Here is a 144,179-nt window from a genome sequence, read left to right on the forward strand (position 1 = left end):
CCAAGTGGGTGCTTGGGCTGGGGACCATTCACCAGTGCAATGAGGGACTAGATAACTTGGTCGGTTTTGATGTCTGAATTCCAGTTTTCAGGAATAATTACTGGCAGACAAGACCAGCCCTTTTTCATCAATATTCAGGTTGTGGATCTTTGTTTTAAATGTGATCTTCAATGTTTTGTATGGGTACTCCGCTGGAAAACTGATTTTGATTCTGAAGGTTCCCTTATCATATGGAGGGTTATCAGGAACAGTAAACCCTTCCAAGTCAATAAATTAGCTTCATCAAAAACAAAAACAAAAAAAAACAACTCAGGGTAGCCAATATGGCTCAGTGGTTGTGCACTAGCTTCCCATTACAAGGTCCCAGGCTCATTTTTCCACTCCAGTACCATTAAAAAAAAAAAAAAAAAAGCCCCCAGGAACCAAATATGTCTCCTGCCCCAGTCAAGATGGCACAGGAAAAGCTTCAGGTCAATTTGCAAATATTGGGAAAGGTGTTTTCTTGCCCCCCTTCTCCTTCATCTTCTTATTCTGTTAGTTTCTGGCATTCAAGGAAAGCTCTATCACCCACTAGCTGAATACAAGCTTAAAGAACAAAGGTCTCAGAGTCTAAATTCCTGCAATGACATATTAAAATATCAAAATGTTCAGATTTCAACAAAAGATTATAAAACATACAAAGAAACAGGAAGCAATGGCCCAGGCAAAGGAAATTAAAGCAGCAGAGGCCACTAATAAGGAGGCCCAGACCTGGGATATTTCAGCCAGACTTTAAAAATAAATGGTCATCGGTATGCTCAAAGAGCTAAAGGAAATCAAGGAAACAATAGATGAATACAAAAAGAATATTAGTAGAAAGATGGAAATTATTAAAGAGACAAAACATGGCTGAAGACCACAGTCACAGAAATTAAAATTTCCCTTGAGAGGTTCAACAGCAGGTTCAAGCTAAGAGAAGAAAGAATCAAAGAATTGAAAGGTATGACCAGTGAAATCATTCAGTCTGTGAAGCAGAAAAAAAAAAAAATGAAGAAAAGTGAATAGAGCCTGAGGAACGTGTGGGACACCAACAAGCACACCAACACATGCACTATAGGATTCCTAGAAGAAGGAAGGGAGAAAGAGGAAGAACATATTTTCAAAGAAATAATGGCTGAAAACATCCCAAATGTAAGATATAAATGTACACATCCAAGAGGCTCAATGAATTCCAAACAGGAAAAACCCAAATAGACCCACACCACTCCATGTTATAATCAAACTGCCAAATAAAGATAAAGAGAGAATTCTGAAAGCCACAAGAGAGAAGCAATGTGTCACATACAAGGGAGCCTCAATAAGATTAAATGCTGATTTCTCATTGGAAACTATGGAGGTAAGAAGGCAGTGGGGTGACATATTTAAAGTGCTGAAAGCAAAAAAAATTGCCATCTAGGAATTCTGTATCTGGCTAAACTCTCTTTCGAAAATCAGGAAGGGGAAATGGAGCAGTTGGGCTCCATTTACCATATAGGAGGTCCAGGATTCGATGCCCAGGGTCTCCTGGTAAAGACAAGCTGGCCCATGCACCAAGCTGGCCCACGTGGGAATGCTGTCCCACACAGAAATGCCAGCCAACGTGGAGAGCTGGCACAGCATGATAATGCAACAAGAGACACAGAGGAGAGACAATAAGAAGACGTAGCAGAACAGGGAGCTGAGGTGGTGCAAGAAAACGATCGCCTCTCTCCCACTCCAGAAGGTCCCAGGATTGGTTCCCAGAGCCACCAAATGAGAATACAAGCAGACACAGAAAGAATGCACAGTGAATGGACACAAAGAGCAGACAATGTGGGGGTGGGGAGGGAAATAAATTTTTTTCTAAAATGAGGGAGAGGGGAGCTGATGTGGTTGAGCACCAGCTTCCCGCATATGAGCCCCCAGGTTCAATCCCCAATACCTCCTAAAAAAAAAAATGAGGGAGAGATCAAGACATTACTAGATAAACAAAAGCTAAGGGAGTTCCATCACCACTAGACCATCCCAACAGGAGAGGCTAAAGAGAGTTGGCAGGTTGAAAGGAAAGGACAATAGACAATAGATCGAAGCTGCATGAAGAAATAAAGATCTCAGGTGAGGTAGGAACCCAGGTAAATATAAATGCCAGTACTGTTGTGTTTTTGGTTTGTAGCTGCAGTTTTTACTTCCCAGAGGATCTAAAAGAAAAATGCATAGGGGTAGGAAATTGATGTGGCTCAACCAGTCCAGTTAGGCACCCCATCTACCACATGGGAGGTCCCAGGTTCAGGTCCCAGTGCCTCCTAAAGAAGACAAGCAGACACGTGCACCCGCCACGAGAGCTAGATACCACACCCCGCTGCAAGGAGAGCTAGACACCTGCACCCTGCCGCGGGGAGGCTCACCCATCTGCAACGAGCAGACGCTAAAGGAGCAGATGCCACAGGCCAGCAGACCCTGCAGCTTGCAGGGAGTGGATGTGGCTCTGGCCATTGGGCCTTCACCTCCTATATGGGAGGCCCCAGTTCAGTTCCCAGTGCCTCCTGGAGAAGACAAACAATGAGCAATCAGACGAGAGAACCATCTGGGGGAGTGGGGGTAAATGAAAATAAATAAATAAAAAGTTAAAAAATATAAAATAAAAAAAAGTAATGTGGGGAATGGATGTAGCTCAGTGGTTGAGTGCCTGCTTCCAATGTAAGAGGTACCAGGTTCAATCCTTTGTACCACCTTTTTAAAAAATGAGGAAGTAGTGGTTTCATATTCATAATGTATAAACATGTAATTTTGACAAGAACTACAAAAAGGTGTGTTGGGGGAAGGGGTATAAGAATATAGTGTGTGTATACTATTGAAGTTAATTTGGTACTAAACCAAGATTCTTATAGATTTAGGATGTTAAATTTAAGCCCATAGTAACTACAAAGTAAATATCAGAGAATATGCAAGTTCAGAGGGACAGAAATTAAAGCCAGATACATGTGGGGGTGGGGTGGCAGAGGGCAAGGGGATTGAGCGCTAAGGCATACTAGCTGCAGGGTTTCTCTTTGGGAAGATGGGAACGGAGGATGGTGAGGGTACTGCAGTATCGTGAATGTGATGAATCCCACTGAATGGTATGCTTGGGAGTGGATGAGGTGGAAAAGTTTATGCTATATATATGTTCCCACATTTAAAAAGGAAGGAAGAAAGAGCAACTAAAAAAACAATGATAATTAAATGCATAATCTTAGATGGGATCTAACAAGAGAGGAGAAAAGGCTGAAAGGGACATTATTGGAACATATGAAACGATCAGAATATAGGCTATAAGCTTTGTATTCAAGTTAAATTTCTTGAACTTGATACTGCACATAAGGAAATGTGCATGGCAGTAATAAGTGTTCAAGGAACATGAGGTAGGGAAGCAGACTTGGCCCAGTGGTTAGGGTGTCCGTCTATCACACGGGAGGTCCGCGGTGCAAACCCTGGGCCTCCTTGACCCGTGTGGAGCTGGCCCATGCGCAGTGCTGATGCGCGCAAGGAGTGCCGTGCCACGCAAGGGTGTCCCCTGCGTAGGGGACGCAACAAAAAGAAACACAGATTCCCGTGCTGCTTACAACAACAGAAGTGGACAAAGAACACGCAGCAAATAGACACAGAGAACAGACAACCGGGGGGGGGGGGCGGGGGAGAAGGGGAGAGAAATAAATAAATAGGAACATGAAGTATAAAACCCACACTCAAGTTCTCAGAAAATAGACTGATAGATGATAAATGGATAATGAGAGGGAGAGGGAGGAAAAGAAAGGGCAAATGTGGCAAAATGTTAAATTTGATGGATCTGGGTATCTGGGAGGGGGTAGGGGTAGGTAGTTTTTGAAACTGTCCTCTAAGTTTGAGAGTATTTCAAAGTAAAAAAGCTAAAAAAAAAAAAAAGGGCCCTCAGGTTGCAAACTCAGGCTACACCACAAGGTGCTCCACCCACCTCAGCCTCCCCCCCCCCCAGCCGCTTTGTTCACTGTCTCCACTTGTTGTTGCTGGTGTCTGGAAAGCTCTTTCCTTCCCCGGAACCTGCCTCATCCTATTGTTCTGCTGTTGCCGCTGCCTAACAAACCGCCTCTAATCTTAGTGTGAAGTAACTACCATTTCATTATGCTCATGGGCTGGGATCACCCACGGGAGCACCTCTACGTGGTCTCTCCAGGTGCCTTGGGCTTCTTCCCAGCATCATGATCTTGCGGTTGCTAGACTCCTTACATGTACTTCAAGTGACCTAGCCTTGGAAATCCCGCAGCATCACTTCTGCTGCAGTCTACTGGTTACAAGTGGATCACCAAGGCCAGCCCAGATCCAAGGAGGAAGAAATTTATGGGAGGAATGTCAAAGAATACGTAGCCATGTTCTAAAACCACTGCTACTGAGGCTTCAGCTCACAGTTTAAACATCACCTCCTTCAGGGGGTGACCTGACCACGTCCCGCTCTCTTCTGCGGTAAGTGCCTTCTGCGTTCCCCCAGCTCCACTGCCATCTCTTCAAAGTGCTTCCTTCCCATCCTCTTTCTCCTCCTCAGACCTACAAGCTCAGTGAGGACAGGACCATGTCTATCTTTAATTGTACGCCCAGTGCCTTGCACAGGGCCTGGCAAAGGTGACCCTCAGTAAATGTTTGTTGAATGGGTGAGTGGGTGGGTGATTGAATGAGCTCGGGCCTGGAGTCCAGCACAGAGGCCAGTCCTTCCTCATGAAGCTGACATACTAATTAGAGAGACAGATAAAACAAAAACTGATCACGATAAATGCCAGGTGATAGATGCTATGAAGAAAAACAGCAAGTAAGGGGATAGCATAATGCGGGGTGATATTTTGTGCAGCATGGTCAGGGAAGACCCTCTTCAGGTAGTGACAACTCAAAGAAGCTGAAACTTGAAGGAAGCTGAGTGAGCCATGAGGCTGTCTGTGGGAAGAGCATGTGCAAGGGGCCTGAGGTGGAGTGTGCTTGGCATTTCTGGGGAACAGCCAGGAGGCCAGTGTGGCTAACGCACGACGAAAGGAGGGGTAAGAAATGAGTCCCAAAGTGGACCACAGGCCAGTTCACATTGGGCTTCACATGCCACATTAAGGACTTTGGGTTTTACTGATGGGAAATCTTGGGTTTTAAAAAAAATTGTGGTAACATATACACAATATAACATTTCCCATTTTCACTGCTCCATGGGGGTTGTGAGGAGGGCCATCATGTGACTTAGAGTTTAAGCAGGTAACTCTGGGCGCTATGTGGAAACTAAGAGCCAGGCAAAGGAGAAAGCAAGGAGCCCTCTAAGGAGACTGGTACAGGACACCAGCCAAGAGATGATGGAGGCCAGGACCAGAATAGTGGCTGTGGAAGAGAAGTGGTAGGACGCAGGGCATGTTTTGAAGGTAGAAGGACTGGGATATGAGATATGAAGTTATAAGGGAAAGAAGAGTGAAGGATGACTGCAAAGTTTTTAGCCTTTTCCTGACACGAAATATGGAGATGGGTGGGGGAGCAGGCTTGGGAAGAGTTGTAGAAACAATAGTTCATTTTTAGACATGTCAAGTTTGAAGTGCTGATTAGACATTCCAGTGGAGATGTCAAGAAGGCAGCTAGTTGTGCGGGTCTGGCAATGTTGGGGATGAAAATAGACTCGAGAATCCTCATCTCTGAGAAGCATACACCCTGTGTACATGCCGTGTAATCCCTTCCCCTAGACTGTGAGACCAGTGAACATAACGGATGTCACTCTCCAAACATTATATGGCAAAGGTGAAGGGATTTTACAGAAGTAATTAAGGTCCTCAATCAGTTAATTTTTCATTAATTAAAAGGAAGACTACCCCAGGTGGGCCCGTTCTAAGTAAGTATACCCTTTAAAAAGAGTACTTATTACTTCTGAGAAGGAAAATTAGCAGCGGCAGAGAGCTTTTCTTGCTGGCCTTGACAAAATATGTTGCCAGTGAGAGCGTAAGAAACTCCAAGTAGCCTCCAGAGTTGAGTGGCACCAGCTGACAGCCAGCAAGAAAATGGCCCCACAATTGCAAGGAACTGAATTCTGCCAGCAGCCATGTGGTCTGGAAGAAAACCCTGAGCTCCAGAAAGGAATACAGCTCTGCCAACACCTTAATTGCAGCTTTGTGAGATTCTGAGCAGAGGAAAGAGCTAAGTCAGGTCTGGACTCCTGACCAATAGAAATTGTGAAATAAGTTTGTGGCAATTTGCTATACAGCAATAATTATTACATCAGTGCATATGTCTTTAAAGCCTCAGAACCAGTAGGTTCAAATAGTACAGGCAAGGAGTCAATGACTGAAGGATAGGAGGGAAGTTGGAATTTAGGCCGTTTCTTCCAAAGGCACACTCCTCCACCCCCTCCTGCAAATGCACAGAAACTGAGCTTCCTACACCCTTTAGCCACTAGGTGTCCCCAGAGTCCCCATAAGCAGGCTTCTCCCCACCTTTCAAAGGTCAGAATCTGAAATTGAAGGAACCAAAGTAACAATAGAGATGTTCTCCCTTGTAGACCTACTTCCATATGGGGGAACTGAGGTCTGTAAAGAGGAGTCTTGCCCGAGGTCCCACAATGCTCCATCACTATATCCCTCCCATGCATTTTACCCTCCCGCTGCCCTGCCTCCCAATCTGAAGTAGTTTCTTTCCACACAAGTGCAGGTTAATAACCTCCCCCCTCTCTCCCAAGGATGCATTGAGTGGGACCTCCCAACTTTGACCATGGGAGGAACTGAGCGAGAATGGCAGCAATGGAGGTCTCTAGAATGCCTTGTGGGGGCTGACACTGGAGGTTGCTCATTGACACCCAAAGGCTTAAACAGATTTGGGAAGGGTGGGGCCCAGGGTTGGGACTGGTAGTGGTGGTTGCAAAGCGAAGACGCCTCCCAAAGTGAAGGATAACTGCAGTTGCTGGGCCAACGACCCAATTTCCTTTGTCCAGCCCCTTGCATCCTTCATTGCTGAGATTTCTCCAGAAACAGACGCCGAGACTGAGTTTGGGGTGCAAGATGTTTATTAGAGCTGAACACCTGTAAAAAGAAAAGGGAGAGAGCAGGATTGGGCACAGGAAGGAATCAACCTGCATGCCTGGCGAAGCCTTGGCCACCCTCCTGGGAGCCCTGGTGTGAGTACTGCCTGGCAGTGTCTGGCCCGTGAGGGACTGAAACGGCCAGGCCTTCATACCTCACCTCACCCCAGGTGCAGGCTGCCCGGGGAAGGGCATGACTCGGCGGGGGCTCCTGCTGTGGAGGCAGTATCCACCATCCTCCTTCCCACAGCTGGGCAAGTCACGTTTTGAAGGGGTTTCTGGGAGGCACATAGTCCCCATCTCCCACATCTTCTCAACTCTACCCCTTAGATTTTCTGCATTATTGCTTCCAACCAGCAGCTGAGAGGAAGTGGTCATGGTAATTTCTGTAACCCTTTCTGTAGGTTCCCAGCCCCCCAAATCTGTTAGAACCCTCTTAAAAAGCTGCTGTGAGAAGTGCAGTACCCAAATATCCTCTGAATAAGGTCTGTACACCTAGCCTTGGCTCTTGCTGGAGAAACAGGACCTTTGCCCAAGTTTAGGAATTTACTGGATCTGCTAGAACTGGGGGAGAGTGTCATGAGACAAAGGAAAAAGGCTTGATTCCGTTTCCAAAACACACTGTGAAGGATCTCAAGGATGGGAAACAGCAGGCCCTGTTGCTCTTCTCTAGTCATTCGGGTGCAGGGACCAAACCCTGCCAGTCAGCTATCGTCCTAACCTTGCAGGTGCTTGCAAGAAGAGGAAGCACCCGGAAGCAGCACTGCACCAGGAGACAGAACCAAGAATCGGGGCCCTGACCTTGGCTATTCACAAGCCCACCTGCAAGCTGCTTCATCATCCTGACCCTCAGTTTCCTCCTCTGGACAATGGAGCAATAAAATTTATTTCATCCTGTAAAGTAGGTACTACTCTCACCCCCACTTTACCCATTTGGAAAGAAGCATGAGGGCATTAACTTACTCAAGGTCGCACGAGTACTCAGTGGTGAAGCTTGGCTTTGATGCCAGGCAGTGTGGCCCTGCCCTGCTTCTTAATCCTTGCGAAGGACAGGGTCAAACTAACCACCCTGGACCAGTCCTGCCTGCACACCTGTTTTCATTTGAACCAGAGGATTTAAAACATTTTTGAGTCAGCATTCATTTTTAAATTGAGATGATTCATAGAAACATCCAGATTTCCATATTCTCCTGAAAAATGTGACCATCTGAGCTTCCTGAGTTGCATTCTCACCCCAAGGCCACAACTAGTAGGAAGTGAGCAGCACCCCTCCACCCCATCCTTGAAATGGGTCCTAAAGCCAGTGTCCACCCAGACTTGTGCGCTCATTTGTTCTTTGCCTGGTTCCTGCAGGGTTGAGTTTGCCGTGCTTCATGAGACTAGGGAGTCCTGAAATAGTGGGGAGTCATAGGCCTAAAGGGCCAGGTGCCTTGCCCTGGGGCACCAGCTCTTCCGGCATGGGGATGACATGCAACTAAAGTCTTATGAACTTGAACTGGGCAAACTGTTCACCGAAGTTGAGGCAAAGCACAGACATGCAGAACCACAGGGCAAGGTCGGGGCAAATACACTTTATTCAGTCCTGGCATCAGACTGGCCAAAGTCCTGCTGTGGGTGCCAGTGCCCCAAGGAGAGGGACCCCTCCCCTCAGCTACGAGACTATTCTCCATGACCACAGACAGTGACACCTCTTCACTCACATGACGTTTTGTTTTTTTTTTCATTGTCTTTTTTTGTTTGTTTTTTTCTTAAAAAAAGAGAGAGAGAGAAAGAGAGAGAAAGAGCGCGCGAGAAAGGCCCAGAGCCGGAGCACCAAGCTTTAAGGAGGCAGCTGGTGGCTTTGTCAGCGACGGGAACGCGTGGGGCAGAGACCTGCAGAGACCCTCGACGGGGGTCCCGGAGGAGTCTGGGACCGTTTGTTCCTGAGATTTGTGTGTGTGAATGAGAGTGTGTGTCACCCGGGAGGATGGACACACGGCCGGTGAGATACAGGTAGTGAGGGCAAAGGGAGTGTGGGAGGCCGGAGGGGCGGGGACACGGACGGAGAGGGGTAACAGCACCAGGGACACGATTTCCTCCTGTCCTTCCACGGCGACGCTCTGAATCCACGGGCTCAGTTTCACTGGGCCCAGCCAATGACCTCTCTCAGGCCAGCTCTGTTGAAAGCAGGGCCACCCCATCTGCTATCATGTCTCGGTCCCCTAGTACCAACGTGCCTCAGTTTCTCCCAATGAAGGCTGTGGCTTAGTTACAGAGGGTGGACTTGAATGATGGGGGCTGGGGGGAGACTTTGGCAGGGGCCCTGGCTGGAAGGGTGCCCTGAGACGATGGATAGGGCGTTTCCCATCCCGGGGGTGGGGTGGGTAGAAGGCGCAAAAGGGACCCTGTCCCTAGAATGGTCCGTTCTTGGGTTCTGTGTTTTCTTGAGGAGCCCCTTTTTCCCTTGATGGAGTTCCGAGGAAAAACCCTACCCCCAACTCCCAGGTAGGGGGAGGAAACGTTTCTAGGGAATCAAGGTTGGCCGTGAGGGGGCAGTCACGCAGTCAGGGCAATGCGCGTGGGTGGGTGTGGGCGACCCCGTAAAAGAAAAGGGGCTCTGCCACTGGGGAGAGCTTCAGGCCCACAAGTCTCTTTCTCCCGTTCCCGAGTGCTCCTCCCATTAAGGCAGTGACGCCTGGTCGGGTGGAGAGGAAGCCGAGCGCTCCCGGATCAAAGGATTTCTCGGGATCGCTCTCCACCCGCCCCCCCTTTTTCCACTAGCAGCAGGCGGAGGCGAGCGGCTCAGCTGGGACCAGCCCCCTCCTCCCCAGAAACATTAAGCATGCGCGAGAAGGGGGGGCGGGACCCCGCGCGCCAAGACTACAAGAGCGCGCCCCTCCTCCCCGCGAGGGAGGGGCTGGGCACCGGAGGCGCGCAGGGCCGCCCAGCCCGAGCGCCCCCTAACCGAGAGCGAGTGGGCACGGCAGGGGCGGGGGCTGGGGAGCACGGGGGCTGGGGCGTGCCCTCCGGCCACGAGGAGGGGCGTGTGCAAAGTGGGGGAGGGGTGCAGGTTGGCAGGCGAGGAAGGGAGGAGTATCGGAGGGGGGCTGGCTGCTGGTGGCTGCGCGGGAGGGGGCAAGATGGGAGGGGCTCGGCGGTCAGAGAAGGGGTGGGGGTTGGGCTGCCTTGGGGTGTGTCTGCGGGGGTGGGGCATGTCTGGATCTGAGGGGGGAAGGGCACATCTAGGAGGGGGGAGGCTGCGCGGGAGATAGGGTGCCAGCCTCGGCCTCCGAGGGGCCCCAATACCTGATTCCTGTATGTAAACAGCTGGTTTGGGGGCGTGCGCGCCCCGCTGACGGTGGGCTCAGTAGGTGAAAACCAGGTCGGCGATGCTAGACGGGCGCCAGTCCCCGGCGATCATCTCGGTAACCTCGGGGGTGCAGTAGTCCGGGAACTCGAAGTGCGACGTACCCGAGGCGGGCGGCAGGTCTGGGTCGCGGTCCAGGGCGCTGCAGTCCAGGCCGGCGGGGCCAGGGGGCAGCCTGGACAGAAAGCCCAGCGGCTCCTCCCCCGATGCCACCGTCTCCTCTTCGCCTTCCTCGGTCGCCGCCGCCTCCTCCTCTTCCTCCGGCTCCTCGTCCTCCGACGGTGTTGGGGAGGCAGCAGTGGCTGCCGCCCCCTCGCCCGACGGTCCCTGGGCGCGCTCCGCGGGTCCCCGGGCGGCCCGCCCCGCCGGGACCATCCTCCACAGCTCCCGCCCGGGGGTCTCGACCAGGCGCACCTCCAGCAGCTCCTCCTCGTCGTCCTCGTCGTCGTCCTCGGGCGCCGCCGCGCCGCCCCCCAAAGGCCCTCCCGCAGCTCGGCGGCCCCCGCGGCCCGGCAGCTGCGGGCCGGGCTTGAGCCTGCTGCCGCCACCGCCGCCGGGGGGGCGGGGCCGCGCCTTGGCGGGCGCCCCCTTGCTCTTTTTGCGCGGCCGGTACTTGTAGTCCGGGTAATCCGCCATGTGCTTGAGGCGCAGCCGCTCCGCCTCCCGCACGAACGGGATCTTCTCCGAGTCCTGCAGCAGCTGCCAGCGGCGGCCCAGGCGCTTGGAGATCTCCGCGTTGTGCATGTCGGGCCACTGGTCCATGATCTTCCGCCGTTCGTGCTGCGACCACACCATGAACGCGTTCATCGGCCTCTTGATGTGCCCGCTCGGGGTCTTGCACCAGCCGGGCTCGCGCGCCCCCTCCTCAGCCGTCCCGGGCCCCGGGGGCGGCGGCCCGCCGTCCCGCTTGGCCCTCGCGCCCCGCTGCTGCACCATCGCGCCTGGGCCCGGGGCCGCTAGACGCCGCCGGGGGCCGTCCGCATCCTCCGCGGCTGGGGGTGGGGGAGGAGGCAGCGGCGACGGAGGGGCGGCCCCGCCCCGCGGCTCGGCCCGGCCCCCGCGAGCTGGGGAGCGAGGAGCTGGGCGCTCGGGCCCAACGGACGGCGGGGGGAGAAGGTCAGCGGCGCGGGCTCAGGCGGGCTCGGCGCGCCCCCGCCGCCTCCGGCAAGTTGCGCCCGGCCGCACCCCACACATTGTTCGGCGGGGGCGGGGGAGCCGCGCGCCCCGGACTCCCGCGGCCTCTCCTTGCGGCCGCCCGCACCGCCGCCGCCTTCCAGTGTCTTTCTCCCCGCGCGGCCCCGCCGGCGCGCGCGCCACCTCCCCCCCCTCGCCGTCCGCGGGCCGCTGCGGCGCGCACGGGGCCGCCCCGTGTAAACACCGAGGTGCCCGCTTGGGCTGCGGCCGGCCACGCCCCGCTCGCGAGCGGCGCGTCACCCGTTGCTGGGCAGATAACCTGGAATTTGCATCTCCCAATCGCAGGCCGCTGGGGCGGGGCGGGGCTTAGACTGCGGGGCTGGGCGGTCCGGCGGCTGGGATTGGGGGAGACGCGGGAGGTCGGCTTTTTTCCTTAGGTTGGGGGCTCAGCGCGACAGCGGAATGGGCTTTGCGTCTGGCTCGCAACGCTGTTCCCGCTCCGCGTTCTTTGAAATTTGAGCTTATTCAGTAACACCTGCCGGCCCATTGGACCTCTGCCCCCTCCCTTTTCAGGGGCATCTTTTCTCACCGTCCCAGAGCAGAATTGAAAGAAGGTAGAGGAGCGGTGTCTACGCGCTCCCTAGGGGACGGACTCATTTTGTTCTAGATGTAGTCTCCGCCAAGTACAGCACAGTGTCCGCCACACATGGGCTCAACAAATGCTTATGGACTCAAATGAATTCCTTTAGTTTAAGGCGCCTCAAGAACCCTCAAAAAAGAAGGGGCTGTGACGCCCACTTGCCAGATACTCAACACCCAGCATGCGGTCTAGAATTTGAATCCTTGGTTCGAGGTCTGACCCCCTCTTCCCCTCTTCGGCGAACGAAGAGGTGGGAGGCACCTCGCCCTCCGACAGCCAGCCGAGGATCCCGAGCAAGATGGCCTTCCAGATTTCACTGTCCTCGGGCCGTGTCCGCTGTTAGCCGATGCGTGGGCGTCCGGTTCCCAGGCCCCACCCCGCGCGGCCGCAAGTCTGGAGGCCGGCGGGAGCGCCTGGCCCCTCCCCCGGCCAGGAGAAGCGTGCGCGGGCACGGGGCGGAGCCAGCCCGAGGGGCGTGGCCAGGGTGCAGGCACGAGGCGCGTGGCGGGGAGGGGCGCGCGCATCCCGCTCTCCACGTGTGAGCCCGCTAGGCCCCGCGGGGCTTAAGCCGCCCCCGGGGGAGGTCACCTTCACGGCCATGCGGGCCCGAGCGTTGGGCGGGGGATCAGAAGCTAGGAGGGGTCGGGGCTGGGATCGCGAAGGTCGCTTTCCACTGGAGTGCGTCGGGCACGGTCGTGGGTAGGAGGTGCGCGCTTCTGGCCGCCGAGCTCACCCGCTCCCGGCGGGCGGGGAGCCTAGCAGGAGAGTGTAGGACGAGCCGAAGGGCCGTTGTGCGGCTCCGGGATCTCGCTGGGCGGGATGCTGCTCCAAGTGCCTGGGACCGTCATTGGAGCATCCTGACGGGAGGGGGCTACTTTTAAAGGCACAGGGCGCTCGGAGGCAGGAGAAGGCCCTCTCCAAATGGCCCCACCGCCGATTTATTAAGTACTGAGACTGGAGATCTCCCGGTTCGAGCCTTTCTAGTTGCAGCCAGAAAGACCGAAGAGCTTAGTGGTTCAATGTCGGATGGAGTCAGACTTCCTCTTGTTCATATCCCGGTGGCTCCTTTTGTTTAGCCTTAAAATGTGGATAATATAGTAGTCTTTCCCTTGTATGGTTGTTTCACATATTAAACTGGATAATGGATGTGAACACATCGCTGACATCTAGTAAATGCTCAATTCAGTACTATTTATCTGGGACTAGATATCCCAGTAGGTACCTAGGTCGATGGATTTTACATTTCAAAAAATAGTGAAATAATGATCATGGGAAAAACACAAGATTTCTTGAATTTTTCTGACACTTTTACACTTTTTCCATTCGATATTCAAGTGATGGATAGTTAGTTGTCTTTTCAGTACTTAGGGTGTCTTAAAAGATCTTTCTCTGATCTGAGCTGCATTGTTGTTATTATTACTATATTATCATCATATGAATTCCAAACTATTTGAATATTCCCTAACTTACTCCCAGATTGTCTGATTTGGACTTTGTCACTCTTCTCAGGAAGAATACTTGTCCATTATCCCACCACTCTTCCCTCCTTTCCTTCATCCATCCATCCATCCATCAATCCATCATTCAACAAACAATACTGTTTCCAGACCATGTTGTAGACACTGGGGAGCTAGAGATGAATAAATGCAGAGTCTGGGGCCTGGGAAAAAACCCTGTCTTTTGGGGGAATGAGACTTTGCTGCCTTCCCCAAAGCAGGCCACATTGAAGAGAGGCAACAGGGAATGGGAACTCAGCTGAGGGAGATAATGTCTTCACTTTGTTTTTTTCTTTCTCAACAGATTATTCAGTGTGTGAGCCATTCTAAGACAACTCCATAGGAGAGAGCACATTTAATTCAATAAATATTTATGGAGCACCTACTGTAAGCCATCTAGTAAGTTTGAAAATGGCGTTGTGGGGTTACAGCAATGACTAAGTGTCCATTTTCTCAAGGAGTAATTGGGAGCAACTGAAAAAAAACACAACAACTAAGCAAATACGAATTTCTGATAGTTGGGGGTGCTATGAAGAAAACAAAACAGGATAATGGAGAATGAATGGCTAGAACAGAGTGGATGATAGGAGTGAGGGTTGAGTTTAGCTTCATGATGATGAAAAGGAGCCATTCATGCAAAAATCTGGGGGAACAACATTTCAGGTAGAGGAAATAGGAAGTGCAGGGGCTGGGAGATGATAAAGAGATGGAGGTGGAGTCTTGAAGATTTGTGGGGTGTGGAAAAGCTCCAAGTCCAGTGACTTATGGAGTGTACATGAGAAACTGGATGTGTTTATGTTGAGCTGAAACTAGAGGGCAAAACAGTGAGTGGGTTTTAGAAGCTTGGGCTGTGGGCAGCCAGGGAAGGTAGCTGAGCTAGAAGACAACATAAGAGTTGTGCTTTAGGAAGATAAAAGAGTTTCCATGTGTTGTGGATGGACCAGAAGAGGGAAATTTGGAGGCAGGAAGATCATCTAAAAGGTTTGTGGTTTTAAAACATGTCCTCAAATTCTTTGATACTCCTCCTTTCAAAAGGAGGAGCCCAGCCCCCCCCCCCCCCACTCCCGTAATTGTGCGCTCTATTTAGTGACTTGCTTCTAACTAAGAGAATGTGGCACAAGAGCTGGTATGAGGGATCTGGGATTAGGACATAAAGGCATTGTGGTTTCTTCCATGCTGTCTATTTTATACCTTTCACTCCAGAGCAGCCAGCTGCCATGACCTGAGGACAACATTATCCCTTTTCTCTTTCCATGTAGTACATGGATTCTTCTCCAGATCTGGCTAGTATATATTATATGGATATACTGTAATTTATTGAATCAATCCCTTCTTGAAGGACACTTAGATTTTTTCATCTTATTTACTGTTAGATTTTTTTCATCTTATTTGCTGTTATAAACAATAGTACAGTGAATATCTTTGTATATACATTTTTGCACACTTGTCCCTTATTTCCTTAGGATAAATTCTCATCAAGAGATTCAGCAGTTGGGAAGCGGATTTGGCCCAACGGATAGTGCGTTTGCCTACCACATGGGAGGTCCAAGGTTCAAACCCCTGGCCTCCTGACCCATCTGATGAGCTGGTCCACGCACATGCTGATGAGAGCAAGGAGTGCCGTGAGCCCCACATGCTAGGAGTGCGCCCCGTAAGGAGAGCTGCCCCGTGCGAAAAAAAGTGCAGTCTGCCCATGAATGGTGCCGCACACACCGAGAGCTGATGCAGCAAGATGACACAACAGAAAGAGACACAGATTCCGGGTGCCACTGACAAGAATACACATGGACACAGAAGAACACACAGCGAATGGACACAGAGAGCAGACAACTGGGGGAGGGGGGAGGGAAGAGAGAAAAAAAACTTGTTAAAAAAGAAAAGAGATTCAGCAGTCTAAGGATATGCATATTTAAACTGTTCATCTATGTGATTCAAACGTAATCCTCTGAAAGTTTACAGACTTCCACTCTCTGTAGGGTATACACTTTAACTACCTTCACCAACCCTGGCCAATATCACCCTTTAATTAATTTATTTGTTTGTTTATTTAATTCCCCACCCTATCCCCACCCCACCCCCGCCCCATTGTCTGCTCTGTGTCCATTTGCTGTGCATTTCTCTGTGTCTGCTTGTCTTCTCTTTAGGTCGTACCGGGAACAGATCCTGGGACCTTCTGAAGTGGGAAAGAGGTGCTCAATCTCTTGTACCAGCTCAGCTCCCTGGTCTCCTGTTCTGTTGTGTCTCTTACTGTCTCTCCTCTGGGTCTCTTTTTGTTGTGCCATCTTGCTGCACCAGTTCTCTGCTCAGGCCAGCACATCTGCACAGGCCAACATTCTGCTTGGGCCACCCTTCCTTTCACCAGGAGGCTCTGTGAATCAAACCCTGGGCTTCCTATGTGGTAGATGGAGCCTAATCACTTGAGCCATATCTGCTTCCCAATATTCTTTTAAATGTTTGCCAGTCAGATAGGTGCAATGTAATGCACTTTGTTGTTTTCATTTGCACTTCTTTGATGAATAAAGGGACAAATATCTTTTTTGTTGGCATTTTATTTTTTTATTTTAAAGAAAGATAATCACACTATATACAATTTGTTGTATCAGGATGCATCCTGAATCAGGAAAAGGATATTAGTGAGGGAAGTGGGTGTGGCTCAGTGTTTGAGCGCCTGCTTCCTGTGTATCAGGCCCTGTGTTCAATCCCTGGTACCTCTTTTTAAAAAAAGGACATTAGTGAAAAAACTTATGAAATCAAAATAAAGACTGTAGTTTAGTTAATAGTATTGTGCAAGTGTTATTTTCTTAGTTTTGGTAGATGTACCATGGTTACATCAGATATTATCATTAGGGGAAGCTGGGCCAAGGATTATGGGAATTCTCTGTACTATCCTATTTTTCTTGTTTTTTAGGAGGTGCTGGGGATTGAACCCAGGACCTCATACATGGGAAGCAGGAACTCAACCACATCCGCATTCCAATGAGAGTTGTTTTTTTTTGTTTTTAGAAGGTATTGGGGAATGAACCTGGGACCTTGACTCTGTACTATCTTTACAACTCTTCTGTAAATCAAAATAATTTCAAATTTTTAAAGTAAAAAATTATATAATAATACATATAAGTATGATTACATATAAATTATGAAACATAGTGATACCGTGAAACCTGTGACACACCACCCAATTTAAGAAGCAGAACATTATCAATGTCTTTGAATTCTCCCGTATGCTTCTCCTGTATTCCCCTTCCTTAGCTCCCCAACAGATATAACCATTTGTAAAGTTTGCATATCTCATTCCTTTCCCTTTTCTCCATGGAGGTTGTTTCCAAAGACAGCCACAATACTCTTTCCCATTGTGATGCCCTTTTGCAATGTGACTTTGCCACTTCTCTCATCAAAAGATGGAGTCTCTTTCCCCTCCTCTAGACCTGGGCTGGTCCTGTTGTGATGGGTAAGTTCATGTGCTGACTTGTCTAGGTTATAGTGTCCAACTGTTTGGCCTGATTGTTACTGCTGTGAGAGTATTCTCTGGATTTATTTTTTATTTTTTTGAGGTATTGGGGCCAGGTATTGAACTCAGAACCTAGTATATGGGAAGCCGGTGCTCAACCACTGAGTAACATCAGCTCCCCGATTTGGTTTTTCCATTTGTTTGTTTGTTGTTTGTTTTGTGTGTTTTTTTTTTTGTTGGTTTGTTTCTTAGGAGGCATCAGGGATTGAACCTGGGACCTCCCATGTGGGAAGCAGCACTCAACTTGAGCCACATCTGTTCCCCTATTCTGTGGATTTAAATCATTTGTCAGGTGATTACATCTCCGGCCAATTATATGTACAATCAATAAAAGAGATTTCAAGTTGAAAGCCTTAAAGGAAGGACTGCTGATTTCAGCAATCAGAAAGAAGAATTTCCATCTCTACCTCAACCAGCCAGTTTCTCCTGGGGAATTCATCAAAACTTGTTTTGGCCTTCCCTATAGAATTTTTTTTTTTTTTTAAAGATTTATTTATTTATTTAATTTCCCCCCCCCCTCCCCTGGTTGTCTGTTCTCTGTGTCTATTTGCTGCGTCTTGTTTCTTTGTCCACTTCTGTTGTCGTCAGCGGCACGGGAAGTGTGGGCGGCGCCATTCCTCGGCAGGCTGCTCTTTCATTTCACGCTGGGCTGCTTTTCCTCAGGGGCGCACTCCTTGTGCGTGGGGCTCCCCCACGCGGGGGCATCAGCACTGCACATGGCCAGTTCCACACGGGTCAAGGAGGCCCGGGGTTTGAACCGCAGACCTCCCATATGGTAGACGGACACCCTAACCACTGGGCCAAAGTCCGTTTTCCCCCCTATAGAATTTTAATTGGCCAGTCACTATGATGGTGTAATCAGTCCTATAATAAATCTCTTAATATTTGCATGCATATGTATATGTTATAGCCTATCAGATGTTTTTCTGGAGAAACCTTGCTTTGCCTAATAGAATATGATGGACGAGATGTTGGGTGACTTCAAGCTAAACCTTGAAGGGCTTTTGCAACTTCCATTCTTGCCCACATGCAAGCCAGCTGCCACATGTGAAGCCCAGGCTAGCCTGCTAAATGACGAGAGACCAGATGGAAGGAGGAAGGCTGCATGGAGGAGAGCTGAGCCCACAACCTGCACCAAGGCCCTAGACATGTGAATGGGCCATCTTGGATTTCCCAGCCCTCGTCAGGTCACCCCAGCTAACATCATGTGAAACCAAGACTAGTCATCCCTGCTGAACTCGGCCCCCATTGGTGTCCCACAAGATCATGAACAATAAAACCATTATTGCTTCAAGCCACTAAGCGTTGGGGTAATTCATTCCTCAGCAATCCCTAAAAGTCTGTATGTACCCCTAAATAATGGATTGTTTGGTGTTGCTTACTTTTACATTGATAAAAATGGATCGTACTGTATGTTGCTTTCTGCTACTTGCTTCTTTCACTCTACTAAAAGATTATGAGAGTCATTTATTTGCTGCTTATGCTTACAGCTTGCTAATTTTCACTATGTTTAAAATTCCATTATATGAGTCTACCACAGTGTCTTTATCCATGTACAGCAGCTGGAGTGATGTTTTAAAAATGGAAAATGAGATCACATCACTTCCTTGTTTAAAATCCATCATGTTTAGATTAAAATACAGACTCTTAAGCATGGTCCCAAAAGGCCCTGTGAGATCTGGCCCCTGCCCACCGCTCCAAACGCACCTCCTTCCACTCTCCCTACGCAGTGTACTAGCCACACCAGCCACCTGGATGTTCCTCAAGCTCATCAAGCTTTGACCAATGTGGGGACTTTGTAGGCTCTGTCTCTTCTGCCTGGAAATCTCTCTACCCTGTTCTCCACAATGGCTGACCCCATTCCTCCTTCCAGCCTCCGCTCACATGGTCTCCCCAAAGTGGCCTGCTCTGACCACTCTCTTGGCCGTAATCCACCTCACAGGCACAGAATTGCTTATCGGGGACACATTCTCATCGTTGTTTGCAATGGACTCCTTTATGTTTTTATGCAGTTATTTATATGTAATTTAATAAAAACCAGTGAATTCAGCATCCCAACACAAGAACTGGAACACTAATTATAACTTAACTTCCCCTAGGAACTCCTTTCCCATTCCATCCCCTGCGTCCCTCACCCGAGGTAATGCCTACCATGAGTCTTGTGTTTATCCTCCCTTACATTTTAAAAAACATAACTGCTTTATTGAGGTATGAATCACCACACTCTTCACGCATTTAAAGTGCACGATTTAATGGCTTTTAGTATATTCACAGCATAGGGCAATCATCACCACCAGCAAATTTAGAATATTTTCATCATCCCCAAAAGAAGCATTAGCAGTCTCTCCCCAGCTCTACCTCTCCTGTACCCCCTAACCCCAGACAACCACTAATCTACCTCTGTCTCTAAGGATTTGCCTGTTCTAGATATTTCATATAGAGGAAATTCATACACTGTGTGACCTTTTTTGTCTAACCTCTTTGACTTCATATCTTGTTTTCTAGTTTCATTTGTGTAGCAGCATGTGTTAGTATTTCATTACTTTTTATTGCCGAATAATATTCTATTATATGGATATGCCACATTTTAATCTTCTTTGATTAGTTGATAGACATTGGGGTTGTTTCCACTCTGGGGCTATTATAAGTAATGCTGCCATGGATATTTGTGTACAAGTTGTTGTGTGGACATAGGTTTTCATTTCTCTTGGGTATTATATATCTAGGCTTGGAATTACTGGGTAATATGGTAGCTCTGTTCAGCCCTTTGAGGAAATGCCAAGCTGTTTTCCAAAGCAGCTGTACCACTAGCAGTGTTTGGAGGTCCCGATTTCTCCTTTGCTTTTAAAATAGTTTTTCTTCAAAATATACTGTGCTTTTAGCTTTATCAAAAGGGTAATGTGCTATGTACGATATCCTGGTACTTACTCTTTTTGGGAAAAAAAAAAAGATTTACTTGGGAAGTGGCTGTGGCTCGATCAGTTGGGCTCCCGTCTATGATATGGGAGGCCCTGGGTTCACGTCCCAGGGCCTCCTTGTGAAGGCAGGCCGGCCCGGACGCTGTGGAGAGCCACCCGGCCCACAAGTGCTGCAGAGATCCGACTCAGCAAGGTAACACAACAAAAAGGGAGACAAGCAAAAACAGAGAAGAGCGTGCAGTGAATGGATACAGAGAGCAGACAGCAAGCAAGCCACAGGGGAGGTGGAAATAAACAAAAATAAATACAGACACAGAAGAACACACAGCGAATGGACACAGAGAGCAGACAGCAAGCAAAAAAAAGCCAAAAGGGGGGGGGGGATAAAAAAAATTTACTTATTTCCCTTTCTCCTCCCCTCCTCCCCTCCCCTCCCCTCCCTTCCCTTCCTCTCCCCTTCCCTCCTGTTTTTGCTGTTTGTGTCCATTCACTGCGTGATCTTCTGTATCTGTTTCTCTTTTTGTCTTCTCATTTTTTCTCCTCTAGGATTCACCGGGATTTGATCCTAGGGACCTCTAATGTGAAGAGAGATTCCCTGTCAGCTGTGCCACCTCAGTTCCTAGTTTCTGCTGTGCTTTGCCTTGACTTTCCCTTTTGTCTTTCTTTTGTTGTATCATCATCTTGCTGCGTGACTCACTTGCACAGGCACTAGCTTGCTGCATGGGCACTCGGCTTGCCACGCATGCACTCACATGGACACTCGGCTCACCACACGGGCACTGGCTCACTGCACAGGCATGCTTTCTCTTCTTATTTTATCACCAGGAGGCCCCAGAGATTGAACCCGGGTCCTCCCATATGGCAGGCGGAAGCCCTATCACTTGAGCCACATCCGCTTCCCACAAAGATATTATTAACACTCAGACCAACAAAAGATTTCTTTGGGAAATAGCAGGTTTCGTTATATGGTTTGGAGTTGCAGGTACATGGTGATAATAAAAAGCAGACTGACTTTCAGTCAGTTTTATTATTGTTTTTAAATTATCCACAGATACCATGCTGCCTCATTTTGGGAACCCTGCTTCTCCCACGGCACCACCCTTGGTACTCCACTACAGAGCACTCAGCTACTCCTGTAAGAAACCTGCGTTTGTGTAGATTGGAAGCTCTGTGGGGACAGAAGACCCATCCATACAAAAGTACTGTATTCTAGTTGATAGTTTCCTGCAGGGTTATGGGTTCATAATTCTGACACTTAAGCTGGAATTGGATAATTAAGTAAATAGATGGCCAATCATGGGAACCAGGTTTCTCAATGTTGGAGCAAGAATTTACAGATAAGCAAGTGCAGGAGGCTAGAATGATCATGTGGTAATGGATTAGAATTAGAAATATCAGTATAAACTCATGTTTAGCCTAATATAGATAAAATGGCTACATATAGAAATATTTATAGATATGGGTATATACACATTAGTAGACACACATTTATTTCTTTGTTCTCTCAGCTGTGAGGGCCTTAAAGAAATAACATCCCAGAAGCAACATGTACACCTAGGCACCAGATCTTGGTTTCTAACACCATTCTCCAATAAAAGGAATCAGGGCTCCTTGAAGTAATGCCTGATTCTAGAAGTGGGGCAGGAAATATAAGGTTGAGCACGGAGCATCTTTTAGTGTTAGAAAGTGAGGATGTGCCCAATAGCAACAACCAAACACACCACCATAATTGGGACATGTCAAGGGATAGGAGCCAACTGAAAGAGCTCCCAGAGATCCAAGCTGGAAGAATTTGAGCAACAAAATAAAGGAGTATTGCATTATATATAACTCAACATATAAAATCAATACCTATGGGTCCATACTTATATACATAAATGATTGAATGAATAAATAATTATATGTAGACAAGATATGTCTCCCATGCAGAACACCAAATAATTTATGTGGACAGTCTGCTCTCTAGGTGAATCATAACTCCCCACTCTTTAGGTGTGAGCTAGGGATAGTGACTTGCTTCCAAAGAGTACAGTATGAAAAGGGGGAAAAGTGCAGAGTGCCTTTACAGTGCAGAGACCTGACAAACACTACCTCACTCAGAAGATCAAGGTCAGCAAAAACAGTGATAAATCATGTTAAAGTCCAAGAGACTCACAGCCGAGAGGAGTCCAAGGAGGCAAGACAACTAAATGTAATGTACCCTGGATGGCATCCTGGAACAGAAAAAGGACGTTAGGTGAAAACTAAGGACATTTGAAGAGAATGCACTTCAGTTAATAAAATATATCAGTATTGGTTCATTAATTACAACAAATGTACCATGCTAATGTAGGATGTTATAATAGGGGTATATGGGAACTCTCTGTATTATCTTTGCATTTTTTTTCTGTAAATCTAAAACTCATCTAAACGATAAAATTTACTCAAAAAAGTCCTTAAGAGTGTCAAAGCCATTATTACATGCAACCTGACTCGAAAATGGAATTTCTTCCATTGATTAGAGAAATGCTCATTTATTATACAATTTTAACATGTTCTGAATCCAGGAATTAAATTGATCAATAAAAGTGTGCTACCAGTCAGTTAAGTGATTGTCTCATAAACTCAGCATTAAAAGCTCAGGGTCTTTAGTTTTAGTTTGTGTTTCAAACAAGATGACTATTCCCTGATCGTTATACTTTAAATGAAAATACCTATAATGAAATAAATCCTCACAGAGCAGTGGCTTTTAAATATCAACCCCACTGCCTAAATTTTCATTGCCGAAAATTATTTTAGTAAAGCGTATTGTTGCGTAATTGAAGCATTTTTGTTCTCCTTAAATAAAATACCAGCCAAAGATTATTCAGGCTGGAACTGGCAGAGGCATTACTGCTAGTTGCTTTTAATTTGGATAAGTCCTTAAAGAAAAAAAAAAAATTGAGTCTTGTTGCTACACTGAAGCTAAAGGGAGAGCCCAGGGTCGAAGCTTATTGGTGGTGTCCCTAAGCCCTAAGCCAAGAGACCTGCCCATTGGTGGGCTGCCCTGCAGCTGGGGGCGGGGCCCCTGGGACGGCGCTGGGAGCCGATTGGCTGCGTCGCTGGAGGCTGGCGTACTGGACCGCCTAGGCCTGTGCTGGCCCGTTTCTACGGCAACGGAGTCTTGAAAGAACCACTCAGATTTTGGTGCTCGCCCCCAACTCCCCCTTCCGGAGGGGGCAGGGCGGCCGGGATTTGAGGGCTGGCGCGGAGGCGTGGGGGCTGGGAATTAAGGGGACAGGGTCCTCCTCGGATCAAGCCAACTGCTATGCAACGTTTGAATTGGGCTCGAGGGACGGGAGCTAAAGTGTTCGCTTGAAAAAACAAAGCAGCCAAACAGGCGTGAGGAAGTTGGAGAGAGAAGACACACAATTCCGTTCTCCCCAGCTCTCGGCTGGTAACACTTTGCATGTGAACACGAAGCCTGGCACCAGAAGGAAGTCAGTGGGAGAAAGAAAGGAAGGGAGGAGGGAAGGGAAGGGGAGAGAGGGGGAGGATCGAAGATGAGAGGCAGCGTGGCGGGAGGCCACGTGTCGGCTCTCTTGACCGAATTAGTCCACGGACAGGTCCCTCGAGCTGACCGGCTGTGACAGCCTTGGTTGTGGGGACTTGGAAGAGAAAGGAGCCACCCACCGGTGCCGTGGAAGGAGGGAGGTGGCGGCAAACTGCCCCTGACTCAGTCCTGGCCTTGGAGAAACTTGACTTTGCAGTATGCCTCCCTGGCTTCAAATTCCCGCTGACTCTGCCTCTTACCAGCTGCGCGTGCTTCAGCTTTCCAGATCCTAGTGGCTTTGTGTTTGAGGAATAATAAACAGTACACACTTCATTGAGTTGGTGTCATAACTGAGTTGAGATAATGCATCTGAAGTCCTTAATACAATGCCTGAAACATAGTACACCCAGCAGTCAACAGTAGCCATTATCATAATTGAAGAGGAGGTAGAATTTGTTTAAGTGGAGAGAATGATGAGGTCATTCCAGGAGGGAGAAATGCTGTGAAATCTTACAAAAGAGACCAGTTTGTATGTCACATAGAAAATCATGGGAGATGATAGCCAGAAGGCATATAATAAGGAGGAAAAATAATGAAAAGAACTGCAGTTGATTGAGGGTCTGGCCCTGGTGCCAAGCCCTTTAGGTGGATTATCCTATTTCATTTTCTCACCAGCCCCAATAAATCAGACCTATTTTCCAAGCAAGGAAATTGAGGCCCAGAGAGGTTTTCCATCTTGTCTGAGGTCACAAAACTAGGAAATGACAAGCCAAACAGGGATATTTGTGGGGCCCAGGGCAAGAGCACAAATTGATATCCATAGACTACGTCTCTACATAGTTAGAAATCATACATTAATTTAAGAAAGTGCTATACAAAATATGTTCTATTCTCTTCCTTGACAAATATATCTTCAGAACAACCTGGGAGGCCAGAGTTCAAATTTAGAATTCTAAGAGTCTTGAAGTTCTGTTCCAGAGTGTGCCAGTCCGAGGAGAGCTGCTCTCTAGATCTTGTACCCAACCCTGGCCCAGCTACTTCCTTTCCCATCAGTGAAGGACCTGGCATCGATGAGTGAACATGCAGCCCCACATCCAAGCTCTGTACCATTTGCTCTTAAGTGGCTGGTGCCAGGGATGAGGCCTACTCAGGTTTTTTTTTTTCCTTTTGAGATTTATTTGGAAAGCGGATGTGGTTCAAGTCCTTGGACACCGGCCTACCATATGGGAGGTCCCAGGTTCTGTTCCCAGTGCTTCTAAAGAAGATGAGCAAGACAGCAGAGCTGATGCGAGAGGCTGGTTTAGCAAGCTAATGCAACAAGATGATGATGCAAGCAGGGAGTGGAGATGGCTTAAGTGGTTGGGTACTTCCTTTCCAATGGGAGGGCCCTGGTTCAGTTCCCTCTGCCACCAAAAAAAAAAAAAAAAGACAAGCACGCACACAGACAACGAGGTGGGGGGGCGCAGAAATGATGAACATACACACAAAAAACAAAAACAGAAAATGAGGTGGGGGGAGAAATAAAGCTTTAAAAAAGACTTATTTACTTTTATTTATCCTGCCCTCTCCCCAGATGGTTCTCTCATTTTTCAGCTCATTATTTTTGCCTCCCTTCTCCAGGTGGCACTAGGACGGAACCCAGGACCGCCCACATGGGAGTGCCCAATGGCCTGAGCCACATCTGCTCCCTGTGGGCTGCAACATCTGCTGACTTGTGGGATCTGCTTGTTTTAGGTGTCTGCTCGTTGAGGCAGGTGCAGCAACTGGCTCTTTACAATGGGTGCAGGTGTGTGCTCATCTTCTTTAGGAGGCACTGGAACCCGAACCTGGGACCTCTTATGTGGTAGGCAGGTGCCCAACTGGTTAAGCCACATCTGCTTCCCTACATGGGCTTTTTAAGCGAGTTTGGCAACATTTGGAAAGGAATTCTGGGGTCTTAGAGCATGATCTGGAAGGAATGGGCACAGATTCTGGGTGTACTCTTGTGCCTGAAGAATACTTGCTTTATGGGAAAAGGCAGTGGGGCTCAGGACAGGAGCCCCTTGTTTCAGGAGTAAGGCAATGGTGAAGCGAGGCTTTGAACTCAGGCATTCTGTTTATTGATTTCATGCTCTCAGAGAAATAGGAGAGGATGAGCTGGTAAACCAATAGCCTGACCTCCCAGCAGAAGGAAACTCATATGGAAGGTGGGAAGATTAAGTGAGTGAATTAACCTTTTAAAGATGGATGAATAAGCCATTCTTCAACATGAGTATCATTAAGGAAGGAAAAGTAGACACCTGTCCTGATCCATCACACAGTCAAATAATATCTACATCGGATTTTTAACAAGGGGTCTATGAGCTGAATTGAAATTCGAAATAACATTATTCTTGTGCGGATGTGTTGGTGTGGGTGTGATATATTTATTAAATAACACACAGTATAGTGTGGACTTAGTAAGGGGTCCATGGTTGTCACCTGACTGGCAAAGGGGTCCCTGGAACAAAAAGTTTACGAACCCTAATCTAAATCATTCATGTAATAAATATTTATAGGGCTTTTACTGTGGGCCTGTCACAATGCTAAACACTGGAGCTAAAATCATGAGTGAAAGAAACATGGTCCCTGCCCTCAGCTCAGAGCCCACAGACAGAGGCAGATATTCATCAAAACACGGCACAAAGAAATGTATATCACACCTGCAGTAACTGCTGGAAGGAGGGACCAGGGAGCTAGAGCAGAATGTTAAGATCAGATGGTCTAGGAGGTTGCAAAAGCTCCGTTTAGGAAGAGGCATTAGAGCTGAGCACCTGGGAAGGTAAGGGTTAAGCAAGGGTGGGAGGAAGAGTAAGAATTCCTGGAAGGGCAGGCTGGAGCTGATTGGGAAGTTGGGAAGCCTGGGTGGGGGAATGAGGCCAGACGGGAGGCCCAGAGGAGGCTGGTCTGGTCTGAGAGGTCTGGTTGCCCCAGGGAGGATGCAAAGCCTTTGATCTTTCAGCAGGGGAGTAAAATGATCAATTTTTTTTTTTTTTTTTTTTTTGTGATGATCCTCCTGGACTGAAGGAGACCAAGGGCTGAAGCCGGGAGACTAGTGAGTTGGCAGCTGTAGACTTTCTTAGACTTTCCATTAAAGTTCCTATTTTTAAAGATAAGGAGAATGAACTCCTGTCCCCGCAAAGTCTGCAGGAATTTCTTTGAAGTCTTATGTTGTGTTTTACATTTATTTTTGCCGTTAAAAGATTTTTTTTGTTGTTAACAAGGTCATATATGTATTCATTTTTTAAAAAAGTAACATGCCATATTTTGCTTTTTTTCCACGTTACAATGTGTCTTAGAAATTGTTCCCTATCAGTACATAAAGAATTGTTCTTTCCAAATTTTTATTTATTCCCTCCCCCCCACCCCTGCCTTTTGTTGCACTCTCTGCTCTCTGTGTCTGTTCAGTTGTGTGCTTCTTTTTAGGAGGCACCGGGGACCTAACTTGAGAGCTCCCAGGTGGGAGAGAGGTACCCAATGGCTTGAGCCACCTCTGCTCCCTGTTCTTTTTAATAGCTGCATAATATTCCACTGTTTGCATGTGCCATAATCTATTTAACCATTATATTTTTTAACCTATTTATGGACAATTCGGTTGTCTCCAGTCCTTGGTACTTTAAGCAATGCTGCAGCAAACATCCTCGTACAAATATACTTGTGCACACATTCAAATTTAGCTATGGATTCATTTCTGTAAATGATATTGCTGTGTTAAAGATTATGTGAATTTTAAATTTTGATTGACAGTACCAAACAACTTTCCAAAGTTGATTACCTATCATTTCTCAAAGCCAGTTTTACTTGACCTCTTGCAGTTCTTAATGCCATTGTTAACCCTTCCTGCCTGCAGGCATCTTTCCTTGGTTTGTAGTATGCCACACCGTGTTGTACTCCTTCTTCCCTTCTGGATATTTCTTTTTAGTTTGTCACCATATCCTTTTCCAACAGGATAAACCCTCACAGACAGAGTTGCTTAAGTTATGATCTTTAATTGCTATCATACTCTTCCCCTTGACTGTCTCTCATGATCCTTTAGGAGATTGTGAGATCAATTTAGTGTGTCATACAAACATTTATAAGTGAATAAAGCAGTAGAACAGAAAATATCAGGGTTATCACACAGGGTAAATATTGTTTGGGGAAACCTCTTTCAGATCTATATATAAATACACCCACACATCTGTACGATGACTGAGATGTAAAATGTCTAGCTTACTGTGAATTGTGGTTAAAGAGTTTGAAAGTCACTGTTATTCAATGACACCTGTTTATTTTCTCAAACCAAGATCTCTCCTCAGAATTTAAGACCTATGTATATATATATAACTACCTATCTCATGTCTCCTCTTAGACATTTTCTATGGAGATCTCAAACCCAACATGTCCAAAATCAAACTCAAGACATTCACCACAAACTTGGGTTTCCTTCTCTGTTCCACATGTCAGGAAATGGTTCACAATCTATCCAACTGCAGAAGCCAGAAACCTGGGAGTCATCCTTGGTACTGACCCTTTCCCCTAGCCCATGTCAAATACAACTCCAAGTCTTGTGGACTTAAACTCCCAAATATCTCTTTATGCTGCCTGCTTCTCTGTCAAACTCCCAAATATCTCTTTATGCTGCCTACATCTCTCTCCATCTCCACCATCCAGAATCAAGTTACCCTCATCTCTCATCTAAGCAAAATAGACTCCCTCTTTCTACTTGGGGTCCTCTCCAACCATTCTCCATAAGATCTCAAATGATCTTTAAATATATCCCCCTGATCACGTCATTCCCTTGCTTAAAAATCCTTCAAAGGCTCCTTATCGTCCTTAGATCCAAATTCTTAGGCCTGCCCCCAAATCTCCAACCTCATCTTGTAGCATCATCTCCCTCCCTGTCTCTGCATTGTGGACACACTGGCCTTGATGGCAGACAGCATCCATTCCCACTCTACCTTCCTATGCTACAAAGCTTAAGTATTTCCTGACTCTTCGAGCTAGGACATTCATAGTTAGATGGACTTGGCAGAAGTAAGGCAGAAATTAGTCGAACAATTTTGGCTGTTTTCGCTTCTACAAAAGGTTGTGGAGATGCTGTACACTAGCATCTCCTGTCCTTGTACACCCTGGAGACAGGGATAGGACTCAACATTTCACTGCCGTGGCATGGGCAGTGGCTTTCTGATCCCAGCATCCTATCCTGTCCTTCGGTAGCAGCTTTAGCAGTGTGTCCTCAAACTCAATCCCCTGTCCCATCTTTCTGTGATAGAAATAGTAGCACTCCTGGTAGGTCATCACTTTCTTTAATACTTAGAATCGTTCTGTTTCCTAACCCTGACTGATAGACTGGACTTCTAGAATTGGCCATGCCTCCTCCCCCTGTAGGGTTAGTGTACTTACTATCTTTTTTCCCTAGGCTTAATACCCTTGCCACTCTTCAACTCCCATCCCCATCTCTCAGTTAACTCCTGATATATCCTTTTATCTCAGTTCAAATATCACTTTCCCTGGGAAGTTATCTCTGACCCCTAAAACCAGATCAGCTTTCTTTATTAAACATTAATGACACCCTGTGAGTTTCTTTCAGGGCATTATCACGGTTTGTAATTATATATTTGTGTGACTCTAGGATTTGAGCCTCAGGTGATTAGATGATTTTGCACACTGTTGCATTCCAGTGCCTAGAAAGGCCTCATAGAGTTGGATGAATGAAATGGATGGAATGGAGGAGGCCAGACTGGAGGCTTTTAGGAGAAAATCAAGCCTCTTTAATAAGGTTGACAAGATCAGTGTCACCGCCTCTGGGCTTTTGCCCTCAACCACATCTTCTAGTGATCCTCCATTCAGCCTGAACTAGCTGTGTGCTCTCTGGCTCCAGGTCTCCGCTGCCTCTCTATCTCCCTCTTCCTCTTCTCCTGACTCTCACTCATCTTGCAGGTCACAGGAGAGACTATCTTTTCTAGGAAACCTCTACTTCAGAAGATTGTATTTTCTTCGGATTTTTTTTTTTCAGAACAAGTATCTTAAAATACTTTATTTTTAAAATTGCCTGCTTGTTACTTATCTATCTCCCATTGCCAGTACTGTCTTGCTCAGCGGTGTACACCAGAGCCTGGCACAGGGCCTAGCTCGTAATGGCCCTCACTATTTGTTGAAAGTTGAATGTATGAAAATCTGCCTATCTGCTGACCCATCTGGGGGTCTCTGCGCTCTCCTTGAGCCCAGAACAGTGAGGAATTGTAGCTAGGGGTTTGTTCAGCGGGGGGAGGGGGCCCAAGGCTCAGTCCCTGGACAGGCCGCCCTCTGCCCTCCGGGGGATCCAGTGGGGGCTGGGCAGGGAAACAAGAGAGGGGGCGGGAGGAGGGCCAGGAGGAGGTTCTTTCCAGGGAGGCTCCTTGGCACTGGGTAGGCTTTGAGGAAGGGGGTGGGGAGTATGCTGAATGCAGGCTTTCTCCCAGACCTCTAGCTTCTAACCACAAGTGAGGGAGGGAAACCGTGGGTCGGGGAGGGGGAGAGAGGAGGGCCTAAGTATCTGGTCGTTTTGGGAGACAGGGAGAGGGGCTGAGCTAGATCTGAAAGGCAGGGTTCCCATGAGGCTATCAGATTCCAACTCCAACAGATTAGCTCTGGATATACCTTCACAATACTGGGTCAGAGAATCAATACATTGAAGAACTTTTCTTAGGATCAGATCATCTTAACATCTCAGAGCTAGAAAGTCCTTTAGAAGGTGCTTGACAAGACTTGCATGCTACTTTATTGGAATTGTAGTTGGTGCTGGGTTTAAGATATATGTAGGGGATTTGAATCTCTGGACTGATAATATGACACCCAGGCCCAGAGCCTCAACAGACTTCAGCTCCTACACTTTGACTTATTGGACTAACTCCACTCAGCTAACATGGAGTTGAAGAAGGTCAACCACCACAACATGGAGCCTAGAGTGTCTACAACTAGAAGCAGGAAGAGTGCATCCAGTACCCATGTGGAATCTAAGCCCTCACTTGACATAGGTGTGCAATGGTCACAACCAATCCAATGTCCACAGAGAAAATGTGGAATGGGTGTGGGAACGGTAGCCATGGGGGCTGCTGGGTGTGGGGAACGGGAGGAAGAGATGAGATGTGGAGGCGTTTTCGGGATGTGGAGTTGTCCTGGATGGTGCTTCACGGACAATTACGGGACATTGTAGATCCCCCCAGGGCCCACTGGATGGAACGTGAGAGAGTCTGGGCTATGATGTGGACCATTGACTATGGGGTGCAGTGATGCTCAGAGATGAACTTACCAGGTGCAATGGATGTATCACGATGATGGGAGAGAGTGTTGCTGTGGGGGGAGTGGGGGGCGGGGGCGGTGGGGTTGAATGGGACCTCATATATATATATTTTTATTGTAATTAAAAATAATAATAATAAATAAATATTAAAAAAGAAAAATAAAAAAAAAAAAAAAAAAAAAAAAAAAAAAAAAAAAAAAAAAAGAAGGTGCTTGAAGTCTGCAGAGCATTGGACCTGGAGTCCAGAGACTTTGAACTACTTCCGCCACCAGGCCCAATCTTCTAAGCTAGCCTGGAGAAGGGGGTGAGCTCTCTAGTCTCTGGGAAGCTTTCTGGATTCCGCCCTTTCTACCTCCCTTAAAGCTTTAAGAGATGGCATTTTTGTGTGTGTAAGGGACCAGGACCGGGGTTTGAACCCTGAACCTCACATGTGAGAGAACGGTGCTCAACCACTGAGCCCCACTGGCTTCCCTAAGCCGGTTACCTTGTGTGTGTTGTTCTGCCTCCAGGAGGCCCATGTGGGAAGCAGGCACTCAACCACTTGAGCCACATCTGCCCCAAGAGATGGCATTTTCAAAACTCCATTAATACTTTGCACCCCATCCATGGCACTTACAGTAACTAAGAGTTGAGGCTGGCATCTTACTCCCTTTCTCATTGGTTTGTAATCTCCGAGGGTAATGTCATATTCATCTTAACATCATTTAGAACTCTGGTCTTAAATCTGGCTGCCCATCAGTATTGCTTGGCGATGCTCACTAAAAATATTTTCACTCACTCCAGTGATTCTGATTCCAGGGAGGTGAGTTAGGACTTAACTTTAAGTGTCTTAGGTGATTTGGATGCGTGGGATTCAAGTCCAGGGGGCTTGGCACAACACAATGGGTGCTGGGTGCTGGCCTAGCAGGGGTAAGAAATATATTTGCACGATAAACAAATGTTGTGTAGGAAAGTATAGACTGAACTAGGGTCTGTATGACTGTGCATTTCTGGGCAGGTTATGCTGGTCCTGCAAAGGCTTGCAGGAAAGGGAGGAATGTTCATTTAACACTTGGAAAGGAAATAGCACAGCAGTGTTAGCAATACAAAAGATAAATATTTATTCAGAACAAAACTTTTTAACAATCGATTTTTACATTCTAAGCCACAAGGAAATAGCAAAACATAAAGCAAAGCAAAGACAAAACCGTAAGAAAAGCAGTGTACTGTCTTTTCTACATTAACTTGATAACATTTAGTTGACCCATGCCCTCTGGCTTGCCTAACTTGGCCTATTTCGCAGCTACATTTTAGAGTTAACACCTCACTTACAATTCCAACTTTCTCCTGAGACAGGAGATTGCAGATGAGCTCCAGCTAGCTGGTACTCTGGGGTTTCTAGCTACAGAGGCTAAGGTGCAAATGTAAACCTTTGGTGGGTTTCCTTACTCAGGAGGAACCCTTTCTCACTGGGGGCAATGAAGGTGAAGGCAAAGGTCCCCAGAGGACCTGATGCACTTTAATCCAGATGTGGTACCCAGGGAGCAATGAATGCACCCTGAAGTATGTTCCTTGGTCCTTTCTCTATCTCCCAAGTATTCAGGAGCCCCGGCTAAATCTCTTTCTGCTCCCCTCACCCAGACGATTTCTGGGCATTCCTCTGTGTTCCACCAATCCGGAGAGATCAGACTTTCTGGGCCCTCAGGTAGTGAGGAAATGTTGTGAAGTGTGAGAGGTAGTGGAATGAGCACCAGGCTTGGGGTCAGGGAACTTTACTCTAGGCTCAGCTCTGTCATCAGTCAGCAATATGATTTTGACCCAGTCACTGGACCTCTCTCGGCCAGTTCCATCTGATGGAAAACCAGGGAATTGGTCTAAACCAACTCTCAAGTCCTTTCCAGCATGAAACTTCTAGATCCCATGATTATGAAAAATGGCTTCTGAGCCACTGAAAGAGAGCTCATTAAGTCCATACATTTTTATGCCACAAGAGAGGCCCCTTGGCCACCATTCAGAGCTTATTGACTCAGATTACATACACTTCTAACAACACTGGTTTCACAAATTCTCAGACCTCACAGATTAAAAGCAGCAAATTAAAAGGGAAGGGGAAGAGCTGCAAAAGGTAGACACCCTGACAGGATCCACAACTGACAGTTTTCAATTCAACAAACACTGATGGAGTGCCTACCATGTGCTGGGCCCCGGACTTAAGTGTTGGGGCATAAAGATGAGCAAGGCAGCCCAAAGGGTAAAAATCCAGGGAGAAGACAAGGTTTGGGGTGGGGTAAAAAGTAAAAAAAAATTAAAAAACAAAATAAAACCCAATACAAAAACGAAAACAGTAAAAAAAGGGAGGGGTGACATCTGCACATTACAGTCCTTGGTAAGTCTTTACTGATGACAGAGTCACCAATTCGGAAAGGCTGAAATGGAGTAATCGCGGCTTAAGAAGGCAGTGAGAGATGTCTCTTGTAAGTTTTAAAAAGATGTCCTTCAAAAATGATAAAAAACGGTGTAAAAAAAAGTTTTGGCACTTAGAGGGGTAAGCTGGCTGTGCGTTCACGCCGGCAGGCAGGCGGATGGGTGTTCAGTGCCCGGCCACGCCGGTGAGCTGAGCTGCCACGGAATTGTGAACTGCTTTGGGACACTGGGCAAAGGCGTGTCCTCGCTTGCCACAGAGGTTGCACACGATGCCCTTCCGGCAGTAAGGGCTCAGGTGCCCCTCTTCCCCGCACCTGAAGCACCTGTCCTGCGTGCAGCTCCCGCTCATGTGGGTCCTGGAACCACATTTAAAGCACGTCTTGGGCTGCCCCTTGTACCAGCTGTAGCCCCTCTCGGCCCCCAGGAAGAAGGCCCCCGGCAGATGTCTGACCCCGCCCTCCCCCTGGCGCAGCTCGATCTCGCACTTGTACTCCCCGGTCCAGATCCCAAACCTGTCGGTCACTTTCACGGGCACGGCCAGCACGTCGCAGTGGCGCTTGAGCCAGGTCACGATGTCCTCCACGTCCACCGTCTCGTTCCGGAAAAGGATGAAGAGAGTCTTCAAACTGGACTTGCTCCGCCCCAGCACCACAAAGTTCTCCCAGCAGTCCTCCTGCTCGCGCTTCTCCTCGTAGGTGCGTAGGAACAGGGCCAACTTTTCTGCCGAGCGGAAGCTCACGTCGAATTCGCGGCTCCCCGGGATCTGGATGACCGCGTAAATGTCGTTCGGGTCCATGCCGATGGAGCGCAGGATGAGCGCGCCCACCACGAAGTCCCGGGTCGGGCAGGCGCCCTCGTCACCTTGGAAGCAGATGCGCACAAGGAAGCGACCCTTGCCCGGGCCCGCCGCAGGCCCCGGTGCTGCTTCCTGTTCATCCTGGTGGGGCCGCTCGGCCCCGTCCTCGGCCACGCTGGGCCTGGTAGGGGCCGCCATGGCCGCGGTCTCCGCCTTCTTCCTCCTGCCCACCTCAGCTGCGCCCTTCTTCCTGCGAGGGTCCGCTGCCTCGCCGGCGGCGTCTCTCCGACGGCCCTTCGGGTCCCCGCGACCGGCCGGGGGAAAGTCGCCGAGTCCCGGCGCCGCCAGGCCAGCCGAGGCGCCAAGCGCGCCGCTCGCAGCGCTGCTGCTTTCCTCCTCCCGCCGCGGCGGCCGCTGCTCGCGGAATTCGCCCTTCTTCTCGGCCAGGTTCTTCACCACCTGGGCCCAGCCCATCTTCTCGCGGCCGCCCTCGGGTTCCTCGCTCCGGGCCGCTGGCCGGGCCGCGGGCAGGAGCTGCGGTCGCCCCCGCTTCTTCTCCTCCTCCACGCCGCCGCCGGTGGCCATTTTACCTCCTTCCCAGCATCCTCCACTCGCTCCCGCCGCTTAAGAGCGCCCATCTCGCGCGCGCCCGCCCGGGGCTGTGGGTTTTTTTTTTTTCCAGTTCGCGCTTCTCTCCCCCGCCCCCCACCCTCAAAGGTATTTACATGTGGCGCATTTTGGACCGAGGCGGCCGGGAGCCCCCTGGTAACCGCTGAGCTACAGTTCCGCCCGCGCGCGCTCCAACCCCACCTCTTCTGTGCGGAAGCGGGCAGGGGAGCTTGGAGGCTCGTCCCTTTCCCCCGCGCGGGTTTGGCAGCCTTGGGCCGCGCTCTCCAGGATTTGTTATTTCGCAAGCGATCCTCGATGGTTTCATTCGAGCAGCATTACTAACGGTCCACGGCCGAAGGCGGGACAGAGTCGAAGAAAATCTCGCCCATTTTGTTTCCTTTGTACCTCTTGTTAAAACCTCTCTCCCCGTATAGCATAACAGAAAGCATTATTTGCTCCAGCGTTGGATTATGAACATTTTCAAACAAAAAAAAGTTGAAAGATTTTACAGGGAACGTTTTAGCATTAACTTTTAATTTTTTTTCCATTTTAACTTTATATTGTCAAAATTTTCCATATCTTATCGCACATCTATTCATCCTATTATTTTTCATCAGTCTTTTATTTTTTTTGAATTATAGAGGAGGGGATTGAACCTGGGACCTTGCTGAGTTGGCTCTCTCGCCTGTTTGCTTGTTGTTTTTTTTTTTTTGTTGTTGTTGCTAAGAGTCACTGGAACCGAACCAGGGACCTTCCATGTGGGAAGCAGGTGCCCAACTACTTGAGCCACATCTGCTCCCACTTATTTTTTAATCTTTCAAGTATGCCATAGTGCATTTTTATACTGCATTATTTTTATTAAAAGAAATCTCCGTCATACTAATGATGACAATTACATTGAGTCCTTTTTAAGAACTTTGTTATGTGCTGAGCACATTGCAAGCTTTATCACATGGAATCTTCCAAAAACGATGTTGTAAATTATACCCATTTTACAGCTAGAGAGGGGCTTGGAAACTAGGGTTACATTTCTTGCCCAAGGCACAGTTAATAGGCAGCTCTGTGGCCTCATGTGTAGGTGGCTTATCTTTCTTCATCTTCCTTCTGAAATTGTGGGTTAAGAACTATGCATTAGACTCTCCAGGAAACCTCGTTAAGGCGATTCCCAGGTTAAACTCAGTGCTACACAGCCTCTCTATTCTTCCCCTGTCTTTAATTTATACTTTAGAGGTATTAATAAATGTTGGATGGTTGAGAGATGGATTTAACATCACCTCTTTGTGCTTTTTTTCTTTACCCATTATCTTTGGGCATTTCAGGGTCCTTCTGTTACCTTTCCATCTTCTGTGAAAAAAAAACAAAACGATTCCAAAGTCAGGAGGATCCAAATTTATATCTACCTGCTTGAAATCTCAGCCCTTTCACACTGGGCTATAGCCTCAGCTTACTTACCCTTATCAAAAAAACATTAATATCTATTCTTATAGGATGTGTCAAAGAGCTTCATCCAGAGAGGTTCCCAGGAAAGCTTATCCTTCCTTTTTGTGACTGAGAAAAATGTCGAAATCTAGGCATCATCAAGGTGATGCCTTCTTCCTCAAGACTGGTTCATTGTAGTGTTTGTGGATTTCAATGTTGTAAATTCTCCATATAAATTTTAGGTTCAGCCTACAAAGTTTTCAGAAGCCACTATTTTGGATTTTAATTGGAATTATATTGCATTTATAGAGTATGTTATAATACAGAGTCTCCCCACCTTTATGAATACTTGATTTTTCCTTTATTTAGGTCTTATTTTCTTAATTTAAATAACGTTTTATAGTTTTCTTTATAAAGGTCTTGCATAAGTTTTTGGATTTATTGCAAGGTACCATATGGCTTGATTGCAATTATAAATGGTCTCTTTAGAAATTACATATTCTTATTTTTTTATTGGTATTTAGAGAGTAGGAATACAACTGAATTTTGTGTACTGACTTCATATCTGGCAACCATGCTGAAATGTTAAAAAAATTCCATTGGTTTTTGGAATCTCCTTAATTTTCTGTTGACAATCATACTGTCTGTGAATAAAGAAAGTTTGTATCTTTCTTTTCAGCTCTTACACTTGTTCTTGTTCTACTACACTACCCAGGACCTGTCATACAGCTAACATATATTCAGCGTGTTTGTTTTGTTTCTGATTTTAAAGAGATCTCTTTGTATTTTGAAGTGAAGGTTTGATTTGTAGATTGGGCTCTGACTCCATGTCAAATTTTTACTAGCCTTCTCTTGTAAGATTTAGTTGAAAAGATATAGCCATCTTTTCAAACAACTCCATTTTCTCAGGTCACATTTTACAGATCTATGTTTTCTACATTCTCTTTTGATCCTTTTTAGTTGAGTTTTGTTGATTATCACTACTGGTAATGTTCACTGCAAATCGGATAAAAGGCTGAACATTTATAGTTATTTGTTAGCTATTTTATGAGAAAAATGTGAGCCATTCTCTCAGCATTGTTCTGGTGTCCATGGTTGATCTATTGCAGAGATCACTGAACCAGATACTATAAGGGCCCAGCAGGCATCCCATGAGCAAAGCAGTTCACCTGTGCACCGAGATTGTCTGGAGAGGCCCGCCTTTACTCATTTATGTCGAATTTTCTCCATGGACGAATTACAGGTCCAGGGTTGCCAGATGTTTGCTTTTCCAAGCAAGACTAGAAATCAAGTGTTTGGCTGCCTGAAACAAGGCCTGAGCTCTGTGGCTCAAACATGTCAGGGTCTAGTGTCTCTCTTGTGAGGCCTCTTTTATCTTTCTAGTCCTCTGTCCGTAGTGTCCTGCCTTCCAATTGTGTTCCTCTTTAACATTTTTATGCCCCTGCCCTTGAATGTACTTTGCTCCTACACAACAAGCATCTGAGGCTTTTCTTTGGAAGACTGCCCATAAGTTAATGGATCCACTTTTCAGAACAGCTGGGGAATTGACCTTCCCCTAAAGTCGTCTTTGACCTGTAGCTGATGGGAACAGGCTATGAGAACTTGGCTCCCTGGTTTGGGTGAGAACAACTTTGAAGTATAACTACACTCCAGGGAGCCCCTGCAGGATCAGGCTGAAGCCACCTTTCATGGGACTTTGCCTGAGATCACAGCCTTGCTTGGCTATCTCCCTTTCCTGGTCTTGCTTCCTTACCTTGCCAGGCTCCCTGGGGAGCACATCCTTAAATCAGTTGCCTATGAATCTGCATCTCAGGATCTGCTTCTGTGGAACCCGATCTAAGACATGCACCTAGGACTCTTAAGTTTGGGAAGAGCAGGGATTGTGTGTTCCTGGTTTCGTCATCATAGCCCTAATGCCTAACACAGAGCCTAGCAGGTGTTAAAAAGATAGGTGTTGAACTTATGGTTTAGTAGAGAAATGGGGGGATACTATTTCATTCCTTCTTAGCAGCGAACACTATCTATTATTATCTTGCTTATTTATTTGCTTTTATAGTATTGTTTATCTCCACCACTAGACTGATATCCACGTAGGTAGGGACCCTTTGGAAACCTTCAGTACCTCCCTCTCTTTCACCATTGATCCCTAGCATAAACACTCACTGATGTTTAATATTTTTTAGTGAATAATCTATTGTTACAACTGGGCATTTTATAGCTGTGTGAAGTTTGTAGATTTGTTTCTCCTGTCACTCTTTTAATGGTTTTGAAAGAAAATGTATTAGTTGGAGTAGGCTAGATGATTTTATAGTAATAAATTATACCATAAAGTTTCAAAGGTGGGAAGCAAATGTGCCTGAAACAGTTGGGCTCCCACCTACCACAGGGAGGTCCCAAGTTCAGTTCTCAATGCTTCATAAAGAAGACAAGCAAGATGCGAGCTGATGTGACAGACTGGTGCGGCAGGCTGGAGTGGCAAGCTGATGCAATGAGATGCCACAGTGAAGAGACACAACAAGGAAACACAATAAGAGATGCTCAAATGATTGGGCGCCTCCCTCTGAGATGGGAGATCTCAGGTTCAGTTCCTGGTGCCTCCTAAAAAGAAGAGGAGCAGACAATGAATAGACACAGAGAGCAGAAATTGAGTGCAAACAATGGGGAGGTGGAGTGGGGGATAAATAAATAAATCTTAAAAAAAATGTCAAAGGCTTAACACAACAGATTTACTTGCCTTATGTGTCAATGGTCCCTCACTGACCCAGGCTGATGGAGATTCAGACATCTTTTGTCTGTACCACTTGGAACAGAGGCCTGTGTGGTCCCATGGCAGGGGAAGAGAGAGCCGTAAGCACTGCCTCTTAAGTGCTTCTTCCTGGAGGCGACATATGTAACTTCCACTCACAGCCTTTTAGCCAGAATGAGTCACATGGTCCCACCTAACTGCAAGATTGGAGCATAAATGTCTGTCATCTAATTGCATTCAACCTTGTACTTATACCACTTAGACATCTTGTAAATATGAAATATTTATAAACAATATAATGAAACCTTCAAAATATATCTGTTATAAATAAAGTATTACATATTCATTTAAAATTTAAACAATACATGAGGATATAAAGTAAAAAGTGAATTCCCTAGTCTTTTCTACTTCTTACCAATCTCATTCTTCAAAGATAGCCATTTGTATAATTTTTTACATATCCCTGTAGATATTTTTCTGGAACTGTATTAGTTATCTATTGCTGTGTAACAAATTATTACAAACCTAAAATAGTAAGAATTATTATCTCACAATTTGTAGGATAGGAATTTGGGTGTGGTTTAGCTGGTTGCCTCAGGCTCAGATTCTCTTAAAGCTGCAGGCAAGCCCTTTGCACTGGGCTGGGGGGGTGCTTGACTGGGGCAGGGAGGGATGTACTTCCAAGCTCACTATTGGTTGTTGGCAGGATCCAGTTCCTCATAGGCTGTTGGCTGAAGTCTCCCTCTTTCCCTGACATTTGGGTCTCTACAACGCGCCTCACAATGTGGCAGTTGGCTTTCTTCAGAAAAAGTAGAAAGGGTTAGAGAGCAAGCACCGAGATGGAAACCACAGTCACTTTATAACTTTATCCCAGAAGTGACACCCCATTTCTTCTGCTGAATTTTGTTAGAAGGAAACCACTAGGTGCAGCGCATACTGGAGGGGATTATACTCTGAGTACTGGGAGGTGGGGGTCATTGGGGCCCTTGCAGAGGCTGCCCACCATACTATCCATAATGGATTTGATCATTATTCAGTCAGGACTGACTCAGTTTGGCATCTCAGTCCTGGTTCTTACTGACTTTTGGGATTTGCATTATTTTTTTAAACAAATCAATTTTATTGGTACATATTAACGCATACAATTAATTCGAAGTGTACAATCAGTGGTATTTGGTATAATTACATAATTGTGCATTCATCACTTAAATCATTATTACAGCATTTTCATCATTTTAATAATAAAAATAAAAAACAGGCAGGAAAATTCTACATCTTTCAATCTATGCTTCCGCTGCTGTACATAACTATTTCTGACTATTTTTGCACATTTACTTATTAAGCAGTTTTATTGAGATATATTCACATATGGTGTAATCTATCCAAAGTGTGTAATCAATGGACATTAGTATAATCACAATGTTGTGCATTCATCACCACGAAAAAATTTAGGATTTTATTACTCCAAAAAGAAAACCTCACACCACTTAGCAGTCCTTTTTCCCCATTTTTTTTTTTTTTTTAATTTTTAGGGGGTTTAGGAGGTACCAGGGATGGAACTGGGGACCTCCTACATGGGAAGCAGGCACTCAACCACTTGAGCTATATCTGCTCCCCAACCATAAATTGTTTTTAAATGTAAGTCAGGAATCCATGTGGAGAGGGGATAACTTCAGGTGGACTTTGAAAGAAGATGCAGGTTTTGTAAAGAAAGAGGGAGAAAATGTATGGTGTTAGAAATTATTGCTCCTATTCACAGAGGAGGAAACTAGGCTCAGAGAGGTAAAGTGACCTGCCCAAGATCACACAACTAGTAGTGGCTGAGTGATAGTTGGAATTTGAGCCCACATAAACGCAGTTCCAAAGCTCATAAGCGTAGCCACGTAAGCACTTCTGCCTCGTGTCTGTAAACCAAGTAGAGAAAAACGCGGTGAGAGTTACATTTTACCTTACGGGATTAGTCCCTCTAGGCACTCTGTAGTCCGCGTCGCGTTTCCTTGGAGACCGAGACCAGCGCGAAAGCGTCAAATCCTGTGAAGCTCGAGTGGCCTAGGTTACCCCGCGATCCACGCTGAGACGAGGAGATTGGAGAAACCGAATAGGCATCTCATACGGACCCTACGGATTCAGAATTCTTCCATTTTCCTCAATGGCGCGCGTCTTTCCAAAGTGGGTAAAAAGGAGCCTCGCGGGACACTGGAATGCGCATGCGTAGTCCCCGCCCGTGGTTAACCTTGCCCTCACCAGGTTCTAGCCTGGATTTCCTCCCGCGGCTGCTGGCCCCGCCCTCCCTTCGCCCACACTTCCCCGCCTTCATCCGGCTCTGGTCCCTGGTAAACTGAGGTTCGGGTTCGAGTCCCCACCTCTCCTGTCTCAAGTTTGCTGCTTGCTGTCCCTTGGGCTGGGTCAGATGCTGAAGTTCTTTCCCGCCTCTGATTCCATCCAGACCCGACCACCCAGGGATTCGCTCCACAGTCCACAAGTACTTGACTCTGGTGAGTTTGGGAGTGCTGGGACTGGGGTAGGGAGCTCTCTGACCCTGTTCTCCTGCTCTCGGCTCCCACCGCGGTGACTGGCCAGGGTGACACATTTGCTCTGGGGCGCGCGGTAAGCCTCTGAACCTGTTTTCTCATTACGTTATCCACCACTTCCTCCCACCACATTATCAGAATGCAGGGTATATTATGCTGCTTTCTTATTCATCTCTGATTGCTCCTCTGGTTTCCTGAGGGTGGGTATTGGGTTTTATCCACGTCTTCTGGTTCTCACAGTTCATAGCACCTCACAGCGTGGATGTGCTTAGTAGATTCTAGCTGGTTAATAAGAAAGTGATAGCTAACATTTATGGAGCACTTAACACACGCTTTGCAAATATCACCACTCAGAATCCTTACACCAAGCCATGGAGGTAGGTTTTATTATTAGATCCTTATAAATGAGGAAATTGAAGCTCCGAGAGGTAAAGTCAGTTGCTCATAGTCACGGATATCTGTAAGGGGTTGGAGCAGTGATTTGAACCATCTCTTGTGTTGTCTGGTAGGATTATGTCCCATGGCAGCGGTCCCCGCCGAAAAGCAAGCCTTCTCCTTTGCCTCCAGTCCAACAAGCCAGCAAGAAAGGAAAATTAAAGGGCTTGATCAATGTCCAGCCAGGTAGGCAGATGCACTTGGGGCTGGTGTGGGGGTTGGGGGTAGGACGGAGTAGCTACACTATTTGTAACAGGGTAGGCTAATTCCTGTAAGAAACAACCCTTACATTTCAAGATTTAATACAGAAGTTTATTTCTCATTTATGTCAAAGGTCATTTGTGGATCTGTGGGGAGTGGAAGATTTATTTTGCTCCACATGGTCATTCAGGAATTCAGGCTCTTTTGATCTTGTGGCTCTGACATTTTGTAAGGCCTTGAAGTCTTCTGAATGGAGAATAGCTAAAAGAATAAAATAAATAAATAAAATAAAATATTTATAACACCAGTACTTAGGATTTTGGAATTTGATTAATTAAATTCCCTAAAACCTTTTAAGCTACATTAAAAAAATCTAATATATCCAATTTTAATTTTCAAATAATTCATTTGTCTGATTAACAGGAACCATAGGGTATTTAAATAATTCTTGTAAATCTAATAAATAAACTAAATATGGGTAATCTTTTGTTCTTTTAAAAGTTCTGGTAGTATATTCATAATAAGAGTGTCTTAAACCTTTCAATTTAAAACATCTAAATCAAAATCTCATTTACATATTTTGTTAGAATCACAAGCTTAATCTACTAATCACTTTATTAGAGAAGTAGTAGGTTTATAGAAGAAACATACAGAAAATACCAGCCTCCCATATACTGTTTCCTGTACAGTTTTCCCTATTATTAACACTTTGTATTACTGTGGTACCTTTATTACAATAGGTGAAAGACTATTATAATTGTACTATTATCTGTAGTTCACTGTTTACATTAAAGTTCACTGTGTTCTGTAGTACTATTGCTCTTTTTTAAAAAAATAGTATCCTATAGTGTATACAACCAAAGATTTCCCCCTTCTAACCACATTCAAATATATAATTCAGTGGTGTTAATTACATAAACAATGTTGTGCTACCATCACCACCATCCTTTTCCATTACCCCAAACAGAAATTTTGTACAAATTAAGCATTAACCCCCATTCCCTACTTCCACCTGGCCTCTGGTAACTTATATTCTAGTTTCTGACTCTATGATAATTTGCTTATTCTGATTATTTCCTATCAATGGAGATCATACAATATTTGTCCTCTTGTGCCTGGTTTATTTCACTCAACATGATGTCTTTAAGATTCATCCTTATTGTCATTTATGTCAGAATTTCATTCCCTTTTTGGCTGAATAATAGTCCATTGTGTGTATATACCACATTTTGTTTATCCATTCATTTGTTGATGGACACTTGGGTTGCTTCCATCTTTACCAAAAGATATTGATACCCAAAGAATTGAAAATTGCAGGACCTGGAGAACTTGATGGGTGTGAGTTTCCTTCTCTGTTGCATTGTCCTACTGTTTTGAGGCTATGAGTGGGTGGGGTGGTAGCCTGGTCCCCCAATGATGTTTCATTCCCAGGGATCTGACCCCAGGCTTGCTCATACCCTCACGGTCTCCCTGCCCTTTCCTTTCTGTCCCCAGTATTGTGCTCTGTATTAGTCAGCCAGAGGGATGCAGATGCAAAGAACCAGAAAAATGTTGGGGTTTATAAAGCATATTTATTTAGGGTAGAAGCTTACAGTCACAAGGCCCTAAAGATCCAGCTTCAGTTACTTAAGAGGTACTTCCTCACCCAAAGTCTGCTGCCACTTGTTGATGCAAGATGGTGGGTGATATCTGTGACTGTTCAGTCTTCCTCTTTCCTCTTAAGGCTCCGTGGTCCCAGCTTCTTCCAATCTCAGCAGTAGGCTGAAATAAGGCCCCTCTTTTCCCAGGGCTTATTTCTTTCCGGGTTCAGCTGTTCTAGTCTCTTCACAAGGTAAGCTGTAGACAGTCAGGCTCATCTCTCTTCCCTGGGCCCCAGGATCTTGTCTAATGAACTGTCTCTCTTCCTCTGTTCTTTGTGTATCTACTTCCAGGTGAGAGTCTGTTTTATCAGTCCACCAAGGGGGTGGGGACTCAACGGTGAATCACACTCTAAAGACATGGTTAAATCAAAGCCCTAATCTTAATCAGACATCTCAACTGAATCTAATACAATCAAAGGGTTATCATGCCCAGAGGAACAGACCAGTTTACAAACATAATATGTCTTTCTTTTTGGAATTCATAAATAATATCAATCTGCCACATGCTTCAAGTCCATTTTATCATTGGCAGGACAGGTGAGGAGTCAGCGAGAACTGCGCAGGAAGGAGAAGTTGGACCCTGGGAAGATGCAGACCGCCATCCGGCTAACAAGGGTACAGGGAGCATCCCTAATCCCGTAGGCATGAACCCGGGCCAGGGCAGACGGGCAGGGATGGCTTTAGTGCACACACACTGAGCACTTTGTGAATGCTAGACTTAACTCATTTCCTCCTCACAGCATCCCCATGGCCAAGCTTATCATCATCCCAAATGTACAGATGGGGAAACTGAGGTGCGAGGAGATAAGGAACTTGCTCCAGTTCTCACAGCCAGAAAGTGTCAGTACCAGGGAATGAAGTCAATTAAACAAAACTTTTGCCATTGTATTTAAAACTCAGGAAGACCATCACCATCACTTTTTTTTTTTTAAACCAGTTTTATTCATACATATTAATAAAGCATACAGTTCATCCAAACTATACAGTTGATGGTATTTGGTATAATCACATAGTTGTGTATTCATCACTTCAATCATTATTAGAGCATTTTCATTATTTCAATAATCATAATAAACAACGAAAAAAGACAAACAAGAATATTCTTCACCTTTCAATCTCTCTCTATTTCCCCTGCTGTTCATAGCTGCTCTTTCTGGCTATTCTTGCACAATTATTTATTTATTAACCAGTTTTACTGAGCTATATTCACATATGATCTATCTAACGTGCATAGACACTGACTTTTAATATAATCACAATGTTGTGCATTCATCATCACAAAACATTTTAGAACCATTTCATTACTCCGAAAAGAAACTCCACCACTACTCAGCATGCCTTCCCTAGCCCTACATAACCCCTAATAAAATTTCATTTTTATAAATTGATTTATATTTACATTTTATATAAATGGAATCATACAATATGTTGCACAATATATTTAGTTCATAGTAGCACAATCATACAGTATTTGTCCTTTTGTGTTTGGCTTACTACACTCTATAATGTCCTCCAGGTTCATTCATGTTGTCATATGCTTTACAACTTCAGTTCTTACAGCTGCATAATATTCCATTGTGTGAATACACCACAGTTTGTTTATCCCTTCATTAGTTGATGGACACCTGGGTTGTTTCCAACTTTTGGCAATCATGAATAATGCTGCTGTGTCTATTCATGTCACTGCCACAGTTCTTCTGGTATTGGTAGTGGTATTACAGGGTCATGTGACAAATTTATATTCAACCTCTTTAGAAAATGCCAAACAATCCTCCACAGTGGCTATACCATTCTACATTCCCACCAACAGTGAATAAGTGTCCCTCTCTATCCACATCCTGTTGTCTGTCTTTTTAATAGTGGCCATTCTGATAGATAGGAAATGATAACTCATTGAATTTGCAGTTCTCTGTCTTTTTAATAGTAGCCTTTCTGATAGGTATGAAATGATAACTCACTGAATTTTTAAAAAAATATTTATTTCTCTCTCCCACCCCCATTGTCTGCTCTCACTGTCCATTCGCTGTGTGTTCTTCTGTGTCCACTTGTATTCTCATCAAGTGGCACTGAGGATCTGTGTCTCTTTTTTGTTGTTGCGTCATCTTGCTGAGTCAGCTTTCTATGTGTGTGGCACCACTCCTGGCCGGGCTGTGGTTTCGTGAGGGGCGACTCTTCTTGCGCAGGGGCCACTCCTTGCATGGGGGGCTCCCTTACATGGGGGCATTCCTGCGTGCACCACTCCATGTGGGCTAGATCACCACATGAGCCAGGAGTCCCTGGGCATCGAACCCTTGGACCTCCTATATGGTAGGTGGATGCTCTATCTGTTGAGCCACATCCGCTTCCCACTCATTGAAGTTTTGATTTGCATTTTCCTAATCATTAGTGATGTTGAGAATTTCTTCATGTGTTTTTTTGCAATTTGTATTTCTTCTTTGGATAAATGTCTATTTGAGTCTTTTGCCCATTTTTTAATCAAGTCGTTTGTCTTTTTATTGTTCAATTGTAACATCTCTATATAACATGGATAATAAACCCTTACTGGACATGAGATTTCCAAATATTTTCTCCCATTGAGTTGGCTGCCTTTTCACCCTGTTGACAAAGTCCTGTGAGGTGCAAAAGTGTTTGATTTTGAGGTGGTCCCTTTTGTCTATTTTTTCTTTTGTTGCGTGTGCTTTGGTAGCAAGGTCTAAGAAACCCCCACCTCCACAAGATCTTTTAAGATATTTCCCTACATTTTCTTCTAGTGGTTTTATGGTCCTGGCTATGGTCCTTGATCCGTTTTGAGTTGATTATTGTCTGGGGAATGAGATAGGGGTCCTTTTTCATTCTTTTTGTTATAGATATCCAGTTTTCCCAGTATCATTTGTCAAAGAGACTGTTTTGTCCCATTAACACAGACTTGGTAGGTTTCTCAAACAATTGGCTGTGGAGGTGAGGGTTTATTTCTGAACTCTCAATTCTATTCCACTGATTGATGTGTCCTATCTTTATGCCATAACCATGCTGTTTTGACCACTGTAGTTTTATAATATGTTTTAAGGTAAGACAGTGAAATTCCTCCTGTGTCACCCTTCTTTTTCATGATACGTTTGGTTATTCAGGTGCATATTCCCCTCTAAATTAATTTGGTAATTGCCTTTTCTATTTTTGTGAAGTAGGGTGTTGGGAGTTTTGGTTGGTTTTGCATAGAATCTATAAATCAGGTTGGGTAGGACTGACATCTTCATGATATTCAGCCTTCTAATCCATGAACTTGGAATGTCTTTCCATTTGTTTAGATCGTCATTAATTGCTTTTAGCATTGTTTTGTAGTTTTCTAAATATAGGTCCTGTACGTCTTTGGTTAAATTGATTTCTAGGTATTTGAGTCCCCCGCCCCGTCCCCTGAGATGGCTCCCTCATCTGTTTTCTTCACTGTTTTTGCTCATCGTCTGCTTGTTGTTGTTGTTTTGCTCATTGTCTGCTCATTGTAGTTTTTTCTTTAGGAGGCACCAGGAACTGATCCCAGGACCTCTCATGTGGGAGGTGGGCACCCAACTGCTTGAGCCACATCTACTCCCTGCTTGTTTGTTTTTTCTTGTTGTCTGCTTATTGTTTTTTTTCCTGTGCCTGCTAGTTGTCTGCTCATTATTTGTTTGTCTTCTTTAGGAGGCACCAGAAACTGAACCTGGGACCTCTCTTGTGGGAGGCAGGCACCCAACTGCTTAAGCCGCATGCATTCTCCATTTGAATCTTTTTGTTATTATTGTAACAATTTTCTCCTCAGATTGTTCAATACTAGTGTACAAAAAATTACTGATATTTGCACATTCATCTTGTATCCTGCCACTTTGCTGAACTCACTCATTTATTAGCTCAAGTAGCTTTGTAGCATTTCAGAATTTTCTTTTTTTTTTAAAGATTTATTTTTTAAATTTATTTCTCTCCCCTTCCTCCTCCCCCAGTTGTCTGTTCTCTGTGTCCATTCGCTGTGTGTTCTTCTGTGTGTTCTCTCTGTGTCAGCAGCACCCGGAATCTCTGTCTCATTTTGTTGTGTCATCTTCTTGCATCAGCTCTCCGTGTGTGCGGCACCATTCCTGAGCAGGCTGCACTCTTTTCGCGCTGGGTGGCTCTCCTTACAGGGCGCGCTCCTAGCGTGTGGGGCTTCCCTACATGGGGGACACCCCTGCATGGCATGGCACTCGTTGTGCACATCAGCACTGCGCGTGGGCCAGGCTCTGGGTTTGAACCTTGGACCTCCCTTGTGGTAGGCGGATGCCCTATCTGTTGGGCCAAATCTGCTTCCCAGAATTTTCTAAATATAGTATCATTTCATCTGCAAGTAGAGTTTTACTTCCTCTTTTCCTATTTGGATGCCTTTAATTATTTTTCCTTGTCCGATTGCTCTAGCTAGAACTTCTATTACAATGTTGAATAACAGTGGTGACAGTGGGCATCTGAATTAGTCAGCCAAAGGGGTATTGATGCAAAATACCAGAAATCTGTTGATTTTTATAAAGGGCATTTGTTTGGGGTAGAAGCTTATAGTTACCAGACCATAAAGCATAAGGTACATCCCTCACCTAAGTCTGTTGCCACGTGTTGGAGCAAGATGGCTGCCAATGTCTGCTAGGGTTCAGACTTCCTAGGTTCCTCTCTTCCCAAGGTTCATTTCTCTCTGGGATCAGCGCCTCTGTTTTCTCCACAAGGTCAGCTGTAGACTATGAGGATCTCTAGGCTTTGCCTCTCTCCACAACGTCAGCTGTAGACTATTGGGTGAACATCTCTGTCTCTCTCTGCAGGGCTTCAGCTGTGTCTAAGGAGCTATCTCTATTCCTCTGTGTTCTTCTCCTATGTGTTCACTTCCTGGGCTCCAGCTCAAAAACTCCAACAGCAAAACTCCAACAGCAAAATCTCCAACTCTGTCCTTTGCCATGTCTTTTATCTGTGAGTCCCTACCCACCAAGGCGTGGGGACTCAATACCCTACTGATGTGGCCTAATCAAAGCTCTAATCATAATTTAATCATGCCCAGGTACAGACCAGTTTACAAACATAATCCAATATCTATTTTTGGAATTCATAACTATATCAAACTGCTACAGCATCTTTGTCTTGTTCCCAATCAGGGAAAACTTTTAACCTTTCCGCATTGAGTATGATGTTGGCTGTGGGTTTTTCGTATTTGCCTCTTATCATGTTGAGGAATTTTCCTTCTATTCCTATCTTTCAAAGTGTCTTTATCAAGAAAAGATATTGTTTTTTGTTGAATACCTTTTCTGCATCAATTGAGATGATTATGTGGCCTTTTCCCTTCAATTCATTACTGTGGTGTATTGTTAATTGTTTTCTTATGTTGAACCACCTTGCATACCCAGAATAAATTCCATTTGGTTGTGATGTAGAAGTCTTTTGATATATTGTTGGATTCGATTTGCAAGTATTTTGTTGAGAATTTTTGCATCTATGTTCATTAGAAAAATCGGTTTATAATTCTCTTTTCTTGTAGTGTCTTTATCTGGCTTTAGTATTATGGTGATGTTAGCTTCATAAAATGTGTTGGGTAATTTTCCCTCCTCTTCACTTTTTTGGACGAGTTTACACAAGATTGCTGTTAATTCTTGTCGAAATGCTTGGTAGAATTCACCTGTGATGCAGTCTGGTCCTCGACTTTTCTTTGTTGGGAGCTTTTTGATGACAGGTTCAGCCTCTTTAAATGTGAGTGGTTTATTAAGTTCTTGTATTTCTTGTAGCATCATTATAGGCTGCTTGTGCATTTCTAGGAATTTGTCCATTTCATCTAGGTTGTCTAAATTGTTGGAATACAGTTTCTCATAATATCCTCTTATGAGCCTTTTTATTTCTGTGGGGTCAGTTGTAACATCCCTCCTTTCTTTTCTGATTGTATATATTTGCATCTTTTCGCTATTTTTCTTTGTTAGTGTGGCTAGGGGTTGTTCAATTTTATTGATCTTCTCAAAGAATCTGTTTTGGTTTTGTTGTTTTCTCTATTTTTATTTCCTCAATTTCATTTATTATTGCTCTAACCTTAGTTATTTCTTTATTTCTGCTTGCTTTGGGATTGGTTTGCTGTTCTTTTTCTCTTTTCTCCAGTTTTTCAATTAGAACTTTGAGGTTAGCTTTTTCTTCTTTCTTTAATATAGGCATCTAGGGCTATAAATTTCACTCTTAAGGCTGCCTTCACTATATCCCATAAGTTTTTAAAAATTTTTTATCACCCTGTGTGGCTTTTTTTTTTGCATGCTGTCTGCTTTCTGTGTCCATTCGCTGTGCGCTCTTCTGTGTTTTTTTGCTTGTCTCCTTTTTTGATGTGTCACCTTGCTGAGTCGCCTCTCTGCGGTGCTTGCATGCCAGCGGCTCTCCGTGGCATGCAGGCCAGCCTGCCTTCACAAGGAGGCCCCGGGATGCGAGTCCAGGACCTCCCATATGGTAGGTGGGAGCCCAACTGATTGAGCCACAGCGGCTTCCCATCCCATAAGTTTTGATATGTTGTATTCTTGTTTACATTTGTTTCAGTATATTTACTGGTTTCATTTGCAATTTCTTCTTTGAACCACTGATTTTTTAGGATTTTGTTGTTCTGCCTTCACACATTTGCGAACTTACTTCTTTCCTGTCTATTATTGATTTTCGGTTTCATTCAATTATGATTTGAGAAGGTGCATTGTACAATATCAGTCTTTTTATCCTTATTTAGAGCTGCATTGTCACATAATGTGGTCTATTCTGGAGAAAGATCCATGGGCACTTGAGAAGGAAGTATAATCTGCTGAGTTTGGGTGCAATGTTCTGTATATGTCTGTTAGATCTAACTCATTTATCATATTGTTCAAATTCCCGGTTTCCTTGTTGATTTTCTGTCTAGTTGTTCTATCTAATGATGTGAGTGATGTGTTGAAGTCTCCCGCAATTATTGTGGAGATGTCTGTTTCTCCTTTCAGTTTTGCCAAAGTTTGCCTCATGTATTGTGGGCCCCTTGGTAAATGCCTAGATATTTATGACTATTGCATCTTCCTGGTGGATTGTCCTTTTATTAATATGTAATGGCCTTCTGTATCTCTTACAACTTTTTTGCATTTAATGTCTGTTTTGTCCAATATTAGTGTAGCTACCCCTTCTTATTTTTGGTTACTATTTGCGTGGAGTATCTTTTTCCATCCTTTCACTGTCAGCCAGTTTGTATCCCTAGGTCTAATGTGAGTCTCTGGTAAGCAGCATATGGATGGCTCATGTTTTTTTTTTTTATCCATTCTGTCTGCCTATGTCTTTTTTTCTTTTTAAAATTTATTTTATTTATCCCCCACCCCTTTTGTATGCATTTGCTGTCTGCTCTCTATGTCTGTTTGTTGTGTCCTCTCTGTGTTTGCTTGTCTTCTTTTATAGGAGGTACTGGGAACCGAACCTGGGATCTCCCATGTGGGAGGGAGGTATCCAATCGCTTGAGCCACCTCTGTCTTCTCACTGTCATGTTTTCTGAGAAATCCATGCTAGGTCTTTCTGGGCATCCCTTGTATGTGCTGGTTTACTTCTCCCTTTCTACTCTCAGAATTTTCTCTTTATCTTTGACATTCTGAGTAGTATGCGTCTTGGGGTAGATCTGTTTGGATTTATTCTGATTGGGGTATGCTGTACTTCTTGGACATGTAAGTTCTTTTCTTTCATGAGAGTTGGGAAATTTTCTGCTATTGTTTCCTCAAGTAGTCTTTCTGCCCCTTTTCCCTTCTCCTCTCCTTGTGGAACTGCCATGACACGTATGTTGTTGTGTTTTGTGTTGTCATTGAACTCTCTGAGCCCCTCCTCAATTTTTCCCATTTTTTTCTCTCTCTCTGTTCTTATCTCTCTTCAATGTCTTTGGTATCACTTATTCTTCTATCATTTCAATCCGCTCTTCTATTCTCTAATGCATTTTTGGTTTTACCAATTGTGTCTTTTATTCCCATGCGCTCTGTTACTTTTCTATTCAGGATTTCAAACTTTTCTTTGTGCTTACTTAATGTCTTCTTTTTAAAAATATTTTTTAAAGATTTTAATTTTTTTTCAATATCTTCTTAATGCCATTTACCTCTTTAACTGTATTGTCTTTCAGCTCATTGATTTAATTTTGGAAATTTGTGTGCATCTTGTTAATTAGTTGTCTGAAATCCTGTGTTTCTTTTGGGGTTTCCTTGGCCCTTTCTTGGACCATGTCTTCCATTTTCTTAGTATGGCTCATAAATTTTTACTAATGTCTAGGCATCTGATTAGGATGGTAGTTTACTCATGCTCAATTTCTTTCTCTTTTGTAGGGATTTATTGGTGGGAAGCTCTGTGTTACTGCTGCTCCTTGATTCTTGGTTCAACCTAGATCACTAGGATTGTCCCTGTAGTTGCTCAAAATTGACTTTTTATAAGATAAGTTATCCAATGGTTACCTTGTTTCACTTATATGATGTATTTTTTTTTTTAGTTCAAAAAATTTGGGGATGTTTATTGACAAGGTACATTAAAAAAAAATACACACACATTTTACCATTTACAGATCACAGATACATATGCTCCAAAGAAGTTTTCTCTTTTTCTGTTTTGGGATACCCCCTGGCCCTGATATCACAAATATTCCAGTCTTGTGAATACCAGACTTAGAAAGAGAGGCACGGGGATATTGCAACATAGTTCATGAACAGAAAGTCACATTTCCATTAAAATTTTTTTTTTAAATCTCTCAAAAGATTTAAATGGTCATTTGTATAATCAAGTCTTCATCCAATTTTCTCATATATAGCAAACTGTACGAACTTTAAAAATATGCATTCTTCAGCTTTCTCATATATATTTGTATATACATATATATATATTTCCCCTTTCAAAACAGAGCACTCGGGAAACGGACTTTGGCCCAGTGGTTAGGGCGTCCGTCTACCACATGGGAGGCCGGCGTGGAGCTGGCCCATGCGCAGGGCTGATGCGCGCAAGGAGTGCCGTGCCACGCAAGGGTGTCCCCCGCGTAGGGGAGCCCCACGCGCAAAGAGTGCGCCCCGTAAGGAGAGCCGCCCAGCGTGAAGGAGGGAGCAGCCTGCCGAGGAATGGCGCCGCCCACACTTCCCGTGCCGCTGACGACAACAGAAGCGGACAAAGAAACAAGACGCAGCAAAAAGACACAGAAAACAGACAACCAGGGGAGGGGAGGGGAATTAAACAAATAAAAAATAAATCTTAAAAAAACAAAAAAAAAACAAAAAAAACCCAAACAGAGCACTCAGTAATTTTAACCTAAGTAGAGGTATGTTTTAATTGCACATTTTACTAAAACACAAAACCCAAGTTATTTTCAATAACTAGAAAATTGTGTATTTATAAAATACAAAGCCCTCATCAAAATATACTTGTCACTGGGAAAAATAAAATATTTAAGTGGATTTACATAAATTAAAAAAAATTTATCGGTAAGTTTCAGTGTTATTCTGGAGTCTGTTTCAAGCACTTATTCTCCCAGAGCTCTTCATCTTCCAAGTTGAGTATTTTTAAATTATTAAAAAATTAAAAAAATTTTAAAAAAATATTTTATGTTGAGATATTAGGATTCCCTCAATTCTTTTTCATTCCACATCATCTTCCACCAAGCTCTGAGCTTGAAGGATGGTCAGGAGCTTAGTCAAAAGCACCTGGAACGCCGGTGATGGAAGAGTTCACTGTAAAACTTGCCATCACAGCTGTGGCTGTTCACACAGGGCAGTGGCATTGGTCAAATGCTTCATGACCTTCTCGTATTCACCTGGGGCTAGGAACTCCTTCGCTGAGCAGTATTTTTTAAGGAAGTGTTTCTGATCAGCTTTGGAATCTTTAGGTCCAGTAACTTGGACAGCCCAGCACTCTGCTTGGCAAGTTTCTGCTTCTTTTTTTCCCTCACAGTCTTTTTTTGAAACTGGGTTCACTCTGTCTCTTGCAGTTGAATTGAATACAGTACCTCAAACAGAGGGCCACATGTACACTGGCAGCAAGGCCAGTTTTCCAAGCCACCATTTTCTTTTGGCTGTGCAGAACATGTCGTCGTCAAGGTTCATTCATGCTGTAGCATTTACCAGCACTTTGTTTCTTTTTATGACTGGATAATATTCCATTGCATGCATATACCACTTTTATCTATTTATTCATCAGTTAATAGACACTTGGGTTGCTTACTTACACTTTTTGGCTACTGTAAATGATGCTGCAGTGGACATTGATATACAAGATATACCTGTAATAATCCTTGCTTTCAGTCCTTTTTGGTATATGCAAAGTGTAGGAATTTCCAAGTCATATGGTAATTCTGTGTTTAATTTTCTGAGGAACCATCAAACTGTTTTCCACACTGGCTGCACCATTTTACCTTCCCACCAACAATGTACAAAGGTTTCTATTTCTCCCATCCTCATCAACTCTTGTTATTTGCACTTTTAAAAAATAATAGCCATACTAGTGGGTGTGAAATGGTATCTCATTGTAGTTTTAATTTGCATTTCTCTAGTGGCTGATGATTTTGAGTATCTTTTCATGTTCTTATTTGCCATTTGAATGTTTTCTTTGGGGGAATATCTGTTCACATCATTGGCCCGTATTTTAATTGGGTTCTATGTCTTTTTGTTGTTGAGTTGTAGGTTTTTTTAATGTATTCTGGATATTAAAACCTTATCAGATATATGAGTTACTAATATTTTCTCTTGTTCTGTAGGTTTTATTTTCATTTATTTATTTATTTTTAAAGATTTATTTATTTATTTAATTTCCCCCCCTCCCCTGGTTGTCTGTTCTTGGTGTCTATTTGCTGCGTCTTGTTTCTTTGTCCGCTTCTGTTGTCGTCAGCAGCACGGGAAGTGTGGGCGGCGCCATTCCTGGGCAGGCTGCTCTTTCTTTCGTGCTGGGCAGCTCTCCTTACAGGGCGCACTCCTTGCGCGTGGGGCTCCCCTACGCGGGGGACACCCTTGCGTGGCAGGGCACTCCTTGCGCGCATCAGCACTGCGCATGGCCAGCTCCACACGGGTCAAGGAGGCCCCGGGTTTTAACCGCGGACCTCCCATGTGGTAGACGGACGCCCTAACCACTGGGCCAAGTCCGTTTCCCTTCATTTTCTTGATATTGTCCTTTGATGCATAAAAGTTTTTAATTTTGATGAAGTCTGTTTATTCTTTCTTTTGTTGCTTATGCTTTTGGTATAAACTCTAAAAATTTATTGCCTACAACAAGGTCCTGAAGATATTTTCCTATGTTTTCTTGTAAGAGTTTTATATTGATAGCTCTTATATTTAGGTTGTTGATCTATTTTTTTCTTTTCTTTTTGTTTATATTTTATTTTGTTTTTTAATTTTTATTTATTATTCTAATTCCTGCTTAGCCGTCAGAGTTTCACTTTTTCTCTTCTTCTGGAAATCCTTTCATAAACCTAAAAGGTCTAAGCTATGATCACAATCCATCTTACAGTATTTTACCTTTTCCTTAAAGAGTTTTCAACGTGCAGTGAATCTTTCTGTTTGGGCCTCTTGGTTCTCCAAGAGGGTGCCATAGACCACTGGGACAAAATGAAAGCAAAGTAGGCAGGAGTTTTCCTCTCATTCACATAATGTTGAAAGAGCATGTATAAATTGTACATGGTTCTCTTCTGTGTGGTTTATGTATTCTCTCACAATAACTCTCTAAAACATGTACAATTATCTCTCCCATGTTAGCGGAAAGAAAATGAGCTTTAGAGGACTTTTTAAGTAACATGCCAAAAGCATGCAGATAGCAAGAGACATAGCCAGGGTTTAAGCACAGATCTGTGACTTTAGAGCCAATCTTGTGTTCCGTCACTCCCCGAAGCAGTAAGAAACCTTCCTGATGAAAGGCTGAGATCAGATCATGAAGAGGCACCAGCTCATTTCCAGCAGATTCCTGTAGAGCCCTTCGGGATTTCCTTACACTATTATCTTTAACCAGGACTCCAGTGTGTAAAGGGCCTTTATGCACATTCTCAGAAGCCTCTGATCCCAGGAGAAGGAAGGGGCGCTTTTCGCCCCTCCCACTCTCCTCTCGCTGCCCTCCCTGGTTCCCGAGGTTTCTGGGAACATTCAGCACTAGCCAGCCCACGGCCTTCAGAGATCATAACAGAGACCCGGTACAGGGCACAGTCGTTGATGTATTTTGAATTAATTTTTATATATGGTGAGAGGTAGGGACTCACATTCATTCTTTTCTTTTTTAAAGATTTATTTATTTATCTCTCTCTACCCCCTCGTTGTTTGCGCTTGCTTTGTCGGTTCGTCTTCTTTTTGTTTCTTTAGGAGGCACAGGAAACCGAACCAGGACCTCCAATGTGGGAGGGAGGCGACTAGTCGCTTAAGCCACTTCCGCTCCCTGCTTTGCTGTGTTTCTGGTTATGTTTTTTCCTCTTACGTCTCTTGTTGCATCATCTTGTCACGTCAGCTTGCCGTGCCTGCCTATTGCTCCAGCTCACCATCCTGCTTGTCCTCTTTAGGAGGCACTACTCTGTTTCCAGCTTTGTTGTATCTCTCATTATGTTTTCCTTCTTTATCTCTTATTGCCTAGTCAGTTTGCCACGCCTTCCTGTTGTGCCAGCTGGCTGTCTTCTTTAGGAGGCACTGGGAACTGAACAACGGGCCTCCCATGTGGAAGGCAGGATCCTATTCGCTTGAGTCACATCTGCTTCATGCTTTTGTATGCAGATTTTTAGTTGTCTCAACACCATTTATTGAAGAGACTATTCTTTACCCATTGAATGGACTTGGCACCTTATTGAAAATCAACTGGCCATAGATGTGTGAATTTTCTCTTGAGTCTCATTTTTATTTTATTATTATTTTAATTTATTCATTTATATTTTTTAAGCGATACTGGGATTTGAACATGGAATCTTGTATTTGGGAAGCAGGCATTCAACCACTTGAGCTACATCCACTTCCCTTGGTTCTTTTTTTAATCTATATTGATCTATAATCTATTCTTATGCCACTAGACTGCTCTAATTACTGTGGATTTCTAGTAAGATTTTTTTTAAAGATTTAGTTTTTAATTTATTTCTCTTCCCCTTTCCTTCCCCCCAGTTGTCAGCTCTCTGTGTCCATTCACTGTGTGTTCTTCTGTGTCCACTTGCATTCTTGTCAACAGCACCGGGAATCTGTGTCTCTTTTTGTTGCATCATCTTGCTGAGTCAGTTCTCCTTGTGTGTGGTGCCACTCCTGGGCAGGCTGCACTTTTTTTCGTGTGGGATGGCTCTCCTTATGGGGCGCACTCCTTGTGCATGGGGCTCCCCTATGTGGGGGACACCCCTGCGTGGCATAGCACTCCTTGCGCACATCAGCACTGTGCGTGGGCCAGCTCACCACATGGGTCAGGAGGCCCTGGGTTTGAATCCTGTGGTAGGCAGACACTCTTATCTGTTGAGCCAGATCTGCTTCCCTGTAATAAGTTTTGAAATTAAGAAGTGTGAGTCCAACTTTGTTGCTCTTCTTCAAGATTGTTTTGGCTATTTGGGCCCCATGCAATTCCATATGAATTAGAGGATCAGCTTTTCCATTTCTCTAAAAAATACTGCTAAAATTTTGATGAGGATTGCATTGAATTTGTAGATTGCTTTAGGCAGTATGGTATCTTAAAAATATCAAGTCTTCCCATTCATGAATATGGGATGTCTTTCCATTTATTTTGATCTTCTTTAATTTCTTTCAGCGATGTTTTATGTTACCGTATACAAGTCTTTTACCTCCTTTGTTAAATTTATTCCTAGGTATTTTATTCTTTTAGATGCTGTTGTATATGGAATTGTTTCCTTGACTCACTTTTTTGATTGTTCCTTATTGGTTTATAGAAACACACTGGCTTCTGTGTGTTTATTATGTATCCTGAAACTTTCCTGAATTTGTTTATTAGGTATTTTAGTTTGCTAGGCTGCTCACAACAGATACCATAAAATGGGTTGGCTTTTAACAATGGAAATTTATTAGCTTACGGTATTTATTTATTTATTTTTTATTTGGCTTGCAGTTTTGAGGCTGAGAAAAATGTCTAAATCAAGCCATCATCAAAGCAATGCTTTTTTTCCTGAAGACTGGCTGCCATTGACCCTTGGGTCCTCTGCCAAATGGCAAGGGACTGGTCAGCATCTTCCTGTCTCTCCCTTCTCTTCCGGGTTTTGTTTCTTTTAGCTTCTTGCTTCCATGGCTTTCTCTTTTTGTCTGAATTTTATTCTCTTATTAAGGAATACAGTAAGAGGATTAAGACATATCCTGAATGCGGTGAGTCATACCTTAACTGAAATAGCTTAATCAAAAGATCCTGCTTATAATGCATCTACACTCCCAATAATGGATTAACTTTAAGAACATGTGGACTATCCTGGAAAATGTGTTATGTGCACTTGAGAATAATGTGTTTTTTCTGCTTTTGTTGGGTGGAGTGTACTATATATGTCCATTAGTTATACATACAATTGGTTAGTAGTGTTTTTTTTTTAGGAGGTACCAGGGATCAAACTTGGGACCTCATGCATGTGAAGCATGGGTTCAGCCACACCCGCTCCACAGCAGTGTTGTTTAAGACCTCTGTTTCCTTATTGATCATCTGTTTAGATGTTCTACCAGTTATTGAAAGTGGTGTATTGAAGTCTCTAAGTATTACCGTAGAACTATTTCTTTCTTTAATTTTATCATTTTTGGGGGCTCTGTTGTGAGGTACATGTACATTTATGATTATTATATCTTTTTATTGGATTGAATTTTTTATCAATATATAATATGCTCCTTTGTCTCATAATCTTTTTTGATTAAAGCCTATTTTGCCTGACAATAATCCAGCTCTCTTTTGATTACTGTTTGCATGGACTATCTTTTCCCACCCTTTTTCTTTCAACCTCTTTGTGTCTTTGTACCTAAATTGAATTTCTTTTAACAGCATATAGGTGGTTCATGCTTTTTTATCTAACCTACCAACTCTGCCTTTTAATAGGAGAGTTTAACCCATTGACATTTAAAGTAATAGCTGAGAAGGAAGAATTTACTTCGGCCAGTTAGCTATTTGTTTTCTCTTTTTTTTCTCCTTCAGTTATTCCATTACTTCCTTTTTTCCCCCTGGTATTTAATTGCTCTTCAAAGTTAGCATTTTGGTTCCCTTATTTTTTATCTATATTATTTATTTATTTATTTATTTATTTATGTTTTTAAAAGATTTATTTATTTATTTAATTTCTCCCCCTCCCCTGGTTGTCTGTTCTTGGTGTCTATTTGTTGCGTCTTGTTTCTTTGTCTGCTTTTGTTTCTTTGTCCGCTTCTGTTGTCATCAGCGGCACAGGAAGTGTGGGCGGCGCCATTCCTGGGCAGGCTGCACTTTCTTTTCACGCTGGGCGGCTTTCCTCACGGGCGCACTCCTTCCGCGTGGGGGCTCCCCCACGCGGGGGACACCCTTGCGTGGCACGGCACTCCTTGCGCGCATCAGCACTGCGCATGGCCAGCTCCACACGGGTCGAGGAGGCCCGGGGTTTGAACCGCGGACCTCCCATATGGTAGACGGACGCCCTAACCACTGGGCCAAAGTCCTTTTCCCTAGTTATTTTCTTAGTGGTTATTTTTGTAATTACAGTTAACATCATAAACTAACAACAATCTAGTGTAATTAGTACCAACCTAGTTTCAGTAGGTTATAAACTCTCTCCTCCTATATATCCATCCCTCCCCTTTATATTGTTATTGTCTCAGATAGTTTTGCGTTGTATGCCCATCAACACAGATTTTTATTTTTTTTATTTTTAAGTTTTAAAAAAATATTTTTATTTATTTTTAAAAGATATATAGATCACATAAAATGCTACATTAAAAAATATAGGAGGTTCCCATATACCCCACTCCCCACATCCCCCACTTTTCCCACATCAACAACTTCTTTCATTAATGTAGTACATTCATTGCATTTGATGAATACATTTTGGAGCACTGCTACACAGTATGGATTATAGTTTACATTGTAGTTTACACTCTCTCCCAGTCCATTCAGTGGGTTAAGGCAGGATATATAATGTCCTGTGTCTGTCCCTGCAGCATCATTCAGGATAATTCCAAGTTCCTAAAATGCCCCCATATCACACTTCCTCTTCACTCTCCCTACCTCCAGCAACTCCTGTGGCCATTGTCTCCACATCAATGATATAATTTCTTCCATTGCTAGAGTCACAATAATTCTTTAGTAGAATACCAGTAAGTCCACTCTAATCCATATTTTTTTAAAAAAAAGATTTATTTATTTATTTAATTCCTACCCCCCCCCCCCCCCCCCCGGTTCCCCCGGTTGTCTGTTCTCTGTCTCTGTGTCTATTTGCTGCGTCTTGTTTCTTTGTCCGCTTCTGTTGTCGTCAGCGGCACGGGGAAGTGTGTGCGGCGCCATTCCTGGGCAGGCTGCACTTTCTTTCGTGCTGGGCGGCTCTCCTTACAGGGCGCACTCCTTGCGTGTGGGGCTCCCCTATGCGGGAGACAACCCTGCGTGGCAGGGCACTCCTTGCGCACATCAGCACTGCGCATGGCCAGCTCCACACGGGTCAAGGAGGCCCCGGGGTTTGAACCGCGGATCTCCCATGTGGTAGACGGATGCCCTAACCACTGGGCCAAGTCCGTTTCCCTGTCTTTGGATTTTGATGATTTCACAATAATGTATCTTGTAAGATCTCTTTCAGCTTGTCTTTTCTTGCTTGTAGTTCATTGAGCTTCCTGATTGTGTATATTTATGTCTTTCATCAGATTGGGAAGTTTTTGGCCATTATTTCTTCAATATGTTTTCTGCTTTTTTCTCATCCTTCTGGACTCCAAGGATGCATATGTTGGTACACTTGATGGTCTCCCACAGGTCCCTCAGGCGCTGTTCATTTTTCTTCTTTTTTTCCTTTTTCTTTGTACTCCTCACACTGTTTAATTGTTTGGTCTTTAAGTTTGCTAATCCTTTCTTCTGCCTGTTCAAATCTGCTGTTGAATCCATCTAAAGAGTAATTTCATTTCAATTACTGTACTTTGCAGCTCCCAAATTTACTTTTGATTCTTTTTTTTTTTTTTTAACAATTTCTATCTCTTTATTTTGTTTAGGCAACATTTTCCTATTTTCCTTACTTTTTTGAATACATATTCCTTTATCCCATTGAACATATTTAAGAAAGTTGATTGAAAGTCTTTGACTCAATGAGCAGACATATGAGGGAGCTGTCTCAGGGAGGAGGAATAAATATTTAAAACTACATGTATCAGGGGAAGTGGACTTGGCCCAATGGATAGGGCCACATGGGAAGTCTGCGGTTCAAACCCTGGGCCTCCTTGACCCGTGTGGAGTTGGCCCGTGCGCAGCGCTGATGTGCGCAAGGAGTGCCATGCTACGCAGGGGTGTCCCCCGCGTAGGGGAGCCCCACTCTCAAGGAGTGTGCCCTGTAAGGAGAGCCGCCCAGTGCGAAAGAAAGTGCAGCCTGCCCAAGACTGGCGCTGCACACAGGGAAAGCTGACACAAGAAGATGATGCAACAAAAAGAAACACAGATTCCTGGTGCTACTGATAAGGATCGAAGCAGTCACAGAACACACAGTGAATGTTGATACAAAGAGCAGACAACTGAGGGGGGGCAGAAATAAATAAAAAATAAATCTTAAAAAAAATACATGTATCAGAAAAGACAAGGAAAGATGACTGTAGTATATAACGGAGGAGAGGGGAGAAGCTACAGAAATATATGTAAAATACTGAAAATAAAAAGTCTTTGACTAATAGTTCCAATATATGAGATTCCTCAGGAATGGTTTCTGGCAAATTCCTTTTTTTCCTGTGAGTAGGCCATACTTTCCTGTTTCTTTGTGTATTTGGTAATTTTTTGTTGAGAACTGGATATTCTAGGTCTTATGTTGTTATAACTCTGGAAATCTAATTCTCCTACTCTGGGATTGCTAATTTTTAAAAAATCTATCTATCTATCTATCTATCTATCTATCTATCTATCTATCTATCTATCATCTATCTATCTATCTAATCAACTATCTATCTTTGGTAGTTGTTGTTGAGACTGAGCTGCCAGTTTGTGACTTCAAAACAATTTTTGCTCCCAAACGGGGAACAGTAAGAGAAAAGAGAGAGAGGAAAAATAGACACTGCCATTTTAAGACCCGTCTGGCACTTTTTCCTGAGGGGGTTGGAATAGTGGCTGCTGCAGGGCTGGCCACCCTCAGAGCCCCCCCCCCCAGCAATCTGAGTAGTTGATTGAAAACAGTGTTCAGTGATATGAACCCTCTCGCCCTCCCCCAGGTTTTGAAGGAGATTTTGTAGCCCCCTCTGAACCTTTAAGCTGAGTCAGGATCCCAGGCTGTCCTCACTGCTGGCTGCTGCGCAGTCGGGGGTGGAGGGGTGGGGCATGGGGATGGTAGCCACTGTATGAACGGTGGAATTTATCAGTACTTACTACAATTTACCAGCCTCATTATTCAGCCTTTTCTTGGATGCTGCATGGTGTTCCACTTGACTCCAGAGTTTTAAAATAGTTGACTCAGATGATTTCTTCCATTTTTATAGTTGTTTTGGTGGAGGGACTGATTCCTGGAGCTTGCTACTCTACCATCTTTGCACAGTCCTCCAATTGATACAATTTTAGATAATTAATTTTCTTACATCTGTCTTCATCATTTCTGTAATTATCTGGCCAGCATTTCAAAGTCTTTAAAGTGACTTAAAGACTAGAGTTCTTTTGTGTCCAAAGCAGAAAGTAAAATACTAAATATTGTAAATATTCTAAAATACAATAGAAATCCTTAAGTAATTTTTTAGTCGCTCCATGAACAATGACTACTACATAAAGAAATAGGGAAAATTCCTTTGCTTTGAAACCTTTTATCTTTTTTCTTTAACCTTCAATTTTGCTGACAGTATGGTTAAAAGTTGCCTAGCATTCTTAACAGAGGAACTCATGTTTCTGATGTTATTTCCCCCCCTGACCTTAGAAGGGCAGTTTATGTGTTTTTCTTTGAAACAGAGCATGAACATGGACAATTTGGCTCCAAAGCACGTGCTCCTAACTGGTTCCTAATGCTGTCTCTTATCATCATTCATTTGTTTAGCTCACCGACGCATTTACGGAGCACTAGGCTCTGTTCTAAGTGTTGGGATTCAGGAGTGATGTGATCTTTGACCTTAGGTAACTCAGATTCTACTGGGGGAGACAGACAACAGACAAGGCAAATAAATATATACCATGTGTGGTGATGATAGGAGATAAGAAGAAACACAAGATTAAGGGGCTGAAGAGGCATGGGAGAGCGAGTGGCAGAGCACGTGTTAGATGCGGCGGTCAGGGAGGGCCTCTGAGGTGGTGCTCTCTGAGCTGAGTGCTGCAGCATGAGGAAGCTGCCATGTGGACATCTGAGAGGAAAGTTCCAGGCAGAGGGAACCACAAGGGCAAAGGCCCTGGGGCTGGTGTGTCTGCAGCAGGTGAGTGAGGAGGAAAGATGGTGGCGTGTGGGAGGGTGAGGAAAGCACGTGCGGATGGCCCTGTAGTCCATGATTAGGCCTGGGGTTTTTACACTAAGACCGGAAGACTCTGGAGGATTGTGAGCAGGACAGGAATATGCTTTGACTTAGGTTTTCACAGGAGTCCTGGGGTGGCTGCTGGTGTGTGTGTGGAGAATGGACTGTGATGGTGAGGGGGAAACAGAGAAAGGAGCAGAAACTACCCAGGTTGTCTGTTCTTGGAAACAGAGTAGGATCCTGACTCTGCCCCTCAGCCTCAGGACAATTGTCCATTCAATCGGCCCCTCTATTTATTAGAGAAGTTGTGAGCTTAGAAACAATCATGCATAACAAACAGGATTCCCGTACATCACCCTCACAAAACTCTGTGGGGGGGCTGGGGCATTATATGGGATCTCTGTCCTTTCTGCTGGTTGTTTTGTAAACTTACAACTGCTCTAAAAAACACGTACATCAAAATGTGAAGGCAGATTCTGCAGTTCTTAGCAGCTTCATGTTTTCATGGGTTCTTAGTCCTTTCTTTTTTTGGAAACATTCAGCCTTCTTTGGTGTTTCAGTCATCTGTTTAGTTCTGAGGCCACGGAAGTGGTGAAATCAAGGCATCATCAAGAGATTCTGTCACACCAGGTTGCAGCTGAGGGCGGTCAAGCACATGGCAGGACAAAATGCGGGTCTGCTTGTCTCTGTCCTCTGCTCTGGGCGTCGTCTCTCCAGCTGGGAGCTGCTCCATGGGCCTAGCCTCTTGGGGGCCTCTTTCCGTGCCTCTGTGCCCTGCTGATTCCAGCCTGTGGCCTCTGGGATCTCTCCTTCTGTCTCTGAGGCTGTTTTTCTGTTCCAGGCTACAACTCTTGAAAGACATCTGCTATGTGCCAGGAACTTTGCTGAGTTCCTGGCACCTAGTAGGGATACATAGTAGAGATACAGCCATTACCAGACACTCAGAGTTCATGCTATTATGGAGATTACACCTCACTTGGGGATACAAATACTGAATTATCCCCTCACCACTATGAGTTGTTATTCATTTATAAAACCGATATATTTATCGAGCTTATCAGGCATTGCCTGAGGTACAGCTGTGACAAAATAGACAAAGCCCCTGACCTTCTGGCTGTGACATTTTAGTGGGGGAGACAGTCAAGAAGCAAGACAATAAGAAAAATATCGATTACATTGTATCGTGGTAAGTCTAGGAGAAAAATGATTTGGGAAAGAAGGAGACATATAATTCCAAGTTGGAGTAAGGGTCAGGAAGGAAACAGCAGGGTTTCTATATTAGATCCCTGGTGGTCAGGAAAGTCCCATTTCTGGAAAAGAGGTTATTAAATTCTTTTGTTTATCAGAATCACTTGGGGACTGGGGTTTGTGTTAACAATATAAAATTTTGGTGCCAGCCCCAGCGATGCTGGCTTAGTGGCCCTGGGACAAAGATGTATCTGGTCCCTCTGGGCCATATTTTGAGATAATCTGGCCTGGAGGGGTGGAGGCAAGGCAGTCTAGGTGCTCAGAGCCCAGAGTATGATGGCAACAGCTCTGCCATTTTCCGGCTATGTGTGATCTTGAATAAGTCACAGAACGTCTCTGCACCTCAGTTTCTGCTTTGTAAAGTAGGACTAATAATAGTGCCTGGCTCCTCGGGCTGCTGTGAGGATGAAATGAGGTCATGCACACGAAGTGCTTGGCACCGTGGCAGGCACAAAGGAGGCACTCAATGCTTTTATGTTGCGTCTGTTACCATTATGAGAGGAATAAAGGAACCAAGGCTTAGGAGGCTGTAGTTGCTGAGAAAGGATAGAGAAATGAAGGAAGAACAAAGAGAAGAGAGCAAAAAGGCGTGGCAGGGGTGGAGGTTATAGCTGGTGGCTCGATGGCCACTAGTGTTCACTGAGCTCACCCTGAGTGTGCGAGGCACCGTCGTGGGGCGGCTTGGTCAAGACTCCTACCTCATTTAATTTTTCCAGCAGCTGTCTGAAGCCCGCCTGTAGAATGAGTACCCTGGAGACTCTGGGAGATTAAGTTGCCAGGTTCCCCTAGATAGTAAGTGGCGGAGCTGGGATTTGAACCAAGGTGTGTCTAGGCCAAGCGTCCAAGTCTTAATCCCTAAGTGGTTCAGCCAGGCCCTGAAGTTTCAAGCCCATTCCATTTCTTGCCCACGGGTGGAAAGACAGACATTGGGAACCAGGAGTCTGGCTCTCCAGTCTCAGTGCCACCACTTCCTGTGTGTGACTGGGTAAGTTAGGAAGCTTAATCTCTCTCTGCCTCCATTTGTCCATAAAATAAGGTTAATAATCATACTGACTGTTGGACCACATACCTGACATGTAATAGGCTATTAACAAACGTTAGTTATTATTTTTGTAAATTTTATGTAGCTGCTGGGTGTCATTTCACGTAAGTCATTCAATCTTTCAGACCCTCATTGCTTCCAAAGAGGCATTGTATTAAATGAGAGAGTACTTGCTTAGCTCAGCTGCCTGACAGAAGGTGGCTCTTATCTCCTGCTTCTCCTCCAGGCATGGCTCGCCACCGCTGCCACTTTCTTAGCAGCCTGGGACATTTTATATTATTATTTGACTATAATTTCATTGATTCTAAAATGCCACTGATAAGAAGATGCACCTTTCATTTGCCCACTAATAAGTAAAATATTTGTCAATTAGACTGTGACACAATTGTAAGATGTTAAAATTAAGAGATGTAATATTATGGGAAAATATGCGTTTCAGAATGGTGGCAATAGTAACTAAGTGCCCAGATTTCCAGGGGACCCGCCGCCCAGCTCTGGCCGCGTTTACCAGCCGAGGCCACAAGGGGGCGCCTGTCCGGCTGGACTAGCCTGGCCCCCAGGTTCTCGGCAGCTCCTGCCCCCGCTCAGCGCCGCCTACGTTTCCTCCGCCCGCAGATGATTCTCAGGCACCGGCAAACATCGCTCCAGGAGCTCCGCAGACATGAGGACTTCCTCCTTAAGCTCAACCAGGACCTGGTCAAGACTATCCAGGATATGGAGGACAGCACGGCCCTGAAAGTGCGGAAGATGCTGCAGCAGCAGAGCATCCTTGGGGTGAGACCTGGCCTCATCTCTGAAATGTGGCGCAATAGCACCCACTCCATAGGTGGGCTGTACCTGATACACTGGAGGTGTGCCCCCACCAACGTTAGCACACATGGATATATCCGTGTAACCTTTACAGCCACCCAATAGGGTGGATACTATTATCACCCGCATTTTACATACAAAGAAATGGAAACAGTTGCTCAAGTGTCACCCAGCTGGCAATTGCCAGGATCTGGACTGTTTCCACTATTTCTTACTGCCCTCAGCCCATGGGTGGTAACTTCTGGTCTGTGAATGAAGGTGTGGAGGACAAAGCCAGCACCGGTGAGCACCCTAAGCCTCTTCTGGCAGAGGCTGGGTGCTGCTGGGTGAGAGGGCTGAAGGGTCACAGGGGGCCTGGGAATTTGGGCTGGAGAAGAGTCCGAGAATATGGTTTTATTTGGAGAATTAAGCTCCCTCTGACTGCATGGTCTGTCCAGGGAGTGAGGGATTGCATGCACCTGGAGCCTGCGAGATGACAGTTTGGGGGGACCAAGGCCTAGGAGATCTACAGTTATTCAGCCCAAGGAACATTCTTCAAACATTCTCCAAACCTAGACCAAGTTGTTCTCTGATTTTTCTCCATGGATACGTCGATCCATTTTTTTTTTTTTTCATTCTGAGTGCCAGCAGGGGGTGGGGTCTTTGGGAAACAGCTGTCAGCAGGACGCGCTTGTTCACATTGAGCCCACGTTCCAGTCCACGCAGACAGTGAGGACGCCTTGTGCGTGGACTCATGTGGGTGGGGCTTGCGGAGTTCAGAGGGGACGGGTCGGAAAGTTTTCCAGAGAAAGTGATGCTTGGGCTGAAACTTGCCCGAGGCGGGGTTAACTGGTGGGAGAGGAAACTGCAGAAAGCCTGGTTAATGGGGAGCACAGCTGCTTAGGGAGCCACGTGCTCTTCAGAGCAGCTGGGTGATGACGGGACCGGAGAGAGATCAGGTTAGCACAGGCCAGGTCAGCAGGACCTGGTGAGCCAAGGTAAGGAGTTTGTTCCTTAGCCACAGGGAGCCATTGGAGAGTTTTAAATCATCAGAGAGGGTCATGGTCAGCAGTTTTTCTTAGTGTAAGATCATTTTGACTGCTGTGTGGAGAACGGATGTAAGGAGGACCAGTTAGAAGTAGCTGCTCTAACATTTCAGGTGGGAGTGGAAGGGAACTTGGATAAGATAGTGGTAGTGGGGATAGAGAGAAGAGCGAGTGTGACGCCGTTTGGGGGCTAAAATCTATACGACTTGGCGACATTGATGCCTGGGATCAGCTGGTGTGGCTCGGTGTGTGTAAACGGCTCAGGGTGGGTGGGAGCAGCGAGGAAGGGATGGACAGGGCAGTAGGTGCCTGTTCTCCAGCCTTTGGTCTGGTCGCCTTGCCTGGGAGTGGGAGGAAGTGCTGAGAGGCCTCAGCAGGCTGCACCCCCAGCCCCAGCCCCCGAGAACCCACGCCTTTGCAGTGCGACAAGCTGGGAGAGAGCTGACCCCACCACTCCCGCAGACGGTCATCAACATCTTGGAGCACTCGAACAAGGAGAGGCTGCAGGATTTGACGCGTGAACTTCAGGAGTGGGAGGAGAAAGAGGAGACTAAGATGAACAGTAAGAATCCCTTGGGTGGACTTGGACTCCTTGACCCTCACCCCTGGCCCTTCCAGGGGGTCTGCTGAAGAGCGTTCACCTTGCACCTGCCCTTGAGAATGGAGTTGCTAAAGTGCAGAGCTAATCTTAGTGGGCCCTGCGTGCTCTCCAGGCCCTGTGTGTCTTTATGAGCACCATCTCAGTCAGTACAACCACCTGTGAGGCAGGGACTTTTCTGCCATTTTACAGATGAGGAAACTGAGGCTAAGGGAGGTGAAGCAGCCTGCCCAAAGTTACACAGCCAGGGGCCAGAATCCAATCCCAGCCTGGCTCTATTTCCTGCCACGGCCCTGGGGGAGTCAGTGGCTGGGCCAGGACCCAGGCTTGTTGGCGTCCCTCCCTCCAGGTCTTGTGGTCTCTTTCCCCTGAGTGGACTGTGAGCCTTTTGAGGGGGGGGGGGCGGTGTGTCAGGCAGTCTCCTGCCTTGGGGATGCCTTCCTTGGAGGGATAAGGATAGACTTTGTTATAGCCTTGCCGTGGTTGCCAAGGTCGCCCATCTCCCTGGTCTCATTTCCTTGGGAGCTGAGGAAACAGAACCAGAGAAGGATGGGTCTTGGCGAGGGTTGTATAGCAAGTCACGTGCAGAGCTGGGGCTAGTCAGGGATCTGGCACTCAGTTTAGTTGGTGGAGGACTCTCTAGGGTAACTTTTCTACACTTTCGGCCTTGTGTGAGCTGATCTCAACCAGACACCACTCCGTTGGCTAGGGAAAGCCGTGTTTCTGGGAGGGGTCCTTGAGGGAGGATCTTACTTCCTATCCCTCCTGACCTTCCCTGTGCCCCATGCCCCTGCCCCCCCCAGATCTGAAGCAGCAGGTAGAGCAGCTGAATGCTAAGATCAAGAAGATCCACGAGGAAGTGAGTTTCCTGAGCACTTACATGGACCACGAGTATCCTGTCAGGTCAGTCCAGATCGCCAACCTTGCACGCCAGCTGCAGCAGTTGAAAGACAGCCAGCAGGTAGGAGGGCCTCTGCCCCTGCCCCTTGGCCCCTGCAGAGGCAGGGCTGGTGACCAGTGCCCTCCTGCTGGTCCCAGGATGAGTTGGAAGACCTTAACGAGATGCGCAGAATGGTCCTAGCAACTTTGTCCAGCAAGATTCAGAGGAAGAAAATAAACCTTCTGAAGTCTCTGGTCGTGGTGAGTGGCCAGGCTGTTGTGGGGGGTATGTGGGCCCATTCCCAGCCCTGCTCTCTTCCCATCCTCCATCTCCAGGCCCCCACACCTGCAGTCTCTATCGTGCCCTGCTGCCCAGGAAGAGGCACTTGGGAACAGACCTCACCTTCCTCCGCAGAAAGCCCAGCAGCCCCATCAGGAGGCCCTTGTACAGAAGATCCGGGATAACCAGGACCTTGTGAAGTGCATGGACAAGTTCAGAGCAGTGAGTAGGCTAGGAAGGCGATGGCCCCTCTGTGAGGCAGCAGAGGGGTGGCTGGTCCCTAGGACCTGGGGGAGGCAGGCTTGTCCTGATGTGGTGCTCAGGAAGTGTCTGGCTCTGGTGCCAGCCTTCCTCCTTCCCGGTGCCATTCCTATCACTTGTCATTTATCTGGGAAGAGGTTTAAAGCTGCCCTAGGCCTCACTTCATTATCCAGCATCATTGCTTCTCGCCCATTAGCAACATCATCAAGCATCACCCACTCACCCATTTTATTGTCATTCATCACCCCCCATCTTCACCCCTTAATTCTTATCATTGACCATCACCATTGTCATTGTTCATGAACTTCACCATCATCACCCTCTCCCATTACACTTACATCATTTTGCACCTTTATCATTTACCAGTGTGAGGGACCTTCATCTCTACCAGCCCCCATTAATTCTCATAATCAAGCAGTGCTGTCCCTTTGCAGCGCTGTCACCATTCTCCACGATCCCCTCCCCTTTATCGGCACCACCCACCAGTTACCTCGCAGTGACACAGCCCCGCCCTGCACCTCTCTGCAGTCCAGGCTGGCCTCCTGACAAAGGCCAGGACATTTCCCCAGATGTCTTTCTTTTAATACATAAATAAGTAAATTTATTTAATTTGGAGCCATTTTGCTTCTCAGTTCTCCCCTGCTCTGTCTCTCCCCTCAGTTTATTGACCAGTTTCAGGAGGAAATACCCATATTAAAGGCTGAGGTTGAAGAGCTCCAGGCCCAGCTCCTGAAACCCCGAGAGATCATATTCAAGGATGTACTGCTTCAGAGACCCAAGTATGTGCTCTTTCTGCAGCTGCTGCTTAGACAAAGCTTGCTGTGGGCTGGTAGAGCCCTGTGTCCTCCGGGAAGGCAGCCCGCTGGAGAAGGCACACGTGGGTTTTTGCCTCCGCTCTGCCGCTGACCATGCCTAAGTCCCTTCCCATCTCTGCGCCTCACTTTGCCATCTGCATGCAGGCAGGCTGGGATAGGAAACCGCTAAGGATCCTTCCAGTTCCCAGGTTCCATGTTTTAACCAAAACGGTGTACCCTTAAGCTCCTGGGTTGTTCAGAAAGACAGTTGGCTCCAGGGAAGAATGTCTGGGAAGACACCCTGTAAGGAGAGAAGCATGTCCACTGCTTGCAGGCTTCTGAGCCCAAAGGAGGGACTCGCTTCCTTAACAAACATGTTTTTGCCTTCCCTCCCTTGGGTCAGGCCCCGTGAGGTTGGCTTGGAGATCTCACCAGGCCAGGTGGCTCTGTGATGGCGCCGCAGCTCCCTGGGACTCCATGATCCATTTGTGACAGATCCTGGCATATGTGAATTTTAAAATGTTTCATCATTGTCTCTTTCTCTGTCTCCTTTCTTTGTATTACTTCTCCATCCTCTTCCTCCCCTGCCTATTTTTCTTCATTCTCTTCCTTTTTTTTTAAAGCAGCTTTAAGACATAATTCACACACAATACTTTTCCCCATTTAAAGTGTATAAGTCAAAGGTTTTTAGTAGATTCAGAGTTGGGCAACTACTGCCTCACTCAATTTTAGAAAAAATTTAGCACCTCAAAAAGAAACTCGATACCTTTCGTTATCACTTCCCTGTCTCCCCCACCCCTATCCCCCCATCCCTAAGCAACAACTAATCCATTTTTCTCTCTGTATACGTTTGTCTATTCCGGATATTTCATATAAAAGGAGTCATATAACTTTCTTTTGTCACTTAGCCTACAAGTTCCATTCCTTCTGTATTTATCAGTATCCCTTTTTTTTTTTTTTTAAGATTTATTTTTATTGATTTTCCTTCCTTCCCCTCCTCCCACCCTGCTGTTTTTGCTGTCTGTGTTGTCTTCTTTTATCATTTTCTCTCTTCTAGGATTCGCCGGTTTCGATCCTGGAGACCTCTGATTGGGAGAGAGGTTCCCTGTCAATTGCACCACCTCAGTTCTTGCTTTCTGTGGCACTTCACATTGCCTCTCCCCTTGTCTCTCTTTTGATGTGTCATCATCTTGCTGTGTGACTCACTTGCGCGGGGCACTGGCTCACCACAAGGGGATTTGCGTGGGCACTCATGTGGGCATTGGCTTGCTGTGCGGGCACGCTTTCTCTTCTTTTTCAGCAGGAGGCCCCAGGGATTGAACCCAGGTCCTCCCATATGGTAGGCAGGAGCTCTATGACTTGAGCCACATCTGCTTCCCTCAATATCCTTTTAGTGGCCACAAAATATTCTACTGTATGGATATACCACATTTTGTTTATCAGTCCATCAGTTGATGGAAGTTTGGATAGTTTCTACCTTTTGGCTGTTATGAATAATGCTCTATGAATATTCATGTATAAGCTTTTGTGTGGACATGTTTTCATTTTTCTTGGGTATACACCCAATTAAATTGCTGGGTCATGTGGGGACTCTCTGCTTAACCATTTGAGGAACTGCCAGACCATATTTCAGAGTGCCTGCAATATTTTACATTCTCACTAGCAGTGTATGAGGATTCTGATTTCTTCACATCTTTGTCAACGCTTGTTATTATAGCCATCCAGGTGGGTGTGAAGTGGTATCTCATTGTGGTTTTGATTTATATTTCCCTTATGAGGAGAATAGTTTCATCTTTTTTGGTCATTTGTATATCTCTGGAGAAATGTCTTTTTAGGTCCTTTGCCCATTTTTTAAAGGGCAGATTAAAAAAATTTATTGTTATTATTGAGTTGTATGAGTTATTTATGTATTCTGGATACAAATCCCTTACCAAATATAAGATTTGCTAATATTTTCTTTCATTCCGTGCATTGTTTTCATCTCTTGATCATGTCTTTTAAAGCATAAATGTTTTAAATTTTGATGAAGTCTGGTTTATCTGTTTTTTCTTATGTTGCTTGTGCTTTTGATTTTATATCTAAGACACCATTATGAAGATTTACTTCTATGTTTTCTTCTAAGAGTTTTAGCTCTTATATTTATTTAGGCCTTGGATCCATTTTAAGTTTTCTGTATGGCCTGTGGTGGGGGTCCAACTTCATTCTTTTGCCTGTGGATATCCATTTTCTCCAGCACCATTTTTTGATAAGACTATTCTTTCTCTGTTGAATGATTTTGACACTCTTGATGAAAATTAGTTTACCATAGACATATGGGTTTATTATTATTTTTAAAGATTTATTTTTTATTTATTTTTCTCCCACCTCCACTCCATTGTCTGTTCTCTGTGTCCATTCCCTGTGTGTTCTTCTGTGTCCACTTGCATTCTTGGCAGCACCGGGAAACTACGTCTCCTTTTTGTTACATCATCTTGCCATGTCAACTTTCTGTGTGTGCGGTGCCACTCCAGGGCAGGCTGCACTCTTTTTGCATGGGGCGGCTCTCCTTATGGGGCGCACTCCTTGCCTGTGGGGCTCCCCTAAGTGGAGGGCACTCCTGCGTGGCACAGCACTCCTTGCGCGCATCAGCACTGCGCATGGGCCAGCTCACCACATGGGTCAGGAGGCCCTGGGTTTGAACCCTGGACCTCCCATGTGGTAGGCAGATGCTCTATCAGTTGAGCCAAATCTGCTTCCCTGGGATTATTTCTTGACTCTCAGATCTATTCTGTCGATCTACGAGTCAGTCCTTGTGCCACAACCACACAGTTTTGATTATCCTCTTCTTTTTTGTTAAAAATATTATCAAATTTACAAAATGCCTTCTAAGTGCCAGGCACTGTGTGAGTGAAAACAAACCCTGGCCCTTTGACCATAGAGCCAAGGAGGGTCTAGATATTAATTGATGAGCCACAAATAAATGTAAAGTTGCAATTGAGATAAAAGCCATTGCAGGTGAGGTACATGGATCTGAGAGAGGGTATCCCAGGACAGTGATAAGTCTGGGGCAGTCAAGGAAGAATTCCCTGAGGATGGAACATTTGAGCTAAGATCTGAGAGATGTATAGGAGTTTACTGGGCAAAGGGAGAGCTGAATAAAGAACATTTCTGGGTGGCAGTGCTGGGGTCTCTGGGGACATGATAAAAAGGTACCCATAATTCCTGAGTTCTGAACACATTGAAATAGGACTGTCAGGGGTAAAGCAGACGTGGGCCAGATGATCACTTTTATTTTGATGAAGTTGATTTTAAAGAATGTGGGTCATGTCCTAGGCACATTGATGTCTAAATACTGAATTCAGAATTAGGCAAATTGACCCACCTGGTCATGGTGGAGCTGGAAGTGGGTGGAGCCAGTCCTGGGAGCAGAGGAGAGTGTGTAGTGCCCTGTGGGCCGATGATTCCTGAGGGAGGAAGGGACTGGGGTACCCAAGCTCATTCATCCCTCCAGACTTCCCACTCGGGTGGTCAGACCCCTTTCCAGGGGCAGAGTGAGTAGAAGGATGAAGAGAGGCCAGGAACACTAATTGATGCTCTTCCAACAAGGAAACACTGCAAGTTGGGGAGAAACTTTCCCTTCTAAAAAGTGCAAAGGGCATGTTGCTGAGCAGAGCTTCTCTAACTTAAACATGCATAGGAATCATCTAGAAATCTTGTTAAAAAGCAAATTCCAAATCATTAGGTCTGGAGTGGGACTCAAAGGATTTTTTTTTTATATAAATATTTTAAAAATGTATTGAAGTATTACTATTCAAACATACATGAACAGTAAGTGTATAGTAATAGTTGTGAACTTACAAAACAAACATATATACCATCATACAGGACTGTCATACCTTACCCTACCACCAGTAACTTCCATTGTTAAACATTTTATTTTATTTATTTTATTTTTTTTTAAAGATTTATTTATTTATTTAATTTCCCCCCCTCCCCTGGTTGTCTGTTCTTGGTGTCTATTTGCTGCGTCTTGTTTCTTTGTCCGCTTCTGTTGTCGTCAGCGGCATGGGAAGTGTGGGCGGCGCCATTTGTGGGCAGGCTGCTCTTTCTTTTCACGCTGGGTGGCTTTCCTCACGGGCGCACTCCTTGCGCATGGGGCTCCCCCACGCAGGGGACACCCTTGCGTGGCACGGCACTCCTTGCGCGCATCAGCACTGCACATGGCCAGTTCCACACGGGTCAAGGAGGCCCGGGGTTTGAACCGTGGACCTCCCATATGGTAGACGGACGCCCTAACCACTGGGCCAAAGTCCGTTTCCCCAACATTTTTTTTAAGATTTGTTTTTATTTATTCCTGTCCCTGCCCCGCCCCATTCGCCCCATTGACTGCTCTCTCTGTCCATTTGCTGTGTGTTCTTCTGTGTCTGCTTGGATTCTTATTAGGCGGCTCTGGGAACTGATCCTGGGACCTTCCGGAGTGGGAGAGGCGATTACTCTTGCTCCACCTCACCTCCCCTGTTCCGCTACATCTTCTTATTTTCTCTCCTCTGTGTCTCTTGTTGCGCCATCTCTTGTCATTGGCCGGCATTCCTGTGTGTGTCGGCTTTTCCTGCACGAGGTGGCATTCTCACGAGGGCAGCTCTCCTGCGTGGGGCCGCATTCCTGCATGGGCTGGCACTCCTCATGGGCCAGCTTGCCCTCACCAGGAGGCCCCAGGCATCGAATCCAGGACCTCCCATATGGTAGACTGGAGCTCAATTGTTTGAGCCATATCTGTTTCCTTAAACATTTTTAACTAATAATTAAAAAGCATTGTCAAAATATTACTACTAAACAAAGTATTTTTCCCCCAACCCACCCTATGATTATTATTATCTTTATATCATTTATATATGAACATATATAAGCAATAAGTATATAGTAAAAGATGTGAACTTACAAAGTAAACATGCATAACATCATACAGGGGTCCCATACAACAACCCTCCAACACCTTGCATTGTTGTTCATACAAATTGTTCATACAAATTATGAAAGAATATTGTCAAAATCTTACTACTAATTATAGTTCTATTCTTATGTTTGGTGTATTTTTCCCCAACCCACCCTATTATTAATTTTTAAATATATTTTTATGACAGAAGTTGAAACTTATGAAACAATCATGCACATGTGCAGCATTCCCAAACGACACCCCTCTATCAACATACCACACTATGGAGGAACATTTGTTACAGATTCTAAGATAATATCATCTGATTGTTACCATGTCCATAGTGTCCATTTGGCACACATTTTTCTTACTGCCCCATTATCAACACAGTATATCTTTGGCATAGATGCAAGAATATTATTTCTGCTATCCACAGCCCATAGGTCACTTCAGTTGTATCTTTCCCATGTTTCTTCACATTCCCACCACCCTGCAATAGTGATGTACATTTGCTCTAGCTACACTCTTGCATCTGTACCATCAACCACAATTCTCATCCACCTCTGCATTTACTGTTATTCATTTCCTAGATTATTCTCTAGCATTCTGTCTATTGGCATTTACATTCTTAGACTACCATTTTCAGCCACATCCCCATTTATAAACTAGCTGTTCCTCACTATGTGTTACCATCTACTTTACACATTTCCATACTTTTACAGTAAAGCTAATTAAAACTTCTACATACATTAAACATCAGTAGTCCATCTCAGTCATCCTCTTATCTCCTTTAAGTATCTACCACCTACCACCAGGTCTTGAAGATATTTTCCTACATTTTCTTCTAGAAGCTTTATTGTTCTTGCTTTTATATTTAGGTTTTTGGTTCATTTTGAGTTAATTTTTGGATAGGATGTAAGATAGGGGTCCTCTTTCCTTCTTTTCCAGTTCTCTCACCACCATTTGTAGAATGGACTATTATGCCCAAGCTGGGTGGTTTTGACTGGCTAGTCAAAAATCACTTGACCATACATGTGAGGGTCTGTTTCTGAACTGTCAATTAGGTTTCATCAGTCTATGTGTCTTTCTTTATGCCAATACCATGCTGTTTTTACCTCCGTAGCTAGATAATATGATTTAAAGTCCGGAGATGAGAGTCCTCCAATTTCGCTTTTCCTTTTTAAGATGATTCTGGCTGTTTGGGACCGCTTACCCTTCCAAATAAATTTGACAATTGTGTTTTCAGTTTATTTTAAAAATGCTGGTGGAATTTTTATTGGGATTGCATTGAATCGGTATATCAGTTGAGTAGAATTGATATCTTAATGATATTTAATCTTCTAATCCGTGAGCATGGAATGTTCTTCCAATTATCCAGGCCTTTTTTTATTTCTTTTAACATTGAGTTGGGGCGGTGGACTTGGCCCAGTGGTTAGGGCATCCGTCTACCACATGGGAGGTCTGTGGTTCAAACCCCGGGTCTCCGTGACCCGTGTGGAGTGGCCCATGCGCAGTGCTGATGTGCGCAAGGAGTGCTGTGCCACACAGGGGTGTCCCCTGCGTAGGGGAGCCCCACGCGCAAGGAGTGCGCCCCGTAGGGAGAGCTGCCCAGTGCGAAGGAAAGTGCAGCCTGCCCAGGAATGGTGCTGCACACATGGAGAGCTGACAAAACAAGATGACACAACAAAAAAAGAAACACAGATTCCCATGCCGCTGACAACAACAGAAGTGGACAAAAAGGAAGACGCAGCAAATGGACACAGAGAACAGACAACCAGGGTTGGGGGTGGATGGGGAGAGAAATAGATAAATCTAAAAAACAAAACAAAACAAAACAAGAAACATTGAGTTGTAGTTTTCTGAATACAAGTCCTTTACATCATTGGTTAAGTTTATTCCTGAATATTTGGGTTTTATCTGTCATATTTTATTTTCACCACTCTTTTGACAGTTTTAGTTACTTTTATTGATACGATCTTCATTTCTAGACTCTCTTCCAGACTCCTCTCTCCTGTTTTTTCTTTTCAGGCTCTAGCATACCCTTTAGTATTTCCTGAAAATCTGGTCTCTTGCTTAGAAATTCTCTCAGGTTCTGTTTATCTGTGAATATTCTAATTTCACTTTCATTTTTGAAAGACAGTCTTGCTGGATATAAGATTCTTGGCTGGAAGTTTTTCTCTTGTAGTTTCTTAAATATATCAGACCACTGTTTTCTTGACTCCATGGTTTCTGGTGAGAAATCAGCACTTAATCTTATTGGATATCCTTATATGTTATGCATTGCTTTTCTCTTGCTGTTGTCAGAATTCTCTCTTTGTCTTTGGCATTTGACATTCTGATGAGTATGTGTCTTGGAGTCGATCTATTTGGATTTTTTCGTATGGGAGTATATTGTGCTTCTTGGACAGGGATATCTATGTCCTTCAATAGGGTTGGGAAATTTTCTACCATTATTTCTTCACATATTCCATCTCCCCCTTTTCCCTTCTCCTTCTGGGACACCCATGACACATAGACACATATGTTTGCACGCCTTTTGCTGTCATTTAGTTTCCTGAGACCTTGTTTAATTTTTTCCATTCTTCATCTGTTCTTTTGTAGGTTCACTTTCAGAGGCCATTTCTTCAAGCTCACCAATCCTTTCTTCTGCCTCTTCAAATCTGCTATTATATGATTCCAATTTTTTTTACATTTCATTTATTGTGCCTTTCATCCCATAAGATCTGCTATTTTTCTATGTATGCTTTCAAATTCTTGTTTGTGCTCATCCAGTGTCTTCTTAATATCCTTAATCTCTTTAGACATCTCATTGATTTTATTAAGGAGATTTGTTTGAACATCTATGATTTTTGTCTCAGCTCCTCTATATCATCTGGAGGCTTATCGTGTTCCTTTAACTGGGCCATATCTTCCTGTATCTTGGTGTGGATTGAAGTTTTTTGTTGGTGTCTTCGCATCTGGCTTACTAGAGTATTTTTTCCGGGTGCAGTTTTTCTCTTTAGTTTAGGGCTTCCTGCCATTTCTCCCTTGCTTATTGTGCAGTAGGAGCCAAGGATGTATTTAGTGCTATAAGCTGTGGAGGCTCAAGCTGCTCTCATTATCCCAGGGACCAATGAAGCTTCTCCCAATTTTCTCCTTTGTCAGAGGTAGGGACAGAGTCACAGCTGCATGAAATAATCCAAGTCAGGCAGCCCTAGACTGTAGTTGCCCAGAGAGACTGATGAAGCTTCATGGCCATTTCTCCCTTGCCTGGGGCAAGGATGGAGCTACAGGTGTGGGCAGCAATTTATGCAGTGTGGGTCCAAGATGACCATGGTTGCCCCAATAGACTTCTGTTTTTTCCGCCTGTGCCAGCCAAATATACCTGCCGTTACCTGGATAGGCTGTTGCAGGGCCTGCCAGCCAACTCCCTACCAGAGGTGGGGGTGATGCCTAAGCGAGGGCTGCAGGCTGATCTGGGTGAAGAAACCAGTTCCTACTGTCACTGTGATTTTCAGTCGCCCCGCCTCCCCTCATTCTGGGGATGGAGTCAAAATGGTGGCAACTGGCCTCTTTCTGACCTGGTTAAAACTTTAGCTGTTCTTAGGATTATACTCTAGCCAACTGAATCCATCAATCAGTGGCCGAAATCAGTGGCCAGCCGTCTCCTCGTCCTCTGTTTTTGGGAAATGGAGCTTCAAATTCCAGCCACAGAGCAGCTGCTGGGGTGGCTTGTGCTGCCAAAGTAGGATAATTACCGGCCTCCACAGCTTGGCCAGTAATTTCCCGGAGAGGTTGGCTCACGTCCCCGCCGCTTCCTCCCTGCCAGAGGTGGGTCTGGGGCCTAGGCTAGAGCTGCAGTCTGACCTGGATGGAAAGAAGCCAGTCCCTCACCAGCACTGTGATTTTCAGTCTGCCCCGCTTCCCTTCGTGCCAGGCGCGGAGTTAAGACAGCGGCTCCCGGCCTCTTTCTGACTTGGACAGGCTCAAACTTTAGCTATTCTCAGGATTGTACTTTAGCCCATTGAGTTTACTCATCGGTAGCTGAAGTTGTGCCCAAACATCTCTTTCTCCCCCGTTTTTGCCAAGTGAAGCTTTCAATTCCAGCCCTGGAACAGCTCCCCAGGCAGCTTGTGCCTTCAGTGGAGGATGGGCACGAGCCTCTGTGGTGTGGAGTGCTCCACTTACAAATCTTCTCTGCAGATGGGCAGTCTCCTCCTTCCATTCCTTCAAGGATGTTGCAGGTTGCTCTTCTGGCCTCCTGGAGCCCCCAAACAGGTGCTTCAGCTAGCTCCAGAGAGCTCTGGGGGTTTACTAACAGCCCTGAAGCAGGAGCTGACTCTAGGAGCTCCTTACTCTGCCACCATCTTGAGATACAATTTTTAAAAAACTATTATTATGAAAAGTTTCAAACATACAGAAAAGTAGAGAGAATATCAAAATGAACATGTAGTTGCCCACCATCAAGATTTAAAAATTGTTATATTTTTTGCCATAATATTGACTTCTTGGCTTCATCTTCATTCTTTCCTTTGAAAAATTTTGCTGTAATATTGTAAATTACAGAAATCCTGACACTTCACCCCCAAATACTTCAGTGTGTGCCTATAGATTACTGATCACTGAAACCATGAGAGTGGATGAGATCCCCTTGGGAAAGAGCATGGGGAGTGTAACCCGCAGCCTCGTGTGTTGGTGCGGGACCTGGCCGCCTTGTTCCTTTCATGACAAGAATGCCTGTCGTTTCCCGAGCACACGTTCCCTCCTGTACTGTCTCGTTTAATCCTGCCCCTGACTGAGGTGGGGATTGTCACCATCATTTCATAGCTGAGGAAACCACACGTGGTGGGTGCTTGTCACACGACCAGTGGACGGCGGAGGGTCAGGGAGGAGGAACGGCTCGCTCGAGGGGACAGAGCCAGGTTGCCAACCCAGTTGTCCTGACTCCAGAGAGACTCCAAGGGCCTTGGCACCTCACAGGCTGAGTTCTTGCTCCTTCTTTTTTTTTTTTTTTTTATTGACTTTGTAATAATATTACATTAAAAATATATATGTGAGGTCCCATTCAACCCCACCCCCCCCCACCTCTCCCCCCCCCCCCAGCAACACTCATTCCCATCATCATGACACATCCACTGGATTTGGTAAGTACATCTTTGGGCACCTCTGCACCTCATAGTCAATGGTCCACATCATGGCCCATACTCTCCTCCATTCCATCCAGTGGGCCCTGTGAGGATTTACAATGTCCGGTGATTGCCTCTGAAGCACCATCCAGGGCAGCTCCATGTCCCAAAGACGCCTCCACCTCTCATCTCTTCCTGCCTTTCCCCATACCCATCAGCCACCATGTCCACTTTTCCCAATCCAGTGCCACCTCTTCTATGTGGACATTGGATTGGTTGTGTCCATTGCACCTCTATGTCAAGGGGAGGCTCAGATTCCACATGGATGCTGGATGCAATCCTCCCACTTTCAGTTGTAATCACTCTAAGCTCCATGGTGTGGTGGTTGTCCTTCTTCAACTCCATCTTAGCTGAGTGTGGTAAGTCCAATAAATCAGATTGTAGGTGCTGGAGTCTGTTGAGGCTCAGGACCTGGCTATCACATTGTCAGTCCAGAGATTCAAATCCCCTAAATATATCTTAAACCCCAACATTAACTGCACCTCCAGCACATTAGCATGAAAGTCTTATGAAGGAAGATCCCATCTGAGTCCAGATTCATCACACATAAACACCATTTCCAAAGAGGGGCCATCTGACCTGGTAGTTAACCCCATCGGCCATGACCATAACTCCCATGGGTCTCTTTAGCCCTCAAAGGAACCAATATCTGGGGGTTGCATCTGCTTTATCTGTCTCTCTGACTCTGCTCAGTTGTTCTTGCTCCTTCTTGACCTCAGACCTCTTTAGGGAAACATTAGGCCCATCAAACGCTCTCCTTTTCTGTGTTTGACTTCTGTGTCTGTATCTGTGTGTGCACATTTGAGCTGCAAGGTCACAGGTTTTTTTAAAAATTGTGGTCACACATATAACACAAAATATTCCCCCCCCCCTTTAAGTCTACAATTCAGTAATATTAATTACATTTACAGTGTTGTGCTACCATCACAACCATCCTTTACCAAACTATTTTCATTGCCCCAAAGAGAAACTCTGTACCTATTAAGCAATAATTCCCCTTTCTTTCTCTCCCCAACTCCTGGTAACTTCTAATCTACTTTCTGTTGAATTTGCTTATTCTAGATATTTCATATAAATGAAATCATGCAATATTTGTCTTTTTGTGTCTGGCTGCTTTTGCTCAACATGATGTCTTCAGGGTTCATCTATGTTGTAGCATGTATCAGAACTTCATTCCTGTGTATGACTGTATAATATTCCATTGTATGTATAGGCCCCATTTTATTTATCCAGGCATCTGTAGATTGACTTCAAGTGTTGTGAATAATGCTTCTATGAACATGGGTGTACAAGTATCTATACAAGTTCCTGTTTCAATTTTTTATTATATTCCTAGAAGTAGAATTGCCAGTCACATAATAATTCTATATTTAACTTTTCAAGGAATTACCAAACTATTTTCCATAGTGGCTGCAACATTTCACATTTCCAACAATGTACAAGGGTTCCAATTTCTCCATATCCTCACCGACCTTGTTATTTTATGTTTTTTTAAAATTTTTTATAAGTAATAGCCATCTTAGTGGGTATGAAGTTGTATCTTACTGTAGTTTTGATTTACATTTCCCTGAAGACTAATGATGTTGAGCATCTTTCCATGTGCTTATTGGCCCTTTGTATATCTTCTTTGGAAATGTATCTATTCAAGTCCTTTGCCCATTAAAAATTTTTTTGGGGGAAGCAGATGTGGCTCAAGGGGTTTAGTGCCTGCTTCCCACTTGGGAGGTCCTGGGTTTGGTTCCTGGTGTCTCCTAAAAAACAAACAATAAAAATACGAACAACAAGCAAAACAAATGAAAAAACCCACTCAGGAGAGACGATGTGGCTCAGTGGTTGAGCACTGGCTTCCCACATATGAGGTTCCAGGTTTAATCCCTAGCCCTGTACCTAAAAAAAAATTTTTTTTTTTTTAGTTGTAGGATTGCTTTATATACTCTGGAGATTAAACCCTTATCAGATATATTATTTGCAGCTATTTTCTGTAGATTGTCTTTTCACTTTCTTGATAATGTCCTTTGATGCACAAAAGTTCACAGGTTGTGTTTGGGATGGGGCTACCCCAGTAAGTATTAATGCTCTAAAGAGTAGGGCCACCCTGAGGGTGTGCCTCCTTGTATCCCCCAACTCTAGCACCCCTTCTTTACACCACACCTTCCTTCTTCCCACCAGGTGCACCCCAGACATGGACGTCATCCTCAACATCCCTGTGGAAGAGCTGCTACCCTTCTAGATGGCGATGCCATGGACCACCCCTCCCCTCCCTGCTCTCTTCCTTACACCTGGAGCCTTGAATTATCTACTTCCAAGCCTGTGTTTCCGTCTAGACCCTCTGAGCAGTTTCCTTCCTTCCTTTCCCTTCCTTTTTCCTCCCTTTCTCTCTCTCTTTCCTCCCTTTCTTCCTCTTTTTGTCTTTTTTCCTTCCCTTCTTTCTGGACAGGTGGGTGCTGCTGTTTGGGTCAGGCAAGAATCCCAGCCAACTCTGCCCTTCTTATTTACCAATAAAGCAAGATTTGATTTGCTCTTTACCAGTACCTGGGGAATCCCCAGCTATCCCTTGCAGAAGATGTAATCTTCATGGACTTCATCTTAAGATAAGGGGGGCAGCTGTACTGACTACATGTGAGGCTCAAAACTTCTCCAGCAAGAGTGCTGGATGGACTTCCCTGCTGGGTGTCCAAGGATTTGTGGCTCTAGGCCTTTACGTCCCTGGTACAGTAGCAGCTCAGCTACCCTTCCAGTTTGAGCCCGGATATGTTGTAGCCAGTGCCAAGGTCACAGGGGAGACTCCTGTTTCAGTTTAGTACACCTGGTGACCTGTTTGGTGTTTACTGCTGATGGCCATCCTCTCCCAGTCCAGCCATTTGTCTGTCCACTGCCTTACCCCATCCATGTGAGGGCATGGACACAAACTCTTACTCAGGTGCTTAGTTAATGCACAGCTCCACACTATATATAGTATGCTGTGATGAGCTTAGAGATGTGTCGTCCAGATGCCCTTCAAGAAAGGACTTGTTGCTGCAGCTACTGGGAGTGCTGTTGGCAGGCAGCCTTCAGCTCTCAGTCTCTCGGGGATTACCTCAACTGCGTAGAGCCACCTTACCATGGTCAAGCCCCTCCCACTCGCAGTGACTGCTAGATGTGCAAGTGTAAAGGCCCAGCCATTTCGTCCCAACTTTAAGTAACTCTGAAGGGCCCTGCTGGCTCCAGGACCTCCTTAGGGTCACCTGAGACTGTCGTTGGGCCTCAGTTGCAGCTTGACCTCTCCCTCTGCCCAGTACTGCATACATTTCCCTTTCTCAGTTGTTGATCCTAGATGAACTCCTTAATAAACATTCTTCTCCTTACACTCCACCCACCTCAGAGACTGCTTCCCTGGGAACTCAATTTGCTAAAACTCCCAAGAGCCTCTGGCTACTTACAGATCTGCTTTCTGTGCTAGGGGACCTTTGGTTACGTGTAAGAGAATACCCAACTCTAATTGGCTTAAACAATAAAGGGCTCAAATAAGTAAACAGTCTGGGCTATTATCCAGATTATCCCAGATTCAAGTGATGTACTAAGGACCTAATTTCTTTCCATTTCTCCTCCAAGATTTTGTCTTACTAAGGTTAGTACTTCTTGAAGACCCAGTATTGCTGCCAGCATCTCCTAGGGTTGTGCAGTTTCTTGTTCATATCCTGCCAGAAAGATGGTTTATGTCCCAGGATTTCCAGCCCAAAGGCTTAAGACTCAGTGTGACTGCACCAGCTAATATTGCGTTCCTATCTTAAACCAATTCAGGAGGTGCTCAACTCTTGGACCTGGGGAAGGTGATGGTTGGGTAGAGCACTTGATCTAGGCTTAGCTAATAGGCACTCTCAGGAACTACTTGGCTTTCTAAACAGATATTAGCAATGTTTGAAATAATAATAGCAAACAACTACATAGAACTTACTGTATGTTTTGCATATATTCATTAAATCCTCACAAGAACACTATGAGTTAGGTATTGTTACCTATTTTACATATGAAACAAAAGAATGGAGAGGTAAAGTGATTTTTTCAAAGTCACAAGGATAGTAAGTAGTGGAGGCAGTCTTAGCCGCAAATAGAGAAGGCATCAGTGAATTCTGGGGAGGCAAAACAAGAAATAAAGCCTGAACATATAGATTCCCTCTCATTGCACACTGCCATCATGCCTCCAGATAGCAGATAAATCTGGCACATATACACAGCTGTACATGGATCTTTCCCCATTTACTCAAAGCTGTCTGGTAGTCCTCATGTATATAGATAAAACTTCCATACATGTCATAGTTGATAAGGGATTCTCTGTTATCAGTCACCTGTATCTCCAATAATAGTGCTGCATAACAACTCCAAAACTAAGTGGCTTGCAGCAACAGGAATTAATTCTTATCCTCAGGGTCTGTAGATCAGCTGTGCTTTGGCTGGACTAGGCCCGGCTTGGTTAGGTGTCTCTGTTTCAGGTTGTGGATCAGCTGGGCATGGTTCCAGACAGTGGGTGAGGCTCCAGGGTCCTTTCTTGTGTTCTGGGGCTTGCTGAGGAATGCTTTTCTCAAGGAGGATCACTGGAGCATAAGAGTCAAGTCAAACCACTTAAGGCCTCTGCTGGCATTTCAGAAGGCAGTAAGGTCTATCCAAAGTGGAAGGGCAAAGGGAGTGAGTATTTGCTGAACAATAACCCAAACTATCTATCATACAGAGACTGAGTTCCATGTGTTGGTATTTTGTCACTGCTGTCACAAATTATTACAAACTTACTGGCTTAAAATAACACAAATTTATTTTTTCCGTTCTGTATGCCAGAAGTCTGACACAAGTTTCACTGAGCTGAAATCAAAATATAAGCAGATTTGCATTCCTTTATAGAGATTCTAGAGGAGAATCACTCTGTTTGACTTTTCCAGATTATAGAGGCTGCCTGTATTCCTTGACTTTTGACCCCTTACCTCCATCTCCAAAACTAGCAACTGTAGGTTAAATCCTCCCATCATGATTACTACCAAGTACCAGCTGATGATGTAACTAGAAAATGACCTTGAATAAAAGGGTCAACTCGGACCAGCAGAATATCTCAGTCTACATATAATACCAGGAGTTAAAAATGCTTTTTGACCTGAATAAAAGGGGGAAATGGAAAGGACAAATGAGTTTATATGGCTATGAGTCTCCAAAAAGAGCTGGGAGGTTATCACAGGGGTTGCCCTTATGCACACCTGAGCAGATCCCAAAGACAGATAAAGTAGATACAACCCCAGGTATTGGTTCTTCTGAGGGCTACAGAGACCCACACGTTCTATGGTCATGGCAGATGAAGTTCAATGCCATGTCAGTTGGCCCTACTTTGGAGTTTGTGTTTCTGTGTGATGGAGCTGGACTTAGGTGTGATCTTTGTCCACAAGCCTCTCCTGTTACTTTTACCAGATCTGTAGTTGGTGCTGGGGTTTAGTGTACACCCAGAGGACCTGAATCTCTGGACTGACCATGCGATAGCCAGGCCCTGAGCCTCAACAGACTTGCAACCCCTACACTTGGTTTATTGGACTTACCCCACTCAGCTAACATGGAGGTGAAGAAGGTCAACCAGCACACCAGGGAGCCAAGAGTGCCTACAACTGAAAGCAGGAGGATTGCATCCAGCATCCATGTGGAATCTAAGCCCCCTCTTGATATAGATGTGGAGTGGACACAACCATTCCAAGGTCCCCAGGATGGAGGAATAGAGTATGGATTAGAGTGGACTTACTGATACTCTATTCATGAACTATTGTGATTAGTAATTGAAGAAAATGTGGCATTGGTGTGGAGAAAGTGGCCATGGTGGCTGCTGGGGGTAGGGAGTGGGAGGAAGAGATGTGATGTGGGGGCATTTTTGGGACTTGGAGTTGTCCTGGGTGGTGTTGCAGGGACAGTTACCAGACATTGTATGTCTTCCTATGGCCCACTGGGTGGACTGTGGGAGAGTGTGGGCTATGGTGTGGACCGTTGACCATGAGGTGCAGTGGTGCTCAGAGACGTATTCACCAAATGCAATGAATGTCTCATGATGATAGAGGAGGTGGTTGTTATGGGGGGAGGAGTGGGGTGAGGGGGGTGGGGGAGTATATGGGGACCTCATAGTTTTTGAATGTAACATTAAAAAAATAAAGACCAAAAAAATATTTGAAAGTAAAAAAAATAAAAAATCCTCCCATCACATCACTTTGACCTCTTGGCTCCCTCTTCCACATTTAAGGACCTTTGTGATTACATTGGGCCCACCCAGATAATGAAGATAATTTCCCTACTTTAAGATCAGAATGACTAGCGACCTTAATTTCATCTGCAACCTTAACTCTTTTTTGCCATGTCATATACTCACAGGTTCTGGGTCCTGGATATTTGCTTAGAACTGTGGTGTGTATTTCATATGGTGCCTCTCAGTTTGACTCTAGACTCATGTTCCCAAGTGCTGGCTCTCAGCTTTGAATTCAGTTGTTTCTCCTTCCAGAGAGTCATTTGAACCTGTGGCCCACAACACTGACACACAGCTGGAAACTTCAGGATGGTGCTTGACTTCATATCTTCTCTCCAGGTTTCTTTAGAACATAGAATCTTCTTGGTTGGGTAGTTTGCTTTATGCTTCTGATGGATGTGTGCTGCTACTTTTGTCTAGCATTCTTTCTGCCTCTAATAACAAGTCCTAAATTTCCGTTTATGAATCCACTTCTACCCCATTCTCAGGAAGCTGATCTTTCTGTCTCGGGATTTGGGGTGGAGTTTATGACCTAGAATAAGCCAACCAGAACATTCTACTCCCTGCCACTGATTGGTTTATAAATGGGCACATGACTTTAATCAGGCCAATCAGGGCTAAGAAGGCTCAGGTCTTGAACTTTTTTCCTGCTATGGGGGAAGTGAGCTCTGTTTCCCATTGGATTTGGTATTGGGTTGTTGTGTACTAGTAGTTGCTTCAAGCCATCATGCATAGCCTGACAATGAATCAAATATAGAGAAGGTAGCTATGTAACCACAGGAGGTGAAAGGAAGACAGGTTCTGATGACATGATATGGGTCTGAATCCAGCTGCCCTTGAAGATTGCCCATGGCCTCTCAATTATATGAGCCGAAGATTATCTGAAGAGTCCTGATCCATATTTTAATTGTTCCTTTTGGTATTAAGCCACACTGTATAGTCAGATGGCTTGATAATAAAGCAGGTTCTAAGGTTTGCACTCCAAAGGAAGGTGCATAAACTCAAAGCATGATTCTTAGCAAAATACATGAATGTGTTCTAGAAATGTGGTTTTGTGGCCATGAAATTCTCTGATTAATTCAACCAATATTGCATGCCTACCCCACACTGGTACTAGGTGCTGATCCCAGCAAGCTCAGGGCAGTTCAGCAATGGGAAATGAATGCAGTTCCTAAGTGTTTCAATTTGCTCAGTGAGTGAACATGTCTAACTCAATTGAAATGTCAGCACTGCCAGGAAGAAATGAGAAATTCTTACCATAACCAACAGTTTCAAGTTCAGATTATTCTGAATTTTGTCACACCAGTAAAAATCATTATCTTATGAACCACTGGAGCCAGGTTGGCTTTGTGGGTGTGCAGCCTGTGTAGTCACACAGGTCTCCGAGCTCAGAAGAGCTCTGTGCTTGATTTAATATTCTACTGAAGAGGGAGTAGATGAGACTCAAGCAGTTGGGTGTCTGCCTCCCACACGGGAGGTCCTGGGTTCAGTTTCTAGTGCCTCCTAAAAGAAGATGAGCAGACACAATGAACAGATAGTGAGCAGAGACAATGAGTAGATGCAACAAGCAGAGACAAGAACAAACAATAAGCAGACAATGAGCAGACAGATGGAGCCATCTTGGGGGAAAATACTCTACTGAAGAGAACTTGAAGTTATTAATAGTTTTTAAACAAGAACTCCACATTTTTATTTTGTACTGCATCCTGAAAATGATGTATCTGATACTGACTGAAGTTCAACAAGTTGAGTCTCATGTTCCTTAAATTCCAATTCCTTTTTGACTTGCAGAAGCAGTTCAGTGTATTCTTCAGCAGATTTATACCACTAGCTTGCGTTTCTACTCTCTCATTCTATGAAATCAAGTGAATTTCTGTACTCTGTTTCAGAGACTCAGGATACACTGGATGATAAAGGCACAAAAATGGAGAAATGTCACAATATCTTTTATTTCCTCCCCCATTGTTTGACTGAAAAAATGATGATGCTGTGGGAATGGGGCTTGAATAACTGCTGGAACATTCTCTTCTGTTCTGCATTGCTGTAAGAACTCAATCTTTTCATATTGGTGACAAATTTTAAAAAATTCTTTACTGGGGTAGATCCAAAGAGCCACGAGTCCTAAAATTAGGCCTGATGTTTTTGCTGATTATATCAAAAGGGACACATTTGGTTCACAGGCCACAAGTTGGATCCTCCTTGCCTAAAAAGAATTGGACCAAGAATTAGACCTGGGAGATGATGAATGCCAGGTGAGAGAAAGATTCTTTCTGTAAGATATATTTTAGGGACCTTCGCAAGCAGCCTCACCTTCTTCACAGAATCGTTTTTGGCAGCTATGACATCTTTAAATGAAACGGCTTTATAGAGGATAGCGGTCAGAGGCGACTGTCCAGTAAGTCTAGGGAACCACTTAAATGCTTCAGGAGACCTAATTGCCTTTGACTTGAAAGGAAAAGACATTCCAATTGGGAAAGAACTTAAATAGTTAGCCTGTTCAAAGCTTTCATTTAGTACCAAAATAATTTCTTCCCAATAAGTTATTATGAAAAATTTCAAAAACACAAGTGAAATTTACTGTGAACACACTTTCCTCATCACATTTCTCCACTATCCAGATTCTAAGCTTAACCATCTACGCTGCCTGCTTTATCATTTATTTATCCTCCCCATCCCTCTATCCATCCATCCACCTTTCTTTTTTAAAGATTTATTTTATTTATTTATCCCCGCCTCCTTTGTTGTTGGTCACTGTCTGCTCTCAGTGTCCATTTGCTGTGTGCTCTCTGTCTGCTTGTCTTCTCTTTAGTAGGCTCTGGAAACCAAACCCAGGACCTCCCTTATGGAAGAGGGGCACTCAATCACCTGAGCCACCTCAGCTCCTTGGTTTGTCGTGTCTCTCATTATCTTTCCTCTTTGTGTCTCTTTTGTTGCGTCTTCTTGTTTCAGCTCACTGCACCTGCCTGCCATGTAAGCTCACCTCCAGGAGGCACTGGGAACTGAACACAGGACCTCCCATGTGGTAGGCAGAAGCCCAATCTCTTGAGCTACATCTGCTTCCCCATCTTATTTTCTTAATGAATTTCAAGTAAATTGTAGACATCAAGGATCCTCCCTATGAAGTACTTCAGCATGCAAATCATTAACTAGAATTCAAGACTTTTAAAATAGTTTCTTCTTTTGAAGTGAATTAGCACACAGTGAAATGTAAAAATCTTTACTGTACATTCACTTGGTTTTGACAACTGCATAAGGTGTAAACCAAACCTTTATCAGACATTTCATCAAATAAAATATACAGATGGCAAATAAACAGGTGAAGGTATGTTGAATATCGTTAGCCATTAGGGAAATAGAAATTGAAACTATGGTGATGTACCATGATACGCATATAAAAATGGCTAAAATAAAAAGTACTGATTATCAAATGCTGTTGAGGATGTGGAGAACCTGGAACTAGCATAGACTGCTGGTGGGAATGTTAAATGATATGACACTCTAGATCAGTTTGGCAGGTTCTGAAAGGTGAAATATACACTTATAATGGCCCAGCAATCATACCCCTGGGCATTTTCCCTAGAGAAATGAAAAGTTATGTTTACATAAAATCCTGTACATGACTGTTCTGAGCAGCTTTATTTGTAACAGTCTCAAACTGAAAATAACCCAAGTGTCCTTCAATGGGTGAATGGCTAAACAAAATGGAATACTACTCTGCTAAATAAGAAGGAAGAAACTGTTGATAAACATGCAACAACTTGGATGGATCTCCATGGTACTATGCTGAGTGGGAAAAAAAAAGCCAATCTCAAAAAGTTATGTGCTGGGAAGTGAACGTGGTTCAACCAATTGGGTATGCACCTCCCATGTGGAGGTCCCGGTTTTGGTACCTGGTGCCTCCTGGAGAAGGCGAGCAAACTGAGCAGACAGACGAGAGAGCCATCTGGGGGAGGGGAGAGGGATAAATAAATAAATAAATCTTAAAAAAAAAAAGGTTACATGCTGTATAATTCTGGGAAATGCCTGGGGGAAAGGTATTGCATTTTATTTATTTATTTTTTAAGATTTCTTTATTTCTCTCCCCTTCCCCCACCCCTCGCCCCAGTTGTCTGTTCTCTGTGTCTATTCACTGCGTTGTCTTCATCATCTGCTTCTGTTGTTGTCAGTTTCTTTTTGTTGTGTCATCTTGTTGTGTCAGCTCTCCGTGCATGTGGCACCGTTCCTGGGCAGGCTGCACTTTCTTTCATGCTGGGTGGCTCCCCTTACGGGGTATACTCCATGCACGTTGGGCTCCCCTACACGGGGGACACCCCTGCGTGGCAGGGCACCCCTTGCGTGCATCAGCACTGTGCATGGGCCAGCTCCACACGGGTCAAGGAGGCCTGGGGTTTGAACTGCGGACCTCCCATGTGGTAGGCAGACGCCCTATCCACTGGGCCAAGTCCGCTTCCCTGCATTTTAAATAGACTGGCCAGGCAAGGCTTTGTTAAGGTAACATTTGATCAAAGGCCTAAACAAACTGAGGAAGGGAACCATGTGGATGAGGAAAGAGTATTTTAGAACAAGCAACTGCAAGTGCAAAGGCCCTGAGCAGAATGAGTCTGAGGTATGTTTAGGAAAGAGCCAGCAGGCCAGTGTGGCTGGACTGGCTTATTGTGGCAGCATTATAGAATAACTTGTCAGTAGGATTTTTTCCTTGTCTACCAGCCTTAGATATTGGACACTACCTTTTTCTCTGATGTAAATTAGGCATATGTAAACTATTTTATGAGAGGATTTTGGTGAATATCATCCCAAGAACGTGATGTAATTCTTATCTCTGGCTATTTAATTATTACTCATTTTCTCAGCAGGTGCTGTCGTTATGAGGCTTTATTCTTCAGTTTTGTGAGGCAAGGGAGAGCAGATCCAGTATTTGGAAACATTAAAGTCTTTTGTATCTGGATGATACAGTTGGAAGAAATCATTCATTCCTTCTGCAAACATTTACTGAGCACTGCTGTGTGCAAGGCCCTGTTCTAGGCTCTTGAGATATAAACTCTTTGGGGAGATAGAGAATAAACAATAAACAGCATAAGTAAATAAATTTGTGCTTTGTTAGAAGGTGGCAATACCATGGGGGAAAAACAGGGTAAGGGATTCTTATTTAAGGCTTTATATTATTTACACAGAAGTACTGTCAAGAGCTGAGCTGAGAAAGTGAGCTGAGCTGCCAGGTGTTGGAGACATCCATCCAAAGTGAAGGTCACAGTTCAGACTTTAGTCACTTCCAACTATAGTATAAGGAAGAGGCTAAACCAGAAGCAGCACTGGCTCCCCCTTTGTCCCTCCCCCCCATGTAATGGTATGAAGGTCAGATGGATGTAATGGTGTGGTGGTCAGATGGGGTAGCATCTCATGCTGAAGGATCCCTGAATAAAAGGCTCCTGCTGCTCCATGGACTTGGGGCCTGGGGGTAGGAAGAGGCAGTAGGGCTAAGTGTGGCGAAGTACTGAGTACGGAGTCAAAGTGAAGAAAAGTGTCTTCAAGGCCTCCCCCTCCTCTACCTGTAAGGAAGTCTCAACAGAGGAGCCTGAGGAAGCCTAAGCTTTAAGTCCCTATCGGCAGGCCTCTGAAAGGAGGTGCCAAGGCTAGGAATGCTTAGTCTTAGTTTCCCAGCTGCTAAAACAAATACCAGACAATGGGTCGGCTTAGTAGCAGGTTGGCTCATGGTCTCAGAGGCTCGAAGGCTCCTTCTTCTCGGGGTCGGTGTCTACTGGCTGGCCGGGTTCCTTGGCTTTTCTGTTGTGTGGTAATGCACGTGGTGGTATCTTCTTTCTCTTTCAGGTTCTGTTGACTTCTAGCTTCTGGCTGTTCTCTGTAACTTCTGTGTCCAGTTTCCTTTGCTTATAAGGACTTCAGCCATGTTGGATTAAGGCCCACCGTCATTCAGTTCGGGTACACCTTGCCTATTACCATCCTCAAAGGTGTTTACAAGCCCCACAGAGCCAGTGTTTGGGACCTGAACATGCCTTTTGTGGGAGACATGAGTCAGTCCCCCAACACATGCATAGGAGCGTGACCAGCTGGGAGTGGGGGTGGTAGGGGGACACACCTGAGTCCTTGACGGCAACTGCCTTCAGAGCCTGCGGTGCACTGGCTTTGCACCAAGTCTCTGTGGGTAGGAGGGGGCAGCTGTCCCCTGTGAGGCCTTCCAGGGAAATCCCTTGTTATTGTCACTCAACTCCCCAGGTACAAAATTAGACACAAGTGTAGGAAAATCACTGTGCCACTGATGATTATCAGGGTAATTCTTTTTTTCTGTTATGTCCAAATAATCATGATGCTTGTTACTTGAAAAGTCTCTTCTTTGACAGAGGAGAGGTTACACTGTGAATATATTTAAAAATCTCTACTTCTTGTTCTTTTTTTCTTGGTATCTATCGGTTGTGGTAATATTAACTCATATAACAAACCCCCAAGTGCAGCAGTTTGACCTAATAGTTTATTTCTCACATACATTCCAGTCCATAGTGTGAGGGGTGGTTTGTTTCTCCAGGTGGTCATTTTTGGCCCCAGGTGGGGAGAAGCCCTGTCACCTTCAACACGTGGCTTCCAAGGTCCCCTGGTGTCACCGTACTTCTAAAGGATACTCGATGAAAGAGTGAGATCCCACCCAGGAGTATTTTATAGGTTGTCTGTAAGCCACTTCTGCCTATATTCTACTGGCTGGAACTCAGTCACATGACCACCCATAGCTGTAGAGAAGGCTATGAGATGTGTAGTTTAGATGTGTACTCAAGAGAACAAGTAATTAGCTTTGATGAACATTTTGCCTGGTTCTGTCACGTTTTCATGTGGAAAAAAATGTCATTTCTTTTAGTGGAGGAGGGTGGTATGTGTTTTCTCTGCTATAGGAATTATAATCTCACCAAGGTCATACCTAGAGAAAATAATATCTGGAGATGATCACATTTCATGTGGTCAGAAGCTATAGACAGCTGTAGTTGTCCAATGTAAAAGGTTTGTCATTTTTTCCTTAAAAAATAAGTGCTAGGAAGTAGATGTGGCTCAAGCAATTGGGCACCCGCCTACCACATGTGAGGTCCTGGGTTTGGTTCCCGGTGCCTCCTAAAAAGAAGATGAGCAGACACAGAGCACACAATGAAAAGACTCAGAGAACAGACAGTAAGCACAAATAGGGAGGGGGGTAGAAATAAATAAAAATCTTTAAAAAAATGCGTACCCAAATTATTGGTTATAATTTTAAAAGTTCTTATCCAAATAGTAAAGCTTTTCAATTATTTTTATCTTTTCTGGTTATTTTCATTCTTCTCACTTAACTAGCATCCTCTTAGTATCTTTTTATAAAACTTTTTATTATAGTAACATACAACTCAAAGTTTCCTATTTTAATAATTTTCAAGTGTACAATTCAGTGGTATTAATTATAGTCTCAGTATTGTGCTACCATCACCAACATCCAATATCCCAACTTTCCATCACCTCAAGCAGAAACTCTATATTTATTAAGCAATAACTCCTGGCCCCTGCTAACCTGTAATCAACCATCTGTCTCTATGAATTTGCTTATTCTAGGTATTTCATATAAGCAACATCATGCATCATGCATCTTTCTGTGTTTGGCTTATTTCACTCAACATGACATCTTCAAGGTCCATCCACATTGTATTCTGTATCAGAACTTTATTCCTTTTTATGGCTGAATAATATTCACTGCATGTATATACCACATTTTGTTTATTCATTTATCTGTTGATGGACACTTGGGTTGTTTCCACCTTTTGGTTCTTATGAACAATGCTGTTATTTTATGTTCTTTTTTTTTAAAGATTTATTTATCTCTCCCCTTCCTCCCCCCCCCCCACCACACCATTGTCTGCTCTCTGTGTCCACTCACTATGTGTTCTTCTGTGTCCGCTTATATTATCAGGCAGCACTGGGAAACTGCCTCTCTTTTTGTTGTGTCATCTTGCTGCATCAGCTCTCCGTGTTTGCGGCGCCACTCCTGGGCAGGCTGTGCTTCTTTTTTTTTCACGCTTGGCGGCTCTCCTTGCAGGGCACACTCCTTGCGCATGGAGCACCCCCACATGGGGGCGCCCTGCATGGCATGGCACTCCTTGCACCCAGCAGCTCTGCACATGGGCCAGTTCACCACACGGGACAGGAGGCCCTGGGTATCGAATCCTGGATCCTCCCATATGGTAGGTGGACGCTCTATCAGCTGAGGCACGTCTACTTCCCAAGAAATTGTAGTTTATATCGCAGATAAGAAGGATGTGTGAATAAAATATCAGACTGCCTTTCTTTAGAGAGAAGGCTCAGGTCAATACTGATGAGTGTCTGGAAATAACGCATTTTGCCATCGTTGCTGACTTGGACAGAATAATTTGCTGGATTTCTATTTAAAGTGTCTAAGTGTTTGCCCTTTGAAAATAAATCTGTAAAACCAAAAATAAAATAAAATAATTGGGGGATTCCCATATGCCCCACTCCCTCCCCGTACCACACTTCCCTTCAGTCAAGTTGTTGGGTGGGCTGGGGTCTTATCTGGAGTTTCTGGCAAAGAATTGCCTCTAGGTTCACTCATGCAGAACTCATTTCCTCGTGGCTGCACAGGTTGAAGTCCCTGTTTCCTTGCTGACTGACACTACTTTCAACTTCTAGGGGCCACTCACATACCTCATCATGGGCCCTCTCCATCTTCCAGTAGCCAAGGTGAATGGTTTCTGAAGAGAAAATGATCTGCTTTTAAAGGGCTCATCTGTTGGATTGGCCCCTTTTAGATACTCTCCACATATTAAAGTCAGTTGACTTGGGACTTTCATTATATCTGCAAAATCCTCTAGCAGCAGCACTTAGATTAATGTTAGATTGAATAACCAGGGGACAGGAAATTTGGGGGCCGTCTTTAGAATTCCGCCTATCGCAAAACCCATGTTAACATTATACTTACATAGTCTCAAGTATCATTTTAAGTAATGTTGTATAGAAAGGTCAAGGAAATATAAATGGTTATATTCATTTTTACTTAGTGTATATAGCAAATTTTAAAAACAATAAAACATGTAATATTGGTATTTTCATATTTTCTACATTATGTAATCAGTGCACCGTTATAAAGGAGTTGAAACATATAATTCCCCAAGCAATTACATTTACAAAATATTTGCCTATAGCTATTTTTCTTTAAGTTACTTGGTAAAATTAAGTAATGAAATTCCCAAACTGAGAAATATTAAGTCTTACAATATGATTGTCATATATTTTATTTTTTGTTTACTAATTTGGAAATGAGACAATTATTACTAACATTTACAAACCAAACCTGTATTAGGCTTTATTGGAGGAGGTGGTTCTTCTTTTCAGCTTAAAACCAGGGACATAAGAGGTTTTTTAAAAAAGGAAAATAAACCTTTAGCCTTAGAAGAGAATGTCTTGTAAGGAGTTACTATGTCATGTTTCTGAGCATTAGGCCATGGGAAATACATTATCTTATCACTTTCAGGGCTTGCTGCCAATTTGCAGCTTACTAGCTCACAAGTTCACTTTTCTTCTGAGTATAATGATTATACTGAAAGATAGAATATTAAGGACAATTTAATATCCTAATAGCATTTTAGTTTTATTGATTAAAATCCATCTTGAAATGGGTTAACAGTACAACTTCTTAACATATTTCTTCACTCTCCATCCCCCTTCCCTCCCTCCCTCCTTTCCTTCCTGGCCAAGAAGGCAATCATCATACAATTATCTTTCAAACAAGATTCAATATTATTTTTCTTCTTAAAAGGAACAATCTTTTCAGGGAAAAAAGCAAGGAAACAAGAACAAGTTAAATATGCCTTTATGAAAATATTCATTGAGACTGAGCATATTTACAGTTCTGTTTTCACCTTTTTGAGCATTATAGGCTGGTTCCAATTGTTTCACTAAGCCGGCTGTACAAAATATGAGAGAGGGAAAGAGAATGAAATAATCATCAGATCTTTTCACAGGGAAATTGCTTACCCAAGTTACATGTAGATGTTTAGATTAGGCCCTTGAAAATTTATATTGTAATAGTTTATATTCATATTTTATTTTATAATAGATTCAAGTGTCTACACCAAAAGTTCTCTATTATTCTTGGTATACTGAATAAATTTTTCTTCTAAAATGACGTTTTTGTGATTTTATCCTTTTTTTTTTTAGGAGGTACTGGGGATTGAAACCTGGACCTTGTACATGGAAAGCATGTACTCAACCACTGACCTACATCCGCTCCCCAATGAGAGTTGATTTTTTTGTCTGTTTTTATAGGTACCAGGGATTGAAACTGGAACCTCATACATGGGATGTGGGCGCTCAACCACTTGAACTACGTCTGCTCCTCTGATCTTTTTTATTTTAAAAATTAATTTACAGGGACTTTGCCTTTTTTTTTGTTTTGGGCAGAGGAAACAGTGTATACTTTTATGATTTTAACCACCACCATAATCCAGATAAAGGAGTGCCCTTGAACATCTCAGAAAGGAATTCTCCCATCTGCTGCACAGGAAGTCTCAGCTTGGCTCACAGATCATTGGAAGCTGAGAGGGGGAAAGGACTTAGCCATTTTACAGTTCAGTAGGTGTTCTTTCTACTCCACCATTTTAATATGGCTTGCAATTCTGTCTGGTGTCTTTGAACCTAGTATGACTCTCTGGAGAATAAACATTTTGTTTTTTCTTTATATTAATTTGTGTTTTGTCCTAAGGGTGTGAAGTATGTAATTTCTTCTTTTAATCTTATTGTAAATTTTTTTTTTATCATGACCTAAAACTTTGCTAATTTTTGCTTGTCTTCCATAGTTTTTGGAAAGTATGTTTATTTTTTTTTCTAGTCAGGCAGGATGTTCTCTCACTGTATTAATTACTTTAGTTACTGTTTAAGTTCCCTATTGCCTATTTTTTTCTTTTTTTTACTTGGTTTATTGATTTCTGACAGAAGGGGAAGTCATTTATTTGGAAGAAAATGACTGGGAAAAACTTTGAAAAAGGTGATAAGTAGGGAAGTGGATTTGGCCCAACGGATAGGACATCTGCCTACCACCTGGGAGGTCCAGGGTTCAAACCTGGGGCCTCCTGACACATGTGGTGAGCTGGCCCACACTCAGTGCTGATGCATGCAAGGACTGCCGTGCCACACCAGGGTGTCCCTCACATAGGGAAGTCCCATGCACAAGGAGTGCATCCCATAAGAAGAGCTGCTCTGCGTGAAAAAAGTGCAGCCTGCCCAGGAGTGGTGCTGCACACATGGAGAGCTGATGCAGCAAAAAGAGACATAGATTCCCGGTGCCGCTGACAAGAATGCAAGAGGACACAGCGAATGGACACAGAGAGCAGACAACTGGGGGGCGGGGAGGGGAAGAGAAATAAATTAAAAATAAATCTTAAAAAAAAAGACAATAAATAGAAATATTACAACACCTTCTCTAGTATCCTTCCACTTCTGACACTCTTTTCATTGTGGATGAAAGAGTTTGAAGTGGGGTGTAGAGTAATGAATGCTTTCTCCTATCTTTTCTGGGGATCTTTCTTCATTCTTTGACAGTTCACAATTTGACAGAACTACCAATAATTTTGGAATTGTTTCTTGAAGAAACAACTTACCTAAATTTATGTGTGAATGGAACTGTTTCTTTTTTTAGTTATATTCTTTTTAAATTTTTTTTAGTTTTAGTTATATTCTTAATCTATTATTTGGAATAGCAGAAGGATACAGAATAAGCCATTAAACATTTTTTTGGTCATTTATAGCCATTTTGCACCATGGATACTTGTGAATCCTTGACAGCGATTGGGGATATGAGTAGAAAATTAGGAAATGTTTTGCTGGTTTGAATTGTGTTGTGCTTTATAATTATTGTGCCTCTTTTAGAATATTAATATTTCTCAGTAATGTGTTTTTTATAGAAAAATTAGAAAGGCAAATAATTAAAATCATCTATAATCCCATATCCTTTTATAGTCTTATATTATCAGAAATGCATTTATGGGAAGCAGATGTGGCTTAACTGATAGAGCATCACCTACCATATGGGAAGTCCAGGGTTCAAACCCAGGGCCTCCTGGCCTGTGTGGTGAGCTGGCACACATGCAGGGCTGCCGAACGCAAGGAGTGCAATGACATGTAGGGGTGTCCCCTGCGTAGGGGAGCCCCACGGGCAAGGAGTGCACCCCGCAAGGAGAGCTGCCCCACGTGAAAAGCGCTGCCCTCCCAGGAGTGGCACCACACACATTGAGAGCTGATGCAGCAAGATGACACAACAAAAAAGAGACACAGATTCCTGGTGCCACTGAGAATCCAAGCGGACACAGAAGAACATACAGCAAATGGACATGAGGGCAGACAACAGGGGGGGAAGGGGAGAGAAATAAATATTTTTAAAAAACACAAAATTATATATAAAAAAGAAATACGTTTATGACAAGAAAAATAATTTTCTACTCATAATCCCATATTGCTTTCTAAGGAGTATATATCCTAAGAAAGGTTATATTAAATGCCAGTACCATTGTATTATATTTTTGTTACTTTTTGTTACTTGTTACTTTTTGTAGGTTCTAAAATGCAAAGGCATAAAAAGTAATGATAAATCTATGGTTTGGATACAATATATAAAGATATAATTTGTAACAAGTACAACAAAAAGGGGGGGAATAGGAGTATAGAAACAGTATATGTGTCTACTATTGAAGTTGGTATGGAATCAAATGTGATTGCTATAGGTTATGGATGTTAAATTTTAGCCCCATTTATAACCACAAGGAAAATATATGAAAAACATATTCAGAAAGAAATGAGAAGGGACTCAAAGTGGTATAATGCAAAAAGTCAAGTAAATATGAAAGTAGGCATTAGGGGAAGAACTAAGGGATATGGGTATAACGATGTGAATATAAGAAGTGATTGTGAGGGGAATTCAAGAAATTTAAAAAATGCTGATTTAAGTTCAATGAGATACCAAACACCTATTGGAATGGTTAAAATTGAAAAGAGTGGACCATACCAAGTATTGATTGGTGGGATGTAGAACAACTGGAACTCTCATATATTGCTGGTAGGAACGTGTAATTGCCAACCACTTGGGAAAATAATTTTCTATTTTTTTAAATAAAGATTTATTTATTCCTCCCCTCCTCCCCCCAGTTTTCTGTTCTCTGTGTCTATTTGCTGCGTCATCTTCTTCATCCACTTCTGTTGTCAGTGGCATGGGAATCTGTGTTTCTTTTTGTTGCGTCATGTTGTTGTGTCAGCTCTCCGTGTGTGCGGCACCATTCTTACGCAGGCTGCACTTTCTTTCGTGCTGGGTGGCTCTCTTTACGGGGCGCACTCCTTGCGCGTGGGGCTCCCCTACGTGGGGGACACCCCTGCATGGCAGGGCACTCCTTGTGCGCATCAGCACTGCACATGGGCCAGCTCCACACGGGTAAAGGAGGCCTGGGTTTTGAACCGCGGACCTTCCATGTGGTAGACGGACGCCCTAACCACTGGGCCAGGTCCCCTTCCCCAATTTTCTATTTTCTTAAATAGTTAAACATTCAGCCAACACATAACCAATCCATCCATTCCATTTCTAGGTATTTATCTAAGAGAAATGAAAGCATAGGTCCATGCAAAAACTTGCATGTGCATGTTCAGAACAGCCATATTTGTAATGGCCCCTAACTGGTAACAACTGAAATGCCCTCCAAAAAGTGGATGGATCAATATATAGATGATATATCTGTACAAAGGAATAATACTCATAAAAAAGGGCATGAACTACTGAACATGCAACAATATGGATAAACTCAAAATGATATCTTTTAAGATACAGTAGTTTAACATTTAACATTTGATGCTACCTAATCAATATTTTCTTTCATGAGTTCTGCCTTTATTGCCATGCTTAGTAATCACTTTCCTTGCTCCCAAATAAAATATTTAGTTATATGATCTTTTCATATTTTTTTTCACACATTGTAATTTTTAAAAAACTTTTATAAAGGGTATTTATTTGGGGTAGAAGCTTACAGTCACAAGGCTCTAAAGAGTCCAACTCAAGGTACCAGAAGAGGTACTTTCTCACCCAAGTCATTGGTCACATGTTGGAGCAAGATGGCAGGTGATGTCTGTGAAAGTTCAGCCTTTCTTCTTCTTCTTAAGGCTCCATGGTCCAAGCTTCTTCCAGTCTTAGCTGTAGGCTGGCATGAGGCTTGTCTCTTTCCCTGGGGCTCATTTCTTTCCAGGCTTAATTGCTCAGGTCTCTTCACAAGGTCAGCTGTAGGCTATGGGACCCATCTCTCTTCCAAGGGCCTCTGCAGTGTCTAATGAGCTATTTCTCTTTCTCTGTGTTCTTCTTCTCTGGGTGTTTACTTCCTGGGGCTCTAGCATCAAAACTCCTACACATTGTAATTTAAAACCCTCTGGAATTAATTTTGGTCTAAGGAATGAGGAAGGAAATTGGCATTAAAATTTTTTTGTATGGTTAGCTAGTTTCTAGGACTGCTTTTAAATGTTTTAGCCTGAGTGTTCTGACTTTCTTCTTAGCTGGAACTTGGTACCTGTCATAATAAATCCTATAAAAATTAATGGACATCAACCTGTAAGAGGATTCATGCATTATCTTACTTTCCAGCCAAGTTCAAAAGTCATCATTTTCCTGAGTTTCATTGTATCATATGAAGAAACATTTTTTTATATAATGGCTACCACAGTATAGATACAATTTTGAATAATGTTATTAGCATGTACCATCATTCTACAATCAGTTCTATTTGTACATAATTCACATTTTGTCTAGTATATGCTATTTCATCCTGAACTGCACTTTACTATTACTGAACTTTTAGGCATTTTCTATTTTCTTGCCCTTTTAAATAATGTATCGAACACCTTTCTGCCCATACTGTTTTGCTTCTTTTGGATAATTTACCATGACTAGATCCCAGACCTAATGTGTACTGGATTAAACAAATAGAGGTTCTTTTATTTGTATTTATTTCCACATGTATTTCTGATATGATTTTGCCAATTTTATACCATCAGTAGGCATTTCAGTCACCAGTACCGCTGCAGCCTTGCTTTCAGGTGAGCTACCAACGTTGGGACTATGTGTTTCTGTCCATTTTATTGCACAAATGAATAAATGAATACCCCAGTGGTCAATCTATCTAGAAGACCAAACATCTTCTTTCAGCTCTTTCTTCTCCTTCCTTATACTCTGTGGCGTTCGTGGCGGGGAGGGGAGAGCACTCTGCTCTCCCTTCAAGTGAAGTGCAGTGGGAGGTGGTTGGTTTCTTCAGGACCACTGCAGCATCCACTGTGAAGCCATGTTCCCCTGGGGCTGCTCCCAGTCAATGAATGAACCCAGGGAGATACTAGGACCTGGCCATCCCTGTCCTAGGTGGGACTCGCTGAGCCTCAACCTGTGCTTTGGTCCTTCCCATTGGCGTGGACAAGGCTTTTGTAGAGCTGCAGTGTTAGGCTACTCCACCCGCCCCTCCTTCCATCATTGTCTCCTTATTCATTACTCTCGTCCTGCACTGCCATTTGCAGACTTTCTCTGCCTACTCCTGCTCCCTGGCCTCTACCCATCACAGGTATCTCCCTTTAATAAAACTTTTGCATGTCTTATTCCTGTCTTGGCCTTCTCTCTGGAAGATGTAATCTGATACATGCCCCTTGGATATGCATTCACAAGACAATAGCCCATAAAGGGTACATACAAACTCCAAATTATTTATTTGGGGATTGACATAGTCTTATAGACGACAGGAGATTTGGGGTTGTTTATACAATGAAGCCTCAGAAGAAGGAAGCCTTGGATATTTGTCATTAATTTCTGGGGGAGTTTCAACTATTGGAAGTGATATTGATTTGAGTTCATGCTCATGATGGACTTTGTGGTGGTTTTGTCATCAGTTCTTTTCCTTGTGTTGGCTCTTTTTGGATTTTCTGGGAGTGGTCCTAGATCTACGGCTACGTGGTGGCGCGATAGGTTCTGCCATTAAAGGACCCAAGATGCAGCAGTGTCTGTACAAGTCACACATGAACAATGTCCTTTCATTTCCTTTGCAGATCAGCCTGCAGTGTCCTGGGTAGGCAAGCCCACATCTTGTCCCACCCCCACTGGCTGCATGGGAGAGGAAAAGACCAAGAAGTAGGGTTAGAAACAGCACAGGGACCTTAGGGGTAAGGGCGAGGTGGGAGCAATTATCCTTTTATTCTGAGATGTATAGTTAAAATATTGGGACAAATGAGACTAGGGAAGGACAGTGAAGGGGAGACAGAATCTCCCTGGATTATGGCCTCTAGGACCTCTGAGAAGCATTTTCTCTTTGGTTAGTATCTGCACCTTTGCAGCTAGTGACGCTCCATAATTCTATCATATTTGATATCACAAATCAGATGTGCTGGTGAAAACAGTGTTGGGGATCCAGGTCTCCATTGTCTGGGAAGAGCTCGAATACTTGAAAGAGGGACTTGGGACTATTCTCACTCATCTTGTAGCTTCCCTCTTTGGTGCTTATGCTCATTTGTTCTCAGGGAGTATGAAACTGTCAATATCAGTCAACATAATGGCAAATCACCCCCAACTCATCAGGGGACAATATGGTTGCTACTGGCAGAATGTTTTTGCATCCAGATGCTGCTGCTGAGAGCTTTACCTCAGTGCTCACAGCACCAGCCTCTTCCGAGCACCCTTCTTTCCTTGCTTTTTTGCACCTGTTTTCCTGGACCTCCATTGTCCTCTTTCTCTCTCTCCCTGCCTCTGCTTTTTCTCTTCACCCTAGGGTTCTAGTTGAGCACTTTGCTTACCATCCTGTGTGAACTTGCCCTCTATGAGTTCACCTCCCCTGTTTTTTGTTTTTCCCCACAAAATTGTATAGGATTGTGGCTGGTTATGAGGTATTGAGGCCGGTGGTGGATGTTGGTCGATCCTTACCTTAGATTAGAACTAGTGGGGTGAACCTTGCTTCCTCCCAAGCTGGTTTGCCAATCACCATAGCAACCACACCTGGCAGTGTTTGGGGCCCTAAGTTCTCCTTTCCCCTTCTCCACCCAGCTTACCTGGGGTTACCTGGGCAAGGAATCCAAGGGCAGCAAAGACCAGGATCCTGAACTTCATGACTGAAAGAGTGTCTGGAGAGCAGGAGGTGGTTTGATGGAGGGAGGTGTAATGTGCCTGGAGCTCCTGCCTTTATAGGATCCACATGATGCCAGGATCCTGGGCAGTGAGCCAGAGGGAGAATTCTCTGTCACCCACATCAGGTTCGATAGTATGTCTACTGGACTGTAGCCTGGATTGATTTATTGAGCACCTTGTGATCTAGTCTGTTAGGAGGGGAGAAGAGAACAAAGAGAGCATCAGTGCACAGCACCCATCTTTGAAACTGTACTTTCTAGCCAGAGTTGGGGAGGGTGTAGGGAAGCTGGCAGTGTCTTGCACTATTGATGAGTATGTTAATTGGTACAATTTTGCTTTTGGAGCACAATTTGACAATATACATCAGAAGTCTTAAAGTATGGCTACTTTTTTTTTTAAAGATTTATTTTATTTCTCTCCCCTTCCCCCCCCCCCCCCAGTTGTCTGCTCTCTCTGTCCACTCGCTGTGTGTTCTTCTGTGTCCGCTTGCACCCTTGGAGGCATCAGGAAACTGCATTTCTTTTTTGTTGCGTCATCTTGCTGCGTCAGTTCTCTGTGTGTGTGGTGCCACTCCTGGGTGGGCTGCACTTTTTTCATGCAGGGCAGCTCTCCTTGCAGGGCACACTCCTTGCACATGGGTACCCCCACATGGGGGACACCCCTGTGTGGCACAGCACTCGCGTGCAGCAGCTCTGCCTGTGGGCCAGCTCACCACATGGGCCAGGAGGCCCTGGGTATCAAACCCTGAACCCTCCCATATGGTAGGCAGATGCTCTATCAGTTGAGCCACATCTGCTTCCCTGTATGGCTAATTTTGACTCAAAAACTGTATCGTAAATGGAAAAAAGTGAAGAAGTGCTCAGATACGTTTGTCTCAACTTTGTTTACAAAAGCAGAAACCACAAACAACCTAAATGATGACGAAACATGATAAAATAGAATATAGTATATATATATATAATATAATATAACACTGTTGTCATTAAAATGATGACCAAATGTATAAATTTGATTTAGTCTTTGTTAAGTAAACATATTTTTATATATCTATTTTTTTTAAAGATTTATTTTTTATTTATTTCTCTCCTCTTCCTCACTCCACCTCTAGTTGTCTGCTTTCTGTGTCCATTCACTGTGTGTTCTTCTGTGTCCAACTCGTGTCAGTGGCACCTGGAATCTGTGTCTCGTTTTGTTGTGTCATCTTCCTGCATCAGCTCTCTATGTGTGTGGCACCATTCCTGGGCAGGCTGCACTTTTTTCATGCTGGGCGGTTCTCCTTACAGGGCACACTCCTTGCATGTGGGGTTCCCTATGCAGGGGACACCCCTGTGTGGCACGGCACTCCTTGCGCACATTAGCAGTGCGCGCGGGTCAGCTCATCACATGGGTCAGGAGGCCCTGGGTTTGAACCTTGGACCTCCCGTGTGGTAGACAGACACCCTATCCACTGAGCCAAATCTGCTTCCCTATATATCTCTCTATATAATGTCTGAAGTTTTTTTATGGGGGTAAGATTATTTGTACTTTCATGATTAGAAAAAGATCAAATGTTTCTACAGGAAAATCATTTTTGATTTGAAATTTTTAATTTGAATTTTAACATGAATGCTTTCACTCCTAAGTTTTGCTTTCTCCCCTTAGTGTTTATGATTTCTGGAGGCTAGGGAGTTTGTCATCTCCACATTCTGCTCAAGGAATGCTTTTTTTCCCTTTTTTTTATAGTATGTTTTTGAGTCTGTTTCTCCTCCAGATTTTCCTCTGTATCCAATTTCTAGTTTTCTTAAATCCTGTATCTAATTTGTAAGTATCTGTTATGTTCTGTTATTTTTTTCAGTTAAATATTGTAAATTAAAATTGAAATATCTATAATCCCCTTCATGCCCTTGGTAAACCTATAAATACAGAAGCAAAGACTTTGTTTTGGGACATATTCTTTCACAAGGTAATTTCTTTTTTTAATCTCACCTGTTAAACAATATTGCTACATCCTTTTTCTTTGTTTCCAAATAGCATTATAGGGAAGCTGATTTGACTCAACATAGAGTTCGCCTACCACATGGGAGGTCCAGGGTTCAAACCCACGGCCCCCTGACCTGTGTGATGAGCTGGCCCGTGCACAGTGCTGTTGCATGCAAGGAGTGCCCTGCCATGCAGGGGTGTCCCCCGTGTAGGGGAGCCCCATGTGCAAGGAGCACACCCCATAAGAAGAGCCGCCCTGCACGAAAAAAGTGCAGCCTGCCCAGGTGTGGCGCCGCACACACGGAGAGCTGACGCAGCAAGATGACTCAACAAAAAGAGATACAGATTCCCGGTGCTGCTGACAAGAATACAAGCGGACACAGAACACACAGCGAATGGACACAGAGAGCAGACTTCAGGGTGGGGGGAGAGAAATAAATAAAAAATAAATCTTAAAAAACAAAACAAAACAAAAAACAAATAGCATTATAATCCATTGGATCTCATCACCAATTTGAGCCATGCAAATTTCTCCACTCTACTCAAAAAATCTTTTGATTTGTAAAGAATTTAAAACTTACAATAAATTATAAAATAAAATTGTGCAAGGGACACTCCCATAGCCTTTTCCCTATTTTTCATATTGTTAACATTTCACTTCTTTCACTTTTTCATTTACTTCCATTTCCCAACAAACCCCTCCTCTATCCCCCCAAATCTCTTGGTTTTTGGAACAAGAAAATTCTATCCTAGTGATATCCAGGCCATTTGCACATAGGCCAATATATCATGCTGGAATTAGTCTATCCCAGTGGTTGAATTAGGATAGGAAGGTCCCTACATGCAAGAGTAGGTAGAATAATTGTCTTTGGCTTTCTATTTAGGATCCCGGAACCACTGCTCTTGGCTTGGTCCGGTCACCCTAAGGCCCTAGTAAGAGAGAGCTTCAAGTGTTAGTTATTGTTCCAGTTATCTTTTGCTGAATAATAAACTAGCAGAATGACTAACAGCAAAAATCATTCATGTAGCTCATGAATCTGAAATGTGGGCAGGGCTCAGTCAGGAAGACTCATCTGTGCCCCACATGGTGTCAGCAGCAGCGTCTTCACTAGAGGCTGGGGGATCCTCTTCTAAGATGGTTCACTCACGTGGGTGCCACACTGGTGCTGACTGTTGGTCGGAAGCTCAGCTGGGCTCCAAGGCCAGCGTTCTCGCTCCTCTTCATTTAGGTTCCTACCTGTGGGCCTCTCTACAGGCTGCTTCCTTCCCTAATGGTGACTGGGTTCCATGAACGAGGATCCTAAGGCAGAGGAACTGGAACCTCATAGCCTTTAAAAAAAGAATGGGAACCTGGAGGAAAAGATATTAAGTAACTTTTGCTGATTGCTTTGTCTTTAATAGCTGTGAACCAAAGAACATCAGTGAAGACTGACAAATTTGGCAATATGGGAGCAATGTTAAGAAATATAAATTGTACTGACCTATACTGTATAGTGGTGGAAAGGGAGAGAAAGAAAATATGCTAATTATATTTTGCTTTAGTAGGAAAGTATCTAGTTTCTAGTAGATACCTTCTAAAAAAGAAGTAGGGAAGTGGATGTGGCTCAAATGATAGAGCTTCCGCCTGCCATATGGGAGGACCTGGGTTTGATCCCTGGGGCCTCCTGGTGAAAAAGGAGAAAAAGCATGCCCACCCAGCAAACCAGTGCCCATGAGAGTACCCACATGGTGAGCCAGTGCCCACGCAAGTGCCTGCGTGGTGAGCCAGTGCCCGCGCAAGTGAGGCACGCAGCAAGATGATGACACATCAAAAGAGAGGTAAGGGGAGAGTCAAGGTAAAGCGCAGCAGAGACCAGGAACTGAGGTGGCACAACTGGCAGGGAACCTCTCTCCACATCAGAGGTCTCCAGGATCGAATCCTGGTGAATCCTAGAGGAGAGAAACTGAGAAGAGAAGACAACACAGATAGCAAAAACAGCAGGGTGGGAGGAGGGGAAGGGGGAAAAAAAATAAATCTTTAAAAAAAGTACATCTAATAGTACTATATAAAGTTATAATGATAAAGTTGACCACTACAATAAAAGTACAAATCTAATTAAATATCTGAAACCTAACTATCACAACACAACACGCACACCCAAGCAAACAATATGTAGTGAAGAACTCTTTAAAAACATTAAAAATATAATTTAAGGGAAGTGGATGTGGCTCAAGCGATTAGGCTCTCATCTACCATGTGGATGTCCAGGGTTCAATTCCTGGGGTCTCCTGGTGAAGACAAACTGGCCCACTTGGAGCGCTGGCCTGTGCATAGTGCTAACCCCTGTGGCGAGCTGGCCGAGTGGATTGCTGGCCCATGCAGGAGTGCTGGTCTGTGTAGGAAGCTACCCCAGTGGAGAGCTGGTGCAGCAAGATGGTGCAACAAAAAGAGACACAGAGGAGGGACAATAAGAGATGCAGCAGACCAGGGAGCTGAGGTGGCGCAAGAGATTGAGCACCTCTCTCCCACTCTGGAAGGCCTCTCAGGATTGGTTCCTATTGCTGCCTAAAGAGAAGACAATCAGACACAGAAGAACACACAGTGAATAGACACAGAGAGCAGACAACAAGGTGTGTGTTTGTGGGGGGAGAAATAAATCTTTTAAATATTCATATAATTTAAAATAATATCACAGAATCCAGAGTAAATATTTACTTGCCCTACCCTATCAACATGTAAATGCTTAAATTATCCCCTTAAAAAATTCATATTGGATTGTAAAGCAATCCATATTCAAGATAAACAACTAAATTTTTTTGATCGAGAAAGTCTGTCTTGGGAAACGGACTTGGCCCAGTGGTTAGGGAGTACGCCCCATAAGGAGAGCCGCCCAGCGCGAAAGAAAGTATAGCTTGCCCAAGAATGGTGCCGCACACATGGAGAGCTGACACAACAAGATGACGCAAGGAAAAGAGACACAGATTCCCGTGTTGCTGACAACCACAGAAGTGGACAAAGAAACAAGACACATGGAGCCTACAGTGCCTGCAACTGAAAGCAGGAGGATTGCATCCAGTATCCATGTGGAGCGATGTCCAGAGATGTACTCACCAAATGCAATGGATGTGTCATGATGATGGGGGAGAGTGTTGCTATGGGGGGAGTGGTGGGGTGGGGGCGGTGGGGGTGAATGGGGACCTCATATTTTTTGAATGTAATATTTTAAAAAAATGAATAAAATATATATATATATATAGAAAAAGAGGAAAGAGGGATTGTGGCTGAAAGGGTAGTCTAGGGATGGGATGTAAATGTCAATTGAAATAAAGTTAGAAAATAATCTTGGGATTGAATGACAGTGAACCTGGAGGTGGATAAGAATTATGGTTAATAATACAAATGTAAGAATGTTCTTCTATGAACTAGAACAAATGTACATCACTATTATAAGGTGGTAAGAATATAGTGATGCAAGGTAAAATAAATTAATATGAATTATATACTATGGTTAACAGCAATATTGTGATATTCTTGCATCAATGTTAAAGAAGGTGTTATATTAGTGCTAAGGGACAATGTTGGGGGTATGAGATTCTTTCTTTTGGAATAAGGGACAAGTTCAAAGGTTAACTGGGGTAATCATTGCACAACTCTGTGATCATAGTGAGAACCCCTGAGTATAAATTTTGGATAGAATGTACAAGCATGGGACTGTATAACACAATGAACCATGTGGTGGAAGATGGATTGTGGTTAACAGTACAAATATGAGAGTGTTCTCTTGTGAACTATAACAAATGCACAATACTAATACATAGTGTTAATAACAGTGGATGTATGGAAAAATATGCCAAAGGTACACTACATACCATAGTTAGTGGTAATAGTCTAATCATGTTCTTTCAAAATTTGTAACAAATATCTCACAACAGTGTAAGTTGTTGGTGGATGGGTGATGTATGTGAATTCTGCACATTATGCATGATTGTTTTGTAAGCTCACAACTTCTCTAATAAAAAATTTTAAAAAGAAAAAAAAAGAAACAAGACGCAGCAAATAGACACAGAGAACAGACAACCGGGGTGGGGGGGGAGGGGAGAGAAATAAATAAATAAATAAATCTTAAAAAAAAAAAAAGAAAGTCCATCTTGAAAAGTATTACAGATTTATTTGTTAGGTCATGAAGTCAATATCAGTCGGATCCATAGAGGACCCACCAAGTTTTAAACATAATCACACTAGACAAAATACCCCTAACTGGACTAGAAGACACTTGAAAAAGTTCAAAATAAAAGAGTCCTCTAGGTCTCCAACTTTCTACAGACAGAAGCATGATAAACAAGATCCTGAGCTGAAACACAGGATGTTTTTTCATTAGCAAGGAATATTGTCTCACTAGGTGGATCCAAGTGCCCAGCAGGTAGAGGCAAGAGTGGCATTAAAAATGGACTAGGAGGGTGGCGGACTTGGCTTAGTGGTTAGGGCGTCCGTCTACCACATGGGAGGTCCGTGGTTCAAACCCGGATGTCCTTGACCCGTGTGGAGGTGGCCAATGCGCAGTGCTGATGCGTGCAAGGAGTACCCTGCCATGCAGGAGTATCCCCCACGTAGGGGAGCCCCACGTAGGGGAGCCCCACGCACGAGGAGTGTGCCCCATAGGGAGAGCTGCCCAGCGCAAAAGAAAGTGCAGCCTGCCCAGGAATGGCACCGCATACACAGAGAGCTGATGCAACAAGATGACACAACAAGAAGAAACACAGATTCCCGTGCCGCTGACAACAACAGAAGCAGACAAAGAAGACGCAGCAAATAGACACAGAGAACAGACAACTGGGGTGGGGGGGGGGAGGGGAGAGAAATAAATAAATAAATCTTTTAAAATAAAAGGACTAGGAGGGAAGCAGATGTGGCTCAAGTGATAAGGTCTCTGCCTTCCATATGGGAGGACTTGGGTTCGATCTCCGGGGCCTCCTGATGAAAAAGAAGAAGAGAAAGCATGCCTGTGTGCCGAGTCAGTGCCTGCATGGTGAGCCAAGTGCCCATGCAGCGAGCTGAATGCCCATGCGAGTGCCCATGTGGTTAGCCAGGTGCCCACGTGGTGAGCTGAGTGCCCACGAGTGCCCATGTGGTGAGCTGAGTGCCCATGTGGTGAGCCAAGTGCCCACGTGAATGCCTGCGTGGAGAGTCAAGTGCCCACATGAGCACTTGTGTCATGAGCCAGTGCCTGCACAGTGAACTGAGTGCCCACATGAGTGCCCACGTGGTGAGCCAGTGCCCGTATGGCAAGCCAGTGCCCAAGTGGTGAGCTGAGTCCCCATGCAGAAGCCAAGCCCAGTGCCCACACGGTGAGCCAGTGCCAGTGCAAGGGAGTCATGCAGCAAGATGATGACACAACAAAAGAGAGACAAGGAAGAGGCAAGGTGAAGCACAGCAGAGACCAGGAACTGAGGTGGCGCAATTGACAGGTAACCTCTCTCCACATCAGAAGTCTCCAGGATCGAATCCTGGTGAATCCTAGACGAGAAAGATGAGAAAAGAAGACAAAAAGAGAAATAGATACAGAAGATCATGGAGCGAATGGACACAGCAAAAACAGCAGAGTGGGGATGGGAGATGGGGAGGGGGAGAAAAGGAGTAGGGAATCCCTTCTAAGGTATGGAAATTCTAAGCAAAAAACATGCCCTGCTTCCAGAGTAGAAGGAATGGTCTTCAGATTTCAGAATAACTGTGGACCAGTGACTACTATATATTTCCCAATCTGTTCCCTAGCCCTCTATGAACAGGAGTATCTATTGTAGCTTTACCATTTCTGTGTCTCCATTGTGTTTGGGGGTATGTCTCTGTATCAAGTAGATCAAGTTGAAGGAGCTTCATGTATACTTGACTTGAATCCAATCCCAATTTCGATGATGAGGTCTTATCCTTCAAACCTAAGCGTGATGTCATACTATGATGGGACAACGGGAGTCTTGGGAGGATGTGAGTGTATTTTGCACGTGGGAAGGATATGGATTATTAGGATCTAGAGGGAGAATTATATTTGACTGTTACGTTGATGGCTCCCTAATGAATCATGTTCCCAAATATTCACATCCTTACATTGTCCTTTTAAAATCGACTCTGCCCTTGGCCGTGTGACTTTCTCTTGTCAAAAAGAAATTGACAAATGTGATTCCAAAGGAGAATGATAAGCACTTGTGCCTTGGAATTGGCCCTCTTGGGATCCAGTTGCCATGTAAATAAGTGATTTTTTTTGCTGGAGGATGAGAGGTCAAATGGAAGGTACCTGTCCATCAATCAACACCAACACTCTAGACCTGTGAGTGAAGTAATTTTGGACTTGTTAGCCCAGGTGAGCCACCAGTTCAGTGCATCCATATAAGCCTAGGTGAGCTCCACAAAAGAAGATGTAGAATAGTGAAAAAGAATAAATCATTATTATTATTTTTTGATTTATTTATTTATTTCCGCCCTCCGCATTGTCTGCTCTCTGTGTCCATTCGCTGTGTATTCTTCTGTGTCCGCCTGCATTCTTATCAGCGCCACCGGGAATCTGTGTCTCTTTTTGTTGCGTCATCTTGCTGTGTCAGCTCTCCATGTGTGTGGCACCACTCCTGGGCAGGCTGTGCTTTTATTGTGTGTGGCGGCTCTCCTTGTGGGGTCGCACTCCTTGCGCGTGGGGCTCCCCTACACAGGGACACCCCTGCGTGGCGCGGCACTCCTTGTGCGCATATGCACTGTGTGTGGGCCACCTCACCACATGGGTCAGGAGGCCCTGGGTTTGAACCCTGGGCCTCCCATATGGTAGACGGATGCTCTATCAGTGAGCCACGTCCACGTCCCTATACTGTGTTTTTAAAAACTGTTTTCTGGTGTACACCTTCCAATTTCATGCCTTTTCTGGAACAGAGGTGGCTCAAGCAACTGGGTGCCTCCTTTCCGCATGGGAGGGCATGGGTTCTGTTCCTGGTGCCTCCTGAAAAGAAGACAAGCAGACACAGACAGCAGGCAGCGAATGGACACACAGCGCAGACAATGAACACAAATGGGGGGGGGGTAATAAATAAATAGAGCATAAATCTTGAAGAAAAAAATATACTATGGTACTGACTCAAGGGTAGATAAATAGACCAATGAAATTTGAAAAACTGTGACCTATCTGAATAACTAAGTCTGTCTCTCATGGACTTAAGCCTGGGTAAGGAAGATGATTTCCCCCCCAAAAATCTTTTCCCCCCAAAAATCCACACATCTTGTCTCCAAAGTCAGTGCTCTAAGCTTTAGAAATTATGTTTTTCTGTTACAGTACTTACTGTGATTCACTTTCTGTTTTTCTCACCCATTACCATTTGACGTTTCTCTCTCCCTTTCTCTCTTTCTCACCCCTAGTTTTCCTGTTTTGTTTAATTTGGTTTCTTTTCTAGGATATTTCACTCAGGGTGAAGAGAAATATCCTTATTATTTTTTATAAGGGTATTTTTTTTTAATTAGAGAAGTTGTGAGTTTACAAAGCAATCATGCTTATCATGCAGGATTCCATACATTGCCCACCACCAGCACCTTGCATTGTTGTGGATCATTTGCTACAAATGATGAAAGAACATCATCAAAATATTACTGTTAACTGTGTCCGTAACTTACATTTGGTGTATTTTTCCCACAAACCACCCTATTATTAACACCATGTATTAGTATTGTATATTTGTTATAGTTCATGAGAGAATGTTTTCATATTTGTTTTTTTTTTTTTAAAGATTTATTTCTCCCCCCTTTCCCCCCCCCCCCACCCTGGTTGTCTGTTCTCTGTGTCCATTTGCTGCATCTTCTTTGTCCGCTTCTGTTGTTGTCAGCGACACAGGGATCTGTGTTTCTTTTTGTTGTGTCATCTTGCTGTGTCAGCTCTCCGTGTGTGCGGTGCCATTCCTGGGCAGGCTGTACTTTCCTTCACAAACTGGGCGGCTCTCCTTATGGGGCGCACTCCTTGCGCATGGGGCTCCCCTACGCGGGGGACACCCCTGCATGGCAGGGCACTCCTTGCGTGCATCAGCACTGCGCATGGGCCAGCTCCACACGGGTCAAGGAGGCCCGGGGTTTGAACTGTGGACCTCCCATGTGGTAGATGGATGCCTTAACCACTGGGCCAAGTCTGCTTCCCTGTTTTCATATTTGTATTGTTAACCACAGACTATCATCCACCACTGTGTTTTACAGTCTCATGTCTTATACAGTCCATCCAAAATGTACACTCAGTGGCTCTCAGTTTCATCAGAGTTGTGCTGTCATCACCCCAGTCAATTTTAGAATGTTTTCATTACTTCAAAAGGAAAGATCCCATATGCTTTACCTCCCTATTGTTGACCCTTAGCATTGCTATAGTATCTTCTTTGCCATTGCTGCAAAAATATTACAATATTACTTTTAATATAGTCCATAAGTTACATTAATTGCATTTCCCCCATGTATAACCGTAGTCTTAATACCTTGTGATAGAAGAACATTCTTGCATTTGTATTATTAACCACATCTTCATCCATCGCCCAGTGGTGTTCAGCCTCAGTAACATTTATGAATCAGGAGCATTAGTTATACTCACTAGAATGTGTTACCATCACCTTTATCCATTTCCACACATTTACAATGAAATTTATTAAACATTCTACATACATTCGCTATCAGTTCCCCCTTCTCAACCCACATTCTATCTCCTAGTAACTTATACTCTAAAGTTTACCTCTGTGAGTTTATTCATATTTAATTCATATTTGTGAGACCATACAATATTTATCCTTTTGTGTCTGGCTTATTTCATTCAACATAATGTCCTAAAGGATCATCCATGTTGTCATATGCCCCCTGGCTTCATTCTTCATATAGTGCAAAGTATTTTATCATATGTATATACCATATTTTGTTCATCCTTTTGTCAATTGATGGACACTTGGGTTGTTCCCATCTTTTAGCAATTGTGACTAATGCTGCTATGAACATCGGTGCGCAAATGTCTGTTTGTGTCCCTGCTTTAGTTCTTCTGAGTATATTCCTCATAGCAGAATTGCCTGATCATACGGCCAATCTTCATTTATCTTCCTGGGGAGCTGCCAAACTGTCTTCCACAGAGCCTGCACCATTCTACATTCCCACCAACAGTGAAGGAGTGTTCCTATTACTCCATAGCATCTCCAGCGCTTGTAGCTTTCTGTTTTTTTTTTTTTTTTTAAATAATGGCCATTCTATAAGGTGTGAAATGATGTCTTATTGTGGTTTTGATTTGCATTTCCCTAATAGCTAGTGATGCTGAGCATCTTTTCATGTGCTTTTTGACTATTTGTATTTCCTCTTTGTAAAAATGTTGATTCAAATCTTTTGCCCATTTTAAAACTGGGTTCCTTGTCTTTTTATCATTGAGTGGTATGATCTCTTCATATAACACGAAAATCAAACCCTTATTCGATATATGGTTTACAAATATTTCCCCCCCCATTGAGTAGGCTGTCTTTTCACCTTCTTGTCAAAGTTATTTGAAGGACAAAAATGTTTAATTTTGAGGTGGTCCCATTTATCTATTTTTTCTTTCAATGCTTGTGCTTTGGGTGTAAGGTTTAAGAAACTACCACCTACTACAAGATCTATAAGGGAATTTAAAAAGTAATGTTATTCATATATCACATACATACCTTAAAATTCACTCAGGTTAAGTATAATTCAATGAATTTTAGCATATTTACAGAGTTGTATAACAACCAACACAATCTAATATAAAAAAAATATATATATATTTTAAATAGTATCTTTTTTAAAAAAGATTTATTTATTTCTCTCCCCTTCCCCCCCACCCCGGTTGTCTGTTCTGTGTCAGATCGCTGTGTCTTCTTCTTTGCCTGCTTCTGTTGTCAGCAGCACAGGAATCTGTGTTTCTTTTTGTTGCATCATCTTGTTGTGTCAGCTCTCCATGTGGGTGGCGCCATTCTTAGGCAGGTTGCACTTTCTTTTGTGCTGGGCGGCTCTCCTTATGGGGCACACTCCTTGCGCGTGGGGCTCCCCTACGCCGGGGGCACCCCTGCGTGGTACGGCACTCCTTGCGCTCATCAGCACTGCGCATGGGCCAGCTCCACACGGGTCAAGGAGGCCCGGGGTTTGAACCGTGGACCTCCCATGTGGTAGGTGGACGCCCTATCCACTGGGCCAAGTCCGCTTCCCTGTAAAATATATTGAAAATGCTTTTATAATAATTTTCTCATTTACCGTTTCTGGCAATCTTCATTTCTTTTGAGGATTCTAGTTACTAACTGAGGTCACTTCCGTGCTCCATATAGATTTCTCCCCTTTCCCTTCCTTTGTGTGGTTCACATTTACTGAATCTCTACATACTAAAGGCCCACCAATCCAAATATATATATTTCATTTCTCCATTCTATGTCCCCCATTCCATGCCTCCCTGAATGCTGGTGAAAGAAATCTTGTCTAAAATAATGTTAATCAACTACCCTGATGCTTGAGGCAGAATGAGCAGGGGCTGGAGGTAAGGGGTAGGGTCTGAACTATTTGGAAAGCCTAATAAATCTGTGGATGTGCAGTGCTGACTAGGAGCCCCAGAGTAGAGCTTGTGCTATTTAAAGTTATGTAAATACCACTGGGTCCTGTGTTAGAATTCTGCCCCTTGTCCCTGTTGCTTCTGGAGACTGAGGGACCGAGCCTGTAGCCCCCGATTACTCCCCTGCTCACACAGCCCCATAGGTGCTTGTTTTAATCTTGCTCTAGGCCCTTGCCCAGATGCCTAGTTCAGAATTTATCTTCAGAGCAACAAAAATCCTAGATCCCCTCTCTAGTCAGCAGTTGTCCAGAGGTTTTGTGAGGAGGTCCTGCCCTCCAGGCAAGCCTACACAAGCTCAAATAGATGGACTTCTCATTTTAAAAGATTTCCAAGGAAAGGATACCACGAGTGCTCATTTACATGTTTTAATATCTCACAACTCTACTCAGAGGGATGGATTTCCTGAGGTCTAACCTAAATCCCTCTTGCTGCACTGGAAACTCACTAGTGAAATAGAATCTGATAACCAAATTCACTTTATTCACTCTTCTGGGAAGAAAAAATGCAATCATCAAGTCACTCAGCAGCCTACTGTCCTCTAGGCTAACTCGTCTTTGTTCTTCGAGCTTACTCCACAGGTGTACGTTCTTTCAAATTATACTCAAATTCCTAAGTTCTTAAACGTATCTTAGGTCACCAAACTCTGAAGAGGGTTTTATGTCATTGTTTTTTATATATCAATAGGAGAAGAGAAGAAATATGTAATTACACTGTCTTTTATAGTTACTGTATAATTACCTTTATCATACTCTTTGCTTTGTAAATTTGGATTTAAATTATTGTCTACTTTCTCTTCCTTTCAGCCTGAAGAACATCCTTTGGTATTTCTTTCTTTCTTTTTTTTTTTTTTTTAAAGATTTATTTATTTATTTCTCTCCCTTCCCCCCACCCCAATTGTCTCTTCTCTGTATCTATGTGTGCTTCATTGTTGTCAGTGTTCTTCTTTGTCTGCTTCTGTTGTTGTCAGCGGCACGGAAATCTGTGTTTCTTTCTTTTTTTTTTTAAAGATTTATTTATTTTTATTTATTTCTCTCCCCTCCCCCCACCCCAGTTGTCTGTTCTCTGTGTCTATTTGCTGTGTCGTCTTCTTTGTCTGCTTCTGTTGTTGTCAGTGGCACAGGAATCTGTGTTTCTTTTTGTTGTATCATCTTGTTGTGTCAGCTCTCCATGCGGGTGGCACCATTCTTGGGCAGGCTGCACTTTCTTTCGCGCTGGGCGGCTCTCCTTACGGGGTGCACTCCTTGCCGTGGGGCTCACCTACGCGGGGGACACCCTGCGTGGCACAGCACTCCTTGTATGCATCGGCACTGCGCATGGGCCAGCTGCACACGGGTCAAGGAGGCCCGGGGTTTGAACCTCGGACCTCCCATGTGGTAGACAGATGCCCTAACCACTGGGCCAAGTCTGCTTCACTGGTATTTCTTGAAAGGCAGGTCTGCTAGCAAAAAATTCTCTTCTTTGATTATCTGGAAATGTCTTTAGTTAGTCTTCATTTTTGAAACATGATTTTGCTGGACGTAAGATTCTTGGGGAAGCGGATAGGGCTCAATCGATTGGGCTTCCATCTATCATATTGGAGGCCCTGAGTTTGCTTCCCAGGGCCTCCTTGTGAAGGCAAGCTGACCTTTGCCCATGGAGAGCTGATGACCTGTGCCCACAGAGAGCTGACCGCCCATGCCAATGGAGAGCTGGCACAGCAAGATGATGCAACAAAGGGAGACAAGCAGACACGGAAGAATGCACAGGGAATGGACACAGAGAGCAGACAGCAAGCAAGTGGCAAGGGGGATGGGTAAATAAATAAAAGAAATAAAAAAAAAAGATTCTTGGTTGATATTTATATAGGATTCTTGGTTAATAGTCTTTTATTTTCATTGCTTGAATTATAATTACCCGTATGTTTTTTACCGGAAGTCTTTATTTCTTTATGCCTTTTAGATCCATTGTCTCTTGTCCTTTCCATTCACTCTGAAGAACTCTCTTCAGCACGGATTTTAGGACAAGTTTTGTTAGTTTTTTGAGTTTAATTCTTAGTTTATATTATTTTTAAAAGTTCTTGTTTTCTAGAAATGTCTTTAAGAATACAATTTTTCATCTAATTCCACTGTAAATCATTTTTATGTGGTGGGTACATGGAACTATCTTTATGGTTCATTTCCAAAAATTTGCAATTTAATTTTTTAGGCCCATAAATTATTTAGAAGTTTTTTTTTAACCACTCCAACATACAATATCCTTTTTTTCTTAAGTATAATTTCATTATATTATGGTTACTTATGTGACTGGGTTGTTTTATTCTTTTGGAATATTTGAAATATATATGTATTACAATAAATTATCAATTTTATTCATATTTCATATATGCTTTAAAATAATGTAAATGTTTTAATTATTTGTTAATTAGCTCTATGTGTATTGAATCAAAATATTTAAAATGCCTTTTTAATCTTTTAAGAGAGTATACTTGTGTATTTTTTATTTACTTTGCTGATTTGTGAGAGAGCTATATTAAAGATTCCCAAAATAATTGTAGCTTTTTTCATTTATTCTTATGTTTCCAGTAGCTTTACATTTTATACATTTTGGTTTGTATTTTTGAAATTTATTAATTTTATTTCTTTATTGATTATAGGCTTCATCATTAGAAAAACCAAACTTTACCTCAGTTCATCTTTTTTGCCAGAACCATAGGGACTGGGGTCAAAGAGATGTGCTGATGTTCTGAGTAAGTCTGAATCTAGACTTGTACCTTACTTTGGCCAATAGAATGTGGTGGAAGAGACAGCATGCCAGTTCTGAACTGAGGCCGAAGTCTCAAGAGAACTAACACTCTCCACACCCTCTTAGAACCTTAGCCCAGGCTAGCCTTTTGGAATACAGGAAAAACATTCCATTTGAGCCCACCCTTGACCTCCCAGCCCCAGCCAACCCAGCAGCAGACTGCAAACATGTGAGCAAGTCCACCTTGGAAGAGAACATCTGAGCTGAGCCAAGACCAAATTCCTGACTCACAGAATTGTGTTCATTACATAGCAGAAGCTAATTGATACACAGGAGCCCCTCAAAAATTTTTTGGTACATTGTTTTATTTCTTTAAATAAAAAAAAATGTGTGTGCATTTAGTCTTCTAATTTTAAAAAATTCACAATAAATTTTATTTTTAGAGAAGTTTTAGATTACAGAAAAATTCCTTCAAAAGTAGAGAGGGGGGAAGTGGGTGTGGCTCAGGTAACTAAGCCACCTACCACATGGGAGGTCTGTGTTTGGTTCCCGGTGCCTCCTGGAGAAGACAGGCAAGATGACGAGCTGACACAATGGACTGGCACAGCGAGCAGATGTGACAAGATGACGCAGTGAGATGATGCAACCAAGAGACAGTGAGGAAACACAATGAGAGATGAGACAAAGCAGGGAGCAGAGGTGGCTGTTAGTGCCTCCCTTGCACATGGGAAGTCCCCAGTTCAGTTCACAGTGTCTCCCAGAAAGAGAAGACCAGCACACAACAAACGGCCACAGCAAATGCAAACAATGAAGGGATGGGGAGAAATAAATAAAAAAAAAAAAAAAAAAAAAAAAGTAGAGGGTATTCCCATATAATATCCCCGCCTACCCACATACACATTTCCCCTTATTATTAACGTCTTACATTAGTGAGGTATATTTGTTACAACTCATGAACCAAATTGAAGTATTGCAACCAATCAAGGCATATAGTTTATGGTTTACACTTTGTGCTGTTCAGGCTTTGACAAAAATATAATGCCATATATCCATCATTGCAGTATGGTACAGAACAATTCCAATGCCCTGAAATGCCCTGTGTTCTACCCCTTACCTTCTCTTCTCTGCACCTGTGGTAACCACCATCTTTATATTAATGTTACAAATTCTTCTATTACCACATGATAATACCTACAATAACAATAAATTTACATTGGTCTAAGGTTACTCTCCCCACCTCCACTTATGTTTGTTCATTCCTCAATCTTGAAGAATTAGGGATCATGTATGTTCTGACTGCTTCAGATTGAGGGGGTGCTTAAAGTCTGATATTTTGATTTCATTGCAGTTCCTTATTTCATTCTTTCCATTTGTCAAAAGATACATTTAAGTCTACAATTTCAAATATTGTGAATACTGCTTTGGCTGAATCCTAGAGATATTGTCATTATTGTTATGTAGTGCTAACATTGATATTTACATAAGCAATATTTTTAGCTTATTACTATGAACACATGAAATGTGTATGAAAGTCAAATTGGGCAGCCACGTACTCATCATCCAGATCCAACAATTATCAACTCTTGACCAATTTTGCTTCTTATATAACTCCGTTTATTTTCTCCTCCTTGGATTTTCTTTCCTTTGAAGCAAATCCCAGACATCATAACATTTCAACTACACATATTTTAATGGATATTTCTAGGGGATAAGGACTTTTTAAAAAAATACACCTATAAAACCATTATCAAACCTAATAAATTAACAATATTTCCTTACTATTATCAAATATACAGTTACTTTTCAAATCTTCCCAAATCTCTCTCTCTCTCTTTTATACAAAATCATGGAATCAGAATCCAAATAAATTTCACATGTTGTAATTGGTAGATACATCTCTTAAGTCTCTTAAATGACTACCTTACCGCATTAGTCAGAGACTCTTAAGTCTCTTAAATGACTACCCTACCGCATTAGTCAGAGTTCTCTAGGGAAACAGAATCAACCAGAGTTATCTGTAAACATTATGAGTTTTTATAAATTTGTCTCACATGACCGTGGGGATGCATGGGTCCAAATTCCCTAGGGCAGGCTGCAAGCTGGGAACCCGATGAAGGATTTTGGTGAATTCTCCAGAAGCTGGCTGGCTGAAGTAGAATTGAAAATTCTCTCTTCCGACTGCTGAAATCATTACTTCTCCTTTTAAATCCTCCAATTGATTGGATGAGACCTCTCTTATTACTGAAGGCAATCTCCTCAGTTGATTGTAGATGTAATCAGCCATAGATGCTCCAACTTGATACTTACTGATGATTTAAGTCCATGAAATGTCCTCACAATTGCAATTAAGTCAGTACTTGCTTGACCAAACAACCAGGCACCATTACCTGACCAAGTTAACACAAGAACCTAACCATTACACCTACCAACTCCCTGTTTTTATTTTCCTTGCATTGTATTGGTTAGAGATACACATTCATTTGCCCTGTATAGTTTCCCACATTCCAGAATTCGCTCACTGAACTCCCACAGTGGTATTTAACAATATTCTTTTGTCCTAGTAAATCCTAGAAACTGAGAGTTATAGCAAGAGCTTGATCAGATGCAGCTTTATTTTTTTGGTCTAAACTACTCTGAAATAATTCCATTCATCTGCCCCATGGGATCTAAGCCCCCTCTCAATTAGAAATGGAGTGGGGCATCACCATCCCCAATCCTCAAGATTGGAGAATGAACAAGTAGACTTGTTATTATTCTATTATAGACTTATTATTATCTCACAATGGAAGAACTTTTTATCATTGATATAAAGGTAGTGGCCGCCAGAGGTTCTGAAGGGAGGGAGAGGGAAGAATAGGTGTAACACGGGGCATTTTCAGGACATTGGAATTATTCTGCGTGACATTGCAATGACAGATACAGGCCATTATACATTTTGTCATAACCTATAGAATTGTGTGGGACAGAGGGTAAACTATAATGTAAACTACAGTCCATGGTTGGTAGCAATGCTTCAATATGTGTTCATCAATTGTGACAAATGTACCACACTAATGAAAGATGTTGCTAATGTGGGAAAGTGTGTGTGGCGGTGGGACATATGGGAATCCCTTATGTTTTCGATGTAACATTTATGTAATTTAAACTTTCTCTGAAAATAAAATTTTTTAAAAAATACTACTTTGAAGGTGGTGGTGTATACTTCCATCAGGAGGCATGAATGTCTTATTGTCTCCTTATTATGATTTTGGCAGCCACTAATGACCATTGCCTAGATCTATTGATATGTCAGGGATTACAAAAAGGTAAGATATAAATTCTATTAATCCTTATTTATTTATTAGTTGGACATATTTCTAAAAAGAGAAACTCCCCTAATCCCCCCTTTCCTCTGAAGTACAGTTTTTATGCAGGAAGTCCAGGATAAATTCTTTACCTGCATTTACTAGTTTCAAACATATTTTCAGATTCAGTTAATTGCCATTATTTTTTGTTGAGGCTCACATTTCCCCATCTTTGCCAAGAGAAGGCCTCTACAAGTTGATTCCTTAGTTCTTTTGATGTGACCCCAGTAATCTTTGATAGATTACTTTTTCTTCAGTATGTTAAGATATTCTGGGCATGACACTTTTTACTTCAGAACCTCAAACAGCAATTTCTTCAATGAAACTTTGGAAAATGGTAGAGATCACAATCAGGACGCTAGGAGCAATCATTGCTACTGAGTTGGTCAATATTTCTAGGTCTTGGGAGGAAGAGATGAGATGTGGAGGCGTTTTTGGGACTTGGAGTTGTCCTGGGTGGTGCTGCAGGGACAATTACTGGACAGTGTAGGTCCTCCCATGGCCCACTGGATGGAATGTGGGAGAGTGTGGGCTATGATGTGGACCATTGACTGTGAGGTGCAGCGATGCTCAGAGATATATTCACCAAATGCAATGAATGTGTCATGATGATGGAGGAGGAAGTTGCTATGGGGGGAGTAGTGGAGTGAGGGGGGTGGGGGGTATATGGGGACCTCATATTTTTTGAATGTAATATTAAAAAAATGAATAAAGACAAAAAAACAAAAAAAATATTTCTAGGTCTTTTTAGTGAACAAAGGTAAAAATAAGATACATCATGATTTTTATACTAAAACTTCCAATTCAAATTTAGGACTGCAAGGTTTTAATTAAACCTTATCTTTCTTATACCTATCAATGACACTAACATTCATTTCCTTTATCCCACAATACATGCATAAAAATCAATATGATTATTGAAAACAATTGAACATTTTTTACATTTCTTTTTGTCCTTAGACTATATTCTACTAAGGAGGTACACTCAAATTACTCTTTTTAAAGCCAATTCATACAGTTCCTCATTGAATGGTTACATCAATCCAAGATACAGGTTTATTTGATTCTTTTGCTTTTAACATTTTTTTTTTGAGGAGGTACCGGGATTGAACCCAGGACCTCTTATGTGGGAAGAAGGTGCTCAACCACTGAGCTACACCCACTCCTCTGCATTTAAATTTTGATACTTTTATATTAAATAAAAATTTAAGTGATTCTGAAATATAATCTTCAAAACAGGGTCTATTCAGAGAAGTCTAGCCTCTATATGTGCCCCTCCACTCTGTTTCTTTCTCCCCCTATATATATCCATTTAAAAATTTTCCTTCATTTAAAAAATAGATGTTTGTAATGCTTTGGTTTTCATCCCCTCTTCCCCACATCACCCTCTCTTACTGTGGAGGAGTCCAGGTTACCCACGGTCATCCGATCTAGGAACCAGAGACAACAAATGCCAGAGGCAGAAACTTCATGCCTGATGACACAGCCTGGGGAGGATTCAGTGGGGCGGATAGGGACGGAGCTACCTGTGCCACTTGCCTGGAGCTCCAACTTTTGTTAGACTTCACATGAGATCAAAACTTGAGCAGTGAGCTAGAGAAAAACCAGGAATCTGTCTCATCAGGTGAACAGATTTGGTCAGACTGTCTAATTGGCTATTGCATAAATTGACTGAGTACTTGACTATGCGGAAGATTGCACACAGTCTGAAAATATGCTTCCTGGGTACTGCTGGCAAAGCTGAGGCAAAGCGGGGATAACAGGATACAATTCCTATGTGTTTAAATTGATACAACATGTTTTGGAGAGCAATTTGTCAATATATGTTCAGTGCCTCAAACAAAATTAAACAAAATAAAACTGTGGTTACATATACAACACAACATTTCTCATTACAACCACTTTTGTGTATATAATTAGTGGCATTAATCACATTCACAATATTGTGCCACCATTAGTGACAGCATCCATCTCCAAACAGAATCTCTGTATCCATTAACCACCACTACAAATAGGATACAGGTCAATGCCATCACCCTCTAAAACTCCCTTGGTCTCTTCAGAGACCATGTCAGAAAGAAATCTTCCCACCTCCTTCTCAGGAAGTCTCAACCTAGCTCACAGACAAATGGAAGTTGAGACGGGGAGAGGGATCCAGCTTACAATTCAATAGTTGTTCTTTTTATCCCACATTTTTATATGGCTCCCAGCTCTGTCTGGTGTCCTTGAATGCAGTATGAACTCTCTAGAGAGTAAATATTTGGCTTTCTCTTTATATTAATTTCTCATATTATTTTCTTTTGAGTTAAGAGTATGGAGTACATAATTTCTGGTTTTAATTTTATTTTTTAAAATTTTGTTTGTGTACTAAATCTTTGCTAATTTTTGTGAATCTTCCATAGATTCTGTAGAGAGTTTTTTTTTTTCCTAGTCAGGTAGAATGTTCTCTGTATTAATTACTTCAAGTTTGTTAATTGTTTAGTAAATTTCCCCTTTTTGTCCTTGATTTATTGCTTTCTGATAGAGGTGGAAATTATTTATCTAAGAAATTTTAGGAGAGAGATTTTGACACGGAAAATCTTGCAAAAAGACTTTTATATGTAGAAATACTATACCTTCTCTGGTATCCTTCCGCTTTTGTCTCCATTCCTTCATTGTGAATGAAGGGGATAAAAATGGGTGTAGTATCTTATATCTCCCAGGTGTTATTTCTTTTTTTTAAAAATAAAATATTATTGAATTATATATACATGCACATACATAAGTAGTAAGTGTATAGTAAAAGTTGTGAATTTACAAAACAAAGATGCATATCATCATACAAGGCTCCTGTACCTCACCCCACTGCCAACATCTTGCATTGTTGTAAATATTTGTTAAAAACTATGAACTAACTATAGCCCTTGTCTTACATTTGGTGTATTTTCCCCCCAATCCACCCAATTATTAACAGCCTGTATTAGTATTTTATATTTGTTATAGTTCATGAGAGAATGTTGCCATATTTGTTTCATTAACCATAGTCCTTCTACCACTGGATTCCCTGTACTATACAGTCCCATGCTTTATACAATCCATTCAAAGTGTACACTCAGTGGCTCTAACTTTCATCATCTCAGTCAATTTTAGAACACTTTCATTACTCCAAAAGGAAAAATGCCATACTCCCTTAGAACTGGTATAATATCTTTTTTGCCATTGCTGCAAAAACATTACAATATTACTGTTACCTATCATCCACAAGTTACCTTAGTTGCAATTTTCCCATGTATCACCATATTCTTAACACTTTGTAAAAGAAGAAAATTCTTATATTTATACTATTAACCAAAATCTTCCTCTACCACTAAATCACTACGTTACATACCCCCTAGATCATTCTTTAACTTCCTTTCAATTGACATTTATATCCAGAGACTATCCCAGGGGTTATTTCTCATCTTGCGATGATGGTTCATGCTTGACAGTACTACCAGAATTTTGGTGGTGTTTTTTCAAGAAGCAACTTCTCTAAATTTGTGTATTGGTGGAAATATTTCTTTTTATAGTTATATTCTTATTTTAACAAATCAGTTTTACTGATACATATTAATAAAGCAAAAATTCATCCAAGGTGTACAATCAATGGTATTTGGTAAAATCACATAGTTGTAGCAGTCATCACTTCAACCATTATTAGAGCATTTTCATTTTTCAAAAAATAATAAAAAACAAAAAACAAACAAAAACTCATCGCCTCTCAAGCTCTCTACGCTTCCTCTGCCGTACATAGCAGCTATTTCCATCACTCTAGTTTATCTATTTATATATTGCAAAAATAGTCTTATATATACAATATTACCCATATTAGTACTTCACATGAGGTATCACTATTGTAAAGTCCCATGTTACATTTTAGACTTTCCTTTCCAAGCACTGTCATACCCTTATAATAGCTCTGCTAGTTACAAATACTATGATGTGCTTTCACCATTTCTATTTATTTCCAGAGATTTACAAACATCCTTTTAACCAATTCTGCACAGCTTTCCATACTCTACCCTCATTCTGTTTTCTGGAGACCTATATTCTAATTGTTAATTCCATAAATTTACACAATATTTTTAGTTCATAATAGCACAATCATACAGTATATGTCCTTTTGTGTCTGGCTTGCTTCATTCAACATAATGTCGTCCAGGTTCATCCATGGTGTCATATGCTTCGCAATGTCATTTCTTCTTATAATTGCATAATAATATTCCATTGTGTGTATACACCACAATTTGTTTATCAATTGATGGACACCTGGGCTGTTTCCATCTTTTGGCAGTTGTGAATAATGCTGCTATGAACATCGATGTGCAGATGTCTGTTCGTGTCACTGCTCTCAATTCTTCTTGGTATATACCTAGTAATGGTATTGCCAGGTCCCATGGCAAGTCTATATTCAACTTCCTTAGGAATGTCAAACAGTCCTCCACAGTGGCTGTACCATTCTACATTTCCAACAACAATGAATAAGCATTTTGATCTTTCCACATCCTCGCCAATACCTGCAGTTTTCCAGCTTTTTGAGAGTGGACATTCTAATAGGTATGAGATGATATCCTATTATAGTTTTGATTTCCATTTCCCTAATCGCTAGTGATGTTGAACATCTTTTTAAGTGTTTTTTTCACGGTTTGTATTTCTTTTTTGGACAATTGTCTATTCAAGTCTTTTGCCCATCTTAAAAAAAGATTTATTTTATTTATTTCCCCTACCTTGCTGTTTGTGCTTGCTGTCTTCTCTCTGCTTGTCTTCTTTTTAGGAGGCACTGGGAACCAAATCCAGGAACTCCCATATGGGAGGAAGGCACCCAATCACTTGAACCACCTCTACTCCCTGCTTGTTGTATCTCTCATTGTGTTTCCTCACTGTGTCTCTTCATTGCATCCTCTCGTTGCATCATCTTGTTGCATCAGCTCACTGTGCCAGCCTGTGACATCAGCTCGCTGTCTTGCTTGTCTTTAAGAGGCACTGGAAATTGAACCGAGGGCTGCCCATGTGGTAGGTGGGCACCCAACTGCTTGAGCCACATTTGCTTCTCATTTGCCCATTTTTTTAACCAGGTAGTTTGTCTTTTTATTATTGAGTTGAAGTATCTCTTTATATATCATGGATATTAAACCCTTGTTGGATAGGTGATTTCCAAGTATTTCCTTCCACTGAGTTGGCTGCCTTTTCACCCGTTTGACAAAGTCCTTTGAGGAGGTCCTATTTAGTTTTTCTTCTGTAGCTCATGCTTTGGGTGTAAGGGTTAAGAAACTACTGCCTACCACAAGATCTTGAAGAAGTTTTCCTACGTTTTCTTCTAGGAGTTTTATGGTTGTTGTTTTTATATTGAGGTCTTTGATCCATTTTGAGTAATTTTTGTATAAGGTGTGAGATAGGGTTCCTATTTCTTTCTTTTGAATATGGATATCTAGTTCTCCAACACCATTTGTTGAATAGACTGTTCTGACCCAACTGGGAGAGTTTGACAGCCTTGTAAAAATCACCAGACCATAGATAGAAGGGTCTATTTCTGAGTTCTCAATTCAGTTCCATTGGTCAATTTGTCTGTGTGTCTGCCAGAACCATGCTGCTTTTACCAGGGTAGCTAAGTAATATGCTTTAAAGTCAGGTCAGGAAGTGAGAGTCCTCCAACTTCATTCTTTTTTAAGACATTTTCGGCTATTTGGATCCTCTAACCCTTCCAAATAAATTTGATAATTGGTTTTTCCTTTCTGCAAAAAGGGCTGTTGGGATTTTTATTGGGATTGAATTGAATCTGTAGATCAGTTTGGGTAGAATTGTCATCTTAACAATATTTAGTCTTCCAGTCCATGAACACCAAATGTTCTCCATTTATTTAAATCTTCTTTGGGGTTTCTTTTAATAATGTTTTGTAGTTTTCTGAATACAAGTCCTTTATGGCCTTGGTTAAGCTTATTCCTAAATATTTGATTTTTTTAGTCACTATTATTTATTTTTTTTTTTAAATTTTTTTATTTTTTATTGACTTTGTAATAATATTACATTAAAAATATATATGTGAGGTCCCATTCAACCCCACCCCCCCACCCCCCCTCTCCCCCCCCCCCAACAACACTCGTTCCCATCATCATGACACATCCATTGGATTTGGTAAGTACATCTTTGGGCACCTCTGCACCTCATATACATTGGTTCACATCATGGCCCATACTCTCCTCTATTCCATCATGTAGGCCCTGTGAGGATTTACAATGTCCGTTGATTACCTCTGAAGCACCATCCAGGGCAGCTCCATGTCCCGAAGACGCCTCCACCTCTCATCTCTTCCTGCCTTTCCCCATACCCTTTGTCCATTATGTCCACTTTTCCCAATCCAATGCCACCTCTTCTATGTGGACACTGGATTGGTTGTGTCCATTGCACCTTTATGTCAAGAGGAGGCTCAGATTCCACCTGGATGCTGGATGCAATCCTCCCATTTTCAGTTGTAATCACTCTAGGCTCCATGGTGTGGTGGTTGTCCTTCTTCACCTCCATCTTAGCTGAGTGTGGTAAGTCCAATAAATCAGATTGTAGGTGCTGGAGTCTGTTGAGGCTCAGGATCTGGCTATCACATTGTCAGTCCAGAGATTCAAATCCCCTAAATATATCTTAAACCCCAACATTAACTGCACCTCCAGCACATTAGCATGAAAGTCTTATGAAGGGAGATCCCATCTGAGTCCAGATTCATCACACATAAACACCATTTCCAAAGAGGGGCCATCTGCCCTGGCAGTTAACCCCATCGGCCATGACCATAACTCCCATGGGTCTCTTTAGCCCTCAAAGGAACCAATATCTGGGGGTTGTATCTGCTTTATCTGTCTCTCTGACTCTGCTCAGTTGTGCATGAGGGCAAACCTTCTGCCAGCCTCCAGACTCTTTTTTAGAAACTCGTAGCCATATAAACTCATTTCTCCTTTCCATTTCCCCCTTACTTTAGGTCAAACAGCATTTTAAAGTCATGGTATTTTATGTAGACATGGATATTCTGCTGATCCGCATTGAACCTTCCGTATAAGGTCATTTTCCAGTTGCATCATCAGTTGGTAGTTGATAGTGGTCCCTCGTTGCCAGGGAGGCTCATCCCCGGGTGTCATGTCCCACGCTGGGGGGAAGGCATTGCATTTACATGCTGAGTTTGGCTTCGAGACTGGCCACATTTGAGTAACATGAAGGCTGACAGAAGGAAATTCCCAGGCACAAAGTTGCTCTAGGCCTTGTTATTATTTTGGGTTTATCAGCTCACAAGCATAGTCATTAGTATCAGGGGCTCACTGTTGAACCCTCACTCCCTCCCGGTCCCCACCACTGTACCTGGGAGACTGTCGCTGCTCCCCTAGGGACCACGACAGAGCACCACTGGCCAGGAACCCAGTACCCCCCCTACTGTGGTTTTTAATTGTTGCCACTATGAGTATATCCAAACATTACCATGCACCCTGGACATATGTTCTGTACCGCTCCCTGTCAGTCATATATCACCTGTCATTGGTATCCCATACCAGTATCCCTCCATTGCCATTGTTGAAACACTCTGTGATCCAGAACTCCCCGAAATTTGAAGCCCAATATAATGTCATGGTCCCTTACTAGGGAATGGCATATAGCGATGAGTTTAAAGGATAGATAAAGAACTTGGATAAAGTTAGATAAAGAACTTAGATAAAGAATGTTGACTTGAAAAAATTCCACATCCTATTTTTTTCTTTTTTTTTTTTTTTTTTCCCCACCCCCCCTAATTATTCAGCTTTTCTTCACAGGAGTCCTAGACCACAGCAATGTATATATATAATATACAGCTTTTAGTCACTATTATAAGTGGAATTTTTTTTCTGATTTCCTACTCAGATTGCTCATCAGTAGTGTATAGAAACTTTATTGATTTTTTGCATATTAATCTTGTATCCTGCCACATTGCTGAACTAGTCTATTAGTTCTAGTAGCTTTGCTGTGTAGTTTTCAGGATTTTCTAGATATAGGATCATATAATCAGCAAATAGTGAAAGTTTTATTTCTTCTTTTCTATTTGGGTGCCTTTTATTTCTTTATCTAGTCTAATTGCTCTAGCTAGAACTTCTAGTACAATATTGAATAACTGGATACAGTGGGCATCCTTGTCTTGTTCCTGATCTCAGCGGGAAAACTTTCAGTCTTTCACTGCTGAGTACAATGCTAGCTGTAGGTTTTTCATATAAGCACTTTACCATATTGAGAAAGCTTCCTATTATTTCTATCTTTTGGAGTGTTTTTTATCAAGAAAATATGCTGTATTTTGTCAAATGCCTTTTCTGCATCAATTGAGAGGATCATGCAATTTTTCTCCTTCAATTTATTAACTTGGTTTATTACACTAATTGATTTTCTTGTGTTGAATCACAATTGCATACCTGGGGTAAAACCCACTTGTTTGTGGTATATAATTATTTTAATGTGCTTTTTTGGATTTGATTTGCTAGTATTTTGTTGAGGATTTTTGCATCTATATTCATTAAAGATATTGGTTCATAATTTTCTTTTTTTTTCCATAGTATCTCTATCTGGTTTTGGTATTAGGGTGATATTGGCTTCATAGAATGTGTTTGGTAGCATTCTTTCCTGTTCAGTTTTTTGGAAGAGTTTGAGTAAGATTGGTATCAGATCATCTTTGAATGCTTGGTAGCATTCATCTGTGAAGTCATCTGGTCATGGGTTTTTCATTTTGAGGAGTTGTTTGATGACTGTTTCAATCTCTTTGCCTATGACTGGTTTGTTGAAATCTTCTATTTCTTCTAGGGTTAGTGTAGGTGGTTTGTGTTTCTAGGAATTTGTCTATCTCATCTACATTGCCTAGCTTTTTGGCATACAGTTGTTCATAGTATCCTCTTATCATCTCTCTTATTTCTGTGGGGTCAGTGTTAATGTCCCACCTCTCATTTCTGATTTTATTTATTTGTATCTTCTCTCTTTTTTCTTTGTCAGTCTAGCTAAGAATTGTCGATTTTGTCAATCTTCTCAAAGAACCAACTTTTGGTTTTGTTGATTTTCTCTCTCTCTCTTTGTTCTCTATTTCATTTATTTCAGTTCTGATCTTTGTCATTTCTTTCCTTTGGCTTGGTTTGGGATTAGTTTGCTGTTCTTTTTCTAGTTCCCCCAGGTGTGTAGGTATATCTTCAATTTTAGTTCCTCTTCTTTTTTTAATGTAAGCATCAAGGGCTACAAATTTCCCTCTCAGCATTTTCTTTACAGTGTCCCAAGGTTTTGATATATTGAGTTTTCATTTTCATTTGTCTCGAGATATATACTGAATTCTTTTGCAATTTCTTCTTTGGCCTACTGATTTTTAAAAAAGATTTATATATTTATTTTTCCCCTCCCTGTGACCCTGCTGTTTTTGCTGTCTGTGTCCATTCTCTATGTGATCTTCTGTATCTATTTCTCTTTTTGTTTTCTCCTCTAGGATTCACCAGGATTTGATCCTGGGGACCTCTGATGTGGAGAGAGGTTCCCTGTCAACTGCGCCACCTCAGTTCCTGGTTTCTGCTGCGCTTCACCTTGACTCTCCCCTTCGTCTCTCTTTTTTGTTGTGTCATCATCTTGCTGTGTGACTTGCTTGAGTGGCACTTGGCTCACCACACGGACAATAGCTTGCCACTCAGGCATGCTTTCTTTTCTTCTTCTTCTTCACCAGAAGGCCCCATGGATTGAACCAGGGTCCTCTCATATGGTGGGTGGAAATCTGATTTTTTAAAAGAGATTTATTTAATTTATTTATTTCTCCCCACCCCCTTGTTGTTTTTCACTTGCTGAGTCTATTCATCTTCCTTGTTTCTTTAGGAGGCACCAGTAGTCGAACCTGGGACCTCTGATGTGGGAGAGAGGTGCCTAAACACTTGAGCCACCTCCGCTCCCTGCATTGTTGTGTTTTGCATTTATGTTTTTCCTCCCCTTGTCTCTTGTTGTGTCATCTCGTTGTGTCAGTTTGCCACACCTGCCAGTAGAGTCAGCTTGCTGTCTTCTTTTAGGAGGCACCAGAAACCTCTGCTCTCTGCTTTGTCATGTCTCTCATTACCTTTTTCTTCTTGTGTCTTTTGTTGCATCAGCTTGGCACACATGCCAGCTTGCTGTCTTCTTTAGGAGGCAGTGGGATCCAAACGAGCAACCTCCCATGTTGTAGATGGGAGCCCAGTCACCTGAGCTACATCTGTTTCCCACTGATCATTTGAGTGTGTTGCTTAATCTCCATATATTTATGAATTTTTCCTTTTTCCATTCATTATTGGTTTCCAGTTTCATTTCTTTTTTTTAAGATTTATTTCTTTTTTTAAATTTCTCTCCCCTTCCTACCCACTGCCCCAGTTGTCTGTTCTCTGCATCTATTTGCTGTGTGTTCTTCTTTGTCCGCTTCTGTTGTTGTCAGCGGCATGGGAATCTGTGTTTCTTTTTGTTGTGTCATCTTGTTGTGTCAGCTCACCTTGTGTGCAGTGCCACTCCTGGGCAGGCTGCACTTTCTTTTGTGCTGGGCAGCTCTCCTTACGGGGCGCACTCCTTGCGCGTGGGGCTCCCCTGCGTGGGGACACCTCTGCGTGGCAGGACACTCCTTGTGCGCATCAGCACTGTGCATGGGCCAGCTCCACATGGGTCAAGGAGGCCTGGGGTTTGAACCGCGGACCTCCCATGTGGTAGACTGATGCCCTAACCACTGGGCCAAGTCCGCTTCCCTCCAGTTTCATTTCATTATGATCAGGGAAAGTGTTTTGTATAATGTTAATCTTTTAAAACTTATTGAGACCTGTCTTGTGACCCTGGAGAATGCATGTTAGGGCTAGTTCATTTATTATATTTTTCAAGCTCCTTTTTTCTTTATTTATCCTCTGTCCAGATGTTGTATCCAGTACTGAGAGTGTTGTATCAAAGTCTCCAACTATTGTTGTAGAGACATCTATTCATCCCTTCAGTTTTGCCATTGTGGACCTCATGTATCTTGGAGCTCCTAGGTTAGGGGCATAAATATTTATTACAGTTATTTCTCTTGGGTGAATTGTTCTTTTCATTAATATGTAATGACCTTCTTCACGTCTAACAATTTTGCATTTAAAATATTTTGTGCAATATAAGTATTATTACTCCAGTTCTTTTTCGGTTACTATTTGTGTGGGGTATCTTTTTCCAACCTTTCACTTTCAACCTGGTTGTGTCCTTCTGTCTGAGGTGAGTCCCTTGTAGACAGCAAATAGATAGCTCATTTTTTAAAATCCATTCTATCAGTCTATATCTTTCAATTGGGGCATTCAAGCCATTAACATTTAATGTTATTACTATAAAAGCATTAAATACTTCATCCTTTTTGTCATTTAGCTTTCTGTTATCATATCTTACTATTGTTTGTTTTTTTTAATTTTTTTAGGAGGTACTGGGGATCAAACCCAGAACCTCATATATGGGAAGCAGATTCTGGGTTCAATCACTGAGCTACACCCATTCCCCTTCTCTGTCTTTCTATACTTTAATTTACCCTTCTTAATAGTCTTCATTTCTACACTGTTCTCCAAGTCTTTCACCATTGTTTCCTCCTTTCAGGCTGTAGCACTCCCTTTAGTAGCTCTTGTAATTCTGCTCTTTTGGTAACATACTCTCAGTTTTTGTTCATGAAGACTTTAAACTCCCCTCATTTTTGAAGGACAATTTTACCATATACAGATTTCTTGGCTGTCAGTTTTTCTTTTTCGGTACCTTAAATACATCATACCACTTTCTTCTCACTTCCATGGTTTCTGATGAGAGGTTGACATTTAATCTTATAGAGGTTCTCTTATATGTGATGCATTGTTTTTCTCCTGTTGATTTCAGAATCCTCTGATTTTTGTCATTCTGAATAGTAGATGTCTTGGAGTAGGTCAATTTGGATTTATTCTGTTTGGGGTGCATTGTTCTTCTTGGATATTGATATTTATGCCTTTCATAAGCATTGGGAAGTTTTCAGTCATTATTTCCTCAGGTATTTCTTCTGCCTCTTTTCCATTCTCTTTCCCTTCTGGGGCACTGATAATGCATATGTTTGTGCATTTTGCATTGTCATTCAATTCCCTGAGATTCTGTTCCATTTTTTTTTAAGATTTACTTATTTATTTCCCTTTGCCCTCCCCGCCCAACCGTTGTCTGTTCTCTGTGTCTATTCACTGTGTCTTCTTTGTCCGTTTCTGTTGTTGTCAGTGGCATGGGAATCTGTGTTTCTTTTTGTTGCATCACCTTGCTGTGTCAGTTCTCCGTGTGTGCAGCGCCATTCTTGGGCAGGCTGTACTTTCTTTCGTGCTGGGCGGCTCTCCTTATGCGTGGGGCTCCCCTATGCAGGGACACCCCTGCGTGGCACGGCACTCCTTGTGTGCATCAGCACTGCGCATGGGCCAGCTCCACACGGGTCAAGGAAGCCCGGGGTTTGAACCGCGGACCTCCCATGTGGTAGACGGACACCCAAACCACTGGGCCAAGTCCGCTTCCCTCTGTTCCATTTTAACCAATTCTTTTCTCTGTCTGTTGTCCTGTCTTTTCCTGTTTGGATGTTCTGTGCTAATTCTGTCTTTGAGCAATTCAAATCTGCTGTTGTATGCCTCGAATATATTTTTAAAATTATCCATCATGTCTTTCATTCCCATAAGCTCTATTACTTTCCTTTATAGGCTTTCAAATTGTTCTTTATGCTCGCTCTGTGTCTTCTTCTTCTTATTTTTAAAAAATATTTATTTTTTATTTATTTCTCTCCCCTTCCCCACCTCCCCCAGTTGTCTGCTTTCTGTGTCCATTCACAGTGTGTTCTTCTGTGTCCGCTTGTATTCTTGTCAGTGGCACCCAGAATCTGTGTCTCATTTTTTTGCATCATCTTGCTGTGTCAGCTCTCCTTGTGTGCAGCACCATTCCTGGGCAAGCTGCGATTTTTCACGCTGGGTGACTCTCCTTACAGGGTGCACTCCTTGCATGTGGGACTCCCTTACACGGGGAACACCCCTGCGTGGCACAGCACTCCTTGAGTGCATCAGCGCTGCACGTGGGCCAGCTTATCACATGGGTCAGGAGGCCCGGGATTTGAACCTCGGACCTCCCGTGTAGTAGGTGGACGCCCTATCCATTGGGCCAAATCCACTTCCCACTCTGTGTCTTCTTAATATCCTTTATCTCTTTAGTCATATTTCCCTTTAATTCTTTGAATTGATTTAGGAGATTTGTGTGATTATCTTCGATTAGTTGTCTTAAATCTTGTATCTCTTCAGGATATTTGGTTTGTTCCTTTGGCTGGGCCATCTTTTCCTGTTTCCTAGTATAACTTATAATTTTTTTGCTAGGCATCTGAATATGTTGGTGAACTTACTGTGGTGGTGAATTTCTCTAGTTGCCTAATGTTTGTCTTTCACAGCTCTTCTTTCATTTTTGGTTCAAGTTATTCTAAGTCTTTAAAATTTCCCAGCTATGCTCATTTGGTAGTACATATACTAAAATTGGAATGATACAGAGAAGATTAGCAAGGCCCTTAAAAATAAATAGAATTGCCTAGCTTAAGTTATCAAAATCAGGCCAGGGACTCACTTACAGGGCATAGATTTTCTTCCAAGGGGACTAGAGAGAGACCTAAAGGCAATTTTTCTCCTTGCACTTTCCTTGCTGGCCAGCAGATGGCACTCATCGGCGAAGCTTTGCACAGAAGTGTTTCTTTCAACCTCTACTTTCCACTGTTTCCGGACTGGCTGGAGCGGAGATTCATAGTGGGCTCTGCTAGCTGAATCCACTAAAGAGAAGCCCTCTGACTCACCCTCCCTCCTCCCTCGTAACAGCTGACAGGGAGGAAGACCTCTGCTCCCCCTCAGTCAGCTGCAGTGAGCCAGGGGTTTTACCGAGGCTTTGTATCTTGAGGGAGGGGGTGGAAGCCCTTCCTGTGCCACTGGCGTTGGTAACTCACGTTTGTCATTTCAGGTTCCTTGTCCCCCTGGGAGTTGCACACACTGTGCTGGTCTGCTGACCACATAGTAGGTCCCTCAGACAGCTTTCGGCCCTGCCTGCCGACTCTGATGCCATCTTCCTGGAACTCTTTTCAAGCTATAGTTATATTCTTTTTTTTTTTTTTTTTTAAAGCTTTATTTATTTATTTAATTCCCCCCCTCCCCTGGTTGTCTGTTCTTGGTGTCTATTTGCTGCGTCTTGTTTCTTTGTCCACTTCTGTTGTTGTCAGCGGCACGGGAAGTGTGGGCGGTGCCATTCCTGGGCAGGCTGCTCTTTCTTTTCACGCTGGGCGGCTCTCCTCACGGGCGCACTCCTTGCACGTGGGGCTCCCCCACGCGGGGCACACCCTTGCGTGGCACGGCACTCCTTGCGCGCATCAGCGCTGCGCATGGCCAGCTCCACACGGGTCAAGGAGGCCCGGGGTTTGAACCGCGGACCTCCCATATGGTAGACGGACGCCCTAACCACTGGGCCAAAGTCCGTTTCCCTATAGTTATATTCTTATCAGTAATTTGGAATAGCAGTAGGATAAAGAATAAACCATTAAGTTTTTTGGGCTAGTTATAGCCATTCTGCACCATGGATCTTGTGAATCCTTTACAGAGAGCGGGGCAATGAGTAGAAAATTGGAAAATGTTCTGCCAGTTTAAGTTTTCATACTTTATAATTATCACACCTCTGTTAGAATATTAATATTTTTTCAGTTATGTGTTTATTTTAGAAAAATTAGAAAGACAAATTATTAATAGAAAAAAATCATCCTATAACCTTTTAGGATCTTTCACTACCAAAATGCATTTATGACAATAAAAAAACAACTTGCTATTAATACTCCCATGCTGCTTTCTAAGGAGAGTAAATTCTAAGTAAGGTTATTATTTGATGACCTGGATATGGGTGTAAAGATGTGACTAGGAGGTGAGAAGGGAGAAAAAATTGTCTCCATATAAGAAGGGTGGGAATTGGGAGAACAAATTATCATCGTATAAGAAGGGTGGGACTGGAAAGGGGGTGGGAGGGGGGGAGGCCTTAGCAGTGGAGTGAGTGGTAGAATAGAGTAATGGTACACCCAGGGCCTATAAGCTGAGTAGAAGTGAGGAGTCAGGTGGTTGAAAAGGAACTTGAGAGAGAATCAGAAATGTTTAAAGGGAATTATTGTGAAGATTTGCTGTATAGCTGTGATGCAAAGCTTCTTCCACATCCTCCTGTGGCGTCCTTAGTAAAATATTTCTCATAAGTGCATTGTAGTGCTGAATCCATTTTGGGATGTGTTGAATTTCTGCTTTCAGAAGGAGATGGAGCAAAAACAGTAGCTGTTGATAGGACTGCAGTATTTTGGGCTTACCTATTTGTGTACGTATGTGTGTATATGTATGTTATGTTACAAAATGGGATCAACTCTATATAAAGATCTTAAATTTCTCTTTGAATGACTAACACACTATTGGACGCATGCTTTACTATTGAAAAATAGTATGTTTATCTTTCTTTCCCCCATCTGGTTGCATCATCGTCTTTTTGGTGCGTCACTTGGCTGTGCAGGCGCCTGCGCCCATCTCCATGCCGACTGAACCCAGGTCTTTCGTATGTTAAACGGGAGCTCAACTGTTGGAGCCACAGCTGCTTCCCTGTTTATCATTTTTAAGAGCTGCATAGCATTGCACATTAGTGAAAATATCCACTATTTTTTAAAAATCATTCCCTCATTTCTGGACATTAACATAGCTTCTGGGTTTCATTATTTTAAACTATGCTGCTATGATTATGCTTATACATACTTTAATCTTTTTGATATGAATTTTGGTTACTTCTTCAGAATACCTTCCTAGAAGTGGGATTTCTGAGTCAAACAACATGAACATTTCTAAGGGCTCTGAAAGGTATAGCTTAATGTCTCTAGAGTTTACCCCTTTAGTTCTACTAGGAGTGTCTCTATTTCTATTGTGTTTCTATTTAAACGGTGCCAAACTTGTATATGGTACTCTTTTGATTTGTGATAATCTGATAGATAAAAACAATATCTTGTAGTTTTAGTTTGCATTTATTTGTTTATAAATAATACAGATTTCTTCCCATATATTTTTGGCCATTTCTGTGGTTATACTCATAGTCCATGTCATTTAACTACTTGTTCCTGGAAGTTTCATGTTTTCCTTGTTGAATTTAACTTTTTTTTTTTTTTTTAAGTTTTTCAATTCTTTTTTTTTTTTTTGAAATAGATGATTTGTTTTTTTTTTATTGACTTTGTAATAATATTACATTAAAAATATATATGTGAGGTCCCATTCAACCCCACCCCCCCACCCCCCCTCTCCCCCCCCAACAACACTCGTTCCCATCATCATGACACATCCATTGGATTTGGTAAGTACATCTTTGGGCACCTCTGCACCTCATAGACAGTGGTCCACATCATGGCCCATACTCTCCTCCATTCCATCCAGTGGGCCCTGTGAGGATCCACGATGTCCGGTGATCACCCCCGAGGCGCCATCCAGGGCAGCTCCATTTAACTTGATATATTTTAATGATATCAATACTTCCTCATATGGGTCTCAGTTTGTCATTTGTCTTTTAACTATTTATAAAACCTTTATTTTCTATTTCACTTTGGGGTTTATTTTATTTTTTATCTTTTAATGAGGTATAATTGACATACAATAAACACATTTAAAATATATAATTTGGTAAATTTTTACTTATGCATACACCATTAAACTACCACTACAATCAAGATAATGAACATATCTACTATGCCACAAAGTGTCCTCAAGCCGTCTTGTAATTCCACACTTCTGCCATCACCTGCCTCTTACATCCCCAGGCAACTACTGATCTCCTTTCTGGCATTAGAGATTACTTTGAATTTTTCAAAATTTTTTGTAAATGGAATCATATAGCATATGCAGTTTTGGCAAATAGCTATTAAAGAAATGTTGGTTTAAACCACAGCAAAATACCACATACACCATTGGAATGGTTAAAATTAAGGAAAGTGGCCATACCAAATATTGGTGGGCTGTGGAACACTGGAATTCTCATATACTGCTGGTGGGAATGTATGCCAACCACTTGGGATAATAATTTGCTATTTTCTTAAATAATTAAACATTCAGCCAACACATAATCCATGCATTCCACTCCTAGGTATTTACCTTAAGAGAAATGAAAGCATAGGTCCATGCAAAGACTAGTAAGTGAATGTTCAGAGCAGTAATGGTCCCTGACCAGGAACAATAAAAATGCCCATTAGAAAGTGGATGGATCAATATATGGATGATGTATCTGTACAAGGGAATGGTACTCATTAAAAAAAGGCATGAACTACTGGTACATGCAACAATATGGATGAACTCAAAATGATATCTTTTGACACAGTAGTTTAACATTTAACATTTGATGCTGCCTAATCAATATTTTCTTTCATGAGTTCTATCTTTATTTCCATGCTTAGTAATCACTTTCCTTGTTCTCAAATCAAATATTTAATTATATAATCTTTTCATACTTTCTTTTACACATTGTAGTTTTAAATCATCTGGAATTAATTTTGATCTAAGGAATGAGGTAGGGAATTGGCATTTAATTTTTTTGTGTAGTCAGCTAGTTTTTAGGATTGCCTTTAAATGTTTTAGCCTGAGTGTTCTGACTTTTTCTTCTTAGCTGGAACTTGGTAATTGTTACAATAAATGCTATAAAATTTTTTAAAAAGATTTATTTTACTTCTCTCCCCTTCCCCTCTATTGTCTGCTCTCTGTGTCCATTTGCTGTGTGTTCCTCTGAGTCCGCCTGCATTATCAGGTGGCACTGGGAAACTGTGTCTCTTTTTTGTTGTGTCATCTTGCGGCGTCAGCTCTTCGTGTGTGCAGCGCCACTCCTGGGCAGGCGGCACTTTTTTTTTCATGCAGAGCAGCTCTCCTTGCGGGGTGCCCATCTTGCATGTGGGGCACCCTATGCGGGGATGCCCCTTTGTGGCATGGCACTCCTTGCGTGCAGCAGCACTGCACGTAGGCCAGCTTACCACACGGGTCAGGAGGCCCTGGGGATCGAACCCTGGACCCTCCATATGGTAGACAGACACTCTATCTGGTTGAGCCATGTCTGCTTCCTAATGCTTTAAAATTTAATGGGCATCAAACTACAAGAGGAAATTCATGCATGATCTTGCTTTCCAACCAAGTTCAGAAACCATCATTTTCCTGAATTTCATTGTATCATATTTTGGCAGTTTGACATTATATATTAATTCCAAAAAGAGATATTGATTATATTTGTAAACTGGTCTGTTCCTCTGGGTGTGATACTCTTTGATTGTATTAAATTAAAAGGTTTTACATTTACTTGATTATGTTAAGATTAGGGCTTTGATTTGACTACGTTAGTAGGGTATGCAGATTTGAGTCCCTGCCCTCTTCATTGGCTATATAAATGGATACTCACTCAAGGAGAACACAGAAGTAGATAAATAAAGAAGATACACAGAGGAAGAGAGATAACTCCATAGACATGGTAGAGACCCCAGGAAGAGAGATGAGCCATTGGCCTGATCTTTCTTGTGTAGAGAATAGAGAAGTTGAGCCTGGAAAGAAACAAACCCTGGAAGAGAGATGCGCCTTATGCCAGCCTACAGCTGAGATCAGAAGAAGCTGGACCCACAAGCCTTAAGAGGGAAGAGGAAGGCCAAACCTATGCAGATGTCACCTGCCATCTTGCTTCAAGACATGGCAACAGAGTTTGGTAAGGAAGTAACCTTGAGTTAGACTCTTTAGGGCCTTGTAATGGTACCCCTTTCCCCCAAATAAATACCCTTTATAAAAACCAACAGATTTCTGGTACTTTGTGTCAGCACCCCTTTTGGCTGACTAATACACATATGAGAGAGACAATTTTTTTAAATTTCAAAAATTTAAAGAACAATCATGCACACCATACAGGATTCCCATACATTGCCCCACCACCAACACTTTATATTGTTGTGACACATTTGTTACATTTGATGATGGAATGAAGAGACAATTTTTTTACATAGTGGCTACCAGGGTATAGATGCAATTTTGCATAATGTTATTAGCATGTACCATTGAAGTAGGCTAATAAGATAGGGAATCAATAGATGGATTTGGAACCTGGCAGAGAGTCTACATGGACATCAGTAAGCCCCAAGATGGCTGCTGGAAGACCCCCACACCCAAGATTCTACTATTCAGAACAAAAACTTCTTCTGGAAGCCAGAAGATGCCCTGGATATACCCCAAGGACTTTATCATTGGGCCCTGGGGAATTGATGGGGGTGGGGTAATCAGTCAAAACAGCAAACAGCTGGAACCTCTCCCCTGCCATTAGCCAAGGGGTGGAATAATTAACAGTTTAAAAAGATAGGCACAGAGCCTAAGCATGCTCTCACTCTCTGCTCTCTTGCCTCTGGACCCGTTCCTGCCCTCTGCATACCGCTCTCGCTATTTTTCCTCTGCCATGTGGCCACGCAAGTTATAATCTGTAATGGGGAATTGTAGCTTGTACATCAGCCCTCTTGATCACTTTTCAGCCCCTTCCTCTCTACCTGTTATTTTCTCCCATTTCTCATCCCTCCCTGCCTGAATAAATTACTGGCCTAACTCACCCAGTGTGCTCTTGAAATTCATTTCTGCAGCATAGCCAAGAACCTAGACAAAATCTGGTAACACCATTATTCCACAAGCAGTTCCATTTGTACAAAATAATACATTTTATATAGTATATAGTATTTCATCACAACTGTACATCACTGTTATTGAACTTTTAGGCTCTTTGCATTTTCTCACCATTTTAAATAATGTTGTATTAAACACCTTTCTGTCGATATCTTTTTGCTTCTTTTGGATAATATACCATGGATAATCCTAGAAGGAATGTGTATTAGAGTAAACAAATTGAAGTTATGTTATTTGTACTTATTTCCATGCACATTTCCAATATGATCATGCCAATTTTGTGCCCTTGCTAGGCATGTTTCAGTCACCAGTATCATTGCAGCTGATTTTTAGTTCTGCTTGTTCAAATCTGCTCTTGCATGTCTTTAGTGTATTTTTAATTTCCATTATTGTGCTTATTTTTCTTCCCCATCCTTTCTGTTATGGCATGGACCACAGGCATACTGCAGGGTGTCTTGCATGCCTGAGACCCCAGGTCAGGGCTTTTTAAAGTCTGTTTGCTGTTCTGATTGATTGCCCCACCTGTCGTTTCTCAGGCGGCCAATGATAAGGCTTTTGGAAGGTACCCTTTTTCTTTGACTCAGAATGGAATTCTCATTCTAGGGTCTCATGGAATCCCTCAGGAGGTTTCCAAGCAGGGTCTCATGGCCATGTTGTCTGCTGACCGTGTTGTCTGCCAGGTCTTCAGCTATGACCCAAGTCTTCTTTTTCCCTATACCAACCTGCCTCAACTCTCCCTTCAGAGGGTTTACACCCTTATTCTTAAGGGGATGCTGAAGGGTGATGGTTATTCTTCTGTAGGCCCTACTGGCAAGGTGCAAAATCTTCTGGCTATTCTATTGCGGTTGAGGGAAGATAGGTTTAGCATCCTGGTTGGAACTGGATAAAATTCCCACATGACTAATAAGATATTGATTCTGTAAGAAATAAACTTAATTAGAATTTTGAAGATACATGGTCAGGCTCAAAGAATAAAGGAGATGGTGGTGGGTGGGCCCAAAAAAGGGGGCCAGCCAGGACATACTGGACCATGAGAGTGAGGAAGGCCAGGTACCTTCAAAGGCTGCATCCTCTCAAGGTTGATGGGAAACAGCATTCTTCCTTGAGTTATTTTTGCTCTTGGTTAACTCTAGGGAAGACTGTGATAGACCTGCTGGGTTTGGGTATAAACTGTCAACCCCAGTTCCCACAGTAATGGTTAAGCTTTGGACAGCTAGGAGAGGCCTGAAGAGAGGCACTGCTCTAGCCATAAACTCATAAAGATAGTATAGGCAATAACAAGACAAGCACATGGCAATCAAAATAAAGACAGTGCTGAATCCTTTATCTTATAGGCACATTCATTAACTACTTAAAAATGAATTAAAGATACTAGAACTTTCAACATTTTCAATATCCCTATGCATATGATCTAGAATAGGAAAGATATCATAATCATCAAGCATATAGGTACAGTACCTAATACTAATCAATGCACAAGTTCCTCTTTGAGCTGCAGTTAATAGATCTAAGCATCAGGTTTGCAATACCATACATGTTGTTTCTCCATAGGAGCAGGCCATAATGTCAATTGTGTTTAAGTTCTACTCACAGCACTCTGGTAATTATAGCTCCACTTGGTATGCCCTTCACACGGACAGCATGCTGCTGCACTGTTGACCATAGAGAGAGACTAGGAAGGTGAGGCTCCAGTGTTTCACTGGCTTGGTGCCTAGCACCCTTTGGCATTATGAAACAGAGCCAGTCTGGAGGCAATATGTACATCTGGCCATATTGAGCCATTGCTGGCTGCTGCAGGAGTCTGAAACTGCAATGTACTCTTCATCCACTTCAAGAGCATAACCAGAGATGTAGTAGATACCTTTATTGTTTTAGGGCATCATGTAAGGTATTTGGGTCTGGTTTGAATGCACAAGAGAGTTTGACAATACTGAAGACTATCTTCTTTAATCTTTATACACTTTCTAAACACTTCCAATGCAATGTATAACATATCAGATGAACTTAACTTTTACCATGATTACTGTAATTAATGAGTATTTTACTTGTTACATTTACCTTCTCAATTATTTTACGAAAACTGAAGATTCTAAATGGAATCAAGTTTATCTTTCCTGACCACAACTTTAATATGCAGATTGAGGTAACCTCAGACAGGTTTCCCTGTTGTGAAGTTACTCTTCATTATTAATATCAATTTAGGTTTCTAATTAATAATGGCTTCCTGGAATTAGCCATTTAAGTGCTTCAGATTAGAAGATGCTTTTTACAAACTTCTTATAATTAACCATAACCACATAAACTAGTTACTTTACCTTTAAATAAGTTTTTTTTTTTAAGAT

The 144,179-nt window shown here is 43.2% G+C and overlaps 3 protein-coding genes, 1 long non-coding RNA gene and 1 pseudogene across 7 annotated transcripts; 3 read left to right on the forward strand and 2 right to left on the reverse strand.

The window, feature by feature from the left end:
* Positions 1-8,588: 8,588 nt before the first annotated feature.
* Positions 8,589-11,728, reverse strand: SOX12 (SRY-box transcription factor 12). The gene has a single exon (XM_058286846.2). The coding sequence runs from the start codon at positions 11,313-11,315 to the stop codon at positions 10,377-10,379; it is 939 nt and encodes a 312-aa protein (XP_058142829.1). The 5' UTR covers positions 11,316-11,728; the 3' UTR covers positions 8,589-10,376.
* Positions 11,729-13,953: 2,225 nt separating this feature from the next.
* Positions 13,954-18,451, forward strand: LOC111765480 (uncharacterized). The gene is made up of 2 exons (XR_009183184.2): positions 13,954-14,048; positions 15,113-18,451. It is a non-coding gene; the product is annotated as an uncharacterized lncRNA (long non-coding RNA).
* Positions 18,452-31,944: 13,493 nt separating this feature from the next.
* On the reverse strand, positions 31,945-38,791 carry ZCCHC3 (zinc finger CCHC-type containing 3). The gene has a single exon (XM_004463998.4). It carries the CDS (start codon positions 34,650-34,652, stop codon positions 33,438-33,440), a length of 1,215 nt encoding a protein of 404 aa, XP_004464055.1. The 5' UTR covers positions 34,653-38,791; the 3' UTR covers positions 31,945-33,437.
* Positions 38,792-40,840: 2,049 nt separating this feature from the next.
* Positions 40,841-96,857, forward strand: C24H20orf96 (chromosome 24 C20orf96 homolog). Of its 4 annotated transcripts, none has more exons than XM_058286848.2 (11): positions 40,841-41,010; positions 41,288-41,336; positions 41,882-41,993; positions 44,181-44,263; positions 66,041-66,199; positions 67,723-67,822; positions 68,662-68,819; positions 68,897-68,998; positions 69,153-69,239; positions 69,939-70,057; positions 96,690-96,857. In XM_058286848.2, exons 1-11 carry the CDS (start codon positions 40,991-40,993, stop codon positions 96,763-96,765), a joined length of 1,065 nt encoding a protein of 354 aa, XP_058142831.1. In that variant the 5' UTR covers positions 40,841-40,990; the 3' UTR covers positions 96,766-96,857. The 4 variants fall into 4 exon arrangements, with proteins under 4 accessions (XP_058142831.1, XP_058142832.1, XP_071067728.1 ...); XM_058286849.2 differs by lacking the exon at positions 96,690-96,857 and adding an exon at positions 82,319-82,674; XM_071211627.1 differs by lacking the exons at positions 40,841-41,010; positions 96,690-96,857 and adding an exon at positions 82,319-82,674 and having other exon boundaries at positions 41,141-41,336; positions 44,186-44,263.
* Positions 96,858-135,619: 38,762 nt separating this feature from the next.
* On the forward strand, positions 135,620-135,709 carry LOC111765495 (U6 spliceosomal RNA; annotated as a pseudogene).
* The last annotated feature ends 8,470 nt before the right edge of the window (positions 135,710-144,179 follow it).

Source organism: Dasypus novemcinctus, chromosome 24 (assembly GCF_030445035.2).
Source record: "Dasypus novemcinctus isolate mDasNov1 chromosome 24, mDasNov1.1.hap2, whole genome shotgun sequence".
Taxonomy (NCBI): domain Eukaryota; kingdom Metazoa; phylum Chordata; class Mammalia; order Cingulata; family Dasypodidae; genus Dasypus; species Dasypus novemcinctus.

Coding starts and splice junctions, on each gene's coding strand:
- C24H20orf96 (XM_058286848.2), top strand. CDS start 40,991: ATGGCGCGCGTCTTTCCAAA. Junction 41,337..41,881: donor TCCACAAGTACTTGACTCTG/GTGAGTTTGGGA, acceptor GTTGTCTGGTAG/GATTATGTCCCATGGCAGCG. Junction 44,264..66,040: donor CCGCCATCCGGCTAACAAGG/GTACAGGGAGCA, acceptor CTCCGCCCGCAG/ATGATTCTCAGGCACCGGCA.
- SOX12 (XM_058286846.2), bottom strand. CDS start 11,315: ATGGTGCAGCAGCGGGGCGCGAGGGCCAAGCGGGACGGCGGGCCGCCG.
- ZCCHC3 (XM_004463998.4), bottom strand. CDS start 34,652: ATGGCCACCGGCGGCGGCGTGGAGGAGGAGAAGAAGCGGGGGCGACCG.